The sequence below is a fragment of the Megalobrama amblycephala genome, linkage group LG11, assembly GCF_018812025.1.
Source record: "Megalobrama amblycephala isolate DHTTF-2021 linkage group LG11, ASM1881202v1, whole genome shotgun sequence".
In the NCBI taxonomy this organism is placed as follows: Eukaryota; Metazoa; Chordata; class Actinopteri; order Cypriniformes; family Xenocyprididae; genus Megalobrama; species Megalobrama amblycephala.
The window spans coordinates 11,868,416-11,993,165 of record NC_063054.1 but is presented as its reverse complement, the minus strand read 5'-3'; the positions used below and the strand labels follow the sequence as shown (position 1 = coordinate 11,993,165).

Sequence of the window (124,750 nt, the reverse complement as noted above, 5' to 3'; positions counted from 1 at the left end):
GACAACGTGATCTACGTGTGTATTTTTACATTAAGTGTGGTTCTACCACACGTACATTTATTTACATTTTCATACACACAAAAACATACAACACTGACGTATTTATAGCACTAAAACGTACAAATACTTACGTATTAACAGCAATAAAAACGTAAATCATCTAACGTAAAGTGTGAATATATATGAATGAATTCCCATGTATTAATATTAAAATCGTGGCTTTAATGATTTAAATCTGTTGTATTCAATTGTCATATCAATACATGTTTTTAGTTGAATTTATTGAAAGCAGTTTACTCATCTACTTAATAGGAAATAACTTTTCTGTTCATGCTGCAAACTCGTTTCGGAGGATTACATAATGTTAAACGAAACTACACTTTGAAACCTTAAAATGAATAAAATTTCTGTAATTGTTTACCCTTTCTCTTTTTCCTAGCGTTGTTCCCGCTGTGGTGCAGGGTCCACTTTTCGGCATTGTCTTCTCCATTTGGCGTGGTCTAGAGCATCTTCGGGGATACGTTGACCAATTTCATGTCTTCCTTTATTCGATCCATCCACCGCTTTTTCGGACGTCCGCGTGGACGGCGGCCCTCTGGCTTAATGCGCATGGCAATCTTGGCCACTGATGACTCCTCACTTTGTATCAAATGGCCATACCACCGCAGTCTTGCTTCAAGCATCTTGTCCACAATGGGGGCCACACCAAGTCGCTTCCGGATGTCTTCATTCATGACACGGTCCCATCGGGTGAGTCCGAGGCTCCATCTGAGAATCCTCATCTCCATAGTATGGAGGGCTTGTTCATGTGCAGATGTGGCTGGCCAACACTCAGATCCATAGAGTGCCACCGGGCGGACGATGGTCTTGTATATCTTGCCCTTCAGCCTGTCTGGCATTTTCCGATCGCAAAGCACTCCGGTGACTTGCCTCCATTTCATCCATGCCGCGTTGACTCGTGATCTTACATCGGTTGTGATGCTGCCATCTGAGCTGATGGTGGAGCCCAGGTACTTAAAGTCCGCCACTTTCTTCAGATCTTCCCCATTAATGCTGATGGTGCCGTCAGTTTGGGGCCCACACTCCATGTACTCCATCTTTTTGATGTTGAGCCTCATCCCATTTTCGTCCAGACGTTCCTTCCATAGGCGCGTCTGCCTTTCTGCTTCTCCTCTCTCTTCGTCCGATAGGAAGATGTCATCCGCGTAGAGGAGTGACCATGGCAAAGGCGTATGCAGGTCGGCAGTGATCGTGTCCATGCATAGGATGAACAGGAGTGGTGATAAGGCCGATCCTTGGTGCACTCCGACGCTGATGGGGAATGGTGGTGATGTTCCAACTGCGCACCTGACTACACTTGTGACGTTCTTATACAAGAGTTGTACCCAATGCACGTAGGTTTCAGGGACTCCATGGGATCGAAGTGAGTGCCAAATGAGGTCGTGGGGGACCCTGTCGAATGCCTTTTCCACTTTTCCAGATCGAGAAATGACACGTGGATCGTTTTATTCTTTTCCCTGTGCCTTTCCAGTAGGAACCTTGCCCCGAATATGGCGTCTGTCATGCCGCATCCTTTGACGAAACCACATTGGTTGGGTGAGAGGGTGATGATATTCCTAATCCTCGTGTCCAGGACTCGTTTGAAGATCTTCATAGTGTTGGAAATCTCAGAAGCATAGACCAGGAGACTTTGGGATCTCTTGAAGCAGAAGTTACTCTTTATTGAGAAACACGCTGTGCGTCGCTGTGGTCATCCAAAATCTGACTAAGGCAGTGTACATTGAACTTAATATACATTTTATGGGGCAGTGCTTAGTGATAGAGACAAAGCACCAGGGAGACAACAAAGCATGCAAATGAAGTATTCAGGTATAGGAACCCACCCCAGACGCTAGAGTGTCACAAGTCCTAATCCAATCAGCATACCTATTCAAAGAATGGGAGAGGGGCTCCAAGAGCCATTAACAACTAAAGGTGAGAATCTCATTAGACATACAATAAAGAGAAACAGGAACTGGCAGAAAACTCTTGCTAGAAACTTTGCTAAACAGAATCATTCATCTGATGTGGTCATCTTTACCTTAAAATGCTAAATACAATGTACTTCACCTTAGTATTTCATGTGAGGTTATGTCAGGATGTAGGGTCATCAGATCTTAAACAGATTCTTAAATTTGTAATCCCACAATAGTATGGCACAGGAGTCGAATAGGCCAGTAGTTTGAACATTCTGCCACGTCGCCTTTGCCCTTCCAAATTGGGACTGTCGTGCTGGCCGACCAGGCTTCTGGAGCCTCACCTGTGTTCGTGATGGTGTTAAAGAGCTGAGTGAGATGGGCGGCACCCTGGCGGCCGAGGATCTTCCAGGCTTCTGCGGGAATATCGTCTGGTCCGGTCGCTTTTCCATTCTTCATTCTTTTGATGGCTTGTTCCATTTCGGTGATGGCAATGGGCAGAACGGGGCCAGGGACTGATTCAGCGCTAATAATTGGTGGGTGGGGAAATTCCTGGTTGCAGATTACAGAGAAATAGTCGCTCCAGCGTTGAAGGATGGCTGGGCGGGTCTCTGAGAACTGTATGGTTCCCATCCTTGATGCATTTGACCTGACCAATATCTTGGGTCGAGCGATGGCGCGCATCTGCCAGTCAGTAGATATTGTTGGCACCTTTGGGGGTGTCTAGCTCGACATACAGTTGGTCGTATTGAGCTGATTTCGCTGCTGCTACTGCTCGCTTCGCTGCTGATTTGCAGTTCCTGTAGTTTTGGTAGTCCAGGATCCGCGAGCGTTTGGCGCCACTTCCTGAAGGCTGTCTTTTTCTCTTTCACTGCTTGCTGCACTTCTTCATTCCACCACCATACTTGCTTGTCGATAAAGCGCTTTCCCGGCTTGGTTAGCCCCAGCGCTTTCCGACGCTGCCGGTCGCAGTTGACCAGTGAGTTCTTCCCAAATTGCATTCACTGGTTGGTTGGTATTCACATCGATCTGGCTAAAGGCGTCTCTTAGCTGATACCTTGCATTCTTTCATCCGCCACCACTTGATTCGCTGCTGTCTCATTATTGGTGGGTGTTGTTGCTGGCCAATGTCCATTTTCATGTCCATGACCAGTACGCGATGTTGTGGGACGACGTTGTCTGATGGTATGACTTTGGCATTGGTCACCGTTTTCAGCTTATCCCTCTTGATCAGCCAGTAGTCGATTTGGGTGGATCTCCCACCACTGGCGTAGGTGATTAGGTGGGACGGCCTCTTCTTGAAGAAGGTGTTGACGAGGACAAGATCATGGGCTTCTGCGAAATCCAGGGCTCGGCCTCCTTCTTCGTTCCGAATGCCGTATCCTTGGCCGCCATGGTTTCGAGGGTATCCATCACGGATATTTCCAACGTGGCCATTGAGATCTCCACCAATCACTAACTGCTCTTCTCCATTGACCGATTGCACGTGTCTATCAAGTTGTTCCCAGAACTCTTCTTTGATATCTACTGGGCAGCCCGGCTGTGGCGCATAACAGGACACCACCCTTAGTCGCAGCCTGTTTGAATCGATTTCGATGGACATGAGGCGGTCAGAGACACGGTGGACAGCCATGACATGGTCTCCGTAGATTTTGGCTGACAGCAATTCCGACGTCGTTTTGGATGTTTCTTTCACTGTTGTAGAACAGTTTGTATCCTTCCCCAATCTCCTTGGCCTTGGCTCCACTCCACTTCGTTTCCTGGATGCACGCGATGTCGATACGACGGGCCTTTAGAGCGGCTGCCTATTCTCAGCTTCTCCCTGTCAATGTTCCGATGTTGAGCGTTCCCAATCGTAGCTGGACTAACTTCTTTGGCCTGCCGCGTCCTTGAGCAGGTAGCCCTCGTCCACTTCTCATGTCGTTTAGGCGAGGATGACGCGCGTCGCCTCCGGGGGACGCCCTAGTCAAGTCAAGTCAAGTCAAATTTATTTATATAACGCTTTTACAATTGGTAATTGTTTCAAAGCAGCTTTACATATTAGAAGCACAGAAAAAAGGGAAGTGGTTAAAAATAAGCTGTACAAACAAGCGTGGTAATATGTAACATATACAAGATGGTGCTACATTAAGCCAATGTTGGCTGACTCCCAGGGGTGGAAAAAACCCCTAGGAGAAAAACCCAGCGTGCTAACACTGGGAAAAAAGTCCTAGGAGGGAAAAACCCCCTTGGAAGATATATATAATATATGTAAATGGATATGGAGATCAAAATCTGAATTATACATTTTTATTATAGAGATTAAAAATAGATTATATATAAATATATGTAAGCGGATACGGGGATTAAAAATCTGAATTATAGATGCAGCCAGAACTGGATCTGTAGGCCCATTGTCTCCTGGGCTACGTTGTAGTCAGGTCCAGACACAGGTTCTCCATCTGATCTGGATACGGCCTGGATCCAGCACCCGGAAAACCTCAGGATAAGCAGAGAGACAGATATTAGCGTAGATGCCATTCTTATTCTGATGTACAGGTATATCTAGTGTTATAGGAAATGTTCTCGGTTCCGGCCGACCTAATTATTGCAGCGTAACAATCCTTTAACGGATTTGAAAAATGTTAATGTATTGATAATGTGTTATGTGTATGCAAGAGCAAAGAGATGTGTTTTTAGTCTAGATTTAAACTGACAGAGTGTGTCTGCTTCCCGAACAATGCTAGGAAGATTGTTCCAGAGTTTAGGTGCTAAATAGGAAAAGGATCTGCCGCCATCAGTTGATTTTGATATTCTGGGTATTATCAACTGGCCTGAATTCTGAGATCGCAATAAACGTGAAGGACTATAATGCATTAAGAGCTCACTTAGGTACTGGGGAGCTAAACCATTTAGAGCTTTATAAGTAAGTAGCAAGATTTTAAAATCTATACAATGTTTAATAGGGAGCCAATGTAATGTTGACAGAACTGGGCTAATATGGTCATACTTTCTGGTTCTAGTAAGAACTCTAGCTGCCGCATTTTGGACCAACTGTAGTCTGTTTAAAAGCCGAGCAGAACAACCACCCAGTAGAGCGTTACAATAATCTTAGTCTTGAGGTCATGAATGCATGAACCAACTGTTCCGCATTTGTCATTGAGAGCATATGTCGTAATTTAGATATATTTTTTAGATGGAAGAAGGCGGTTTTACAGATACTAGAAACATGACTTTCAAATGAAAGATTGGTATCGAAGAGCACACCCAAGTTCTTAACTGAGGACGAAGGTTTAATGGAGCACCCGTCAAGTGTTAGAGAGTATTCAAGGTTTTTTCATGAGGAAGTTTTTGGTCCAAAGATTAGGATATCAGTTTTTTTCTGAATTTAATAATAAGAAATTTCTTGTCATCCAGTTTTTAATGTCAGCTATGCATTCTGTTAGTTTTGTGAATTTGTAGGTTTCGTCAGGGCGCGAGGAAATATAGAGCTGAGTATCGTCAGCCTAGCAGTGAAAACTAACACCATGCTTCCTAATTATCTCTCCTAAGGGCAGCATGTACAGAGTGAAAAGCAACGGTCCTAGTACTGAGCCTTGTGGTACTCCATATTGAACCTGTGATCGATACGACATCTCTTCATTAACTACTACAGACTGATAACGGTCAGATAAGTACAATTTGAACCATGCCAAAGCAATTCCACTAATGCCAATATAGTTTTCAAGTCTTTTTAAAAGAATGTTGTGATCGATAGTGTCAAAAGCAGCATCCAAAGCAGTATCTAAGGCCCTTTCATTCTCACTATCCTCAATTAAAGTTTGGATGCGTGTCTCTAATTCTGAGATTCTCTCTGTCAGCCTGACAATATCCCTGCATTTATCACATGTGTAAAGCTCACTGCTGACAGAAAGAGCTAAGCTGTACATGTTGCATTTAATACACATGATAATCGTCGGACATGACTGACCGTGTGTTTGATGAACGCCGTCCGAAAACTGCAACGCACACGGGACTCGCTGGCTGGATGTCTCGGTCGCTTGCCGGTGCCTGGGGCAAGGGTGATGTGCGGGACGCTGTACCTCGCGGTGGATCGATGAATGCCGGGCAGCAACGTCTCCACAGCTTCCCGATCTGGCGAGGACAGATCAGAATTACATACATCTGATAAATCCGCCATTAAATCGACAAGGAAGGTTGGTTTAGAGGAAAAAAGAAAGTAGACGGTAGCTAACAGGCTATGGCTAACACTAGGTGATTACGCTGGTGGATTGCTAGTAATAAATCGTTCCGTTTAGTAATACTATGCAATAGGTTAAGTAATCTAGTGAAAAATAAGAAAGTTATATTATGTGAATAGGAATAAAGAGAAGGATTTAGGATAAACTCCACGAAGCTCCGAGCGTAGGTCAGACAGCAGGCAGGCAGCAGCGTTGATCTTGATCCAAATGTTGATTTGACATTGCCATATATACATTGCCATAGATGCAACACAGAAATACTTTGGCCGGTGGGTCGCTTCATCTGACGCCAAAGACCCTCACCGTTAGTTGGAATCCAGCCGGCACCGCGTGGAGGTGGTGATGGGGTTTTGCCGGCCATCTGTAATTGTTTACCCATTTTGTAATATTTAGTTCATTTGCAGTGCGATTTTCTTCTAAGCAGCGACTGACAAAACAACCATAAGATACACCAAAGCACAACATAAATTCACAAATCACATCCATTTTATTTGTTTGCTGTACTCCATATCCATACTCCAGATTACTCCAGAATCCAATCTGTTTGGAACAGATTCAAAATCAGCCCTTTATCCATCAATCTTCATTCTCATCAGCAGCAACCGTCATAATCATAGCTCACGCTCGTTAAGATTCAAATTTGAAAGTTAGCGCCAGTGCGCCTGCGCCACCCTCGAGAAGCGTTACGACATGGTTTACGGCACTGATATTGAACGCTCATTGGTTCTCACCTGCTTTGTCACAGATTGCGACATGCCGTGTTTCAGTGGATTGACATTTGAAATGAGTGTGTGCTTTCACAGAGAGAAGCCAGATCCATAATTTCACAGATTAATAAATCAAATTCTGCTCTGTACCCTATAAAAAACTATTACCGCCAGAGAGGACTGCGACTGGAACTCATCATCCTTTGAACTACTTTTGGTACCACTTTTGACATTTTCGCAATAAATAAATTATTGTTATTACACTTGTTTGCCTGTTATTCTTTATTTATAACAGTATGTAGTTTTAAGAAATGGTTATGGGTAGGTTTAGGGGTAGGTGTAGGATTAGTGGCTCAAAATATCGTTTTAATGTGATATTTTTACTAAAATTGTAATTTTCCTACACATTTCTGTCCATTGTGTTTTATTCTTTTAACATTCTGTATAAAATGGGTAGGTTTAGGTTCGGGGTGGGGTTTAGAGATGATAAAAAGGGAAAATATACATATATTTTTATGACATGAAAGATTCGTAAATATTTTACGTTTCTCCGCTGTAAAAACGTAAGCATTTTTACGTTTTACTGCCATAATTACGTCAGTATTGTACGTTTTAGCACCTTTCAAAACGTACAAAAATTTACATTTTGTGTCTTTGAAAGTTCCGTATTAATAACTACGTATTAACAATGAGACCAGGCTAAATATGAACAAGTAATGAAGGTTAGTATGTTCAATTAATGTTGTGAAATATGCTTTGAATTATGTTAATTGAATTAAACTATTTTTTACACAGTGTTGAAAATAATTTTTATTTTATTTTATTTCTTTTTTTTTTTTTTTTGGTTTAATGTTGTAAATAAATGTGTTTTTATTATAATTTGTTGTAGCTCCAGACACACTCTGCAGTTGGAAGATGTACCTGTAGACATGACTGTTGCAGAAGATGATGTGGAGCCAGAATTAGCAGAACTATCAAGGTCAGGTTTTCCAGTACCATCTCAACAACATCTGCAACCCCAACATTCTCTATAATTTCAAATTCTGACACCTCCACACCACCACTGGCCAGTCAGAGGTCAAACACTCCCACACCCCATCCCACAGTGCAAGCACTAATTAGTGAGACTCAGCCAACAAGACAGAAGAGGAGGAGGTCAAATGATCCAATTGCAACAGAGCAACAGCTTTTGGACATTTTAACTCAACTCACCACAACACCGTCACCATATATTCCCAAACCAGGATAAGAAATGTACTACTTCGTCCTTAGTTTAGTACCTAAACTTGCAAGACTATTTCCACAGAACCAGACGAGAGCACTGTCACGGAGAAACAAGGCAGATGCAAGTGCAAGTTAAATCTCATTTATTGAGCTTCACACCAGGTAAACACAAGCAAAAGTTCACAGGACTGCAGGAGAGCGGTGACGCAGGGACTTCGATGGGCCGTGGAACAAGTGAGTGAAGATCGTGGTTGCAGGTCCGTGATGAGTGAAGATCGTGTGGAAGTCTGTGGTGAGTTGGTCAGTGCGAGTATATCCACCGAAGAACAAGAGACAGGAACACGAAGACACGAAGAACTCCAATCCAACAGGAAACACACGAGGAACACTGGGAACACACGGGAAACTCCATACAACGATCTGACAAACATGAGACGAAAGACAGGGCATTAAATAGGCTGAGAAGATGACATACAGCTGCCGCTGATCATGATAATCAGCGGCGACGCCCACACAACCGATTACGTGACAAAACACATGCACACAAGACAACAGGGTGAGACAGCGGATCAGCAACCGTGACAGTACCCCCCCTCCTAGGAACGCCTCACGGCGTTCCCAGGAGCACCTACCTGTCGATTGTAATCATCGATAAGGGAGTGATCCAGGATGTCCCTAGCAAGAACCCAACTTCTCTCCTCCGGACCGTAACCTTCCCAGTCCACCAAGTACTGGAATCCGCGTCCCCTCCTTCTCGAGTCCAGAATACGATTGACCGAATAAGTGGGTTCCCCGTCTACGAGTCGCGGCGGTGGGGGAACCAGAGACGGCGGATTAATGTGCGAATGAAACACAGGCTTAATTTTGGACACATGAAAGGCGGGATGAATTCTTCTGTACGCTGGAGGAAGTTTGAGGCGGACTGCCACCGGACTAATGATTTTGGTGACAGGAAACGGGCCGATGAATTTAGGAGTAAGCTTATTAGAGACGGAGCGGAGTGGAATGTTCTTGGTTGAAAGCCACACTTTTTGACCCACAACATATACGGGAGGCCTCAACCGGTGGCGATCGGTCTTAGCCTTGGTGCGCACCCTCACTTGGAGGAGAGTCTCGCGGGCTCTACTCCATGTGCGGCGGCACCTCTGGACAAAGGCGTGAGCGGAGGGGACAGCGACTTCGGATTCCAGACTGGGAAAGATAGGTGGCTGGAACCCTAAACTTACATTCGAACGGTGAGAGGCCCGTGGAAGACACTGGTAACGAATTATGCGCGTACTCGATCATAGAGAGTTGCTGGCTCCAGGAGGAAGGATTCTTGGAAACCAAACATTGCAACATTCTTTCCAAATCTTGGTTGGCTCTCTCGGTTTGGCCATTGCTCTGAGTATGAAACCCCGACGAAAGACTAACAGTCGCCCCCAGCAACTTACAAAATTCTCGCCAAAATTTGGACACAAACTGGGGACCCCTGTCAGAGACCACGTCTATCGGGAGGCCATGTAACCGAAAGACGTGATCTACGACAGTTACCGCTGTCTCCTTTGCAGAGGGTAATTTAGGCAAAGGGATGAAATGAGTCGCCTTCGAGAACCGGTCCACTACGGTCAAAACGACCGTGTTCCCCTGGGAGGGTGGGAGGGCGGTGACAAAATCTAGCGCAATGTGGGACCAGGGTCTCAAAGGGACAGACAGTGGTTGAAGTAACCCATCTGGGGGACGATTGGAAGTCTTACCAATGGCACAAAGCGAGCAAGCCAAAACAAAACTGCGAACGTCACGAGCCATAGCAGGCCACCAGAATCGTTGCTTGACCAAAAAATTAGTGCGATTAACCCCTGGATGACAGGCCACATTGGAACAATGCCCCCATCTGATAACGTTGGACCTTAACTCCTCCGGCACAAACAATCGATTCGGTGGGCACCCGGGCAGAGGCGTTACCCCTTCTAAGGCCGAACTTGACCTTCGACTCAATCTCCCATGTCAGAGTGGAGACCACTAATGTCTCGGGAAGAATGCACTCGGGAGTAGACGGGTGTTCGGATGGATCAAAAATACGCGACAATGAATCGGATTTGATGTTTTTTTAACCCGGGCGGTACGAGAGAAAAAAGTCAAAACGTTCGAAAAAAAGTGCCCACCGAGCCGGCCTGGAGTTTAGTCTTTTGGCAGATCTGATATATTCTAAGTTCTTATGATCAGTCCAAACGATAAAAGGAATCCCCGAACCTTCCAACCAATGACGCCACTCTTCCAACGCTAACTTGACCACCAGCAACTCTCTGTTACTAATGTCATAATTGCGTTCGGCTGGGGACAAACGATGAGAAGTAAAACACGCAGGGATGCATCTTATCGTCTGTGGGAGAACGCTGGGACAGAACTGCACATACCCCCACCTCTGACGCGTCGACCTCCACCACGAAACTGACGTGTGGAATCAGGGGCTATCAGAATGGGAGCCGAAACGAAGCGACTCTTCAGTTTGGAAAACGCAGCCTCGGCTGCGTCAGACCACCTGAGCGTCGTTCTGGGGGAGGTCAAGGCGGTCAGAGGCGCGGCTAGTTGGCTGAAATTGCGAATAAAACGCCGGTAAAAAATGGCAAACCCCAGGAACCTCTGTAGGGCCTTACGGGAATCTGGACTTGGCCAATCCACCACAGCCTTAACCTTGTCAGGGTCCATGCGAATTTCCATCAGACGACACGATGTACCCTAGGAAGGAAACAGACTGTGCATGAAAATCGCATTTCTCCGCCTTGACAAAAAGCCCATTCTCTAGCAGTCGTTGAAGCACTCGTCTGACATGTTGAACATGTTCCTGGAGAGACGAGGAAAAAATCAATATGTCATCCAGGTAGAAATATATGAACTGGTCAACCATATCTCTCAACACGTCATTGACGAGTGCTTGGAAGACCGCCAGGGAGTTGGACAGCCCGAAGGGCATGACCAAGTATTCAAAGTGCCCCCTAGGGGTATTAAAGGCGGTCTTCCATTCATCCCCCTTCCTGATGCGAACCAAATGATAAGCATTACGTAAATCCAATTTCATGAAAATGGACGCTCCTTGCAACCTCTCGAAGGCTGAAGACATCAACGGCAAAGGGTAAGTATTCTTTACCGTGATGTTGTTCAGTCCCCGGTAATCAATACAAGGTCGCAAGGATCCGTCCTTCTTCCCAACAAAATAGAACCCCGTCCCGCTGGAGAAGAGGAATGACGGATGAACCCCGCTGCTAGAGAATCAGAAATGTATTTCTCCATGGCCTCCCTCTCAGGAACCGAAAGAGAGTATAACTTGCCCTTAGGCGGAGACTTACCGGGCAGTAACTCTATAGCACAGTCATAGGGACGATGCGGAGGGAGAGAGGCAGCACGGGACTTACTAAACACTTCCTTCAGATCCAAGTACTCCGCGGGCATGTTTGACAGATCCGCTACCTTCTCCTGTAACACAGGAACAGAAACAGACGAACAAGCAGACACAAGACAAGACTCATGACACTGTGTGCTCCATTCCAGAACGGAGTGCTGCCGCCAGTCCACCCTGGGATTGTGTTAAGTGAGCTAGGCGTGTCCAAGAACAATGGGTGCAAGGGGAGAAGTCCATGAGCAGAAACTGGATGGGTTCAGTATGGTTGCCGGAGGTGATCATGGTTATGCTTTCAGTGGAGAACGAAATGTCCGGGAGGCTCTGGCCATTGAGTGTGTCGACGGAAATCAGTTTAGTGAGTGGAATGGTGGGTAAGTGTAACATTCGTGCAAACTGAGTTGTAGCAATGTCCACATAAGGGGTGATATTTATACTTATGTTTGATTAACACAAATGCATGGTTGATCATTTATTTTAATTGTCACCCTGTGCTCTGTTCCGTTGCTCCTGTGTGTGTGTGTGTGAGACCTCAAGTGAACGGACTCTCGCGAGATTCCACAAGTCCCGCGCGGCCTTTGCGTCACGTGAGGACAACACGGAACTTTAAAGTTAGCCGGCAAACCGGCATCGAGGAGTGTCTGTGTTCGCTCCCTCACTCTGTCACATTTGTGGATTATTTGCCGACTGTTTCTTCTGGAGTTTACTGCCGCCTCACCTGTGCAGTTTTGTCTGGGTGTTTTTGTTTTTGGGACTTTGGACTACTTACCAGGGAGGATTTTTAACAGTTCGGTGGTCACGTTGTATCTGCTCTCGGACATTCATTCATTCATTCATGGACATTTTCCGGTGAGACTGATTCAATAACATACATACTACGTTTGGACTTTCGCTTTCACATACATGTTTTTTTAAAAACGTTTTTCTGGTTGTATTGTGGGTCAAGACTTTTCTAAATTGTATAATACACTTGGGTGATTGAAACAAAGTTTGGTCTGTCATTTTTCATATTATTTCCAGAGGAACGAGCGGTTCCCTCAATTTTAGTGTACACGTCATTCTGAGTGTTACATAGTGGTGGCCCGTACGGGGAGATGATGATGTAACATCAAGCTGTGTGTACAATGTTAATGTCATTCAATCAATGCAGGCAGATATTGAGAAGTTAAAAGTGGATTTATTGGCCCTTAACACAAAAGTGCAGGCTGGGGAATGTGATTTTAAACAGTCTATTGAAAGTGCTTTGAATAGAGAGGCCAATTTTCGGCAGGCAGTGGACGCTAGCTTGGCGGAGCTGGATGAATATTTCCAGAAGAGTCTGGAGAAGTTGGAGAGGGCTGTTACAGACTGCTTTCTGAGGAGAGAAGCAAAATGGGAGAGTCAGATGAAAAAACTGAGACTCACAAGTACCCCTTCTCTGTCCCACCTACGAGCATACACTCCAGCTACTTCCTTTTCTTCTTTTACTGCCCCTAGAACCCCGATACCTGCTGCCAGAACTAAAACACCTACGTCTAAAACTACCAATGTTACATATGAAGTAACCACTGTCAACCCCCCACTAACCACAGTGCTTAATCCTCCAGCTGTTCAAAGTGCCACATCCTTCTGTGCGCAGCCTCCAATCAGACTGGAGTTTCCCATCTTTGGTGATGCGTGCGAGACGGCGGATGTGCTCGCCTTCATCGAACAGTGCGAGAATTACCTGGAAATCAGGCCACTGCCCAGTCCAGAGCTCGTCGGAACCCTGAGCACGGTGTTGCGTGGGCCGGCTTTGAGCTGGTGGAAAGCAGAAAAGAGGAAGATAACCGATTGGCGGTCTTTTAAGAAGGCATTCATGGCTGCGTTTCTACCAGAGGATTACTTCACGGAGGTCGAGGACAAACTGAGGTCAATGGTGCAGCAGCCGAAACAACGCCTTAGAGACTTTGCCTACGACTATCGGGCCCTCTGCTTAAAGTGGAAACCTGATATTTCCGAGGATGAGGTGGTGAGTCGTATCCTTAATAACATCAACTCCAGGGTGGCTGGCTGCCTACGAGGGACTGTGAAGACAGTAGAACAGTTGGTAAAAGTGGGGTCAATGGTGGAGAAGGATTGTTTAGGGGCGAAGGATTACTGGCAGAAGGTTGGCAGTCAAAATACAAAGGAAAAGGCAGAAAAGAGACCATCTGAAAGAAATACCTCCAAACACTTGGCTGGTTTGTCCATTGCCCAACCACACGCAGCGACATCACTCCTATTGGTTCCGGTGGAGGTGCAGGGCAAAGAAATGAAGGCGGTGCTTGACACCGGAAGCACCTTTACACTAATGCAGGAAACCCTGTGGAGACAGTTAGGAGGTGTGGTAGTGACAAGGACAACTGACCCTCCCCAGAAGTTCATAATGGCAGATGGCAAGGTTCATCAAGCAGTAGACCAGAGGAACATCACCTACAGGTGGCACAATAAGGTATGTCAACTAAATACCTTTATAATGAAAGATGCTCACCTGGCATTTCCTCTGTTGGCCGGACTGGACTTTTTGAGGGCTGCGGGTGCCATTCTGGAGCTGGCTCGGAATAGATATGGCCTGGAGACAGAAGGAGGTTACAGATATTACCATTTCTACAACACCCAGCTGAATCCAGGGTTGACTACTATGTCTGATGGTCAAACTAGGCTCCACACTGCCACCGTAAGTTTATATTACGCCTTACCTCCAACCTGGGAAACACCATTCATTTCCCCTCTGCCTCTAGATGTTCCAAGCTGGGACTCAGACAACCAAGAGGAGCTGCTGAAGCTAATGGCTGCCTGGCCACGTGCTACCTCCAACATACTGGGGAAGACAGATGGGGAAAAACACAAAATCATTTTGACGGATGAAGTACCCATTAAATCACGTGCTTACCGTGTTTCCCCTTTCAAGAAAAAGATCATTGAAGAGCATGTGGACCAGATGCTCAAGGACCATATCATCGAGCCCTCCTTTTCCCCTTGGGCATCGCCTGTCGTCCTGGTTCCTAAACCAGATGGAACATATCGATTTTGCGTTGATTACAGGAAGCTTAACAGTAAGACAGTACCAGATGCTTATCCCATGCCTCTTGTACATGATATCCTGGAGTCCATGGAAGGAGCTGCGTGGTTCAGCACCCTGGATCTCCAGTCTGGTTATTGGCAGGTGGAGATGGAGGAGAGCAGCAAAGACAAGACGGCCTTCATTACCACCAAAGGGTTGTACCAATTCCGGTCTATGCCGTTTGGGCTCAGGAACTCCGCAGCCACCTTTCAAAGACTGATGGAGAAGGTGTTGGCAGAGCTTAGAGGGCAGTTTTGTTTTGTTTATATTGACGATATAATTGTCTTCTCCCGATCATTACAAGAACACACATCTCATCTAAACCTGATATTCCAAAGACTCACCCAGGCCAATCTTACCCTCAATATGAAGAAGTGCCATTTCTTCAAAAGACAGCTGAAGTTCCTGGGCCACATTGTCTCCGACAGAGGAGTTGAGGTCGACGCTGAAAAAACCAAAGCGGTCGTTCAGTATCCTCCACCTAGAGACCTAAAGGCACTCCAGCGTTTTCTCGGTTTGGCTGGTTGGTATCACAAGTTCATACCTCACTTCGCAGACATCACAGCTCCCCTCAACAATCTGAAAAAGAAAGATGTCCAGTGGCAATGGACCCCAGAGTGTCAGACCAGCTTTGAGAACATCAAGACCTTACTTCAAAGTCCACCTGTCTTAATCCAACCAGACCTCAATCAGCCGTTCCAGGTCCATACGGATGCCAGCGATGTGGGCTTGGGTGCCATCCTCTGCCAGCAAACACCTGAAGGGGAGAGAGTAATTGCGTATGCATCACGAACCCTTCACGGAGCAGAAATTGATTACTCAACATCTGAAAAGGAGTGTTTGGCAGTGGTTTGGGCGGTGGAAAAATGGAGACATTATCTGAGGGAAAACGCTTTGATGTATTTACAGACCATGCAGCTTTGGCCTGGGTATTTAACAGCCCCAAAACCAACTCCCGCCTGACTCATTGGACCCTCCGATTGCAGCAGTTTGACTTCCAAGTCCACCATCGGAAGGGCTGCTTAAACCAGGGACCTGACGCGCTGTCTCGAGCCCCTGGGAATGTAAAGGAAGAAGAGGCACCATGTTTGGCGGTAACAACAGCTAAGCATTCTTCAGACATTCCACACTCACTGGCTGAAATAGCACAGGCCCAGGAGAGCGACGAAACAGTCAGCTGTCTGAAAGCAGAACCTAAAACCAGGAGGGTTAAAGACCAGCAAATTACCTTTGAAGAACATCAGGGGGTATTATATCGGCAAGTTCCAATGAAGAATGGGAGCAAATTCCAGATGGTTGTCCCTCAAGCTTTGATACCTGGATTTCTGCATTACTTCCACGACAATCCATTGGGTGGACACCTGGGAAGACTAAAAACCTTGCTGAGGCTCCTGGAGGTGGCTTGGTGGCCATCGGTGCGTGCAGACGTCTGGAATTACGTCAAGGGATGTGAAACCTGCCAAAAATATAAACATGACAATACGAAACCCAGTGGTCTGCTGCAAACAACACAAGTAACAGAGCCTGGTCAAATTATGGGGGTGGACCTTATGGGACCATTCCCATGCAGCAAGAAACGCAACACATACCTGCTAGTAATGGTGGATTACTACTCTAAATGGGTAGAATTGTTCCCCCTGCGTGACAGTAAAACACAAAAAATTGTGAGAATACTCAGAGAGGAGATTTTCACCCGATGGGGGGTCCCGAAGTATCTTGTGTCTGACCGGGGCGCTCAATTTACATCCAAAGTACTCTCTGAATTGTGCAACACTTGGGGAAGCATCCAGAAACTCACCACAAGCTATCACCCACAAACAAACCTGACAGAGAGAATCAACAAGACATTAAAAACAATGATAGCATCATATGTGGGGCAATACCATCAGTTATGGGACCACTGGTTACCTGAGTTTCGTTTTGCTATCAACTCAGCCTATCAAGAGACCAATGGCAAAACCCCGGCTGAGCTGATGTTGGGCCGTCGACTTCAGGGACCCCTGGAAAGACTCATCCATAAACCCCTGCACCAAATCAAACATCGTATAATCTCGTTGAAAGACAAACTATGATGGCAGAGGAGGTACGCAGAGGTACGCAGAGTGGAAGTGGAAAAAGCCAGACAAGCGAGGTATTATAATTACCGGAGGAAAGATGCGCAGTTTCAACCGGGTGACCTTGTCTGGATGAGAACGCATCCCCTCTCGTCAGCCACCGACAAATACTCTGCCAAGCTAGCGCCCAAGTGGGAGGGTCCAGCAAAAATAATAAAGAAAATGGGGCCAATAAATTACACCGTTTGTTGGGGCAACTCACCTAAAACAGATAATATTAATGTGGTAAACCTGAAACGCTGGTATGGTCGCTCTCCTCCGATGCCGACGGCTGGGGGGGGGCGGATTTATGTTTTTGATTTATGCCACATAAGGGGTGATATTTTTACTTATGTTTGATTAACACGAATGCATGGTTGATCATTTATTTTAATTGTCACCCTGTGCTCTGTTCCGTTGCTCCTGTGTGTGTGTGTGAACCTCAAGTGAACGGACTTCGCGAGATCACAAGTCTCGCGCGGCCTTTGCGTCACGTGAGGACAACACGGAACTTTAAAGTTAGCCGGCAAACCTGCATCGAGGAGCGTTGTGTTCGCTCCCTCACTCTGTCAATTTGTGGATTATTTGCCGAACTGTTTCTTCTGGAGTTGTCTGGGTGTTTTTGTTTTTGGGATTTGGACTACTTACCAGGGAGGATTTTTAACAGTTCGGTGGTCACGTTGTACTGCTCTCGGACATTCATTCATTCATTCATGGACATTTACCGGTGAGACTTTCGCTTTCACATACATGTTTTTTTAAAAACGTTTTTCTGGTTGTATTGTGGGTCAAGACTTTTCTAAATTGATAATACACTTGGGTGATTGAAACAAAGTTTGGTCTGTCATTTTGCATATTATTTCCAGAGGAACGAGCGGTTCCCTCAATTTTAGTGTACACGTCATTCTGAGTGTTACAGAGTGTCCATGAAATTACCTTCTGCTCCGGAATCCAGCAAGGTTGACAGGTGGCTGAGTGAGTGGCCCATCTTAGTCTTACCGGAAGGAGAGTGGATAGTGAGGACTTTTCCACGGAGATCCTACCCGATAGTAGCCTCGTTCTTACTACCGGGCTCGACCTTTTACCGGGCACGCGTTCAGAAAGTGCCCTGCTCCTCCGCAGTAAATACAAAGTCCTTGGGACCTCCGCCTTTCTCTCTCCTCCTGGGAAAGCCGAGCTCTCCCTACCTGCATGGGCTCAGAGTCGAAGGCGTGGCTGACCGTGTCTCCCATGCTGGTTGCCCGTACTTCCGTGCCGCTAGCTCCACAGTCCGGCCGGGAGAAGCGCTCCATGCGGTTAAGACGGGAGTCCACCCGTAGAGCTAGATCGATGAGGCCATTGAGATCTTGTGGCAAGTCCAAGACATAAATCTCCTTGTGGACACGGTCAGCCAACCCATGCAGGAAGACGTCCCACTGCGCCTCCTCGTTCCATCGGCACTCCGCCGCGAGAGTCCGGAACTCGATAGAGTATTCAGCAATGGTGCGGTTCCCTTGTTTCAATTCCGTGAGTCGGCGGGCTGCCTCCTTGCCAGCGACCGCATGGTCGAAGACTCTCTTCATCTCTGCGGCGAGTGCCTGGAACGAGGAACAGCATGGATCCTGGTTCTCCCACACCGCGGTCCCCCACAAAGCCGCCTGTCCCGTGAGCAGCGTGAGCACGAATGCCACCTTGGTCTCCTCTCTTTTGAAGGTACGAGGCTGAAGTGAGAAATGCATGGAACAACGGTTAATAAAGGCTCTGCAGAAATTCGGCTCACCAGCGTAAGGTTGTGGGACAGGCAAGCGTGGCTCTGGATGTTCTCCTCGTTCAGGCGGTGTAGGGGGAACAGACGGCGTGGGCGGCGCAGTGGGATTGCGCAGTTGTTGGAGTTGCTGAGAGAGCTTGGACACCTGCGTCACCAGGGCCTGCACAGCGCGGCCGGTGGACGAAATGCTCTCCTGCTGCTGATCCATCCGTGAAATACTGTGATTGATGAATTCAGTCAGCACCGCTGAACTTGCTGCATCCATGTTGGTCAGATCATTCTGTCACGGAGAAACAAGGCAGATGCAAGTGCAAGTTAAATCTCATTTATTGAGCTTCACACCAGGTAAACACAAGCAAAAGTTCACAGGACTGCAGGAGAGCGGTGACGCAGGGACTTCGTGGGCTGTGGAACAGGTGAGTGAAGATCGTGGTTGCTAGCAGTACAGAACCTATAGAATATTGCGCATGCGCAACTGAACGAATCACCCCCCAAGACGACTCGTTCTTCCCGAGTCACATTAAAGATTCGTTCAAAATGAACGAATCATTCAAGAACGACACATCACTAGTGCGTGTCACTTCACCGTGACAGAGAAGAGAGCGGGAACGCGCAGCTGACGTTATTGCCTGATTCTCTGACCCAGTTTGTTTGCTGGTTTTCATGACTGCAGTATGCAATGTTTTCCGCCAACTGGCAACCTGTGATGTTGAAATACTATTGGATAAACTGCAGCACACGGTTTCACAAAGACCAAAACAAAAACAGACATTCCGACACGGAACGCACATTTTCAAAGTAGAATATCTGGCTGTAGCATTGTTTTTCTGAGAAACAAGTAGGTGAACTTAGCATGTTTCCTAAATATCTGCAAACACATTAGAGTATTTTTATGCTTTATTAAAGTAAAAATCTTACATAGAGCCCCTTTAATTATTAAATTAAACTACAACCATATAATTTGATAGTAGATAAATCACCCAAAGTGTCTGTTATTACCTCATTGTAACTGCAAGTTGCTGTTTGGGTTCAATGGCTGCTCAAAAATTAGTTGACTGACTTGTGAGTTCGGGTCCAACAACAGAAAGAAGCTCATCCATTTGCTCAGCATTCATGCGAAAATATTTTAGATGACGGTCGCTATCCAGGCGCAGTTCCATGACAAGATGGTGGAAAGCACCAAACTGTCTCCTGCGCAGGTTGATCGGATAAACCCACATTCTTCGCCGCATCCTTCGATGAAACTTTCTGAGCAAAAGGTAAAGTTCAATGACTCTCCTTCTGTCTAACAACCCGCACTAAAAAGGAATGAAAACAAATTGTTAAAAATACTGCACCGAAGTAGGCTATGGTAAACAACAATTCTAGATAAATTCTTATAGTTTACACTTAATTCACAAATTAATACAATTGTTCTGATCATATTGTAATAGGATTGTATGACAGCAACTACAACAGACCACTTAAAAACATACAAAACAGAAAAGAAAACAGCGATAGCCAAATTACACCAATATTATGAATAGGCCTGTAAAGATTGAAATAGCTTAATCGTCAGCAAATGTTATTACAAATATTCTAATATATATATATATATATATATATATATATATATATATATATATATATATATATATATACTGTTGGGGATAAACAGTTTAGGACCCTAGAAACCAGATATGTTGAGTCAAAGTTTAAAAAAAATAAATTGAAGAAAAATTTAATGAAGAATAGTTTGCAGTTTCATCAGCAGAAGCCAGCTTCAAGTCTCCCAAGGAGTGCGTAGGCCGCTCTGCGTACATTCACATTTCCACAACAATTATACTTGGTTGAATGATTCTGATTGGCTAAGAAAAATAGACAAGATTAGAAATTTTCCACACGTGGACAGATAGTAAGAAGCATATCCCCCTTTGTCACGTTGATGACGAGGATTTAGGGACCCTGGATTTAGGTACCGGATGTCCTTTTGGGGTCATGACATGGTGTCTGCTGGTCTCAAGCAGAATGCCAGTTGTCCAGTACAAAGGGACCTGCACAAAACACTTAGCGCAAATACACAATTCACAGCTTCTTCAAGGCTGAAGTTGATCTGAGATCTGCTCTGAGCAGGAAACTTTCCCAAAACATACTGATAACATGTTCTTTTCTCTCAGTGAGAGGTACAGAGGAAAATAGATGCTTTAACATACATTGAAGAAGTCATTCAAATATTTTAACAGAAATATAAATGTTGATTAATAACTTAAAAGATATATATTGAATATCTTGAAGATATATATATATATATATATATATATATATATATATATATATATATATAATAAAAACAAATTGAGAGACCCATTGTTACCCATTGTTTTAAATGGTTCTTTTGTCTGCCTAGTAGAGAAAGAACACGCTTTGGAGCCGCTGCTGTGACGCTGCACAAATGCTTCCAGTGTGAATACTCTCGTGCATCTGCAGCTGCAGTGAAGATGTAGTTATGCTCACGCACTGCTCACGCTTGCAGTGTGAAACAGGCTTAATTCCGCGGGAAAAACATTTGTTGATTCTTGTACGGTCTCTCTTATGTAGCGAAAATTAACTCAAAGGGGAAATATTAATAATTATTCATAACTCATTATGATTATTAATTATGATTAATTATGAATATGCAAATCCGTTAATCAGATTAACTGGACGTAGCTACATTAAAATTAACATTACAATCAGTTAACCTGTTCGTCCAGTGAACGCTCAGTGTTGATTGTTTATTAATTCTAAGAAATGTCAATTTCCAAGTTATGGAAAAAATATTTCTTATTGTACTGTACTACTCACGTAGTCCGGATCTATCACTTAAGAGGCAATTCATTAGCAGACGGAGTCAGAACCAAACGTGTATTGTGCACAATCTTTATTAACTAACTCACAAACACATAACTAAACTAACAAACACATAACATAACATACATAAAGGGTCACACACACACACACGCAAGTCAGAATGAGTAATGATAGTGTTGAACCGGAAGAGATGCTGTTACTAGAGCTACATGAAATGTCAAAGGCAATCTGGAAAGGACTCATCAGTTTCTTTTAGCAATAGCAAAGGTAAAGTCTTTACAAATCAATACTAAATCGCTGTTTAGCATTAAAATGTACGATACTTGCAAGATGCCTTTAGGCTGAAGAGCGTCGGATCTGCAGGTTGAGGATAACTCTTGAAGTTATCATCTGAAGTTGTTGCCAGTCTGTTGGGTGATGAGCACATGGCTGGGTGTTGTAGGCCAGGGGCCTACCAGCCTTGCGGCCGGGCCTAGAGAGGCCGGCCGCAAGGAGATTTGTTCGGTCCAGAAGCAAGGGAAGAAGAAGAGAGGGAGTGGCACTGTTCGCTGGTTTTTAACCTCTGGTCAAAGTCACACCTCTCAGTTGTTGACCGGACCAATGAAGATGTTGTAATTCTGGGTGGCAACACCCTCCTGTCAGGCTTTTACAACCCAGAAAGATTAACAAGCTGAGTTCTTGAATCAGAACTATTAAATATTCTTTTAATACTGATGTGTTGCACAGGTATGGATGTACCGCATACACAAACATTTAAATCTTCCCGCTACGAACGTATAGACACTAAACATGGCATGATTGAAGTTACCGTGCAGGTCATAACATTTAACAATCATCAAACATGTAAATACAATGAGTACAATACAACATCAGTAATAATGGATACCATTTCCTGAGAAGGAATCATTTATAGCACAGTCTGTCTATACATTAATGCCATAGAGTCTGTGTTCTGTGTGGAAAATGCAGGGAAGATGCAGATTTTCTGTGTCTCTACTCTGTTCTCCATGCGGCAACCACATTCCTCAGCGCAATAAACTTGTAACTGAAAACTTCCCGGGGGATGGGGACAGACTCCAGAGTGAGCTTAAAACTATTGGTTAACTAACCAATAATTGTGTCTGATTTGCCTCAGTCATTACACTTACTGCAAACATTAAGAGAGGCAGACCTTCCACCCAGTCTTTCTCAGTTTCCACACAATAAGTTCTGAGCATGGTTTTTAGAGTTTGATGAAAGTGCTTAAGCACTCCTTGAGACTCAGGATGATATGCAGATGACAATCGATGACTAACACTTTTGGAATTTTGGAAGTGAAATTAGTTCCCCGTTCAGCTTGAATAAACCTAGGCAGGCCAAAAATGGAACAAAACTTCACTTGTTCCTTCACTACAACATTTGATTTTAGTGATCGCAAAGGGAATTGCATTGGCATATCAGGTGGCCACACACATAATTGTTAAAACATATTGATGTGCCGATTTCTCCTGATATTGTAATAGTGATCATTACTGTCAAGTAATAGAATGCTTCTGTGGTGGAAAAAAAAGTACATCATATTCTGCTCCAGACAAAGAAATAAGAATAGTTTATGAATTTAGTAGAAAATGAAGACTTCACAATTAACCTAAACTGGTCTGGGTCTGTGTGGCCATATCTCATCCAAAATCAGACCAGCACTTATGGACTGTAATTGGGCCGAATGTGGCTAAATGTGCCATGTCTCAGTGCAAATCAGGCCAAATCCGCACATCCAAAGCCTAGCCAAATCTGGAAACCATTTCTGGGCCAGAGCTGGCTCACTTTTGTTGAGCCGCTGCCAGAACACAGCCAAGTGAGCCGACACTCAGCTGCAATTGGCCCAATTGCACTGGCTACCTGGGTAGTTCATTTCTCTTTGAGGTAGAGTTTATTGGGACATGGGCTTAAGCAGGATGGACACCCATTTTCTGGAATGTTTGTGCGGTAAACACTCACGGTTGAGGGCTTGTGGGAAGCACAGAGACACACCTTGACAACCACAATCTCAACTTGACAATCTCAGTGTGAAAGAGTCCTAGTTAAGCACATGGCTGGGGTGCAGGGCAGGCCCAGGCCCTTAGGCCCTCAGGCCTTGGCCTGAAGAAGCCGCCCAGCAGGGGGTCTCTTCAGTCCGTCGAAGAAGCAAGAGAGAGAGGGAGGAGCATTGTGCGCTGGCTTTTAAGATCCAGGAGAAGTCACACCCCTGAGGGTTGACCTAACCAATGAGATGGGTAGAATTTCCAAGCTGCAAAATTCCTCCTCCTTCTGACCTGTCTTCGGGCATGTAGTTGCACTCAACAGTCCCATGAGCATAGGGAGTGGGACTGAAAGACTGCCATCTAGAGGGTGTGCGATAAATTCCACAGCCTACCTCCCAAACATTACTGTGACTCTGCCGCATGTGCGCAGAGTGTAGGGAAATTCTGTGCTCTTGAGATTGAAGAAGGCGAAGAACTGAGATCTGGCAAGTGAACAATTACTTTGATTGTCAAGAATAGCATAGATGTTCAGTGATTTGTCTGGCTCTCCCTTAGGGTGAACTCTGATGAGACAGATATTTTGAACAGAACCGCAAACTATTATCCCCGTAGACCTCTGTGCATTTAGAGTTAATGGAAGGGTTTGCACTTTCCTTCTCCCCGCCATACTCTGTGTTGGGTGCTTTTAGTGTCCATGGAGGTGGTCCAGGCTGAAGGGCTGTGACATGTTTGTTGCTGCTACACTCTGTGCACTGTATGGCAACTTTGCAGTCTTTGGCCACATGGTCGTTTGAAGAACAACATCTGAAGCAGATATTATGCTCATTCTAAAACATTTTCCGTTCCTCATTGGTCTTAGTTCTGAAGGCTCTGTACCGTTTGAAAGGATGGGGCTTTTTGTGAATAGGGCATTGTCTGTTGATATCAGGCTTACTGTTCGGCGAATCAGAAGAGCTGTTTTTTTGTGCAATCTCAGTTTTGTGAGTAGAGATTAAGCTTTTCAGTGGTTCGCCTCTTCTCACTGAGATTTCAGGCTTTACAGGGGTGGAGATAAGTGGAATGCGAAACTTGGATCGTTGCACATGTAGGCTTCCTCGCATACAAAGTCTGAGAAAAATGTGAATGGAGGAAATGGTACCTGGAACTGAAGCTTGTATTGGGACCCTTGGTCATCCACTTCTCTTGGAGGTTAGAATGAATTTTTTTGACAGTAGGTGCCACGCCCCACGCTGTGTCCAGGAAAGAGAGCCCGGGTAAGTAGCCTCCAAGCCTTGCCAACTCCACTTCTTTGAGAAGATCTGCGAGTTCTCTTAACTTTTGGGGTTCTTTGTTGCAGATTTTAGGGAAACAGTTCAGCTTATCAAAGAGCATTTTTCTCAATTATTTCGGCGCTGCCAAAGCTTTTTTCAAGACAGGACCATGCCATTCTGGCTGCAGGATCAGCACCATGAATAGCTCTCACTCTTTTAACTTGTTCTGAGGACTATGGTCCTAGCCACCTTGTCAGAAGATCAAGCTCCTCACTAGGGGTCCTTCTAGAGCATTAATAAATTATGACTTCCAGGCTAAGTAATTTTCTGGGCGATCGTTAAACTTACTAAGCTCTGAGTTCACAAGCTCACGATGCACCAGGTATCTGGCTATTTCACTCTTACCTGCATGGTCTGCGGAGGGTGGCTGTTACGTTGAACTGCTGAGGTAAGAAGTCTGAGGTTGGCTCACTTTCTCTGAAACCAGAATTTGTCTGTAGGCTTTGTTATGAGAGAGTGTATGGCAGGTTAACAGGAGTGTGCTGGGGAAATGGTAACTGAGTACTGGGCATTCTAGACTGGCTTACTGGGTATGATTTAGGAGCTGGCATGCGGTTCAGTCTGTCAATGTCTTGTGTGACATGGCTTGTGGCAGCCGTGGTGGGCAGTGCAGGCGGGACCATGAACTGTTCGTGATCACTTTAATGTGAGGGAGACGGTGAAAACTTGATTTGGAAAGACTGTCCACATAGTTCTTTGTATGCTTTTCAATAGTCTCCTGTGGAAATGCTGCGACGTCAGTTGTCATATTAATTTCTCCTGACTCAATCTCTGCTGCAGCTGCTTCAAGAATCTCAGCGTCTCTTGCTGATGCTGCAAACTCCTTTTTATGCTGTAGTGATAACAGTTCAGATTCCATTTTAGCCTTTTCTAGCAGTACCTCAGCCTCTTATTAAACAAAGTTTGTAAGCACTCTCACTGCCTCCACTTTAGCTCGTGCTCTGGTTGTCACCATACTCGCTGTGGATGAACTTGAGCTCTTGGAAGATGCAGATCTGGTTTCCAGTTGACTGAGTAAGGCATGTGATGTGGTCAGCTGTTGCTCTTCAGCTTTCGCTTTAACATCCATCTTGAAACAATTGTGATGGGTGGAATAACTTGTTAGCTATCCTCCTCAGAAGTGCTGTGTTCTGCCCGTCGTGTTTTGTTTTTTTACTATTCTGTCCTCTGTATGCATGCGCGTTGGGCATGCATATACAGATATCTAAACATTTTAACGTGATGAAGAGGCTTCAATGACCACTCAGATGTAAATAAATTTTCCTCTTTACTTGAATTTCTTGAGTGCAATCATGTTGTTTCTCTCAATCTGTTAAATTATTTTTGTGAAACTGAAAAAGAAATACAAAAATGCTTGATTAAATATAAATAAACAAAATACAATAACTGTTACAGTCACCGGTTCCTGCACTACATTTCCCAGCATCCCCTCTGTCCTGCACCTGTACGTCATCACCATCACCCGCACCTGAAGTCAATCATCATCACTCATCTGGACTCACTATATAAACAGTTACCTCACTCACTTGTATTTGTTGGTTATCTTACATTGCTAGTGTGTGTATCTCCTGTGTTCCTGTATGTTCCATTGGATTACCTAGTAAAGTCTGACTCTTGATCTTATATTCCTTGTCATGTGTGTTTGTACACCGCTAATTTGTAACAGAATAACCGACCGCCCTAAATGGATGAATGGGCCAAATTCATCAATATGGCTCAGGAGAGCCATGATTTTTTTTGTGTGTGTTTTCTTCACAATTTTTCCTTTTTGCCGTCAACAGCCAGCTGGAGGATGAGGAATTGAGGAAGATGTTTTGGATGTTCTGGTGAGGACGCACCTTGCCGGAGGGGGGGAAGTACTGTTACAGTCACCGGTTCCTGCACTACATTTCCCAGCATCCCCTCTGTCCTGCACCTGCATGTCATCACCATCACCTGCACCTGAAGTCAATCATCATCATTATCACTTATCTGGACTCACTATATAAAGAGTCACCTCACTCACTTGTATTTGTCGGTTATCTTATGTTGCTATTGTGTATATCCTGTGTTCCTGTATGTTCCATTGGATTACCTAGTAAAGTCTGACTCTTGATCTTATATGGTGTGTTTGTACACCGCTAATTTGTAACAATAACTTGGTGTACAATGTTTATATTAACATTGGTAAATTACAGTCGTTGTTACGGGATCACATGGCGAGCTTTTGAAGTGTCTGTATATGCACGTAGAACCATGCTTCTAATATATATAAATCTTAACAAGACACAGACACAAAGTATATAAAATAATAATTATAAGTGATAAACTTACATGCAAAGCTTCTCAGGGGGCTTTACACAATGGATTAGAAACAGATGAAAGGAGCATGCGATCACTCTGTTGTGCAGAACAGGAAAATGGTTGCTGACATGGCATAATGCCCAAAGCCAGCAGAATTGAATGCTTTGATGGGGGGATTGAAGTAGGACAGTATACAGCTTTGATACAAATGAAGCAGCAAGCATTGTGTAAACATTTGAAAGGCTGACCGTGAACAGCATAATGCCCACATTCATATCTGCAAAGCGATCATTATGTCACAATAGATTTGCTCTCTGCTTTTGTAGTTCTAAATCTACACATAAGTTGATGCAAAACAGCCATTGACTACCATCAATCCAACTAGTTTTGTCATCTTCATTGCATTACTTTGCAAATGTTTTGCTCCTATTATAGACACAAAAGAATATAAAGTGATGTGTAAATCTCTCACATTTGTGCCCTGTGCTTGATTGTGTGGAACAGTAAAATATGAACCTCAATTTCAGCTTGTCACACCGTGCTGTTTACGCACAGCCTGTTGCTGATGATGCAGAAATGATCTCCTGCAAACCAGAGACTTGGAGATGAAAGCAATCAAAGAAGTTTTCCAAAGTCATTAAATGTCAAAATTATTATCAGTCCTGCTCATTATGCACACACCGATTTTAAGCATAATTGTAAGCATGAACAGTGGTGCTCATCAATCTTCCAAAGGGGCCAAAAGATAACTTAAATACTTTCAAATAAAAAACAAACAAACAAACAAACAAACAAGAAAATAAACTAAAACAACTAAAACATGAGATATTTTTTTATTTTAATTGACCTCCTCAACATAATTTTTTTTTTTTAGGATAAGAAGAAGAAGAATGGGTATTCACACTGACATGGATAATCTGGATATATGACATAGCCTACTTATAAAAGTATGATTCCTAGACCTGGAAAAGTAAATTAATAAAATACAACATATTAAACTCTTAAACTTCTGGAGCCCTGAAATTTACAGAAAGTGTCCATAGATTAACATGTGTTTTGAGAAAAACAAAACAACAAAAATCTGTCATTATAACTGATGTACCAGAGGACACATATTAAAGGGTTAGTTCACCCAAAATGAAAATTATGTCATTAATTACTCACCCTCATGTCGTTCCACACCCGTGAGACCTTCGTTCATCTTCATGTAGGAGAGGGTCAGTACCAGCTAACATGTAATCTTTACTGGGTGGTTGTTCTGCTCGCCTGATAAATAAACTACAGCTCGTACAAAATGCAGCAGTGAGAGTTCTTACTAGAACTAGAAAGTATGACCATATTAGCCCAGTTCTGTCAACACTACATTGGCTTCCTGTTAAACATAGTATAGATTTTAAAATCTTGCTAATTCCTTACAAAGCACTAAATGCTTTAGCTCCCCAGTACCTGAGCGAGCTCTTAAAGCATTATAGTCCTTCACATCTATTGCGATCTCAGAATTCAGGCCAGCTGATAATACCTAGAATATCAAAATCAACCACAGGTGGTAGATCCTTCTCCTATTTGGCACCTAACTATGGAATAATCTTCCTAGCATTGTTTGGGAAGCAGACACACTCTGTCAGTTTAAATCTAGACTAAAAACGCATCTCTTTAACCTGGCATACACATAACACATTATCAATCTGTATTTTCAAATCCGTTAAAGGATTATTAGGCTGCATAAATTAGGTCAGCCAGAACCGGGAACACTTCATATAACACCAGATGTACTCGTTACATCGGAAGAAGAATGGCATCTACGATAATATTAGTCTTTCTGGGAGGAGTCACATGACGCGAGGCGAGAGGAGGCAGCTTAGTTGCGACCTTCGCTTCAGTTTGCTACAATTATCCTGTTAATAATCTTGAACCGGTGAAAACTGTAATTACATGGTCATTTAAGCAATACTGATATTAAAGAATGTCTAAAACTTCGAAATCCTCGACTTGTGGGGATATAAAAAAGCACTTACGTTCGCATACGCCCGACGCCACTCAGGATCAAGATGGCCGGGAGCTAACGTTAGCTGATCCCGAGTCCACTGATGGGAGTCAAGACATTGCCAAACATTTATACTATTCTGACAAAAATCTCAAGTGATATGGAGGGAATTGCGGAGATACGGAAAAGTACCGCATCGGTGGAGGCTAAACTATCCACCCTGATTACAAGTCAAGTCAAGTCAAGTCAAATTTATTTATATAGCGCTTTTTACAATTGGTAATTGTTTCAAAGCAGCTTTACATATTAGAAGCACAGAAAAAAGAGAAGTGGTTAAAAATAAGCTGTACAAGCAAGCGTGGTAATATGTAACATATACAAGATGGTGCTACATTAAGCCAATGTCGGCTGACTCCCAGGGGTGGAAAAAAACCCCCTAGGAGAAAAACCCAGCGTGCTAACACTGGGAAAAAAGTCCTAGGAGGGAAAAAACCCCTTGGAAGATATATATAATATATGTAAATGGATATGGAGATCAAAATCTGAATTATACATTTTTATTATAGAGATTAAAAATAGATTATATATAAATATATGTAAGCGGATACGGAGATTAAAAATCTGAATTATAGATGCAGCCAGAACTGGATCTGTAGGCCCATTGTCTCCTGGGCTACGTTGTAGTCAGGTCCAGACACAGGTTCTCCATCTGATCTGGATACGGCCTGGTCCAGCACCCGGCAAACCTCAGGATAAGCAGAGAGACTGATATTAGCGTAGATACCATTCTTATTCTGATGTACAGGTATATCTAGTGTTATAGGAAATGTTCTCGGTTCCGGCCGACCTAATTATTGCAGCGTAACAATCCTTTAACGGATTTGAAAAATGTTAATGTATTGATAATGTGTTATGTGTATGCAAGAGTAAAGAGATGTGTTTTTAGTCTAGATTTAAACTGACAGAGTGTGTCTGCTTCCCGAACAATGCTAGGAAGATTGTTCCAGAGTTTAGGTGCTAACTAGGAAAAGGATCTGCCGCCTTCAGTTGATTTTGATATTCTGGGTATTATCAGCTGGCCTGAATTCTGAGATCGCAATAGACGTGAAGGACTATAATGCACCAAGAGCTCGCTTAGGTACTGGGGGGCTAAACCATTTAGTGCTTTGTAAGTAATTAGCAAGATTTTAAAATCTATACGATGTTTAATAGGGAGCCAATGTAATGTTGACAGAACTGGGCTAATATGGTCATACTTTCTGGTTCTAGTAAGAACTCTAGCTGCCGCATTTTGGACCAACTGTAGTCTGTTTAAAAGCCGAGCAGAACAACCACCCAGTAGAGCGTTACAGTAATCTAGTCTTGAGGTCATGAATGCATGAACCAACTGTTCCGCTTTTGTCATTGAGAGCATATGTCGTAATTTAGATATATTTTTTAGATGGAAGAAGGCAGTTTTACAGATACTAGAAACATGACTTTCAAATGAAAGATTGGTATCAAAGAGCACACCCAGGTTCCTAACTGAGGATGAAGATTTAATGGAGCACCCGTCAAGTGTTAGAGAGTATTCAAGGTTTTTTCGTGAGGAAGTTTTTGGTCCAAAGATTAGGATATCAGTTTTTTTCTGAATTTAATAATAAGAAATTTCTTGTCATCCAGTTTTTTTATATCAGCTATGCATTCTGTTAGTTTTGTGAATTTGTAGGTTTCATCAGGGCGCGAGGAAATATAGAGCTGAGTATCGTCAGCGTAGCAGTGAAAACTAACACCATGCTTCCTAATTATCTCTCCTAAGGGCAGCATGTACAGAGTGAAAAGCAACGGTCCTAGTACTGAGCCTTGTGGTACTCCATATTGAACTTGTGATCGATACGACATCTCTTCATTAACTACTACAGACTGATAACGGTCAGATAAGTAAGATTTGAACCATGCCAAAGCAATTCCACTAATGCCAATATAGTTTTCAAGTCTTTTTAAAAGAATGTTGTGATCGATAGTGTCAAAAGCAGCATTGAGATCTAATAACACTAATAGAGAAATACAGCCACGATCGGATGATAAGAGTAGATCGTTTGTAACTCTAACGAGAGAAGTCTCAGTACTATGGTATGGTCTAAATCCTGACTGGAAATCCTCACAGATTCCATTTCTTTCTAAAAAGGAGCACAGTTGTGTTGAAACTGCCTTTTCTAGTATCTTTGACAGAAAAGGTAGATTCGAGATTGGCCTGTAATTTACTAAATCTCTCGGATCTAGTTGAGGTTTTTTAATAAGAGGTTTAATAATAGCCTGCTTAAAAGTTTTTGGCACGTATCCTAGTGTTAAAGATGAATTAATTATATCAAGAAGTGGACCTACGACCTCTGGAAGCATTTCTTTCAGTAGTTTAGTCGGCATTGGGTCTAACATACATGTTGTTGATTTTGATGATTTGATAAGTTTAGATAATTCTTCCTCTCCTATAGCGGCGAATGATTCTAGTTTTACCTCAGGGACACTACAGTGCACTGTCTGAAGCGAAACTGTAGACGGTTGCATGTTTATAATTTTCTCTCTAATATTGTCAATCTTGCAAGTAAAGAAGTTCATAAAGTCATTACTGCTGTGCTCTTTGGAAACGTCAGCAGTTGAATCTCTGTTTCTAGTTAATTTAGCCACTGTGTCAAATAAATACCTAGGACTAATCACTACGCAGCTGTTACCCATTACCTGGACTATTTAAGAACCACTCACACTCCACATGATCACGAAGTCTTGTTTTGCCGTGGTGAACATTACTGAGCGTTATCTATCTGTCTGATTACCTGTTGCTGATTCTGCTGTTACCCGTTATCGACCCTTTGCCGCCTACCTCAGACCCTTGCCTGTTTGCCTGACTCTGTGAGTGTTTTCTGCCAGCCCTGACTACCTGCCTGTTCTTTGACTACGATTCGGCCTGTTCCTTGTACACCTGTTTGCCCCTGTCTGACCCTGCCTGTACAACTACGATTGTTATTAATAAAGCATTTATTATTGGCCAATATCTATGCGCCTAACATTGACGATCAACATTTTTTTATAGATCTAGAAGCGAAGTTGCGAGCTTCTGGGAATTATGAGATTGTGTTGGGTGGAGATTTTAATTTGTTCATGGATCCACTCTTAGACCATAGCAGCCCAAAAGTGTATAACACACCTAAAGCGAAGTTGTCATTACTTAGAATGTGTCAATCTCTCTGCCTCATAGATATTTGGAGACTCCTGAATCCACTTGGAAGGGACTACACCTTTTTTTCGAATGCACATAAAATTTTCTGTAGAATTGACTTTTTCCTTTTATCAAAATCACTTATCCCTTCTGTCATCGCCTGCAAAATTGGAAATATTTTAATTTTGGACCATGCTTGGGTATGTTTAGACTTGAAGCCTTATATAGAGAGGAAAAAATCATATAGATGGCGTCTTAATACATCTCTCTTACAAAACCCAGTATTTCAACAAATGTTAAAAACAGAAATTAATGGGTCATCAGTATCTTCGGTAAGAGTGGCTTGGGACACTTTTAAGGCAGTTATTAGGGGACGTATTATTCCATTTGCAGCGCATTCCAAGACAGTTAAAGCACAAGAACTTTTGGAGTTGGAAAATAGCATTAAAAGGGCTGAAACAAAGATAAAACGTCAAGTGACACCTAGTGGTCTTCGAGAATTAACTCAGCTGAAATATAGATATAACACCATTCTGTCTCAAAAGATTGAATTTTTGCTATTCAGGACAAGACAGACATATTTTGAGTCAGGAGATAAAGCAGGAAAACTTCTAGCTAATTATATCAAGCACAAGGAGTGTTCTTCCATTATTCCATCTGTTAGGTCTTCTAGGGGGAGATATATTTACTACTGCTACAGATATAAATAATACATTTAAAGAATTCTATATAGATCTTTACAAGTCAGCATCGTCATCAACTGATGAGGATATTAGCAGATTCCTCAAACCGTTAGATCTCCCTAAACTATCAAATGAGCAGAAGCAACTTCTTGACTCCGATATAACTCTAGAGGAAGTGATTGAGGTGATCAGAGCATTGCCTACAGGAAAAGCTCCTGGTCCGGATGGTTTCCCCGCAGAATTTTTTAAGGAACACATTAAAGACCTTGCTCCTTTAATGCTAGAAGTTTTTATGGAGGCATTTCAGAGGGAGGAGTATAATTAGTTTTATACTTAAAAAGGATAAGGATCCAAGTGATTGTAAAAATTACCGGCCAATATAACTGATTCAACTTGATATGAAAATCTTATCAAATATCCTAACTAATTGTTTAAATAAAGTTATATCATCACTTATACATGTGGATCAAGTAGGGTTCATTAGCGGCCGTAGCTCTTCTGATAATATTTGTCGGTTTATTGACATTATGTGGTCAGTAAGGGAGGAACAGACCCTAATTGCAGCCATCTCATTAGATGCCGAGAAGGCTTTTGAAATGATGGAGTGGAGGTACCTTTTTAAAATTCTAGAAGTCTATGGGTTTAGAACCACGTTTATAAGATGGATTAAATTATTGTACAAACAACCGGTAGTGAAGTGAGTGAAGTGACATGTGGCCAAGTATGGTGACCCATACTCGGAATTTGTGCTCTGCATTTAACCCATTCAAGTGCACACACACAGCAGTGAACACACACACCGTGAACACACACCCGGAGCAGTGGGCAGCCATTGCTGCGGTGCCCGGGGAGCAGTTGGGGGTACGGTGCCTTGCTCAAGGGTCTCACCTCAGTCGTGATATTGAGGGTGGGGAGAGCGCTATTGTAGCAGTGGTACAAACCAATGGATTAATTTCAGAGTATTTTGTACTAGGTAGAGGAACACGGCAAGGCTCTCCACTCTCCCCGTTGCTGTTTTGTCTTGCTTTGAAAACTTTAGCTGCTGCAATTAGAAAAAAACGAGGATTTTCCTGGCATTGTAGCAGGGGGACTAACACACAAGCTTATGCTTTATGCAGATGACATTTTACTATTTGTCTCTGATCCTGGTAGGTCTATACCTTGTCTCCATAGATTAATTGACATTTTTTCTAAATTTTCAGGTTATAGGGTGAATTGGTCTAAATCGGAAGCCCTTGCACTGACTGAATTTTGCCCTGCCTCAGCTTTTCACCCTCAGTCAGGTATTAGATATTTAGGAATTCTATTTCCCCCAAATTTAAATGACTTAGTACGAGCTAATTTCGACCCCTTAATGAAGAAGATTTCCTGCGATATGGATAGATGGGCTCCACTCTGTATGTCAATGGCTGGAAAAGTCAATGTAATTAAAATGAGTTGTACACCAAAATTGAATTATTTATTACAGTCTCTCCCTATACAAATACCGCTTTACTACTTTAAACAGTTTGACAGAATATGTAAGGTTTTTATTTGTAATGGTAAGCGTCCTAGGATGCATTCTAATAAGTTGCAGAGACCTGTTGAGAAAGGTGGTTTAGGCCTGCCTAATGTTTTATTTTATTATTATGCTTTCAGTCTCAGACACCTGGCTTATTGGTCACTGCCGCCTGAGCGAGCTCCCCTTTGGTATACGATTGAACAATCTGTCTTGCCTTTGATCTCATTATTGCAAAGTCTGTCCATTAAACTGGATAGCGAGGTGAAAAAACATCCTATTATTTCACATTTGCATACAGTTTGGTTAAAGATTTCCCATCTGCGTAGCTCTGACCCTTACCTAAATGCTTGTTCAAGTATATGGTTGAACCCTAAACTATGTATTAATAAAGCGCCCTTTCTATGGAGGGAGTGCATCTCTTTAACCTGGCATACACATAACTGTCACAGATCCCTTGTCTCCTGGACTCCATTTCCCATGATCCTCCTGTTTCCACACCTGCACTCACTTCCTTCGTCATCTCCCCATCATCACTCATCATCTGCACCTGGACTTCCTCATCAGCATTGCCTTTATTATGGACTCACTCCCTTCACTCCTTGTCTGTTCTTATTGTTGTGTAAAAAGTGTGTAGTTGTTTCCCTCCTTCGTTGTTAATAAATACCTTTATATGTGGATATCCGAATACGCTTCGTCTCCAATACAACAGCTCACGTAACAGAAGAACAGACCAAAACCGCCGGAGATCCACATTAAGGATGGGTATTTTCCTGACTCCCGTGTCCCCAGAGTCTCCCCAGGTGGAGGAACGGCTTTGTTGTCTGCGGCAGTATGGCAGACCGTTGGAGAGGTATGTAGAGGAGTTTCTGGAGGTATCTTCTCTGGTGAGTTGGACTGATGCCTGCCTCAATGCTGTTTTTCTGATGGGACTGGACAAGGACATGATTCGCTATTGCGAACCTGCCTGTAATTTCTCCCTAGTCGATTCCATAAATTTGATTCTCTTTTTAAATGGTTCCAATTTCAAAGTTGATGTAGTAAGAGAGAATCTTCGTGTTCCTTGTCCAGCCCCATCAGAGATTCACCAGGCCTCACCAGCTCACCACACCCCAGAACCCTGCACATACCGCTTCAACGGTCCCGTCCATTCCCGGAAGCCAACGTTTCTCCGGGGTAGGAAGTGGGTCTCTGACAGTGCTGACCTGGTAGCCAAGGTGGCGGACCCCATGATGAAATCTATGAGGTTAGCACTGAAGTTCGCCACCTTTCCAGTGACCACTCCACTCCAAAAGCCTGCTACAGCCGCTGCCGCCGCCAAGCCCTCTGCTCCAGCCGCTGCTGCCGAGCCCTCTGCTCCAGCCGCCGCCGCCGAGCCCTCTGCTCCAGCCGCCACCACCGAGCCCTCTGCTCCAGCCGCCGCCGCCGAGCCCTCTGCTCCATGCTCCGCCACCGCCGAGCCAGCTCCTACCACTGCCGCCGCCTACAAGCCCACTCCAACCCACGAATCCTCTCCATTCCTTGGTCTCCCTAAGACTTCCCTAAACCTCTCCAAACACTTTTTGGGCGGCGGGCAAGTACCCGTGGGTGGGGAACATGTGGGTGGGGTTCCTGCTTCACCTGACCCGCCATGGCAGACCTCGTCTCCAGAACCGCCATAGCGGTCTGGACTCATAGACTCGTCCTGGAGACCTCCGGTCATGTCTGTCCCTCTCCCTGCACCAGCGTGATGTCTCCAGGATGCCCACCCCCCTTTATACATGTGGATCAAGTTTATACAACCTTTAAGGACAGACCTGAGTAATGCAGACGTTTTACCATCAGAAAAGCTGCTGACTGTGTCCTCTTCGCAAATTTTGAATCAAATGAGCTCAGATGTGAGATTTAAGTATAGAGTAAATCCGGCAATTTTCAAACAGAGATGATTGAAACTTTTTAGAACTGTATATCATGCAAGGATTTTGATGTCAAACCAAAAGGATTGTTGGGTGGTAATTTATATATTCGTAGCATTATGGCAAAGTGTGATGAAATGAAACATCTTGTCACAAATTCAAATTTGGATTTCTTATGTCTGACTGAAACATGATTGAGCACTACTTCACCATCAGCAATGTTGTGTGTTCCTGGTTATAATAATTTTAGAAGGGATAGAGGTGGGGGTATTATGTTTTATATTAAGGATAGTATTAGGTGTACTGAATTACACTTAGCTTATAACTTTGATATTGAATGTATGATTTTAGATGTTTCTCTTTCACCACAAATGTCTTTCATAATTATAGCAGTCTATTGGCCACCTTCGGCAAAAAATGAATTTTATGATAAATTATATAAGCTTCTTAAATTATGTGATTTCACCAAAGAAGTTATTCTACTTGGAGACTTAAATGTAAATTGGATAGATAAAACAGGAAGGAAGAAATTGAAAAATATAAGTGATCTGAAGCAGCTTGTAAAAGGACCCACAAGAATAACTAGATCGTTTGAAACACAAATTGATTTAATTTTTACAAATAAACCTAATCACATACTTAAGACTTTTAATATGATTACAGGATTGTCAGATCATAATTTAATCTTGGTTGTAAGAAACCTGACAAAGAAGAGGTTTAGCCATCAGACTATGAATAGAAAAACATGGAATTTTAGAATACCAAAAAGTGATTTAAACCATTTAAAAAGGGCATTAGAAGATATAAAGTGGGAAGAACATTTTTCTCAAAATTGTGTTGAAAGGGATACAAATGTTCTAATGGATTATTCAAACTACTGTGAATAGTTTTATGAGACAAGTTAAAAGCAGACAAAGGAAGAAAAATTGCCTACCTTGGTTAAATGTAAATATTTGGTCACTTATGAAACAAAGAGATAATGCATTGAAACCGTTTTTAAAATCTAAGATGGAATGTGAGAAGCAAAATTTTAATAAATTAAGAAATAGAGTAAAAAACAAGATTAGAAAAGCAAAAGCAAATTTTTATATTTCTATAATAGAGCAGGGAAAAGGAAATACTAAACTGATATGGGAAAATTTGAGAAATTTAACAGTGAGAAAATATAGAACTAGAGAAAAACGAATTAGTGATTATGCTATGATAGCAAATACTTTTAATAATCATTTTGTAGATGTAAGTGTTCTTACTAAGTCTATTTGTCTGGATATTTCATGTATTGCATTGACGGATGGTGACTTGTCCAAGTTTACCCTTAAGCAGGTGTCAAATAGAGAAGTTGATAGAATAATTAGTTCACTTAAAAATTCAACAGCTAAAGATAAATATGGATTGAATACTCTTTTCTTAAAAACTCATAAAGAATTATTTACCAGACCTCTAACTCAGATTATTAATCTATCGATAGCACACTGAATTTTTCCCTCTGCATGGAAGTTTGTAGTAATTACTCCTGTTCATAAATCTGGAAGCTATACAGAAAGTAGTAATTATAGACCAATAAGTATTCTTCCTGTAATTTTGAAAGTTGTTAGAAATAGTTTGACTAATGAAGCAGCAGTTTTATGAATTCAATGATTATTCCTCATATCACATATTGCATGACTACCTGGACTCAAACACGTAAGTCTTTTCTTAAACCAGTTGAAATTATTTATAAACAAACTCTTAAGGTCTTAGATAAAAAAAAAAAAAAAAACTGTTTTCACCATTGTAGCATATTAAGTTTTCTATTTTGAGTTGGGAACATTTAATTCAATTTGCTGATTTGGCCCTTTTTTTAAGATTTTAAACAGTTTTGCTCCACCTGTTTTTAAGAATTATATAGATCAGAAAACAGTGTATACTGTTTACACGTGCTGGTAGTAGAGGTGATTGTAATGTGCCATTAAGAAGAACTACCTTTGGTCAATTATCTTTTGCTTGTAAAGGAACACATGAGTGGAATAGACTCTCAGTAGAGCTGAAAGAATTAAAACATTTAATAGGAAACTGTGGTTTCTCGAAAAAGCTGAAAACATGGTTATTGAGCCATCAAAATTGTGATCATTTATAGTGACTTATGGATATGGTATGATAGTCTGCTCTCGTATTTTCTTTTTGTTCTTAATTTGATGTATTAATATTTTTGTTTACATTTTTTCTTCATGTCCTTAACATCAACCTGCGTAAAAAGAGACTACAGATGAGAATTAGCCAGTGTTGGCTAAATCTGGTGCATTTTACATATTACATGTATTAGTAATGTGCATTGTCCCTGTTATAAAATAAAATAAAATAAAATAAAATAAAATAAAATAAATTTATTATCAGCTGGCCTGAATTCTGAGATCGCAATAAATGTGAAGGATTATAATGATTTAAAGTCCCTGTAAAGTCAATTCTGAGAATTCTTTCTAAACACTTTATAAATGTTACAAATGTATTGCTGAAACACATTACAAAGACTGTGAATTGTGTAACGCTTAATTGTGAGTTAGAGCGTTAAACAGTTTTCACCAAGTCTCTGCTCAGGATTTTTTGGGCGGAGCTAAAACGGGGGTCTGATGACGCACTTGGACCCCCGAACATAGCCCCTCCCCTAACACTATATAACTGTCGATGACGCACCGAACGTGGCGCCGCCTCTACAGCGGTTCACTCGCTCAATCTCGAGTGTCATTACAGTTATACAGCCCTTTGCACATTTAGCTAGTAATGCCGTCGTCACGCAAATACATATTACATGGTTGTTATAATATACAATATGCTCGGTCTCCTTATTTAAATTTCCTAAAACGATGATATGAAGGATTAAAGTGATCGTTCTACACCGGATAATTTTACAAACTTTCATCAGACAGCTGGGATTCACAGATAATCCGCTGTTTTTGGTGAATGTGACTGAACAGACTCGGCCTTCCTACCGTCCCACTGATAGCCGATGATATATGGGGCCGGACAGAGTCTCTCCCGTCCCGGCCTTCATCCTCCGTCTCGCGGCGCCGTCATTTTTCGACTCGACAACAGTCGGCAGTACGTGCCCACCAATGAGTGTAAATTGCCGAGTTTGCTTATGTTATAATTAGTAGGTAGTCCACAGTAACTCTACTAAAATTTGCAACCCTCTAAATGATTCTTTTTATATGCATCAGTATGTTTGACTCATTGACTCAAGTCAGTTGAGACGGCAGCTCTCGCGAGTGGGCGTGGTTTCAGCGCCGACAGCGGACACGCCCCCAGTGTTTGAGAGCAGAGAGCGCTGCCTATTTGTTCGAAATTTTGATAACTTATTTAATTTACTTGCAGATTTTTTTAATCATTCAAATTTGGCTGGGTGGTTAATAACACATTTTTTCTGCGCTGTGACAAACTCAGAACACATACTTTAAAATGACTTTACAGGGACTTTAAGAGCTCGCTTAGGTAGTGGGGAGCTAAACCATTAAGTGCTTTGTAAGTAATTAGCAAGATTTTAAAATCTATACGATGTTTAACAGGAAGCCAATGCAGTGATGACAGAACTGGGCTAATATGGTCATACTTCCTAGTTCTAGTAAGAACTCTAGCTGCTGCATTTTGTACGAGCTGTAGTTTATTTATCAAGCGGGTGGAACAACCACCCAGTAGAGCGTTACAGTAATCTAGCCTTGAGGTCATGAATGCATGAACTAACTGTTCTGCATTTTTCTTTGAGAGCATATGTCTGTCACAGACACGCCAGGCTCCACCCTCACTCAATCACCCGAATACTAATCACCGCCACCTGCACCTCATCATCACCGCAATCACCAGCACTATAAGAAGCCAACACTCACACACACTCACTGTCTGGTCTCGTTGTATCATACGTACCTGTATGCTTAACTTAAGGACTCCAGACGAACTACTTACCAAGGTTATTATAGTTTTGCATTTTTCATTAGTTTTTATTTTTATTTCGTTTTGACTTTTTGTTTTCAAATTCAGTTTAGTTTTAATTAGTTTTTAAAGTGGGTTTGCTAGTTTAGTTTAGTTTTTATTTTTTGAAAATGCTTAGTTTTAGTGTTAGTTTTAGTCTTTTTTTGTAATTTGGGTTATTTGTCAGGGGCAAGATTCAAAAATGTCAGAAAAAGTATTGTGTAATAACTCAACAAAAACATCATACAATTTTAGAAAATATTCATTCAAAAAGAAAACCACATAAAATGTACATATGGGCACAAATATGTAAACAGTCTCAACACTCTGCAGTAAGTGCAAAATGTGTAAGTGACGTGTGCCAGTAAAAAACCCAAAGAGCCAACAGACTAAAGAAGACATACATGAACCGCATATAGCCTATTCAACCCATTTTTGAGCCACAAGACATTTCTGTCAGATTGTCAGGGAGCTCAGTCTGAGAAAAGAACATGACAAATAACAAATAAAAAAAAAACTTTAAATACAGCTTTTCAATTTTTTTAGTGTGTGTGTGACACCACAAAATTGCCAAAAGATCTACCAAAAATCTACACATCTTCTATACAGAATTCACACCCTATACAAATACCACAGCTGTACAATTTTCACACCCTATACTAAATTTACAATAGCCTACTCGTCTGGATTGAAGCAGCAAACATTCAGTGTAAAGGCCAATTCACACCGCACCGACAAACGCCAACAAACTCGTCTGTTGGAGTTTGTTGGATCGGTGTGATACCACTGTTGGCGTTGGTCTGAGTCGGTTTTCACCGGACTGAAACTGCAACCAACTCTGACGTAATCTGACCTTACTACGAACCGTTGCCATGACGATGAGGCAAGTCCCCTGCAAAGACAGCTGTTTGATCGCGCGCGCGCCTCACGCACACACAACAAAGCGGCGGAAATGTGACATCGCGGCTTGTTCGTTATAAAAATAAAATACAGTTAAAAAAAATGAAACATACAAAGGTACAATAGTTTCATAGTGCAATCCTTGCCATTCAGCAAGAGCACGTTAAGAGAGGTAACGTTAACCACCATGACAGTTTACAACGCAGTTTACCTTCAGTGACACTAAAACTCTGTAAACTTGATTTTTTTCTCACTTTAATTTACATTTTGGGTGAACTATGCAAACACATTTGGATTGAAGCAGCAACCATTCAGTGTAAGAGTAAACAAATGACATAACATGATTTAATATTTGAATCACAGCTTTTTACAGCACATTTTACCTCAAACTTGCGACTAGTTAACTTGCTACAGTAGCAATCGCTTCTCGCGTCGACATTAACACGCTGACAAAGTTATATTCAGAATTAAAAATATTTTATACCACTTTTTAATGTGTGTTTGTGTAAAGGTGTTCACGAGATACCAACCTTTAGCGAACTTGCTTTAGTCGAACACTCGTTCTCATGGAGACGCGGTGTGCACGGAGGGGAGGGGCTGTGTGTGTGTATGTGTGTGCGCGCGTGCGTGTATGTGAGAGACGCAGGGAAAGGAAATGCAGCTGAACGTTATTTGCTCTATGAAAGACATTGATAAAGACGAAAACTAAGGACATTTAATCTATAATTTTATTTTATTTTAGTTAGTTTTGCCAAACACACATTACAGTTTTAGTTAGTTATCGTTTTTTTGTAATGCCTCGTTTTTTATTTTATTTCAGTTAACGACAATGTTTTTTCCCACCTAGTTTTCGTTTTTTCGTTCGTTTTCGTTAACGATTATAACCTTGATCTGTACTGTAACAGAAGACCGGACCAACAACAGCCGATACCAGCATGAGTCACTGGGACCCGTTTCAAGAGCTTGTGGACGCTCTCCATCAAGCTCTCACTCCTCAACCACTCATCCTTCGTCTCGCACTTCCGTGAAGTTTTCGGCAAACCTGTCTCCGACTCTTCTGCTGGTGAGAAGCTTTACAATTTAAGACAACGATCTATGTCTGTCAATGAGTATGCTTTGCATATTATGCAATTTAGAATGCTGGCTAGTGGATGGAACGAACAAGCCCTCATCACCTCTTATCGTCAGGGTCTGGAACCGAGTGTGTGGTTGCATCTCGCTGCATACGAGTATTCCATCGGCCTCGAACGCTTCATCCAACTCTCCATCCGCGTAGGCTCTCGTATGCAGTCGTATATCAAAGAACACCAGGGCCAGCCACTCTCCAACATCCTCCTCCGTCGATCTGAACCCGTCAGCCCTCCAGAACCAGCCAGCGAACCCATGCAAGTGGATTCATTCCGACTCTCTTCCACTGAACGTCAACGCCGGCTGACCTTGAATCTCTGCTTGTATTGTGGTGCTCCTGGTCATGTCATATCTGCATGCCCCATCCGTCCTCCTCGTCCCATGGTGAGTGCAATCATTCCCTCCATTAAGAAGATGAAACCACTCACTACTGTTGTAAACCTTACTGCTGCTGATGTATCTATTCCAGTGGTGGCGCTCCTCGATTCAGGGTCAGCAGGGAATTTCATCTCCGACTCTCTCTGCAGACAGCTCCAGCTCAAGACCACGCCCTCTCCGAACATCTACCAAGTCCACTCCATCACGGGCAAACCCCTAAGCTGAAGAAAGATCAGTCGGTGCGTGGGTCCTCTTCAGTTACGTGTGGGAAACTTACATGTGGAAGAAATTCATCTGCTGGTTCTGGAGGAATCCACCTCTGATGTGGTTCTGTGGCGCCCGTGGCTAGAGCAGCACAACCCAACCATCTCATGGCGTACGGGCGAAATCCTGAAGTGAGGTGATACCTGTTTCTCCAACTGTTTCTCCGAGTTTCCTGTTCCCAAGTCTCCTCGTGCGAATGATCTCTCCCTCTATGCCACCTCCATTGAGAGCCCGATTGAGAAACGCTCCGTGGATATTCCAGCCTGTTACGCCCCCTTCAGTGACGTCTTCTGCCCTCAAAGAGCCTCCAAGCTGCCTCCACACCGGCTATGGGACTGTGCCATCAATCTGTTACCAGGTGAGCCAGTGCCCAGGGGAAGGATTTACCCCCTGTCTGTACCGGAGGAGAAGGCCATGGAGGATTACATCAAAGAGGCACTTAACCAGGGTTACATCCGCCCGTCTACTTCCCCTGCTGCTTCGAGTTTCTTCTTCGTGGCTAAAAAGTACGGAGGCTTGCGGCCCTGTATTGATTATCGTACACTGAACAAGATAACAGTCAAGTTCCGGTATCCCCTTCCTCTCGTCCCAGCTGCCCTAGAACATCTCCGTGGTGCCACTGTGTTCACCAAGCTGGACCTCAGCAGCGCGTACAACCTCATCCGGATACGCGAGGGGGACGAGTGGAAGACCGCCTTCGTCACGCCCACTGGCCACTATGAATATCTCATCATGCCGTATGGCCTGGTCAACGCCCCCTCCGTATTCCAGGATTTCATCCATGAGGTGCTCCAGGGAGTTTCTCCATCGGTTTGTCCTGGTCTACATTGACGACATACTCGACGACATCTACATACATTGACGACATCTACTCCTGGAGCCTGGCCGAACATCGCCACCACGTTGCGGAGGTCCTCCAATGCCTGCGACAGTTCCATCTCTTCCTAAAAGCAGAAAAATGTTCATTCCACCAACCCTCAGTACACTTCCTCGGATACATCATTGATCACAGTGGCATCCGGATGGACAAGGGGAAGGTGGAAACTATCAAATCCTGGCCCACTCCATCCACCATAAAAGAACTCCAACGCTTCCTTCGGCTTTGCAAACTTCTACCGCCGCTTCATAAAGAACTACAGCTCCATCGTTCATCCACTCACCAACCTACTCCGCAACCAGCCCAAGTCTCTGTCCTGGGATCAAACAGCCACCAACGCCTTCGAAGCCCTCAAGAATGCCTTCACCACCGCTCCCCTCCTCGTCCATCCTAACCCAGAGCTGCCCTTCGTCGTAGAGGTGGACGCTTCCACCACAGGAGTGGGAGCGGTACTATCTCAGCAGCAGGGGACGCCAAGTAGACTGCACCCATGCGGCTTCTTCTCCTGCAAGCTCAACCCGGCGGAGGTCAACTACGACATCGTTGACCACGAGCTCCTAGCCGTCAAGCTTGCCTTGGAAGAGTGGAGGCATTGGTTGGAGGGAGCCAAGCACTCCTTCCTGGTCTTAATGGATCATAAAAACTTGGAATACCTGAGAGCTGCAAAGAGACTCAATCCCTGTCAAGCACGGTGGGCCATGTTTTTCTCCAGATTCGACTTCTCGATTTCCTATCGTCCTGGCTCCAAAAATGTAAAGGCTGACACCTTGTCCCGTCTCCATGCTCCCGAAGAAAAGAACGAAGAACCCGAAACTATTCTCCCTGAGTCCATCTTTGTGAGCCCCATCTCCTGGTCAGAAGAGACCTTACCCTCCTCCAATGCCTCCACCAACGCTCCGCCGGGTTGCCCCCAAGGCTTGCAGTACATCACCAGGACACGACGCACTCCACTGATCCACTCTGCACACACGTCACTTGGCACTGGCCACCCGGGGGTCAATGAGACCCTCTCGCTGCTGAAAGAGCGCTTCTGGTGGCCCAATGGCCAACGACGTCAGAAGGCACGTGCAGGGCTGCAGGGAGTGCGCCATCTCAAAGAGCCCTCGTCATCTCCCAGCCGGCAAGCTGAATCCTCTGCCCATTCCTGAGCGACCTTGGTCACACCTGGGAGTGGACTTCACTATAACTATTCACTATAAGAAGCCAACACTCACACACACTCAATGTCCGGTCTCGTTGTATCATACGTACCTGTATGCTTACCTTAAGGACTCCAGACGAACTACTTACCTGTCTCCAACGTCTCCTGTTTCCCTCGTGTGCTTCTCCTCCTGTGTGTGAGTGTTCTAAGTCTCCAGTGTTCCAAGTCTCCAGCGCCATCCCGGTTCTTCTATCCTGCGACCACATAAAGGACAGTATCACCATTCTGCATTGCTATATCCATCTCTACATCACGTATTATTCACCTGCACTTCTGTCAACCTCTGCTGGTATCAATAAACCATACTGTTTGTTTTATATCTGCCTCCGTCCCTTCTGTACTGTAACAATGTCGTAGTTTAGATATATTTTTAAGATGGAAGAATGCAGTTTTGCAGATGCTAGTCACATGGCCTTCAAATGAAAGATTGGTATCAAAGAGCACACCCAGGTTCCTAACTGACGATGAAGACTTAACAGAGCAGCCATCAAGTGTTAGACAGTATTCTAGGTTATTGTGTGAAGTAGTTTTTGGTCCAAAAATTTGAATCTCTGTTTTTTCTGAATTTAGTAGTAGGAAATTACTGGTCATCCAGTTTTTTTATATCAGCTATACATTCTGTTAATTTAGCGAATTGGTAAGTTTCGTCAGGGCATGAAGAAATATAGAGCTGAGTATCATCAGCGTAACAATGAAAACTAACGCCATGCTTCCTAATGATATCTCCCAAGGGTAGTATGTACAGAGTGAAAAGCAATGGTCCTAGTACTGAGCCTTGCGGTACTCCATATTTAACTTGTGATTGATATGACATCTCATTGTTTACTACTACAAACTGATAACGGTCAGATAAGTATGATTTGAACGATGCCAATGCAATTCCACTAATGCCAACATAGTTTTCGAGTCTATTTAGAAGAATATTGTGATCAATAGTGTCAAATGCAGCACTAAGATCCAGTAACACTAATAGAGAGATGCAACCACGATCTGATGATAAGAACAAATCATTAGTAACTCTAATGAGAGCAGTCTCAGTACTATGGTACGGTCTAAATCCTGACTGGAAATCCTCACAGATACTATTTCTTTCTAAAAAGGAACATAGTTGTGATGAAACTGCCTTTTCTAGTATTTTTGACAGAAAAGTGAGATTTGAAATCTGGCCTGTAATTGACTAATTCTCTAGGATCAAGTTGTGTTTTTTTAATAAGAGGTTTAATAACAGCCAGCTTAAAAGTTTTTGGTACGTATCCTAGTGATAAAAATGAATTAACAATATTAAGAAGAGGATCTATGACCTCCGGAAGCATCTCTTTCAATAGCTTAGTCGGTATAGGGTCTAACATACATGTTGTTGATTTTGATGATTTAACAAGTTTAGACAATTCTTCCTCTCCTAAAGCAGTAAATGAATTGATTTTTTTCTTCAGGGACACTACAATGCACTGTCTGACACAATACTGTAGTAGACAGTTGCATGGTTATAATTTTTTCTCTAATATTATCAATCTTGCAAGTAAAGAAGTTCATAAAGTCATTACTGCTGTGCTCTTTGGAAACATCAGAAGTTGAAGCTTTATTTCTTGTTAATTTAGCCACTGTATCAAATAAATACCTAGGGTTGTGTTTATTTTCTTCTAAAAGTTTTGAAAAATAGGCAGATCTAGCAGTTATTAAGGCCTTTCTGTACTCAATCATTCTTCTCTCTCCACGAAATGCGAAATACTTCTAGTTTTGTTTTCTTCCAGCTGCGCTCCATTTTTCTAGCTGCTGTTTTTAGGGCCCGAGTGTGCTCATTGTACCATGGCGTAGGATTAATTTCCTTAATCTTTTTTAAACGCAAAGGAGCAACTTGAGTCTAATGTGCTGGAAAAGACAGAGGCAATAGTTTCTGTTACAACATCGAGGTCTTCTAAGCTGTCTGGTATGCTAAGGCAATGAAACTGATTAGGAAGATTATTTATAAAGCGATCTTTAGTGGTAGAAGTGATGGTTCTACCATATTTATGGCAGGGAGGCAGTTTAGCCTCTTTGACTAAATGTAGTATACACGAGACTAGATAATGATCTGAGATGTCATCACTCTGCTGCAGAATTTCAACGGCATCAATATCGATTCCATGTGACAATATTAGATCTAAAGTATGATTATGACAATAAGTGGGTCCTGACACGTGTTGTCTAACACCAATAGAGTTTAGAATGTCTGTAAATGCCAATCCCAATGAGTCTTTTTTATTATCTACATGGATATTAAAATCACCAACAACAAGGACTTTATCTGCAGCTAGTACTAATTCTGATAGAAAATCGACAATTTCTTTGATAAAGTCTGTATGGTGTCCTGGTGGCTTGTATACAGTAGCCAGCACAAATGTCGACTTACATAATGTTACGTAAAGCACCATCACTTCGAAGGAATTATATTTGAAAGACTTCTGGCTGATACTGTAAATATTACTATAAATTACAGCAACACCTCCCCCTTTGCCTTTCTGATGAGGATTGTGTCGATAATCATAACCTTGAGGACTAGACTCATTTAAAGTAATGTAATCGTCCGGTTTTAGCCAGGTTTCTGTCAAACACAGCACATCTAGATTATTGTCTGTGATAATATCTTTTACAATAAGTGCTTATGAAGAAAGCGATCTAATATTTAACAACCCAAGCTTTATCATTGGTTTATCATTATTATCTCTATTTTTTATTTGTTGAACATCAATTAAATTTTTACCATTAAATGGGTTTGGAAGTTTTTTGTTTTTACTAATTCGGGGTACAGACACAGTCTCTATGTGATAATATCTAGGTGTAAGAGTTTCTATGTGTTGGGATTTATCTGACTTCTGTAACGTGAGGCAGCTAGTAGACGGTCGGTTTAGCCAGTCTGTCTGCTTCCTGTCCTGGGCCCCAGTTTGTCATGTTTCTGCTCTAAGACTATGTGCCATATTACTAGAGAGAAGAGCAGCACCATCCCGGGACGGATGAATACCATCTCTTTTCAACAGGTCAGGTCTGCTCCAAAAACTTTTCCAATTGTCTATGAAACCTATATTATTCTGCGGACACCACTTAGACAGCCAGCCATTGAGTGATAATAATCTGCTAACTATCTCATCACTTCGACGAACAGGAAGGGGACCAGAGCAAATTACTTCTCCTGACATTGTACTTGCGAGTTCACACACCTCTTTAATGTTAATTTTAGTGATCTCTGACTGGCGAAGTCTAACATCATTTGTGCCGACGTGAATAATAATTTTAGAGTATTTACGATTAGCATTAGCCAGCACTTTTAAATTTGCTTTGATGTCAGGTGCTCTGGCTCCCGGCAAACATGTGACTATGGTGGCTGGTGTCTCTATTTTCACGTTCCATGTAATAGAATCGCCAATAACTAGGGCACTTTCAACAGGATTCTCAGTGGGTGCGTCACTGAGTGGGGAGAACCTGTTTGATGTTCTTACTGGAACGGAAGAGTGGTTCCAGTAAGAATGTCCCAAGTGGAAGCCAAGATACCTTACTTCCACATGCCCAATTGCACACTTCTTCGGGTTGGCCGTGAGCCCGGCCCCCCTCAATGATCTCAGTACGGCCCTCAAATGCTGCATATGCCGCTGCCAGTCATTACTGAAGATAATAATATCATGCAGATAGGCAGCAGCATATGCACCATGGGGCCGCAAAATTTTATCCATGAGACGCTGAAAGGTAGCCGGTGCCCCAAACAGCCGAATGGAAGTGTAACGAATTGGTGTAATCCGAACGGCGTCGTGAAAGCTGTCTTTTCTTTGGATAATGGTGACAAGGGGATCTGCCAATATCCTTTTGTTAAGTCCAGTGTCGAATAAAATCGAGCTGTACCTAGCCGATCAAGCAATTCGTCCACCCGTGGCATTGGATACGCGCTGAATTTCGACACAGCATTCACCTTGCAGTAATCCACACAGAACCGCACTGAGCCGTCTGTTTTGGGAACCAAAACTATCGGGCTCACCCAGTTACTGCTGGATTCTTCTATTACCCCCATTTCAAGCATCGCTCCTAATTCTTCCTGAACTACTTTTTTCTTGTGTTCAGGTAAGCGATATGGCCGGCTGCGAACCACCATGATCGGCTCTGTCTCGATATGGTGCTGAATGTGATTTGTACGACCAGGTAGGGGAGAAAACACGTCAGCAAACTCTGCCTGTAATTTGGTTAAATCAATGCGCTGGGAGGGCGAGAGATGATCTCCCCCTGGGGCCAGTGCGAGAGATTCTTTTTTTATATTCATCTCTGGCCCAAGATCATCCTCTCCGCTAATCACCGTCTCCAGCATCACTGATTCTCCCTCATTCAATTTTTTAAGGAGATTGAGGTGGTAAATTTGACGTGCTCCCCTCCTATCTGAGCGTATTACCTCATAATCGAGCTCTCCAACTTGCCGTGTGACCTCAAATGGTCCTTGCCACTTTGCAAGTGTAAGATTGAAAATATCTAAAGATATTTTAAAATAATCAAAGAGATTTGCTTTACTATTTCAACCCCTCTCTCTTGCTACAAGGGCCATTTGGAAGGCTCAAAGGTGCTGATATTGATCAAGCCCTGAGGGGCCAAGACATTGGGGGTCTACAAATGGTCACACCTTTAGTACAGTGGGGGAAGTTTAAATCTTCTGATTGGTCAGTTTGAATGTCTCACATTTGAGTTTTGGTCACATGGTCAAGGAAGGGATAAAAGAAGATTGTAACTGTTGCTCTGGGCTCTTTGATACTCTGCTCTTCTTTCTTGGATTCTTGGGCACTCTCTGGCCCTCTCTCTCTCTCTTTCTCTCTCAGGTAACTTTTTCATACATGCTGTGTACGATTAATGGTATATGATTTTATCATCTCATACATCTATTTTGTGATTATTTTAAGTGTAACCGTAATCAGATATTGTCATTAAACCCTTTCAATTACAAATGATGTGCTAACTAGTTTTGATTTAGTATGAACATGAATGTTCTCCCTATTGCAATACAATATTGTCACACTATAGCAACGCTCTCCCACATATTTTGCTATTGTAACTGCGCTTATTTCCGTCTTTGGTATAAGTTGCAGTGGGTGGTAATAGACAAGAAATGTACAGTATTCTAACATCTTACTGATAAAGTTTCTTTAGTCGCTCGGCAAACCTTACAGTCTGAACCGCTGTAGGAGTTCCACCCTTACAGATGGTGCCGAAACCCGGGATCCCTTGCAGTGAGTTTTCTGAAATCTACTTTGATCGCTCATCAGAATGAGGACATTTTTTCACAGTTGATCTTGTGAATGGATTAAAGCTGACCATCTCACCAAGGAATGGGTAAGTCTGTTTTAATTGTTTAATGGTATGATATTCAGATCTCCTCAGGGATGGAAGGGAAAATTTCTGGAAAGAGTGAAGTATTGTTTGCTTTATGGAGCAAAAAAGTTGAGCCTACCTTGTGCAAACTCAAGAAACAATACATTGGGATTAAATGTTCAGATGATGAAATGCTCAAATGGTGGGACATAATTGGCAAACACCAAAAGAAATCAAAGCGTGGTGAAATAATAGAGGCTTTAAACTTCATAAGTTGTGTGCAGCTGCGTGATGTGACAACACATCTATTTTCATGTATAGATGCTAAATGTAAAGAAGTGCATTCTAAAAATGCAGAGGTACAAAAGTGTGAGGCAAAGATTCAGGATCTTCAGTCACAGCTAGATAATTTATTAGCTGAGCAGTTAGCGCTGACTGAAAAGTGTAAAAAATACAAAGAGACCATTGCAGATCTCAAGGCTAAGCTAAATGCTCAAAAGTCTCCCAAAACGCTTAACAGCGATGGGGCTAAAAAGCATGTACACTTCTTAGATGAGGTGAATTGCTCTGATGAATCTGGAATGTTTTTTTCAGAGGTCACTGCTCAAGAAAGTGTGCCTATTTCAGTTCTTAAGGTGATGCAGCACCAGAATAGCGCAGAGTCATGTACCAGAACGCATGGTGTTCAAGCATTAGAGAGTCATGAAAACCCTCAAACTCCAGGAGAACACAGCAAACAACCCTGTGGCAAAAAGAACAGGTTTTGCAGTTCCTGTCAGAAAATAGGCCATACAGAGGACAAATGCTGGTCACTGGGTAGGGGTAGGCCTCCACCTTATTTTCAGAAATATAGGAAACCACGTTTTAAGAGCAAAGATCAGAGCTCATTTGCAGGTAAAACTCTAAGTGAGTTAACTGCATTGTTCATGCAAGGCCTCCAACTTTTGACTTCACTTGCTAGTGGATTAGCAGCCCAATAGCAATGATCCTGTTTGTATTTCCAAATTTGTAATTGTGCTAAACACATTGTGCGCATAGAACACACATTAAAGTTGTTTGTGATACTATATGTACACATAGACTAGCTGAGTTTATTCTTTAAAACACATGATTGCTTTACTGTAAGTGTTGTATGAAACACTTAGGTTAAAGGTTGTAGATGTTATCCATTCTAGGCCATGTATCTTGTGTAAATTGGAATAATAAGTGTAGTACTGGAATTGTATTGCAATTTCTAGTTGCATGTGTGACTATGTTGAATTTGTTTGCCCCCTAAATGGAAAACTCTGCTATTTTCCATATGGCTAGAGTAAAACCATGTACAGGAGCACAGAATTGCCATGTGGCCTACAATGTGATTCACAATTGTATTAACCATGAAAATGCTTTCCTCACAACAGGATTCAGAAACTCTGAACTTTGCACTTTATCATGCTCCTTAATGAAAACATTGGTGTTGAAGGATTTTGAGCCAAATCACACCTCATACTCATATTCTCATGCTGGCTCCCTGTTACAACAGGACCAAATTTGCATCACAATTGTAAAACTCCCTCACCTTTGTTGGAGCATGATTGAATTTACACATACCCACAGCTAAATGCAGCCACATAGATTTGATCTTCACACAAAGTCAAATCTACATCTACCTATGCCTCATAAAATGTATACATATAATGTTTTTTTTTAAGTCTTTAAGTCTAGACTGCAATATAACTGTGAATTTCATCCAGTTGTTGTTGTTGTTGTTGTTTTCCTTTGGACTTACTAAATCACTTAGTTATTTGTCTCACCAAATTAAATATCAAAATGTATGTTAGTATTTCTCATTCTTACTTAAGCACAAAATTTGTATTATCATTAATGCATTTGAAACAATTCTGAAGCTTATTTCATTTGTTTCTTTGTATTTTGTCCATTTGACTTGTAATAATGTTTTTTATTCAATTGAATCTCTGTATTTGGTTACACTGAATATTTTGCTAATACTCTTCATGAAATGGGGTGTTTTAAACCAACATTTGTTGTTTTGTTATTATGCAATTTATTTCAATGTTTCCAGAAACAATGTAAGAGATTGTAAGATCTTCTTTTATTCTCACCTTGACCACTTTATCAAGTACATCAATTTAAGGGCTTATTGCCAGAGACAAATTTAATCTGACCACATCAAACCTCTGACCAATGACAAATGCCATATGTATGCTTTTGCTGTTTGTTGTGCTATATGTTTTTTTTTAAATCACAGGATCCCTGCTGCCAAAGTTCAAATCCTGTGTCTTGTCTCAAAGGAGGGACAACTGAGTTCTACCATCATCAGTGCCTGGTTCTTGTGGAGGTGTGAAGTGTTCGATGGATGATTTGCATAATGGTGCAACACCATTTGATGGACCTTCTCATGCAGGACTGAAAGGAGAACAAAGACTGAAGGCTGACCAACTGCTACTGCAACAAGTCTGGACAAGAAGTCTGAAGCTGACATGTACACATAACAGAAAGCATGTCTTCATGGACTGTGCCACCTTTTGACACATGAGTGTGGCCAAAGGTGCCAAGGAGGGATTTGTAAGATTGAAAATATCTAAAGATATTTTAAAATAATCAAAGAGATTTGCTTTACTATTTCAACCCCTCTCTCTTGCTACAAGGGCCATTTGGAAGGCTCAAAGGTGCTGATATTGATCAAGCCCTGAGGGGCCAAGACATTGGGGGTCTACAAATGGTCACACCTTTAGTACAGTGGGGGAAGTTTAAATCTTCTGATTGGTCAGTTTGAATGTCTCACATTTGAGTTTTGGTCACATGGTCAAGGAAGGGATAAAAGAAGATTGTAACTGTTGCTCTGGGCTCTTTGATACTCTGCTCTTCTTTCTTGGATTCTTGAGCACTCTCTGGCCCTCTCTCTCTCTCTCTCTCTCTCTCTCTTTCTCTCTCAGGTAACTTTTTCATACATGCTGTGTACGATTAATGGTATATGATTTTATCATCTCATACATCTATTTTGTGATTATTTTAAGTGTAACCATAATCAGATATTGTCATTAAACCCTTTCAATTACAAATGATGTGCTAACTAGTTTTGATTTAGTATGAACATGAATGTTCTCCCTATTGCAATACAATATTGTCACACTATAGCAACGCTCTCCCACATATTTTGCTATTGTAACTGCGCTTATTTCCGTCTTTGGTATAAGTTGCAGTGGGTGGTAATAGACAAGAAATGTACAGTATTCTAACATCTTACTGATAAAGTTTCTTTAGTCGCTCGGCAAACCTTACAGTCTGAACCGCTGTAGGAGTTCCACCCTTACACAAGTAATTTTGAATTCCCGGTGCAAATTTACGCAAATTGGTCCCTCTGTTATACAGCCGGCTCTGTTTGTCCTGGGCCTGTAACAAATTCTCCATAGAAAGCCGCCCCAAAGTGTGGAGTTTTGTTCTCAGGTCCAGCACATACTGAATTTCGTTTTTTGATTGAGACAGTCCGTCCTCCCAAGCTTCTCTTATGACGTCTAACACCCCTCTGGGCTGACGACCATAGAGAAGCTCGAAGGGGGAAAACCCTGTGGAGGCTTGCGGGACCTCTCGCACAGCGAACAACAGAGGTTCCAACCATTTATCCCAATTTTTGGCATCTTCCTGTACGAATTTACGAATCATTGTTTTAAGCGTGCGATTAAAACGTTCGACCAGCCCGTCAGTTTGTGGGTGAAAGACGCTGGTGCGAATCGATTTAATGCCCAATAATTCATAAAGTTCGCGTAACGTCCGTGACATAAACGCCGTGCCCTGATCAGTGAGGATTTCGTTTGGAATCCCCACTCGGGAGATTAAAGAAAACAGTGCATCAGCAACACTCTTAGTGGAAATGTTGCGGAGAGCCACTGCTTCCAGATATCGTGTTGCATAATCCACAATGACTAATGCAAAACGATGTCCTCGTGCTGATTGCTCTAATGGCCCAATGAGGTCCATGCCAATTCTCTCAAAGGGGACCTGCATTAATGGGAGGGGGCGCTATGGCACTTTTGGGGTGGCCGGTGGGTTTACCACCTGACATTCACGACAAGCCGCGCACCACCTGCGCATTCTCGTGAATGCCCGGCCAAAAAAATTGGGTCATGAGGCGATTTAGTGTCATAACCTGCCCTAAATGACCAGCCATTGGATTAGAATGAGCCGTTTGAAAAAGCATTTCCCTGCGGCTCCTAGGAACTAACAACTCGGTTGTATCTTCTTTTGTCTGAGCGTCTTGGGTCACTTGATACAACCAATTTTTTATAATTGCAAAATATGGATAAGTAAGCGGTTGTCCAGGATGGAGAAGCTGACCGTTGATGGTACTGACCTGTTCAAACGCACGTTTCAGCGTCTCATCCTGAGACTGCTCCAGGGGAATGTCATCGCGCTCCGAGAGAATTATTCCATCGCATTTTTTCCCCAAGAGGTATCCGTGCATAAATAACCCAACAATTCAGAAAACGCTGGCCAATTCGTCCCCAAAATTAACAGATGCCGGAGGTGCGGGTTAACTGCCAACTCAACACTATGCTTTTGACCCCTGAATTGAATAATAACTGGCACTATAGGATATTCCACCACATCCCCGTGCACAAACCGCACCCTAACCATGCGGCTTGTATCCAATGCCCCGGACGAAATCAGGCTTTGATGAACGGAGGTTTGGTTACAACCTGAGTCCACCAAAGCCTTATAGGTACCCCCCTTGATACTCACAGGTATTTGGTACCGGCCAGCTTGACCAGGGGCAGCCTGTGGGTTGTCCGGGACCCGGATCATTGTCCCCACCTCAATGACAGGAGACCTGTCCACGAAATGCTCCAGGCCCCGCAACGCCAACAGACCAGCCCAGACCTACCCGCTGCTCTCGTGGTAGAGAGTGGGTTAAATTGTTGGCGCGGAGAGAGGGGAGAAACAGGAGTGGGGTCCGGCCCGACAGCAGATAGTCCCGCCCCCCTGGGCAGGTCTCTAGATCCAGAAAATGATCCCGGTTCAGTTCCGCCCTGCCCTCGGGGCGGAACACGAGGCGGGCCAGGCGGACAAGACCTGGGGAGAGGGACAGGTCTAGAGAGAGAGAGGGGAATAGAAGGAGAGAGAGAGATTGATGGTAAGAGTTCGCCGACCCCTGGGCACGCCATCATATGGTCCTCCGCCAGATGGATGGCCGAATCCAGCGACGTGGGCCGGTGGCACTGGACCCACTCGGCTGTTTTCTTCGGAAGCTGAGTGGTAAACTGTTCCAGTACCACCCGATCAATGACTTGCTCCACGTCACTTCCGTCGGCCAGCAGCCATTTGCGCCAGGAGTCCCAGAGCTGTTGGGCCATCACGAAATGGCCAGCCGGACTCCCCCAGCCCCAATGAGCGGAAGCACTGGCGATGTTGTTCCGGGGTCCGGCTGACGCGCTAAAGGATGGCCCGCTTGAGATCGTCGAAGACCAGGAAGGTTCTGTACAGGGAGCTGCTGCGCCGCCACCTGCGCCTCTCCTGATAACAGGGGGATCAGGCGCACCGGTCACTCCCCCCGGGGCCACCCAGAAGCCTCCGCTGATTTTTCATAAGTCCATGAAGGCCTCTGGGTTATCTTGTGGCCCCATCTTATTCAGCGGCAGGTGTGTGGGCGCAGCGGGTGTGCTGATGGTCTTCGCACGAACCTCCCGGTCAATCCAGCTCCGGAACCTCTCGCGGTCTTCCTGCTGGACCTGTATGATGGCCTCAAAGCGGCGTTCCTGATCCGTACGCAGGTCCACCAGGGCTTGATGATGTTCCTGTTGCATGACCGCGAGGGATGAGATGATCTCCGCAAACGGCTGGGCAGAGGTCGAGTGCATGGCGGCGGCTCCCTTCTTCCTTCCCGGGTTTCGGCACCAGTGTAATAAGTTCAAGTCGGCTTTGACTGCTGACTGAGTTTTTATTTCAATAACAAGATCTCCAAACAAAAGTCTGTGCAACACACAATAAACAGTCCACATCCACAGACGGGCTTCACTCCAGTAGTGCTCTCCAGCTCAGTCCCAGTGTCTCTCAGTCAGCAGTCCCTCTCTCTCACACACACTCCTGCTTCTCCTGGCATTTTATCCTGTCTCCGCGCCAATTACTGGAATAAGAAACAGGTGTTCGTGATTTGCATTTAACCCACTCACTTACCACGCGTCTCCTGATGCTCTCTCCTGCTGCAGACTTCGCTGAACCACGCCCCCCTGCCACAACATTTAACCAATAATGATAGCCTAATAATAATAATAAATAATGTAAAAATATGAAATAAAAAAATTAACAATAAGTGAATGGATTTAAAAGACTGTTGGATGTGATAAAAATATACACGGCCATATTCTAATATTTATTGATAAACTTCATTCGAATGCTGCTGTAGGCATCGCACACAACACAATAGGCAACATGTTAATAATCACTTCTTAATTTCACGCTTTTTCTTAATTAAAAATAAATATTATAATAATCTTATCCATTTCTGATAGTTCCAGGTTGCTATGGTAGCGCAGAGTGTTTACACATATAACTCGTGGCCATGAGAAATAGATGTCGTTCCCTCAACATAATGAAGTCGTGGCCATGAGATAAATATCTCATTCCCTTACCATATGATCCCGAAGGCCACGACTTTACATCCGCGTGGCCACGAGATCGTTTTGTTGAGGTAACAACATCCTTATGTCGTGGCCACGTGATGTAAAGTCGTGGCCTCGAGATCATATGGTGAGGGAACGACTTATTATCACGTTCCCACAAATTAATATCTTGTGGCCACGACATATTATCACGTTCCCACGAGTTTATATGTCGTGGCCACGACAAAACTAAGTGAACCGAACACCGTAGACATGAACAAACTATGAGCAATACATTTGTTACAGTATTTATTAATCTTTGTTAGTATTGGTTAATAAAAATACAGCTGTTCATTGTTTGTTCATGTTAGTTCACAGTACAGTGATTTTGATATTAATAATGTATTAGTAAATGTTGAAATTAACGTTAAAGATTAATAAATGCTGTTGAAGTACAGCTCATTATTAGTTTATGTAAACTAATGTAACATTATTGTAAAGTGTTACTGTTTTTTGTTTGCATGCACTTTTAGGAATGGTATAAAAAATACAAATCATAGTTCAAAATAGTATAAATTGCTAATTTTGTAACGTAGGCTATTTTTCATGTGTAACCAATACAATGGTAAAAACAAGTAATTTCCAGCTTATGAACAGCTAATGCGAATAATGGTGTTAAAATACATTTGTATCCTTAAAATAATAATTATAATTTGTTTTTGATAATTAATTTTGATGACTGATATAGCTACTATAAGACCTAAATTCGCGGTGATGACGTCAGTAATCCACGCCATGCATAAATTCTGAAGGTAGCTAAGGTAGTAATTTAAAAAAAAAATTGAATGTAATATTCTTAATATAATTAACGCTGTTTTTTACATTAAAAGAATGGAATTTGGTCGTATAGTATTATGTTGGATTTATTGCTTTCTGTAGGCCAATAGCGATTTAAGAGTATGGCTCGCCTTTATGCGAAACAGGCAGCTTTCGTGACCAATGAGAAACCATTCGGCACGCCCCTACCATTAGACACGCCCATTACTCCAAGCTGCAGCTAGTGATGGTCATCTATGATGGTCATTTACTGTGCTTTGATGCTTTATATTGGGAAGCATTTCTATAGTAAAACTATGAAGCAATGAAAGATACAAATTTGCTATTTTATTTTTGTATACTTGTTTTATTTGTGTATGTCTGACCATTATATGATCACCGCCTAAATGTGAGCTTTAACACACAGCAGAGCCTCACATCTTTTACTGTTGATGAACAAGCGACATTTGAACCACTGTACATTAAAGCTGCAGTCTGTAAGTTTTGCCTCTTTGTCGCCATCTCTGTTTGAAACCTGCAATTATTATTATCGTTTCGTGCGTTGTGCGTTGTGTATCGTGCAACGGCACGGCTCCTCAGTGCGGATGAATCTAATGTTTGGTGTCAGTCACCACGGTGCGGATACTGTACTTCGGAAACACAGATTCTACGTCTTGGAAGTATGACCAAAATAAGAATTTTCACCGGAAAATGTCATCTGAACAAGTAAGTAACATGTCTGCCACTTTTGTTCTGTCCAACTGAGAAAAAAAGCATTAGGCCTGGCCTACAATAAATTGTGCTGCAAATGGTGATTAAATCTAATGATTACTTAGCTTGGATCATGCCAAACCATGCAAATTATTACTACAGTTATACTTTGTTCTTAAATGGTTAATGTTAACAACATCAGCATTGCATGACTATGTGTATTTAGTGTGTGTTATCATTACCTGTAGATTTCAATTTCTGTAGCCACTCTGCAGTCCGGAATCTTTTTGCTTTTAATCTCCAGTCTTTTGACTACAAATCACCTGGTTAATCTTCAGTTGTCACTGATGATTGTCATTTAGACCTTTCTGAATTACAATCCACCATCAAAATGATAAGTTTAATTATTTCAGCTGCTGTGAGAAAAGGCTATAAATGATCTGCTAAGCAGCATCCTCATATGATATAGCTACTAGCTAGGACTCCTTCCTTTCAGTTTACAGATGTGATGCAAAGAGCTAAGTTAAGGAGATAGTTTTGAACACTGGCTGGTTATGTACTTGCTCAAAAATTGATTTTGGATAATTTTTTTACCAAAAAAAGTTATGGACTGCAGCTTTAAATGCTTCTGGTTTTCTGTCCCAGTTGACTTTCTCAGGCCCAATATATGAGAAAGCCTTGAGTGATCATCCACCTGTTCTCCAACTGGCTTCTTGCAAAGCAACACCTAAACAAGACCAGTCACATATAGATTATTTTTTGTTAATTTTAATGTTAATTCATCAGCAGTGAATCACAGGAATGCACAAAACAAGTCAAGTCAAATTTTATTTATATAGCACAAATTTAACACAACTATAGTTGATCCAAAATGCTTTACAATAAATCAGGGGGAAAAAAATGGAGATAAAAGTCAAGTATCAAAATCGATCAAACAAATTGTATATACATAAAATGGAACACCAACATATAAAAAATAATGTATATATATATATATATATATATATATATATATATATATATATATATATATATATATATATATATATACATACACACATATCACATACATATATACATACATATACAATATACACACATACACAGCATCACTCGAAAGCTAAAGAGTAAAATTAAGTCTTTAAACTGGTTTTAAAAACATCCAGTGATGGAGAGGCCCTGATACTCAAAGGTAGACTGTTCCAGAGCTTTGGGGCAGCTACAGAGAAAGCTCGATCACCTTTTGATTTGATTTGACCTTTTGAAGGAGAGCGAGGGACAGATAAAAGTAACTGATCACAAACAACTCCATTAAGACTTTTTAACTGATGAAATATCATGTTTACATCACATTTCTTTAGAAAGAGTGAGCATTTCTATTAATTTTCCACAAAATTTATTTCCGCCCCCTTATCATCTGATTGGTGAAACTTGTATCGGTCGCCCTAGCGTGCACAAGAAGCCTTTTCTGTGGAGCCGATGTGCGAGTTACACTGTTTCGAAGTTAAGGTGACCGTCAGACCTCAGAGGACTTTTTGACATCGACTAATGTACTTAATTAATTTTAAACCATATGGAAGCTGTCTTGTTTTACTTTCGTGCACAGGTGGTGACTCATGCGCAGATTGTTTCTGATGAACTGTGACTGAATATACTAGTCTAATGCGAGGGGAATGTGCTCGTGGAGGGTCTGAAGTGACTCATAGCCTACTGGTTCACTGTGGAACCGGACTACACACCCGGAGACGATGATGATCGTGATGCCGCGGACGCATTTCGGATAGGAAAAACAACTTCTGTTTTCATCCTACGTTATATAACATTGGCATCGACATGTAGCCATAAAAACGTCATTTTAGACTCGTTTGATTTACCGGGAGTTTTTTTATTATTATTATTAAAATCTGGGGGATCTTTTATCTTCTTGAACAGAAGCACTTGTATTCCCAGCAAGGATGCCTGGTGTCCTGGGACTATACATTGGGATGGAGGTGTTCATTGCCCTTTCCTCTGTCATTGGGAATGTGATGGTGGTCTGGGCTGTGAGAATCAACCGATCTCTACGAGACACGACTATTTACTTCATCGTCAGCCTGGCTCTTGCGGACATTGCGGTCGGAGCACTTGTCATTCCTCTGGCTATAACCATAAGCATCGGACTGAAGACTCATTTTTACAGCTGCCTGCTCGTTGCATGTACTGTACTGGTACTAACGCAAAGTTCAATTCTCGCCCTCCTGGCTATTGCTATTGACCGCTATCTGAGGGTCAAGATACCAATGAGGTAGGCTATTACGACTTTGGTTGCTTATTAATTTCACAGGGAATTATTTCACATTACCAGTTCAGTTTTAATTTTTTAGGGTTTCTGTGGTTCCTAAAAAGTCTTCGCCCTTATATAACGTAAAGCCTTAAAAAGGTCTTAAATCAGAGCAGAAACCTTAAATTCATTAAGGCATGGCATTAAATGTTGCATATATTGCAAAAAACGTCGTAATATCTTCTTCAGTATTTTTGTATTTTTTCCAATATAAACATCTAAACGTCTTAAATGAGTTAAAAAAATCTTAAACGTCTTAAAAAAAATTCCCTTTTTTTTTTATGAGTCCATTGACAGATATTTATTCGTTTTAATCATAAACTCACTTAATTTTAATTACTTTCACAGAAATCAAGACTTAATATTGTCACTTTGTATCTCCCATAAATGCATCTTGATTTTAGACATTTGAACTGGAAAACAAACTGGAAGACAAAAATACTATGGGAAGAACATCACTTTTTTGCAGTGTGATCAGAGGGTAAGTAAAATAAATTTTACTTAAGTGAAAAAAAAAATATTTTTTACATTGGACAGGAGCAGAGGTATTCAAGCTACTTTGTAAAAGTAATCATTTTGCGAATTGGATCAACCGAATCATTTGAAAGATCCAAATTCGAAACTGCTTGCTACTCTTACTTTTTTAGGCCTGACATTTTCAGTCACAATTTATTGCCATCACATGGAAAATACATTCTTCAAAATGTCTCTTTTGAATTCCACGGAAGAAAGTAATTCATGTGAGTTGAAACAACAAAAGGTTGAGTTTCATTTTTGGGTGAACTATCCCTTTATGGTAACAGAAAAACAGAAAACAAATAAGCATATTACTCTGATTAACATGCACACATAATTGTTCTGAACATCACATGAAAATCATAATTTAGAGAACAACAAGAAACAATGTGACAATGGGAAATATTGAGTTGTAGCATCTTTGCACTGATGCAGACCATAAAATGATATTTGATCTGGGTGGATTTTCATTGCTCTGCAAAGCTTCTGATTTTATTGCTCTGTTATGAAATCACTTTCAAAGTCACCTTCAAACCATGAATCTCACAGTCTTTAATTCCCTGTCCTGACCATGGCCTCCTTCCATTTAATTTGAAGTTGGAGTTACAGAGTTTAAACACTGAGTCAAAACAATTAAGTGGAAAGAACATTATGCAGCATTTCTTCTGATGTCCCAGAAGAACAGCTAAAATGACATCCTCTTCCTTTATTTTAATGATTAAATAGGATTATAGCATTCCAGTCTGAGTTTTTGTGAGGTAATTACAATAGACAAGTGCATAGTCAAACAAGCAACTAGTGCCAGTTTGCCAGCTAAGTGGATGGCATGCTTCACTAGCCTCATTTGTGATGTCTGAAAAGACCTTTTGCTCTTCACAGAGAAGGGATTGTTACTAAATCAAAACGTAATCCTTCCCAACAGAGTTTGTGTAGTGGATCATTGCTCTTTAATTTTGATTTCCACGCTATTAATCACAGGGATTTCAGATATTTTCCCCAGATAAATAGCACTTGATTTTTCAAACGTGATTTTGAAGTTACTTCTCTTGTTGGGTTTGTACTTCCTCATAAATAGGCCTAATCTTAGTTATTTTTATCATTCAGCATTCTTTACATAAGCTTCCTCTTTCCTCTCAGCATAGGCGCCGATTTATGTTTTTGCCGGTGGGTGCCCAGTAACACAACACCCCCCCCACCCCCACCCCCCAAATCCGTGGTATTCTCCATTGGTCTTGTGGTAGAATTTTTGTTAATAGAGTCAGAAGTCGACCATTTCCGTGGGTGATCCCACAGGATCGGCGCCTATGCCTCTCAGTCACAAGAGACCGTTTTATAGACCGCAAAAAACAACATGTTCCAGCCAGGTTATTATTTAACCAGAACATCAACTGTAAAAAAAACAAGCACATCCATGAGTGTTGTTGTGAGTCGTGCTCTTGCTGAATCTGAATTTTCTGAAGGTAGCCATAGTGGAATTGATTTGGCAACTTTAAATCCAGAAAGATATTTGAGTTCTTATAAACGCGAGAGTAAAGGAAATTGCAAGTAAAGTGCTCGCTCACAGACCTACTGTGAGATTGTTAAATAAACTATTAAAATAAGGTATATGGTTTTGTTGAAGCCGTCACCCTGCATTATTTTGTATATATATTTTTTAAGTAATCATGTTAAACAGAAAAAAAAATACCTGCCCAACACTGCAAATGATATATATAATGTGTATATAGTTCTCCATTGTTTTTTTTGTTTTTTTTAAATTCAGTTATGTCATTCGCAGTGCTTCATTAGATTGTAGTTCCCTTTCAGTCGGTCACGTTCGATGTACGTCAGTAGTGACCGATGAATTGGGATATCGCTAGAGCTTCGAGTGAACTAAAAAAGGGCAATGGAATTGGTGTGCGATATTTGCATAATGCGCACCGCCTCCGACAGGTGTATATAAATAGGAAGCAGATGCAATCGCACTCTGTCTTTCGCTTCGGAGCCAACCGTTTGGTGTTCTCCAGCTTTCAGACTTCATTTCTGTGAAACAAGCCTTTGAAGAGATTCCAGCGTCTTATGTTGGTGTGACGGCACAGCAGCGAGGTCGCGAGCTTCCTGAGGAGCCTGAGCAGTTTAAGCTCTCAACTGCTGTTATCACAGCAATTTGTCCCATATTAAGCGCAGTTGTCTGTTGTGATTTGGGCCGGTTCCCCTCTGGGACTGTAGCGTTGCCCGAGGCCGATCCCGAGTTGACGGCTGTGCTTTCCGGGGCGGCCGAGAAGGTCAGGCTCATGTGGAACCACCGTGTCCCGGTCCTTCCCGGCTCGACGACCAGCGCGGGCCGCCCCGATGCCTTTCTTCCCGGAAGTGCACAATGACTGCTCTTCAGTAGAGGATTCCAGCAGCTCTCCCACCCCCGGAGGAGGGCCGGGGGGAATTTGTGTTTTTGTCTGTCCCGCCACTGGCTCTCCGGACTTCCACTTCCACACAAAAAGAGCAGTTTCCCAATCCTCCAGGTCACAAGAGGGCACGGCTGTCAGTGTGCCAGGCCCTGCCTCGCCACTCTCAGCCCCCTCTCACTTCGCCAGCAGGTCCCAGTGTGTTGGTCGAGGCCGCACCCTGTATGCCGTCTCCCATTTACACTGCTACCTCGCAGAGTCTGACCCCACTTCGGGCCGTTATGCTGTCCGAGTTGGGTCCCAGCACTCTGCTTTGCTGCCCCACCCCCGGTACGTCTCTGTCTCTATTCATACTATCAGACTCGGCTATGCGATTCAGTTCGCCCGGCGTCCCCCGGTCTTCAGGGGTGTCCACTACACTCAGGTGTCACTGGACAATGCACCTGTTCTCCGGGCGGAGATTGCTGTCCTCCTGGCGAAGGATGCAATCGAGCCGGTCCCTCCAGCTGATATGAAGTCAGGGTTCTACAGCCCCTACTTCATTGTACCCAAAAAGGGTGGTGGGCTACGGCTAATCCTGGATCTGCGTGTCCTGAACTGGTCCCTTCACAGGCTGCCGTTCAAGATGCTTATGCAGAAGCGCATTTTCAAATGCATCCATCCCCAGAATTGGTTTGCAGCAATCGACCTGAAGGACATGTAATTTCATGTCTCGATTCTGCCTCGCCATAGACCCTTTCTACGGTTTGCGTTCGAGGGTCGAGCATATCAGTACAAAGTCCTGCCCTTCAGGCTGGCCCTGTCACCCTGCGTTTTCACGAAGGTTGCGGAGGTGGCCATTGTTCCGCTCAAGGAACAGGGAGTTTGCATCCTCAACTACCTCGACGACTGGCTCATCCTGGCCAGCTCGCGAGAGCAGTTGTGCGAACACAGGGACATGGTGTTAGCTCACCTCAGCCGGTTGGGTCTTCGGGTCAACTGGGACAAGAGCAAACTCGCCTTGCCTGGAAACTGTTCGTTGAATGGTGCTCCTCTCACCGAGAGAACCCCCGATCATGCTCGGTCAGATCTGTGCATATGTGTATTTGTCCACGGTCAACTCCCTATGGTAAGCCCGTGTCTTTTCCTTAGCAGAGTCAGCTCTGCTGTCACCGACCAGATGAGTCTCCCCCTACCCAGGTGGAGCCATCCCAGGGACTCCATATGCATACTGCCCACGGCCAGTCCATATGTGTATTCTCCACGTAAACTCCTCCCCCGCAGGGTAGGTACTGGTAGTGGTCTTCGCAGCGTACCCTACGGGTTTGCTTCCCCAGTGTAGTCTAGTTTACTTAGTGGGTATTTCGGAACAGCAGTAGACTCTCTCGGCGTAAGTTCACCCCCTTCCCCGTCCCATTGGTGCGCCGGGTGGCTAGAGCTTGTGCTGGGCACTGGAAGGGGTTTCGTAACTGTGGCGCTTTATTTGGGATCCCAATTCGTCGGTCACTACTGACATACGTCGAACGTGACCGACTGAAAGGGAACATCTCGGTTACATATGTAACCCTCGTTCCCTGAAGGACTGAACAGAGACGTATGTAGTGTTGTCACGGTACCAAAATTCCAGTAGTCGGTACCGATACCATGAAAATTTTATGGTTCTCGGTACCAATTTCGGTACCACAGTAAAATCTATTGGAACTATTTTACTATTTTATATAGCCTATTTTAAAAACATTAAATATGATTTGGAGTGTGTGTGTTTGTGTGTGTATATATAGGCTACCTCAATGAAATAAATTTTGAAATATAAAAAAAAAAAAAAAAATAATGAAATGCTCAAACATCCATTGTGTACTGTTGAAAAAACCAGCATATGCTGGTAAGGTAGGTTTTGAAGCTGTATGCTGGTCAAATGCTGGTCCTAAACTGGTCCTACTGGTCCATACTAGTCCTAAACTGGTCCTGGACCAGCATAAACCAGCTCAAACCAGCATACCAGCTTCAAAACCTACTTTACCAGCATATGCTCGTTTTTTCAACAGGGGTAACAGACGTGCGTGTTTATTTTAGCTATTCCGTCAGAGAAACAACACACTACAGCCTGTAAAACTATGAAATAAATATCGGTAAATAATGGTAACCTAAATAATAAGAAAGTTAAATATTATTTCAAAAAGCATTCGTTTTTTATTTCCACACAAAGACGCGTCATATATAGCCAAAGTCCCGTTATTACTTTTATAGCCGCTTTGCGCTTTGAGAGGGATTGGGACACGAGCAGGAAAGAGACCATTTCTCTTTAATAATATCTTCGTTATCTCCTGATGTTACAAACAACTGACACTTGTTGTAAAAGGTCTGAAGAGCGTGTTTTATCCTCCGCAGGGGCAAGACATTCAGGCTATGTTTGATTTAGCGCTGCCAGAGAAAACGAAAGTAAAAATCACTGGTGTGTGAAACGCGCTATACAAATAAACTTGACGCACCTTATAAAGTCTAATAAAAAGCACAGACTCTGTTAAATAGAAACTGATGTGCAAGCAAAAAGGTTTCTGTCCTACGGTGTTTTTTCTACTTTACCACAGTAAATAATCCGAATAGCCTATAATAGGCCTAAATGCGAACGAAAGAAACGTTATAATCCCCTGCGTGAGTGAAGATTTGGGAAAAGAAACAGATTCCATGTTCAGTGGAATAACTAATGGAATATTGTTAAATTCTCTGCTAATCAGGTGACCAGATCGCGATTCGGAAAACAGAATACGAAGCTTAAATGTATGGACTCACGCACCTCTCTTATTCGGCATTAACCAAAATGTTTCCAAGGCTGCGATGTCACATTTAATTGCTAACCTATTATTTCTTCTGTAAACAAAGCTTTGTGCTTCACTCGTGTCATATTCAAGTAAATACTGGCACAGCCCTATCAGTGGGTACCGAATATACCCGGATTCTCAGTACCAAGATAGCACACGTACGTCTGCAAGACGTCTGTTAAAGATCACTTCATCTGGAAAGCATCTGCTGTTTACAAACATCTAATAGACGTCTTTAAGATGTCAGTTTTACATACATTCTAAATCATAAACATCTTAAAGACGTCTTCTAAACGTCTATTTGACATCTGACAGGATACGTCCTATAGACGTATTCCAGATGAGCAAACACCCTAAATAATACGTCTTCCAGACGTAAACACACACATCAAATAGACGTCTCCGAGATGTACGTGTGCTATCAGGGTAGGCGACTACCGGTACTACAGAAATGCTGGTATCGTCACATTTTCAAAATTTCAGTACCGACTTGGTACCAAAGTACCGGTACTTTTGACAACACTAGACGTATGTCCCATCGCCACAGTTTCTGTACCCTCGCTGCAGTGCGGACACCAGTTGTCTCCTCAGCGAAAAACAGAGTGTGATTGCATCTGCTTCCTATTTATATACACCTGTCGGAGGCGGTGCGCATTATGCAAATTATGCCAATTCCATTGGCCTGTTTTAGTTCACTCGAAGCTGATAGGGCTCTCTAGCGATATCCCAATTCGTCGGTCACTACTGACATACGTCTCTGTTCACTCCTTCAGGGAACAAGGGTTACATGTAACCGAGATGTTCTTTCCTCATTAAAGCATCATTAAAGTACACAGTAGCTGCTTTTGCACTGTCGGGCCAGTGTTAGCCAGGGCTAACAATGTGCCGGACAGGGCTAATAGCCTTGAACCTCCAGCCGCAAGGCCAAAATCTAGCTGTGTTTCCACTGTTGGGCCAGTAGATACAATGTCTTACCTGCCTGTCAACTTAAGTATTTCTATTATCGCACACCATGCTCGCACAGATTTCACATGTCATCAGTGTGTTCCATGAGGCTATGCAGAATTATAGACACACAGTCACCGGGTGCTATAAACAAACAGTAGCCACCTATTACAGTTTCTCCTGAACCAAAACAAGGAGCTTCTGCTGTGTTCACACCATGTCATAACCTATGATGTTCCAGGAGCTGTTTATGTCCTTAGACTCAGATTGGTCTTGTACCTTTGTTTTTTTTTGTTGTATTTTCATATACTTTTTTTGCATGTGAATGTTGTCATTCACCTTGTAGCTGGTTTATTTGGTTCATGGCTTAGAACTCTCAGGACTTTTTAAAAATCTCTATGGGAAAAATACTTCTGGAAACAAGGCCATTTGTTTGTTTGAAAACTTTAGTTTTTTTGTTTGTTTGTTTGTTTTTTCCACAGCTATAAAAGAGTGGTGACTCCAAAGCGTGCAGGCACTGCAGTAGTAGTGTGCTGGATTGTGGCCATCGTAGTCGGCCTGACGCCCATGTTGGGATGGAACAATCTGAAGAAGCTACGACAGACCAACGGCACTGTGGGTGCTGACCTTCTCGTAACCTGTGAGTTTGAGAATGTCATCAGTATGGAGTACATGGTCTATTTCAACTTCTTTGGCTGGGTGCTGCCACCGCTCATCCTCATGTTGCTCATCTACACCGAGATCTTCTACATGATCCACAAGCAGCTCAACAAGAAGGTCACTGCCAACCAGACCGACCCCACTCGATATTATGGGAAAGAACTCAAGCTGGCAAAATCTCTTGCACTGGTGCTCTTCTTGTTCGCTCTTAGCTGGTTGCCATTGCATATCCTGAATTGCATCACTCTCTTCTGTCCTAGTTGTGACAATTCCATGTGCCTTCTGTATGTGGCTATCTTGCTCAGTCATGGCAACTCCGCCGTCAATCCCATTGTTTACGCGTTCCGTATTAAGAAATTCCGGAATGCTTTTGTTAAGATCTGGAAACAGTATGTGTGCTGCGCGGAGGATCCACGTGTGGACGATCGCCCCAGCTTTCGTATAGATAGCAAAAACAGAAGACTGCGGCACAATGATATCTGACGCTATGCTAAACAGGTCTCCTCTATTAGAATCACTTTTTAAAACGTGACGTTATAGTTGAGTCTTAAAGGGTAATGCAGTATGAGATATATGATGTGAGTTGTGAGAATACATATGCCACAATAATGGACAATCAGACATTACTGGAAATGTTTCCTTGAAAACCAAGTCAATGGTGCATAGAATCACTTGCATCATTTGTGAGTAATCATTAAATAAATGAAAATGGCCTGTTTTAGAAATATAGTCACACATTACAACTGGCATTCAAATCTGTGGGAAGATCTTTATTTGATTATGATTTCCTTCTGTGTTAGGGTTCATTTTAATGTCTATCACATAAAGGGCTTCATATAATGAGTGCAAAATTGCAGACTGTCAACGTATAGGAGTACATTAAACTACACGCTTATAACAGCATCAGAGGACTTTGAGAAAGGACGATGAGAATGTAATCTGAGGCCATTTTATATACAAATATAAAATAATCTTAATGCAAACGGAAAACAAGATTATTCAGAGTGTCTATTACTAAGTGCAAATTTACACTAACTCTGCCTAATAATGTCACACAATGTCAAAAACGACGTGTGTGATTCAATGGCTTCAGTGGTGTAGGCAGTAGCGCATAAGGCATGTGGAACTGGCCTGTGATGCGATTGACCCCGGTACGTGTCTGCCTTTTGCCGTGCTCACTCTTCTCCCTTTTCCCATCACATCAGAAAGGCATTTATTTTCAATAAAATTGAAGTGAAAGTAAAGTGCCTAACTAGTGTTTAATAATGATAAAAGTATTTATAATTCTAATAAATAGAATCCTTTGCATTCTGTTATTATTGCATCCTGTTAATGTACAACAATACTGAGGTCCAAATATTATGTATCTGCCAGTAATAAAGTATAAATAGCATCTAATTACTATTTAAACTGCTACTTTTACATGGTAAAACAACATATCACTATTTTCTATTTTTTAGCATCTACAGCTATTTGCACTTACTGTAAATAGCTGCTTATTTTTCTAGCATCATTGGCAGATAATTTGCAAAAAAAAAAAAAAAATGCATTTACATTATTTATTTTTTGCATATGGGATACCATGAAAATGAATATTAGTTCAATAACTTACGTTCTGCCAGTTTTCACCTCTGATATTATAACAGTGATAAGAATTAAACTTGTATTGACTCGGAAGTATGCAGATGGTTTTTTTTGTGCTGTTGCCATGGTGAATCGTAATATCGGAGCTCCATTGATCATGGCTTTACATAGTCGTGGTGCACGCACTTAACTCAGTCAACCTACTCATAGTTGATTGAACTAACTCAATTCAACTGATCTGAAACAGAAAGCTCAGAGTTTCCCCATCTCAGAGTAAGTCAACACAGAGTTGAACCCCTGATCTTCTTCTTTTTTTTGTTTTTTTTTTTACATTTTTCAGAGCTTTTCAGATGTCCACTTAAGTGGACAATATGAGTTTTTTGGTTTTAACTGGAGATACTGTATTAAGCATAATACAGGAAAAAAAAAAAAAACAGTAATACTGTGTGTATTATGTTCAAAATAGACAAATTTCTATTGTAGCTCTCCTCTCTGAGAAAACATCAGATGGAAATCTACATTGATGTATTGATGTTTTCAGACTGTGGAAATAAAGTAGCGATCAGGTGTTTTCAATCTCATCTGAAATAAGCAGTGTTCGGGGGTAATGCATTATGTAATCAGATTATTTTTTTGATGTAACGAGTAAACGCACAAGTAACATGCATTACAAAATATTGCTAGTGATGCATGTCTAATTTAGTGGACAGATGATTAGTCAAAAATTTCTCCCAATCTAAAATCAATAGTTGGAAAATTTAACGACTCCTTAGATGTTACAAGGATTTTTTTTTTTTTTTTTAAACTGTAAGAGTCTCCTAGAATAGAAGGAATGGGTGGATATTCTGGTTGACATTTATGACTGGCTGCTTGCCACTTATTAGCATTGTATAGGATGATGCACTAGTGTCTGCTGTAGTGACTGATGTGCAACTGTGCAATCAAAACCTATGCAAGCAATGCCTTTTTGAATAGCTGTCCACTGTAGTGACCTCTATACGTGAAAAGGTTAAAAAGAACTGCACGATCTATTGGTTTTAGTTTTTTTTTTTTTTTTTTTTGTAGTTGTTTCAATTTAAATGATTCAATCTAAAATCTCTACTGTATGTGTAACACAACCACTGGAAAGTGACCATGCATTTATATATGTATTTATAAGAATGGCATTTTTTATGGGCAAACAAGAAATGCAGCCTTAAGTTTCACTGCGTGATGATGAAATTAATCAAAACTGTAGGCAGTTTGCATTTAATATTTAGTTTGATCAAAACTGTGGGCCTGAGTGGTGATGTGAAAAGATACACAGGAAGGAACCATGAATAAATCTAGATTGAATGATACTGACAGAGGTCTGATGTTTTTTTGTTTGTTTGTTTGTTTGTTTTTTGAGATATGTTGTTAATATAAATGATGTATATAATCTGAGGACAATCATATTTTGATCTTTCAAATGTTCAGGCCTCCCTTTAAATTTCAATAAGTCAAGGACATTCAGAGCTTTCAAATTTCTGAAATTGTAGCGGTGAACATGGCTGTTTTAATATGTTAAATGGTATGACCTTTACAGAATAACAAGGAATGGTCAATCTCAGAGAGTACAATTTACGCAATTCTTGTGTAGTGCTTCCTGAAGTTCCTGAAAAACTACTCCCCAACTTCCTGGGTACATCCTGAGTTAGTTTAAAGGTTATGGGATGACCTGTATTTCCAATTAAACAGTATTCAGACGTGTCAGCTGACCTCTGTTTCCACGGGGCCCCCTTAGTGTGTACCAGCTGACTTCTTTTGGAATTTAACTGAGGGCATAAACACTTTGGTTTCATCTTATTATCCAGTTCTCAAGCTGCAATTACTTAGATCAGTTGAGCGTCTTAATCTAATACCATGCAGCTTTACAATATACCTGTAACAGCACATTGTGAGGAATTTACAAATAGTGTTGGGAATAGTGCAATCAGATAAGGATTATCACAGCTCCCTCTAGTGTTATTTTGTCTACAGGAAACAGCATGCTTTTATTTGGCCTAAATCATACAAATTCTATACTATAATAGACAGTTGTGAATTACTCTTCATAGTTTGAACAGCAGTCATTGGATGGTAAATCAGTACTGTGGTGCCCCCTTGTGATGGTTTGACAAAAGAGCAGAAGGGTATATTGCAACTAAGAGTAAGAAATAACTTATTTTTTTATTCAAGTAAACAGAATTCCATGCTTAGGCTGAGTGGCCCATTCAGGTCATTAATAACACTGTTATTTCCTTATTGCCTGATGTGGTGCAAACAACAAAAATAAATGTCTCACCATGTCCACCCTATGTTTATTTCATCTAAATATAGAGAACATGCCACTAATGTTTACCACAACACACATATGAGACTGATTTATTTGTTGAACATGTTTCACAAAATTTATTTTTTTTTAATTAAGATTAAGATTGAAATTGTAATTTTAATCCACATACATACATACATAATCCACATGTAAATACGTGATTATTACAATTAAGAATTTGACTACATCATAAGACACATAAGTCTATTATAATTACTTTTTAAAGGCATAATTAGTTGAGAATTCCTGCATTAATTGAAATACTCAAACAACTACCTGCATCAGAGTAAAAATGTAAACAGTAAAAGAAAAAAATAAATATAAATTCTTCCTTTTGGTGGTTGTGGTTGTCTATAAAGAGCTTCTTGGCACCTGTGTGACATTTACAGTTCATCCAATATTATTAATCAAAATTCCAGAGAAATGTTTGAGTCTCTTGGAGAATGAGACAATGAGCTTTAATCTCAGAAAGTGCTGTTCTTAGAAACAGAGACCTGTGGAGAAAAACAACAACATTAGACATATTGTTTGTTTAACAATAGCAAAATAGACCATTTTAGACCAATAGCAAAACAGATGTTTTGTGGGCGGAGCCTACCTGGTGGCAGAAAATGACAGTTCTGCAGTAGCAGTCTGTGGAAGACATGGTATAAAAGAATAAAAAAGGTAATAGCGAATTTATATCAAACAATTCTGACTTTTTTCATGCGATGCTGAGTTTATATCTCACAAATCTAAGAAGAGAAATCAGAATTGCGAGGTATAATTTATTATTGCCTTTTTCCCGAGAATTGCAAGTTTATATCCTGCAATTCTGACTTTTTTCTCAGAATTATGATATAACTTGAAATTGCAAGTTATAAAGTCCAAATTACGAGATATAAACTTGTAATTGTGAAAAAAAATGTCAGAATTGTGAGATAAAAATGTTATAGGTTTAAATGTTGTCTATGAAAAATGTTATAGATAGTTTAAATATTATTTTGTGATTTAACTCTAGGGTTAATATTATGCCTCCTATGAACTGTATATGTGAATATTATGTAGATGTATTGTTAACATCAAATTCATGCTTTAATAGTAAGGTAATTGTGATGTACTGTAACTGACTCTAACTCCGAAATGGTCTATAGTCGCAGATGTTTATGGTTACAATTGCCATTAAATGGACAGACTGAACTGATGACAATAGATCTACATAACATATGCAGTTCATAGGGGGTATAATGTATTAGCCCAATAACAGCATGAAATAATATTTAAACCTATAACATTTTTATCTTAAAATTCTGACTTTTTTTCCTCGCAATTGCAAGTTTATATCAATTCAGAGGGGGAAAAAAAGTCAGAATTGCAGGATAAACTTGCAATTCTGAGGAAAAGGCAGAATATCAATTCTGATTTTTCTTAGAATTGTGAGATCTAAACTCAAAATTACTTTATTTTTTTTTATTCCGTGGCTTCCATAGACTGATATTGCAGAACTGTTGTTTTCTGCCATCAGGTAGGTTCCACTCACAAAACAAATCATCACTGTTTGCAAACACCCAAATGGTTTATAACAAAGCATCAAAATCTGAAAAAAAATTGTAATGGTTATTTTAGAAGTACATAATTATATATTGTATAAATATATAAGGCTCCACCTTCAACCCATCAACTCTCCGCTAGCTTCGCCCTCATTTAGCTAACACTGTTTCAGAGATGCGTCTGTTTGGGAGTGTTTTCACTATCGTACACCAGTGAGTAGAACAAACAAAAACAAAGAATGACAGCAATGACAACAGCAAATAAATAAATAAATAAATAAATAAATAAATAAAACCCAAATAGTCGTGTCCTGTTTTCTGTGTTAAGTCAGAAATTTGAGTCATAGCCATCAGATCATTTTTTTGGCAATTTTGTCTTGTCTTAAAAAATTGCATTAAGTATGATAGATAGGATAAACATACACCGTTATGTGTGGCTTAAGGTAGACATATCATGAAAATCTGACTTTTTCCATGTTTAAGTGCTATAATCGGGTCCTCAGTGCATCTACCAACTCAAAAAACATGAAAAAGGACAACCCAGTAACTTTGTTTTGGCAAGCCTTTCTCTGCAAGCATGTGAAAAAACAAGCCGCTCAAATTTCGCTACTCTTGTGACATAGGAAGGGGAACTTATTATAATATTACTGCCCCTTAATCTGCATGTTTCCACCCACGGCACTGTCATTTTGTTATCACAAGCGAAAACGGTGTACCAGTTCTAACGCAAAAGTTTGAACAAAGCATGCTAACTGTTCTGTCATTGGCTGCACAGACGAGCACAGTCTCGTTAGCTTGGATAGCCTGCAAGTTGACCCTGGTAAGCTCAATTGCTAAAAAAAGGAGTGTTTCTGATTGTTTCTATTATGGAACAAATATTAGACCATTCACAGCATTTGATTGCAATCATAAACGTTAGCCTTTTGTGTATGGCTCTGTTTGGCAAACAGGTATGTATAGTTGGCATCCATATGGGTTTTGCACAAAAGATTAACATGACAACCCATGCTAATCGATCAGCTGAATCAACTCCACAGCAGCTACATACATTTATCCACTAACTATTTAGAAACATCCAGTTGCATTCTAAAAGTTGTAACTTCTTCCAACTCACCATCAAAGTCTCACCATCAGTGTCTGACTCCGGTTTGAACAATGTAATGCTGAACACTCCAGCTTTGTTGTTGTTGAGCAACCGAAGTGCGAGCTGTTAAAGCTCCATCCTCTTTTGGAAAGCGGGCAGGGAGCAGTAGCTCATTTGCATTTAAAGGGACACACACAAAAACTGCATGTTTTTGCTCACACCCAAATAGGGGCAAATTTGACAAGCTATAATAAATTATCTGTGGGTACTTTTAGCTGAAACTTCACAGACACATTCTGGGGACACCAGAGACTTATATTACATCTTGTGAAAAGGGGCAATAATAGGTCCTCTTTAAAGCAGATGTGTTCATAATTTTTTTTTTTTGTATAATTTTCTTCTCAAAGATTTCTATGAATTCAAGGATTTTAGTCGATTTTCATTCATTCATGTTGAGGGGGGCAAGATGACTTTTTACGAGACGCCTTTCACCGGGGCTACGCCGTTGCTTGGAAGCACTTGGAGGGAGTTTGCTCTTCTTTACTCGTGCTAGTCCTGTTTTCCTTGAAATGGGACACCTGCTGCTTCGCCTCCTCCTTCCCTGGGAGATTCTGTCTGATCTGGGAATCGGCACAAAGATGAAGTTGCAACAGTAACTGGCTGTCTGTCACGGCTGGTAGAGCCTCCCTCAGGATAGCTGCCATAGTTACGGCCGACGGCGGCTTCTATTGCTGCCGCTATTGGTGCCATGACAACTAAAGGCCAGACCCATTAGATCCTCATGCACCCTCACTTCCTCCTGAAACACAAATGCCAGCTGTTTACTTGTCTCTAAGTGTTTAGTGGCCTCTTCATTACGGGACATCAGCATGAGTTTGGTGTGAATACTGCAGAAGTGCATCTCACTCAGTAGGACTGCTCATTTCACTGTGGATTTGTTTGTGGACAGGACATTTGGTGTGTAGTTGGCTCTGATTGCTTTCCTGAAGCTCTATGTGAATGTTCTCAGTTGTCTCTGAGATCCTAGGGTACAGTGATAGGGACTTTGTAGGCAGAGTTTTGAGAGGAGGGCCTGTTGGAATTGACTGGCCGGATTCCTTCCGATGTGACGATTTTGTTGTATGTGGTGTTGCAACCTGCATACTTGATCACATTAAACTCTCCCTTCATCATCTTCACCCTTGCCAGCCACCAGCTGCAGAGTTCTTGCTCGTTGGGTCTGGAGTAAATGTACACCTCATCTCCCTTACAAATCTCCTTGTGGTAATCGGCTGAGGGCGTCAACCTCATGTCACTGAACGGCAGCTGTCTCTCTAGTTGCCAACTGTTTTCAAAGACTATTACAAGTGAGTCTTCGTGTACATCCTTGATGAAATCCTTGTAGCTACCTAAAGCAGAGAAGCTCGCGGGAGTGTAGTTAGTGGTGGGTCTGGTGCTGGACTGATGCTATCTGATGACAGTAGATGTAAACAAGGTGTTAGCACAACAGCTAGCACTGCGGCTAATCAATGGTCACCGACACCTGGCACTTGAACTCATGGTTCCTGCATATGTTGGGGTGATTTTTGTAAGAATCCCCGCTACTATGTCTGAAAATGCAGTTGTGACCTTTGTTCTTTAACTCCCTCGGGTTGGCGGTCACGCCGGCGTGATCACCGCGTTTTTTTTCTAACCAGTGTGAAAGAGACTCAAAATACTCCGTCAATGTTGCACATACAATTAAGAGCTATACACCATTTTAATCTGTGGAATATCTTCTTTTATTTGTGTACACTCAGAGTAAAAACAAAATGTTGTGCTTTTTGTAAAATAAAGAAAACTAACATGATGCGTGATCTCTCGTCTCCCTCTGAACAAAGTCCAATCTGATAGTTCTCAGAAAATGAACTGTAACTTAGTGAATACTAATCACAAAAAAATTAGACTTGTGTCTAAAGAAACATTGAAATGTCAGGTTTTAAATCGTGTAAGTCAAATCGAAAACAAAAATTCTGTGTTTATGTAATCTGTATGAAAAGAGAGCCATGTCAGAAGTCCTTGATTCAGCTCATTATCCGCTAATGCGGCCACGCCCATGGAGCCAGAGCTATTCAGACGCAAATTCAGTCAATACATGTAAACATCATCTCAATCGTGTATTTATCATCTTGAAAAGTGTTTTGAATAGCCATAGTTAGCGATCTCTGGCCTCTGTTAGTTCAGTTATTTCCTGGATTGCCTATTCTTATTTAGCATTGGCATTTGTGGCCTAAAGGTGTACAGAGCGCCCTCCGGCTGCAAGTATGAATTGAAAACACAGTATCCAGCACTCATATAATAACAATAAATTCTGATAAATATTACTCCTCTGAAGAAAATTGACATAAACATGAAATCCATCAATATTTCTCCAATTGGCTGCTTTTAAGCTAAAAGCCTAATGAAATGCCAAGAGGTAACAAACTGTTCGACACTTTGCCCTAATACACCCGGCGCAATGCACGCAAGGCGCAGCGCAAGTGTGTTTGCTATTTGCGTCCGGCGCCGTTCGCGTTTTCCCGTTCAGCGCCACGTCCTTAAATTAGTAAATGCATTTGCGCCAGTTAGTGCGCCCATGGGCGTGCTGGTCTAAAAAAGAGGTGTGTTCGCGCATGCCGGCGCATTGTTATTTTAAGGAGCGAAAATAGACTGCGCCATGACCAACTAAACCTGGTCTAAAGCAAAGTCAATGGCGCAATATTTTTTGTTAGAGCGCATGGTAGAAACGCGCTCTGGGTGCGTCCAGCGCGTTGATCTTATTACACACAGCTCACACAAACATGCCAAATAAAAAACAAAAGGATTACAGAAAAGAATATTATTGGGGCTACATAAATATAAAAATGATGAATAGTCATTGCTGATTGAATTAGTTTTTTCATTGAACTACTTATAATGTGAACGAAATAATTAATTGAACAATCGCCCACACACATTATATTAACTCATCGCGTGAGAGAATAGCAATCCGCCATGGCGCGACATCTCGCTCTTAAAGGGAATGGGAGATGACCTGATTGGTTTATTGAACACACCCATTACTCATTAAAAATGGGACAACCCATTTCAAAAATGCCCCGGCGCACGGACCGTTTATCCGTCGTTAAAATAGCAAAAGTGGATTTGGACACGCCCTGAGTGCACCTGCGCCGTGCGCTTTACACTTTGCGTTTAGATCGTTAAAATAGGGCCCTTTGTATCATAGAAATACATTATATTTTAAAGAATATAATAGAATACCATTATTTTAAATTGTAATAATATTTCACAGTATTGCTGTTTTTTCTGTATGTTTGATTTACATTATGATGAGCTTGAGACATGATCAACAGAGGGTCTTTTCACAGCCTACCTGTCTGAAAGACCTCATTATTATGCAGGTCATTAGAGCTCTTTATGCGATTCTTTTGTCTTCTCAGGTGAGAATCACCCATTATTCGTGATGATTCACACCTCCTCGCATACTGTGTTTCTTGACCAAAGATGTTTTAGAAAATTTAAATCTCTCTATTGTTTTATATGAAGGAGCAGGAATGATAATTTTTACATAATTTTGAAGCAAAAACTCTAGTCTATAACCTCCAATACCCAGAAGTCTTGTGAACACAGATTTAATATATATATTTTGGCTTTATTTCAGTGACTTAAGTTTTTTGTGTTTTTTCAATAACCACGCATAAACGTTATTCCTTCAAAAATACAAACATGTACATACATGTTCCTCACATATTATTGTAGCCTAGTTTGTGCTGAATACAGTGTAATGACACTTGTGTCATTAATGTGTTTATGAACAACTGAAAAAAGCACAAATGTCAGGGCATGTCAAAACTTCTCCAGGGCCCCAAAAATCCTCAGACCCCTGAGGGTTAATAAGACTTTTAAAGAAAAGGTGCTGCTTCACCCCTCCTCTCCCAACACCTTTAAGGACTACCCACAGAATGATTATAAAATACAATGTATGCCTGCCTTAGATAGACTTGTTGACTGCAGCGCAACAGCACATTCTCAATAAAAAATCCTGCTGAAGACATAACCGAGTTTCCTGGTCTTTGCTTCTGGCCTCACCCAGCCACCTTGCTCCCTACTAAAGGAAACAATTAACCCAAATCTGATAAAACTGTGCTCACCCAGCCACCTTGCTCCGCAATCCAGTTTGTTAGACGGTTGTTGATGAATCCCGTTATAGCGACCTCAACTGCATGTTGTCATGTCAGGGCAGTTTTCTTTCATATAGAGTCCTAGTGTGATGGCAGCCTTGAGGAGCTGCTTCTCCGAGGCCACTTCTGCTCTTTCTCCAACCCACATCATACACATGCTGTCCACGCTATCAGTGAACACAGTCACCACCTAGAGAACACACAGGTGTTACTGGCTACAGTTGTTGTCTAACATTAAACATCAACACAATTTACTTTGTTATGTGGCTACCATGTAATTAAAGGAAAAAGCATTTTAAGCTGTCAGAACCAAATTAAGATTACTGCATACATTTTGTGGTTGCTCAAGAAGTCTCATTTTTACTAATTTCAGGAAATAAAATTAAGCCGATATCAATAGCACTTAATTCCCTGTAGAGTAGAGGTCAACCGATATTGGATTTTAAGGACACGATAACTAAGTTGCCAACTGATTAACCAATATTTTTTAAAACTGATACTGAATATTTTACTGAAGTAAAATAGTGCTGAACTTTATTTAAGAAAAAACAGTATTGACAAAACCATGGAAATGTATTGTACTTCTGTAATCTGTTTGGCCAATATGATATTATTACGATATTAACTGAGGGTGCTCTTGCTTTCGAGAATCCTCTAGCACCTGACTAAAGGGTACATTTACATGACAATGTCAGTCCAGTAGTTGGCGATGTCACTTTGTAAAGTGCACACGCACATGACATCACCGTTTTCATGGTTTTGTAATTTTAGACAGAGATGATAATGGTATGGTTTTCAAAAACTAGCACTTTGAATCCTGTTTTCAAAAGTTTGCTTTTTCAGGCCACCAAAACACTTTTGTCGTGTAAATGAATGGCCAAAAGCATTAGTTTAGCATAAGTTTTCAGTTTTTAGTTGAAAACTGTCTTGTGTAAACAGGTCCTGAGACAATAGAGCTGAAATTGTATTTATATGTGTATATTTTTCTTGTTCTCTTTTATAGCACATTATGATTATAGTCAAAATTACAAAATATGCATTACAGTGAGGATAAAAAATGTAACTGAAATCAGATCCTGATCCAGATACGTTTCTCTCTGCTGCATGAACATAAATTGCTGTTCTCGGATTACTAGCTTTAAATACACAATATGCAACAATCATGACATTTAAAAAATTTGCTTCTATTTTTTTTATGTGTCAAAACAATCACATCTGGCATCTGTGATAGTTTTTACTACCTCTTTAGAGGCTGCTCTCGTACTGTGTAATGATAGCGGACCCTTCTCAGCCACACCCGAAATGGATGCAGATAGGAAAAACATTCGCTGTGGATTATTGCCTATAACTGAATCGACAAAATTGATATATCGTCCAACCTCTAACTATGAGAGACTCAGGAGCAAAGTAACATTGATAAAATATCCAATGTTCACAAAGTGATTCAAACACTCTTTAGAATAGTTGATCGTTGTCTGAAGATGAACCATTTGTACTCACCTGATCAGCTGCAGCTCTCTGCACATTCTTTATCAGTGGCTGGATCACTTTTTCATCATAATCATCACCCAATTCCCTAAGCTTGGAGGCTATTTTTGCAGGGTCAAATGAATTCTCTGAGGAACAAATAGTTTTAAATTAATTTCTGATAAACTTAAAACAAGTGCACTTATATGTTTTTACAAAATATAACAAAATAATTCCAAGAGAGGAAACATTTATTAAGGAAGTTGTCATAATGGCAGACTTTTAATTATGTAATTCATATAATTTTATCTGTTGTCACCACAGTTGGTTTTGGGTCTTATATTTATGTTCCCTTTCAGTCGGTCACGTTCAACGTCAGAACATACTGATGAATGGGGTCTCCGCCCGAGAGCCTAATCTCCTTTGTGTGGTAACAAAACGCGCCAATTGTACGTCGAGTACCTTGGTCGGCGGAATTTGCATCGCAATCTCCACCCCACTCAGTGGGTATACAAGGAGCAGCATGGAGTACTTGCATTCAGGCTTTCGCTTCGCAGCCGAGCACTTCATTGTTGCTTTGCCTTTCACTGTAGTGTGTTTCTATGAGGTGAGGATTCAGGCTGCATTGCCTCCATCTGGGATGCCAGTGTTGCCCGAGTCTGATACCAAGCTGACGGCCATATTTTCCCAGGCAGCTGAGAGCATCGGGCTCGAGCGGAACCCTCCACCTGTTCAAGGCCTGTAAGTTCTCGTCCACGCTTGTGTGCAAGGTTTACAGAGCTGCGGGTCAGGCCGCTTCCGCCTTGCACACCATGGCCATCCTGCAAGTACACCAGGCCAAAGTGCTCAAACAGCTGCACGAGGGCAGTGCTGACCAGGTATTAATGCAGGAGCCGCGCACTGCTACCGACCTTGCTCTATGGGTGATGAAGGTCACTGCACGGTCCCTTAGTGAGGTGATGTCCACTTTGGTGGTCCAGGAGCGCCACCTATGCCTAAACCTGGCTCGGATCGGATGCAGCTCCCCTAACTCCCTGGTCTCCCAGGCTGGCCTCTTCGGTGATGCGGTCGAGAGTTTTGCCCAGCAATTCTTGGCCGCCCAGAAGCAGTCTGAGGTGATTAAACACATCCTGCCCCGGCGGCCTGTTGCTGCCTTCACACTGACGCCGGCTCAGCCACCTCGTCACCGAGGGCGCCCCTCTCAGGCATCACAGCCCGTTTCCAACCTTCCCAAACCTGCCAAGCATCAGGCTAAGCGGCGATCTTGAGACGTGCCTGAGACTGCGATTGTTCGTGCTACGATGATGGCCAAGGATGTTCCTGTCATACGAACAGAGGTCACGACCCTGCTGGCAAAGGGCGCAATCGAGCCGGTCCATCCAGCTGACAAGAAGTCCAGCTTCTACAGCCCTTACTTCATAGTACACAAGAAAACTGGTGGGTTATGACCAATCCTAGACTTGCGTGCCTGAGCTCTTCACAGGCTTCCGTTCAAGATGTTAACGCCCAAACGCATTTTTGAATCGACCTGAAGGACGCGTACTTTCATGTCTCTATTCTTCCTCGACACAGAACGTTCCTTCGGTTTGCTTTTGAGGGGCAGGCATACCAGTGCAAGGTTCTCCCTTTTGGGTTGTCCCTGTCTCCCTGCATCTTCACAAAGGTCACGGAGGGAGCTCTGGCTCCTCTCAGGGAACAAGGTGTCCGTATCCTCAACTACCTCGAGGACCTGGCTGATTCTAGCTCACTCTTGAGAACAGTTGTGCGAGCACAGGGATCTGGTGCTCGGACACCTCGCCCGTCTGGGCCTTTGGGTCAACTGAGAAAAGAGCAAACTCTCCCCTGTGCAGAGGATCTCTTTTCTTGGTATGGAAATAGACTCGGTCACCATGTTCGCGCAGCTTACGAGCGAGCGCACTCAGTAACTGCTGAACTGCCTGAACAGCAGAGTGGTCACCCTGAAACTGTTTCAGAGGCTCCTGGGGCATATGGCATCCTCAGCTGTTGTCGTACCACTCGGGTTGCTTCATATGAGACCACTTCAGCACTAGCTTCATGGCCACGTTCCGAGATGGGCATGGCAACACGGCACGCACAGAGTGACGATCACTCCGGCCTGCCGTCAGACCTTCACCCCGTGGTTGGAACTCTAATTTCTATGGGCTGGTATTTCCCTAGAACCAGTTTCCAGGCATATTGTTGTCTCAACAGATGCCTCTGCCATGGGCTAGGGTGCCATGTGCAACGGGCATGCTATGTCAGGCTCCTGGACAAGACCCCGACTCCAGTGGCATGTTAAGTGCCTCAAGTTGCTGGCAGTATGGCTTCCTCTGCACCGCTTCAAGGCCCTGTTGAAGGACAAGCACATTCTGGTCCACACAGACAACACCGCAACCGCAGTGTACATCACCCATCAAGGTGGTCTATGCTCCTGCCGCATGTCACAACTCGCCTTCTCCTCCTATGGAGTCAGAAGCATCTGTGGTCTCTTCGTGCCGTTCACATCTCGGCAGTCTCACCCCGGGGAATGGAGTCTCCATCCCCAGTCTGTTCAGCTGATTTGGGAGTGCTTCAGAGACGCTCAGGTAGACCTGTTTGCCTCTCCAGACACTTCCCACTGCCACTTGTTTTACTCAACGGACCAGTTAACCACAGTTAACAAGATCAGGGAGGAGGCGGAGCAGGTCCTCATGGTTGCACCGTATTGGCCCGGCTGGACCTGGTTCTCCGAACTTGTACTCCCCGTGACAGCCCCTCCCCTTGCCAGTTCCTCTGAGGAAGGACCTTCTTTCTCAGAGACGGGGCGCCCTCTGGCACCCGAATCCCGATCTTTGGAACCTGCACTTGTGGGTTCTGGAAGGGAAAGTTTAGGTACCTTGCCACCTCAGGTGGTAGCTACCATCACTTCAGCTAGAGCCTCGTCTACTAGACAAGCCTACGCTTTGAAGGGGAACCTCTTCGTCACTTGGTGTCAAGAAGAGCCCTGGGAATGGCCGATTGGGTCGGTGCTCTCCTTCCTTCAAGAAGGGTTGGAATGAAGGCTGTCTCTTTCCACCCTGAAGGTCTATGTGGCTGCCATTGTGGCTCACCACGATCATGTTAATCCGCCTTGCCCTCATCAGGTTCCCTCTTGGGACCTTGCAGTGATTTTATCTGTGCTGCAGAGAGCTCCCTTCAACCCCTCGGGCTCTCATCCAGACCCCATTAGTCAGTATGTTCTGACATAATGTCTTCCTGAAGGAGGGAATGAGGGTTACATACGTAACTGAGACGTTTATGATTTCATGCCATTTATTTTGTAGTTTGATTCATGCTGCTTGTTTGTTCTGTGCTTCCCTTGCTCCTCATGTGCTCCTATAGTCAGTAGGTGCATCCCAATGTGAAGGCTGCACACTTCGAAGGCCAGGCCAAAAGACAAATGGAGGCATTTATTGGATTTTGTCATGCTTCAACGCTAGTGACAATGGGAGACCGGACCATAACAAGGTAAAATATGTATGGTTAAACTGTGTAATGTCACCTTTATATTGTTAGCAACTATTAGTTAACCTAGTTTATTTCTTATGTTAAATGTAATTGTGACAATATACAGTAGTTAACATTTGAAGTTGATCAAAAAGGTTAATCAAAGTTGTCCTAAGTATTAAGTTGTCCTAAGAAGGTTTTTGATTAAAGGTTTTGATCCACTTTAAATGTTGACTACTATATTTTCACATTTATACGTTTTTATTTAAGTGTAAATTTAAAGTACTTTAGATTTGTATTCAACACTTCATCTCAGAGATGAAGTGAAAAACTTATGAAAAACTGACATTTCACATGCCATGGACATTACATTTTGATTTAGATATATTTAGATACATAAGTTATTATATAAAAAAATATGAACACTATATAATAGAAACACTAAAATGTGGTCTTATTGTGATGCATTGCTGTACATTAAACCAGTGGTTCTCAAACCTGTCCTGGGGACCCCCCACCACTGCACATTTTGCATGTCACCCTCATCTAACACACCTGATTCAAGTCATCAGCTAATTAGTAGAGACTGCAAGAGTTGAATTGGGTGTGTTAGATGAGGGAGACATGCAAAATGTGCAGTGGTGGGGGAAAATTTTGTATAGCCTTATGTTAAATTACAGTACCAGTCAAAAGATTGAACACATTTTTTTAAAAGAAGTCTTAAGTCTCTAACCAAATAATGGTTTTCTATTTTAATATACTTTAAAATATAATGTATTTCTGTGATGGGCAATTCCACGCAAAGGTCATCTTTACCATGAAAAAAAATAAAAGTTTTTACTAACAAAACCTTTTTAAATTATCCATTTAGGTCTGTATTATACTGTATTAATGTGCTCTACTGTGAAAACTAGCCGAAATCCGTGTGATCATTTAGACACAAAACATAAAACTGACATGATTGCGATTGACAATAGTGTATACGTCAATCGGTTCACCTGACTGTGGAAAACATGCGATTTTAAACTGCTTTATGATAAACATTAATATTTGTCAATGTATTTTAGCAAGCAGTTCTGTAAGAAGGAAAATCATGGTCTCTAAATTGATTCTTGAACAACGCACACGCTTTGTCAACATCCATAACCTTTTGTTAAAAAGTTGATAAATTGCGCAGTCTTACTGGTATCTCAGATTTCAATATTTGGTGGTTTAAATGTCTGCTTGAGGTCTCTGTGAAAGTTTTAAAGCAGTTTTAAAGCAGTCTTCTGTGCCGCTTTCAGACCGGTCACATCCGTAACGAAAAACTGTCACATCCATAACGTTTTTTCCTCATTTATGTGATGAAAAATGAAATAAAATTATTATTTTATGCTCTGTGGAGAGCCAACCCTTCTTCATTCAGTGGGCAGTATTACTTTTGGTTTGTGCCGTGTAATTCGCAGAATTCTTAAAAAATATGTTGTCACCCAAAACTTAGTGACTTTTTTTGTCACGTCTGTAACGCATGTATATTTCCCTCATCTAAAATATAAAACGATTGTATAGCCTGACATTTTTCTAATGTCTGGACTCCTTTAGTAAGGGATTATGAATATATAAATAGACGGTTCAATATGTTGCTATTAAATGCATTCTTTGAGCGTTTATATATTTCAAGTTTTGACTCCAAATGTCACGTCCATAATGCTGGAATTGCCCTGATGCAAAGCATCTGAACATTCCTACCTCTATGGCATTTCATATAGGTAACTATATTTGATATATAGCCTAAATGTTAATGTGTAGTTGACAAACTATACATTATTAAAAAGATCTAAGACTCAAGCGTCACATTTTGACCTCTGTTTTACTCTTAAAATCTTATATTGACCATAATTTCTTAATATGCTTAAAAGCATGCACATTTGGAGAAAAATGTATGGATTCTCATATGTTTGTCAATTTTATTGTCATCACTATGAGCGCTGTATACTGTGTTTTCAATTCATACCTGCAGCCTGAGGGCACTCTGTGCACCTTTAGTCCACAAAAGAAGAACAGGCATACCATGTGACTTTCCAGAAACTAACAGAGGCTTCCAGAGATCGCTAACCATGGCTATAGCATGCAGATAGACACTTTTTAAGATAATAAATACACGTTTGCAACAATGTATACATGTATTGCCTCAGAATTTGCGTCTGAATATCGCTCGCTTCATGGGCGTGGCCGCATTAGCGGATAATGAGCTGAATCACGGACTTCTGACATGGCTCGGTTTTCATACAGATTACATAAACAGAGAATATTTGTTTTAGATTTGATTTACACAATTTAAAACCTGACATTTCAATGTTTCTTTAGACATAAGTCTCATTTTTGTGTCGTTCAGAGGGAGACGACAGATCACGCATCATGTTAGTTTTCTTTTGTTTTTTTTTGTTTTTACTCTGAGTGTACACAAACAAAAGATATTTCACAGATTAAAATGGTGTATAACTCTTAATTGTATGTGCAAAATTGACAGAGTATTTTTAGTCTCTTTCACACTGGTAAGAAAAAAACTGAGGTGGTATCGCCGGCGATACCGATGACTCCAGAGTGTTAAGTACTTAGAAAAAGGGAACACATGACTAAGACAACCAATGAACAACCAGAACTCATAACCACATGACAATAAACCAGCGCATGGAACAAAAGTTGCATTTGAAGGCCGACTGCATCACAGCGGCACTACAAAGGCTGTCCTAATTCAGGATGCACCCTCCAAAGGTCACAGCGGTGCGGCAAAGGCTGTCCTAATTCAAAGGCTGCACCTTCCAAAGGCCACATTTGAAGGCCGATTGCGTCACAGCAGCACTATGAAGGCTGTCCCAATTTAGGATGCACCCTCCAAAGGCCGCATTCGAAGGCCTATTGCAATGTGGTGTGACGAAGGCTGGTGCAATTCGAAAGCGACTTCAAATGCGCCCTCTGTTTCTCAGGCAAATGAAGGGTACAGCAGAAGAGCCCTTCACGGCCTAGCCTACCCAGAGTTCATTGCGCGCTGGTGAGGACAGGGTTTTTATTCAAAGAAAATGCAGAAAAAAAGCAAGCAAGAAACAAGAAAAACAAAGAGCAGGGAAAGAAAGGACAGACTGTTTTCTCTACTTGAGAGAATGGTTGAGAAATAAAATGTATTTAGGTAAGTTAAAATTGATAAATGAAACAATTTTCTTAAACACTGGCTTTTTAAACATCAGTTATTTGTAAAAAATAAAAATAAAATAATTTATGTACAGTTTATATTTTGTAATGCAAGTTATAAATGAAACGAAGTTGTTCTATACATTATTTATTATTTGTAATGCAAGTTATTTGTAAATTAACCAAAGTAATTTCTGTACATTGTTTATGTAATGTAATGCAAGTTATAATTTGTAAATGAAACAAATTCTTCACTACATTTTTTTTTTCATGCAATTTAAAACTTGTGAATAAAAATAAATGATTTTACACATTACTTAAAGTACTTTTTACAACTATTTACAACATAACTTGCGTTCAACATCAGAAAAACAAAAATAAGAGTACATAAAACAGATTGGAAAAAACATTTTAGATAGATTTTTACTGAGCTGAGCAGGAGATCCTGGTGCTGCTGGACCAGCATGGGCTCCACAATAGAGACCCTGGTAAGACCTCTGCCAGTGGGACATCATCTGGGTCGAGTGCATATTTACACTGTCAACCAACAGGTTTGCAGGACTGACTCAGTCAACGGTTGCCATGTTGCTGAGATGTTTTCAGAAAAAAAAAAAAAATAAAAAAAAATAAATAAATAAAAATAAAAGAAATTATCTCACATCTTTAACCAGCATAAACAAAGTTCACACAGCTAATATAACCCTCAAAATGGATCTTTACAAAGTGTTCGTCATGCATGCTGCATTGCATGCATCGATTCCTGTGAGTATAGTATTTATTTGGATGTTTTGATTTGATTCTGAATGAGTTTGATTGTGCTCCGTGGCTAAAGCTAACATTACACACTGTTGGAGAGATTTGTAAAGAATGAAGATGTGTTTATGAATTATACAGACTGCAAGGTTTTAAAAATGAAAATAGCGACAACTCTTTTCTCCTTGAATACAGTAAGAAACGATGGTAACTTTAACAACATTTAACAGTACGTTAGCAACATGCTAACGAAACACTTAGAAAGAGTTTACAAATATCACTAAAAATATCATGATATCATGGATCACGTCAGTTATCATTGCTCCAGCTGCCATTTTTCTCTATTGTCCTTGCTTGTTTACCTAGTCTGATGATTCAGCTGTGCACAGATCCAGACGTTTTGCCCTTGTGTAATACCTTGATCATGAGCTGGCATGTGCAAATATTGGGGGCGTACATATTAATGATCCAGACTGTTACGTAACAGTCTGTGTTATGTTGAGATTTGCCTGTTCTTCTGAGGTCTTTTAAACAAATGAGATTTATATAAGAAGGAGGAAACAATGGTGTTATTTATCTATGCCGAGGTAAATTCAATTTTTCATTCGATGGCACCTTGTTTCAAGTATGCTTGTTTGGTATATAAAGTGTTACATAATCTTGCACACGACAGGCTGCAGTTTTCCCTGTCTGTGCTGCAGCGGCCATTCCTCTGCGTGCTTCGGCACTTAAAAGAGTTCAGTCCCTAAAAGAGCTTGCACAAGTAGATTCGCATCTTTTTAAAGATGTCTTTCTACTTGTGTGTTTCTGGATGCGGTCGTTACCTGTCACCGCGGGATGGTCACCAAGCACGCTGAGGCGGCGTTTGTGGACGAGTCATGTACCCATTGTGGGAAGATGACCGTCTCGGAGTTGCAATCTAGATTCCAGTTCCTGCAAAGAGGCGGAGTCCCGGTGCCATTGCCTCGTTCCAATCCTCCTCAGAGGGTTGACCCACAAGTTCTCCAGGAACTTCGTGCCACAACGGACCTCACGCTTCGTGCGACGAAGGTCACGGCACAGTCAGTGGGTTGTGCGATGTCCACATTAGTGGTCCATGAATGCCATCTCTGGTCCATGAATGCCATCTCTGGCTGTGTCTCGCGGACATGAGGGATACCAACAAAGTTAGGTTCCTTAATTCCCCCGTGTCCCAGACTGGCCTCTTCGGCGACGAGGTCGAGAACTTTGCCCAGCAGTTCTCGGCTGTACAGAAGCAGTCTGAGGCCATCAGTCACATCCTGCCGAGGCGGTCAGCTGCTGCACCTCCACCGCCCGCAGCACCTCAGTCTGCTCATCGCCGAGGGCGTGCTCCCACGCCCCAGCAGCAGCCTTCATCTAAGCAGCGCCGTGGAGCCGGTCACGGTCAGAGTGCCCAGCCCCCCCCACTTCACTGTAGTGAAAGATGTCGATGCCCCTGTCTTGCATGCGGAGATCGCGGTCCTACTGGCGAAGGACGCGATACAGCCGGTACCTCCAGCCGATATGAGGTCAGGGTTCTACAGTCCCTACTTCATTGTACCCAAGAAGAGCGGTGGGTTATGACCTATCCTGGACCTGCGAGTTTTGAATCAGAGCCTTCACAAGCCACCGTTCAAAATGCTCACGCAGAAACGCATTTCCACTGAAATTCTTTCAGAGGCTCCTGGGGCATATGGCGGCCGCAGCGGCAGTAACCCCACTTGGTCTGCTTCATATGAGACCGCTTCAACACTGGCTTCACGGCTGAGTCCCGAGATGGGCGTGGCAACGTGGCACGTTCCGGGTGGCAATCACTCAGGAGTGCCGCCAAGCCTTCAGCCCGTGGTCGGACCCTTTGTTTCTCCGGGCTGGAGTGCCCCTAGAGCAAGTGTCCCGGCATGCTGTGGTATTCACAGATGCCTCTGCCACCGGCTGGGGTGCCATGTACATGGCCCCCATCTGCATTGGCACATCAACTGCCTCGAGTTGCTAGCAGTACGCCTTGCCCTGAGCCGCTTCAAAGGGCCGCTACGGGGCAGGCATGTACTGGTCCGTACGGACAACACTGCGACCGTTGCGTACATCAACCGTCAAGGTGGTCTACGCTCCCGTCGCATGTCGCAACTCGCCCGCCATCTCCTCCTCTGGAGTCAGAAGCAACTGAGGTCGCTTCGCGCCATTCATGTTCCCGGTGTGCTCAACCGTGCGGCCGACAAGCTCTCACGAGCTACGCTGCCGGGAGAGTGGAGACTCCACCCCCAGGTGGTCCAGCTGATTTGGAGAGAGTTCGGAGAGGCTCAGGTAGACCTGTTTGCCTCACCAGAAACCTCCCACTGCCAATTGTTTTACTCCCTGTCCGAGGGAACACTCGGGACAGATGCACTGGCACACAGCTGGCCCCGGGGCCTTCACAAATATGCGCTTCCCCCAGTGAGCCTACTTGCACAGACCCTGTGCAAAGTCAGGGAGGACGAGGAGCAGGTCCTGTTAGTTGCGCCCTATTGGCCCAACCGGACCTGGTTCCCTGAACTCTCACTCCTCACGACAGCCCCTCCCTGGCCCATTCCTCTAAGGAAGGACCTTCTTTCTCAGAGACGGGGCATTCTTTGGCACCCGTGTCCAGACCTCTGGAAACTCCATGTCTGGTCCCTGGACGGGACGCGGAGGTTCTAGGTGACTTACCCCCCCGAGGTACTTAACACCATCACTTCGGCACGTGCACCGTCTACGAGACGTGCTTACGCCTCGAAGTGGAACCTGTTCGTCAAGTGGTGCTCTTCTCGCCGAGAAGACCCCCGAAGATGCTCGATCGGAGTTGTGCTTTCCTTCTTGCAGTAAGGGTTGGAGCGTAGGCTGTCCCCCTCCACCCTCAAAGTCCATACTGCTACTATCTCCGCATACCACGACCACATAGATGGCAAGTCTATTGGTTAAATCCTTCTCGTCCTCCCTCCATACCCTCTTGGGACCTTGCTCTGGTGCTAAGAGCACTCCAGATTGCTCCCTTTGAGTCCTTGCAATCAGCAGACTTAAAGATTCTGTCTATGAAGACTTTGCTGCTGGTTGCATTGGCCTCCATCAAGAGGATAGGGAACCTGCAGTCATTTACGGTCAACGAATCGTGCCTAGAGTTCGGGCCGGGTGACAGCCACGTGGTACTGAGACCCCGGCATGGCTATGTGCCCAAGGTTCCTACCACTCCCTTCAGGGACCAGGTAGTGAGCCTACAAGCACTGCCCTCGGAGGAGGCAGACCCAGCCCTGGCTTTGCTCTGTTCAGTTCGCACTTTGCGACTGTACATAGACAGAACCCAAAGTTTCAGGACCTCAGACCAGCTCTTTGTCTGTTACGGAGGCCAGCAGAAGGGAAAGGCTGTCTCCAAGCAGAGGATGGCCCACTGGATAGTGGATGCCATTGCCCTGGCTTACCAAGCTCAGGGCGTGCCCTGCCCGCTCAGGTTGCATGCTCACTCCACGAGAGGTGTTGCATCCTCCTGGGCGTTGGCTCGTGGCATCCCGCTGACAGACATTTGTAGGGCTGCGGGCTGGGCGACACCTAACACGTTCGCTAGATTCTATAGCCTTCGTGTTGAGCCGGTATCCTCCCGTGTTCTCACCTCAGGTCAGAGGCACGGAGAGGCCCCGGCTTAGTGTCGGCTTGCTGCGCTACATGCGCTTTCTTTCTCCAGAGAGTCCCTACAAGGCAGACCCTGTCGAGTCCTCCGATCTCCCTTCGGCAGCCGACATGGCGGAGCGTCTAGCGCCAGGCCTTTACTTCGCTGTATCCTTGAGAACCGGGTTTAGGCTGGGTTCCATATGTGTGACCCTACAGGGATCCCATATGGCTGGTTCCACAGTTAATCCAAACGAAGCCTGTGTCTTTCCCTCTGGGAGAACCCACCTCTCATCAAGTTGGAGTCACCCCAGTTCTTCCCTATGTAGTACAACCTACAAGGTTAGTCCATATGTACTCCTCCACATGACTCCTTCGGGGAAGGATGTGGCTTCCGCAGCATTCCTTTCCCAATGAAAGGGTACGCTTTCCCAGCGTTATCCAATTGTCTCACTGAATGGGTTTTGGGGAACAGCAGTGTTCGACACTCTCTGTGTTAGCCCTGTCCCACCATCCTCAGGCAAGGGGGTCAGGTGGCTTACTACAGAGCGCTGGAAGGGGGCAGCTCCTGTGGCGCTTTGGTAGGGATTCTTATTCGTTGGTCTGTCCGACATACGTCGAACGTGACCGACTGAATGGGAACGTCTCGGTTATAAAGGTAACCCTCGTTCCTTGAAGGAGTGAACCCGTCGCCACAGTTGTTGTCCCGCTGACGCTGACGCCTGCTCGGTTTGGCTCCTCAGCGAAAACCTAAAGATGCAATGCACCTGCTGCTCATATACCCGCGCTGCGAGGTGAGCAGCTGATGCATATGATTGCATGCCAATGTGCATTGGCTCGTTGTAGTTACACTCGAAGTAGATTGGCCTCTCTAGTGAGATTCCTATTCGTCGGTCTGTCCAACATATGTCTCCGTTCCCTCCTTCAGGGAACGAGGGTTACCTTTGTAACAGAGACGATATTGTGATTTCCTTCTCACATCACAGAATTCACCATTAACTATTCACCCGAACAGTATATATTTTTTATGGTACCATTGTAATCCTTGACAATCAAAACATGGGGTAGACACCATGGGGTAGACATGTTTGATTCAGAAGATATGATACAAAATACATAATTTGGTTATGGTGGAAAGTAAAATGGTTGCTATGGCGACCACGAAGCATTTTTGTCATGGCTCCATTTCTGAAAATGTTCAGGGCCTCAAACTGTACAAGTATACCAAATTCCATGCTTTTATGAAAAAGGGAACATTTCACCTAAAATTTTGCACATATATCACCTGGACTATACTGTAAATGTATGCATGTGTCACAAATACAAAGTTCTGGCATGAAACTCTAGATGGCACTGGCTTGTAGGTCCATAACTCATTTCGAAGCACTCACAATTATTTACATAGCGCAGCTGATTGAATGTTGAACAGCAAGCTCATTGGCTGCTAATACCACAGCAACCAAATACTTTACATTGTTTGCTGTGAGCAGTCTGCAGCGCACTTTCAGAATTCCACTGAAATTCAACATCTAAGTGCATGAGTTTTTATGCTATATCACTATGCATTTTTGCGTAGTCAGCTTTATCAATTCTTTATTAAGTAACCACACACAAGGTTTAATCAGGTGTTATGTCAACAGTCCTGCTTTATGCTTCGAGTGAATTACTAGGCATATTAGCAGCTAGCGTATATGCAATTGCATTAATGCAGCAGCAAGCAGGCAATGTAGTTGCGGTAAAGATACAGAGACAGCTTTGCTGGATTTTTTTTACAGTGAAACAGGCTAATCTAATTGAGCTACATCAATTCCTAGTATTTTGCACAGCAGCAGCAGCAGCAGCATGTATAACAAATTCAGATTGCATTGTTAGCGAATATCAACAGAAATAGAACGTTAGCAGACGCTGCGGTTAAATAGAAATTGTGTGTCTGCTAAATTGAGTGAGCTGAATCACGAGTCGATCATGCAATGTCAAGTCAAGTCATCTTCATGTATATAACACTTTTCACAATACATATTGTTTCAAAGCAGCTTCACAGTGACAATAGGAAAATTATCATCAAGCTAAAGTTGGTTTTTGATTGAATCACTTCCGTTGTAAAAATTGTTAATTATTACTTTAGGGGCCACTTAAATGACACCTTTCCTACTGAAAAAAAAAAAAAAAAAAGGGCCCTAGAATTAAAAATTGAATTTATATTGGCATAGTTAAATAACAAGAGTTCAGTACATGGAAATGACATACAGTGAGTCTCAAACTCCATTGTTTCCTCCTCCTTATATAAATCTCATTTGTTTAAAAGACCTCCGAAGAACAGGCAAATCTCAACATAACACCAACTGTTACGTAACAGTCGGGGTTAGTGTGCCCCCAATATTTGCATATGCCAGCCCATGATCGAGGCATTACACAAGGGCAGGCAGTATTAACGTCTGGATGTGCACAGCTGAATCATCAGACTAGGTAAGCAAGCAAGGACAACAGTGAAAAATGGCAGATGGAGCAATAATAACTGACATGATCCATGATAACATGATATTTTTAGTGATATTTGTAAATTGTCTTTCTAAATGTTTTGTTAGCATGTTGTTAATGTACTGTTAAATGTGGTAAAAGTTAACATTGTTTCTTACTGTATTCACGGAGACAAGAGCCGTCGCTATTTTCATTTTTAAACACTTGCAGTCTGTATAATGCACAAACACAACTTCATTCTTTATAAATCTCTCCAACAGTGTGTAATGTTAGCTTTAGCCACGGAGCAAAACCGCAAACTCATTCAGAATCAAATGTAAACATCCAAATAAATACAATACTCACATAATCTGACGCATGCATGCAGTATGCATGACGAACACTTTGTAAAGATCCATTTTGAGGGTTATATTAGCTGTGTAAACTTTGTTTATGCACTGTTTAAGGCAAGCGCGAGCTCCGGGCTTTCTAATTATGCCCCAAAATAGGCGGTTAAAAAAAATGTATTAAAAAAAATCTATGGGGTATTTTGAGCTGAAACTTCACAGACACATTCAGGGGACACCTTAGACTTATATTACATCTTGTAAAAAAACATTCGATGGCACCTTTAATGCATTCTTGGCATCAATTTACGAGTTTAGTCTATAGGTTTGCGTGTTTGAGTGTGTATGCGCACAGAAGCTTGGTCTTTTTTAAAATAAATAAATAAATAAATAAATAAAAAAAATTGATATTTGCCAAATAGTCTAGTCTGGTCCACATAATACAGAAAAATTAGTTGTGTCCGCGGATCAATGCGAACTGGAATAATTTTGATAACGTTTTATCTATACATAGGGAAAGGAAAGGGAAGGAGGCCTTCACAGGGGATAATTTAGTTGAAACGTCAGGGCTGCGTTATCGTCATGTCTAGGCGGAGGTCCTTCATCTAATCTAGATACGGACTGGATCTGGCAGGCTGCGGCAAACCTCGGGATAAACAGAGAGAGACTAATATTAGTGTAGACGCCATTCTTCTTATGATGTAGCGAGTACATCAGGTGTTATGGGAAGTGTTCCCGGTTTCAGTTGACCTAATCTATGCAGCCTAACAATTTACATGATTTGAATTATAGAAATAGATAATGTGTTATGTGTATGCAAGTTTAAACAGATGTGTTTTTAGTCTAGATTTAAACTAACAGAGTGTGTCCGCTTCCTAAACAGTGATAGGAAGACTGTTCCAAAGTTTAGGTGCTAAATAGGAAAAGGATCTGCTGCCTGCAGTTTATTTTGATATTCTAGGTATTATCAACTGGCCTTGAATTCTGAAATCACAATAGACGTGAAGGACTGTAATGCATTAAAGGTCCCGTTCTTCATGATCCCATGTTTCAAACTTTAGTTAGTGTGTAATGTTGTTGTTAGAGTATAAATAAAATCTGTAAAATTTTAAAGCTCAAAGTTCAATGCCAAGCGAGATATTTTATTTAACAGAAGTCGCCTACATCGAACGGCCAGTTTGGACTACATCCCCTCTACTTCCTTCTTTAATGACGTCACTAAAACAGTTTTTTGACTAACCTCCGCCCACAGGAATACACAAAAAAGGGGGCGTTGTCTTGTTGCGCTCCCATGGAGAAGAGCAAGAGTTGCGTTTGTAGAGTGTGTTTGTCGCCATGTCGTCGAAACGCTGTTATTTTCATCCCGCAGTCCAATCACCTTTGTTTGGCCTTCCCAGGGACGCTGTACTTAGAGATCAATGGTTACAATTTATGTTTAACTCGGTTCCCGAAAATTATAATCCACATGTAAAACTATGTGCAGCACATTTTGCTGAGGACAGCTTCCTCAATCTCAATCAGTTTAATGCCGGATTCGCACAAAAATTATTCTTGAAAGATGGAGCAGTTCCCTCTTTGTCTGGAGAAGGCATTGTTTATGGACCACAACCGGTAAGCTAAGCTGCTGTCGAATCACAACACAGGAACTGCTGGCACAATCAGAACTTATTACGTATTTCTGAAGGAGGGACTTCATAGAACAAGGAAGTCATCAGCCCATTTTTATGACAGTGGAAACAGCGGTATATAGATAAGTAAATTATGTGAAAAATACTGTGTTTTTTTTTACACGCGAAACATGAACACATGTTATATTGCACACTATAAACACAATCAAAGCTTCAAAAAACCACAAAAAACGGGACCTTTAAGAGCTCGCTCAGGTACTGGGGAGCTAAACCATTTAGTGCTTTGTAGGCAAGTAGCAAGATTTTAAAATCTATACAATGTTTAATACACTGTTAGCCCGGATAAGTTGAATTTACTTAAAAAATTTGAGGAAACTGGTTGCCCTAAAAAAATTAAGTAATGATTAAGTAAGGTGAACTTAAATAATTCGAGTTCATTTAACTTAAAATGTTTTGTAATATTAATTACTTTGTAGTTATTACAACTAGTATATTTAAGTTCAATGTACTAAGCAAGTTAACTTGCCACCAATCAAAATTCATCCATGCCTCCCATCATGCATTGCTGCATGAATAAATTATGAGCTGAATTGTCTTAATTTTCTTTATTCTCACTATTTAAATTTTGCTGTTTTTCTGTGACTTTTTAGTAGCTTGTTTTCAAATGTTCAGAGTTGATCTGTTTATCAGAATATGTTGCTTGTCACCGTCGTTGAGATTCACAGGCTGATTCTTGATGTCTGTGTGTGCCTAAAATATATATATTTTTTTGTGATAAGGACAACTTTAAAAAAAAAAAAAAATGGTTTGTAGAAGTTGATCCTCCGCTGTAGGATCACAGTGCTGCTGTAATCAATAATGTAAATCTAACTCAGAGATTGGGCTTTAAATGAGTTCAGTGATTCAGATCGAATAATGATTATGTGAAAACATAACCAATATCACCTGATCATCTTTTAACTTTGCTTGTCTGGTTGGTTTTAATGCAGTTAAAACTGCCCAAACAAATTGTAATATTAAAAAGTCAAGGGTCAAGAGCTCAACTAAAACAAACCCTGACCCTCGATGATGGTAACTTAAAAATTGTGATTTTCTCCTTTGGTGAAAAACTATAAAAAGGTAAATGGAAAAAAAATGTCTGTAGAACAGCCAAAACAAATGTTCCAACTGCTCATCAACAGCTCCTTGAATTCACACACACCACGACAAAATGGCATCATTACCTGCCGCAAACCAGTGTGTAGGAGGCGTGGCCAGGAGAAAAACTTCATAATTTTAAGTGCATTTAACTTACATTTATTAACACATTCAAATACACCCACAAATTAGTAGAATATACTTATATTTTATAAGTAATGCAACCAAACTTAAATATTTTAAGTATATTGTAATTATATTTTTAAGTAAATATAAAATCCGGGCTAAGAGTGTAGGGAGCCAATGCAGTGTTGACAGAACCAGGCTAATATGGTCATACTTCCTGGTTCTAGTAATGACTCTAGCTGCTGCGTTTTGGACCAGCTGGACCTGTTTGTTTAACAGGCGTGCGGAACAACCACCCAGTAAAGCGTTACAGTAATCTAGCCTTGAGGTCATGTACGCATGAACTAACTGTTCCGCATTTGTCATTGAGCTCATATGTCGTGGTTTAGATATATTTTTAAGATGGAAGAATGTGGTTTTACAGATGCTAGAAACATGGCTTTCAAATGAAAGATCCAATTTTTTTATATCAGCTATGCATTCCTTTAGTTTTGTGAATTGGTAAGTTTCGTCAGGGCTCGAAGAAATATAGCGCTGAGTATCATCAGCGTAACAGTGAAAACTAACGCCTTGCTTCCTAATGTTATCTCCCAAGGGTAGCATGTACAGAGTGAAAAGCAACGGTCCTAGTACTGAACCTTGCGGTACTCCATATTGAACTTGTGATCAATATGACATCTCTTCGTTTACTACTACAAACCGATAACATTCAGATAAGTAAGATTTGAACCATGCCAATGCAATTCCACTAATGCAAACATAATTTTTAAGTCTATTCAAAAGAATATTGTGGTCAATAATGTCAAAAGAAGTACTGAGATCTAGTAACACTAATAGAGAGATACAACCACAATCTGATGATTAGACCAAATCGTTAGTAACTCTAATGAGAGCAGTCTCAGTACTATGGTACGGTCTAAATCTGGGTAGATATCACTGGGTATCTGTGTATGTGCGAATAGAGCTGGGCGATATTGACAAAAAAAAAATCATATCTCTGTATTGTTTGGGATTAATGGCAATATGCGATATATGTCTCGGTATTTTCTACAATGTGGAATAAATGTTTAAGTCAAAGTCTTATCTGAGATGTCACATTCATCCTTTATTAAACAGCTTATGATCAAAATAAATTCAAAGACAGGGCTGTCCTTCCTGTTTGAAAATCCAGCTGCACAACATAAACATGTAAATAAAAAAGGGTTTTGAAAAAATGAATTTCTCTTAGAATTTGCAAAAAACAACAACTGATTAAATAAAATGTTAGTACAATTCCTCCTGCATTAACTAAATACACAACTCTGAAAAACAAAAAAAAAAAAAAAACAATGTAAACAGTATAAACAATGTAAAAGAATACAACTTTAACTACTTAGTCAGAATAAGCATGGTTATTTTCGAGGTAGAACATTTTTTACTAAAAAGTATTTTATAGTTTATATCTCTTACAGGTTCTCTGTGCAAGGAAAACTAGCCTGTCAACAGTGTCAGGCTTAAGGGATGCCCTGTGGCAGGTTACAATGTTACCACTGCAACTGAAAACCTTTTTGGAAGGGGAACTGGTGGCTGGCACCAAAAGATACTTTGCCAGGTGGCTCAGTGCTGGAAATAGAGTTTCATGTTCCTTCCACCATTTAAGAGGATCGGTATCACCCTCTACGTTGAACTGAATGCAGATAGCTTGAAAGTTCATTTTCAATTGCCTCCCTCTGTGTCAGTGCCGTCCTGATTGTGGTTGCTGTGCTCTGCCTGAAGAAGCTTGCCAGTGACGACTACTTCTTTGCTGTTGGTGGCATTATTGCTACTTGGCCTGTAGGCATAGACACAGTGGGCACAACTGGACCAGGCTGACAGCTGCCCGGATCAGCCAGCAGTGATTCTGCCTCCAAGACAGCTTGTTTTCTCACTGCATTGATCTTTTCACTTGGCATGTACTTGTCCCTGAACCCACAAGTGAGGCCATGGATCCACAAGTGAGGCCATGTCCAACAGTTCACTAGTTGCTGGGTCAGCATACTTGGCATGGAAGGTATTCAACAATACAGGGTTTTGATTGATTTGCACAGCTCACTCTCACCCTCTTCATGTGCCAGGAGACTTGTGTTGAAAAGGTGCCAGTACAGGTCTGACATATGAGATTGTGACGTACTCCTCACCTGAGAGAGCATCTGTGAACTCCTGATGCGGTTTCAAAGCCTTCTGGAGTGACTCCAGGACCTCAATGTCCTGCCACGTAGGAACAAGATGCCTGGATTTTTTGTCAGCAGGCAGGACTTTTGTGACTGCTCCCTCCTGCTCCAGAAACCTCTCGATCATTTGCTGCCGTGATCCCCAGCGTGTGGCTGACTCGGTGATGAGCTGGTGAGTTGGCAGACCCAGCTGAATCTGGACTTCAGCAAGCTCTCTTCTTTTCTTCCAGCTATATGAGAAGCTGCTGACAACTTTCTTACAGAGAAACAGCCTGGGTGATGCAGCTGTCATCCATGCCATGTCCTTGTCAGAATCAGAAACAAGTTTATTATGCTTAATAAATGCAAAAATAATAAATAAATAAATAAATAAATAAATAAATAAATAAATAAAAGAAAATCTATTTAACAAATTAGTGCACACATCATAAATATTAACATTATTAACATTAATGTCTCACTGTCTGTAATGAAAAGTACCTTAAATATTTTTCTTTCTTTTTTATTTAACAAGACAGATCATCACCTGTGTTTAATTTGGGTGTGTGATGAAATCACTACATGTTCAAATGTTGCTTTAACTTTGGTTGCATTTTCTTGGTTAGGCATACTAAACAGTCATTACTGCAGACAATAATTTAAGCGTAATATGCTTAACAAGCTTAAAAAAAAAAAATAATAATAATAATAATTCCCGAATCAAATACAAACATAGCACTCACCAATGGCCAGATGAAGTCGGTGACCAAAGCACTGCATCCTCAGCCAATTCTTCAGTTCAACAGCTTTGATAATGTTGCTGCCATTGTTGGTTGTTATATCAACTAGCACCTTTTCGTCGAAGCTTCCATTTCACAAGTGCGTCCTGCAGGGCTTCTGCTTTACGCTCCCTTGTGTGGTCTTGGGGAAAATAGCTGGTTTGGAGACACGCAGCTTTCATTTCCCAGTCTTCAATAAAATGTATCGTCAAGCTCATATATGGTTTGCACGTCCTGCTTGTCCATATATCGGTTGTCAGCGCGAAATGAGTCACCTTTGCAAGACCGGTCGGAAAGCTTCCGTCTGACCTCAGTGTACATTTCTGGCAAAGCTTCTGTTGCAAAGTTCTTGCGACTGGGTAGCTGGTATCTTGGGTCAATGGTTTTTAGCAGCGTTTTAAAACCTTCCTGTTCCACTGTTGAAACTGGAACCATATATTTGGCGATGTGGTAAGCTACTGCATTCGTTATATCGCGCCATCTGGAACTTTTCTTTTCATAAGGCATGCTGCATGTAAACAAAGCTTCCAACGAGCTTTGTTTTGGGACAGAAAACTTTTCGGGCTGCCTATTTTTCGTGGCTGATGTTGTAGCAGACGAAGCTCGGAGTTCTAAACACTCATCGTACTGCACTTTAGATTTGGCATTCTTTACAGATGGCTTGTTTTTGCTGCTCATCTGATATTTTAAATCCAAACCATCTCCAAATAACTGAACCATTGTTTTTCTTTTTACTAACTAGATCATCTTCTGCAGTGTTAACCATGTTTTCCTCCATGTTTCAGTCGAAATTGTGATGGAGTGGGCGGAGTCCGGTTAGCGCGCAAAGCAAGAGTGGGGAAGGGTCGCATCAAACCATATCAATACAGACGGTATTGTCTCATCCCATATCGCGCCGAAAGAAAATATTGGTATATCGCCAAAACTCGATATACCGCCCAGCCCTAATGTGCGCTCTGGACAACATCAGTCGTTTGAGCTTGTGGAGCCTTTTGCAGCATTGGGAGGTGTGGCTGATCACTGACGCGTTAGTCACAGGAAAAAAAAAAACAAAAAAAACTTCTATTTGACTTTTTAGTTTATTAATAAATAAACTATTTATTAAGGCCCGAGCACTGATCGTGTGAGGACCCTATTGTAATTGCTCAGTCAATTATTCTTCTTCTCTGAAATGAATCACATTTTTGAATTTTGAAATAAATTTAATTAAAATTAAATGAACCCTTTCACACACAAGTTTAAAATATTCTGACTGACCTCTGACACAGCTCGGCCACACTGTATGACACATGTATCACTTTTCTCACCATGTCATCAACTATCTGATATTCTGATTCTCATATATTTACAAGTGAGTGTTTTGTCATTTAAAAACCTACATCATGATCTTGATCTTAATCTAAGAGATGGGTGCTGGTGTCTGCAACGTGTCAGCAAGCCTGTTTGATGTGTCATCGAGTAGTTCACACAAAGATTTTTTGCCATTTCCACACAATTGTAAGATATTGAGTTTTCGCTGAAGGACGTGCTCGTGATGACCTGACAAATTTTGATGTTTCGCCATGAAACAGGAAGTTGTTGTAACTCGGGCAAACAATGTCCGATCTGCCCCAAACTTCAGTCCTGGCCTGAAGACATCTACATGCCAATATTCAGTTATTCATAGCGCCACCTGTTGGCAACAGGAAATAGCATGCTTTACACTGTAATTCACTCCCTGAAACACATTTAAATATGCCATGAAGTACCAAACATGCTAGAAACATGTTAAATCATGCAACACTTGGCTAAGTGCTAAAGTATGCGATTAACGCCAAGAAACAGGAAGTTGTTGTAACTCAGGCATACAATATCCAATCTTCCCCAAACTTCACGTTTGAGAAGAGTCCTGCTCTGAACACATCTTCATGACAACATTCAGTTATAGTAATAGCGCCACCCACTGACAATAGGAAGTGATGTGTTTAACACTGTGATGCACTACTAGCAACATACTAAAATATGCAACTGAGTACTAAACATGCTACAAACATTCTAAAACATGCTAGCAACACCTAGCTGAGTGCTAAAGCATGCTATTAATGTCATGAACAGGAAGTTGTTGTAACTCAAGCATACAATGGCCCTGTCCCAAATGGCACACTTCATGTGGACTTTCGGTCTCGTGGACTTAAATTGCGTGTGCTCGCCGAGTCTACGAGCCCATAGGCCGTCCCATTCAGCATTTAACGCTCCTTTGTAGTCTTCTGCGAAGCCCGCATAGATGCAGGCTCCGCACACTTTAACTACCCAGGAATCCTTGCGAAATGCCAATCAGACAACGGATGGGTGGAGATTTTGCTCAAGATCAATCGATTTATTTAAGTGTAGGTATCATTACGGTTTTTATGACCTAGGTGTACGTTTTACCAGTTGTTACCTACAGTTTATACAAACATTATGGTCATCGACCAGTGGTTGATATCTCAAACATAATAATAGCGCGTTGAATAATACGATCGCATTATGATTCATTAAATAAATAGAACCGAATGTCAGGGCTTTATGAGTCATATGTATACTTATATATTTTATATTTAAACCTGTAAATTAATCTGAAACTCGCGCATATGTTTATTATGTGTTAAAAGTGTAATCTTAGCTCAAATGGAACATTATGTATTATTACAACTGTATACATTATTTAAATAAGCATGTATATATTGTCTAATGCCCAGGTGGCATAAGCAAAAGCAGGCTGTGTAGTTGACATGGAGATAATATTTTGCAAAAGAAAAGAAACCTGTTCTCGATGCTAAATATTATAATATTTGTATAAGATATTTGTGATATACAACAACAACAATAGGGAGCATTCCCTGAACCTGTAGCTCCTGTCAAAAAACAACCAGACCGTTATTTCCGGTGTGACGATCGAGTCTGTCCCAAAAATACCTCTCAATGCACCCTCGTGGACTCGCGCCAAGGGCCCTATAGGTCTGCACTACATGACGTCACCAAAGTGTGGACTCTGAGGAAGTCCACAAGGCCGGAGTGTGCCATTTGGGACAGGGCCAATGTCCCATCTGCCTCAAACTTCACATTTGATAAGTTCCCTGGCCTGAAGACATCTACACGCCAAACTTCAGTTATAGTCATATCGCCACCAGCTGGTAGCAAGAAGTGTGGTAAATACAAATGACTGATGTAGTCCTCATATATTTATATACTTAAATGCATATTTAAGTGCTCTGTTTTCCTATAGCCACCGAGTGGCAGTGGCACGGGGCGAGAGCCCTTTCATCGCTGCTTGCAGCTTTAATGTTCTGTTTATTTCTTCTGGTTTACCCAAAACATTCAGGTTATATAAAGTATAAAAATTTAATTCCTGTCTTAATTGTTTGTGACAGCACACTGGAAAATACACCAAAAATAGGAAAATACACTTTTTTTTTAGCAGCGCCATTATTGCGGATGGTGGCTATAAGTTAAGCAGCGAGTTATGTCATTGTACAGGAAATACACCCCAGGACAGGTGCAGAAGAAATATAAAGAGACAGTCTGTGAAATGTTTAAATGTACGAAACAGGATTTTGTGCAGGGCGAGTGCACAACTGCAGTAAAGTTGATTTAATATTGGACATTCATTTGACATTTGAGGTTCCTTCCCTCCTATCTTAATTGGAATGCAAGCGCAATATAGTATTGGTTAAAACTGTATGTTTGTACAGAGAAAATATTAAACCATAGTTTTAAAAAATAATGTATTATTTTAATGGATACGCAAGCATCAAATGAGTGCAATCCAGTACAAAAATAGAGTTAAGGAGTGTCACAAAAGTGCAAAATATTCAGCAGTACATTATTATACTAGGACTGGGAACCGATAAAAATTTTTAGTCTAATTAATTACATGATATGGCAATTAATTATTCTAATTAATCGCAAATTTATCGTACATCAAATTTAATAAGAAATTACCCCCAAAAGATAATTTGAACAAATAGCGAATAAGCTCAATTGGTCGTCTTTAGTTGGCTTGTAGATTTAATATGTATGTGTATATATATATATATATATATATATATATATATATATAGCTCAAATTGAGTAAAGACCGTTTTTTACAATTTATCAGATTGTCCGACCTCCTCACTCACTCACTTTCTTTCAAACACGATCCTTTTTATTTCTGTTTCTATAAATGTATGAAGACCTACAGCGACGATGATTTTGTCCTCCATTGTTGTTTCGAATTTCTGTCTCAGTTCGCTACGTCACATCACTACTAGAGCAAGCTCCTGATTGGTTAACGCGGCGCGGAAATTTGCCAAAGTTAAGATTTTTCAACTTGCGCGAATCACGCGTTAAGCGCGTCAAACGCCCGAATCGCATCATTCGCGCCGCAGGATGTCAATTCGCGTCTTTGCATTGACTTAACATGTAAATCACTCGCGCTTACCGCTTCATTCACGTCCGGTGTGAATGCACCTTAAGAGATTTTATTACCCTTGGTGTCAGACAGATTTATTTTAGTTACAGAACTATTATCGTTAATCATTATCTATGAACAAAGCTTGGAACTGGAAGGTACATCCATCTTCGATAGAGAAATTAAAATCTCCCATTTAGCTGATGACACGACTCTCTTTTAAAAGAATCATTTGTCCAAGGCTATAAATGTAATTGAACAGTTTTCGTGTGCTTCTGGATTGAAACTGAATATGTCCAAGTGTGAGATAATGACCATCCATAAAATGGTGGTATCTTATTAAAAGAGTTCTGTGAGGACCACTATCGTCAAATATGATAGATAATGCATAGAGTTTGTATTGGCGGTATGGTTCTGTTCTCCCTAGCATGGATAAGAGCAGGGAGAGCAGCAATAAACCCCCTAGGGTAAACAGAACATGACCAACATGCAAATATCATTAAATGTCATGATTTAACATACACATATTTCGAGAATTAGTCTGATTCAGGGGAAATAATAAGGCCAATCCTGACTGAAGAGAGGAGGAGCTGGGGATGGAGGAGGGTAATTTGCTCCTGGGAAATGCAATAGCTGCTGATGATACTGAGGAGCTTATATATAGATGCCGTAATAGGCGTCGTATTCCTATAGGTAGACATAAGTCACCTAGGAGTCAGCTGATGCAAGCTTGACTGACGTGACCTGCCAGAACTAGCGCTAACGCTAGATACTGTAAGGTATCTGGGTATTTATTTAACAAAAAAAAAAAAAAAAAAAATAGCAGCTAGACAACACCTTTATTTTTCTGGCAGGGTCAAAAAAAAAAAAAAAGCATCTTTAACCTTTGGCTCCAAAGAGACCTTTAGTGATACAGTGAACACCTTTAGGATAAGTTAGATTAAAAGATGCTTAACAAATCCCAATTCTATGGCTCGGTTTTACAGACAGGCCTTAGACTAAGCCAGGATTAGGCCTTAATTAATTGAGGGCATTTAAGTAGCTTTTATAAACCTGCCATAGAAAAAAAAAAAAAAAAAAAAAAAACATTACTGAGGGCTGTTTCATAAAACAAGATTAGAAAACAAGCCAGGCTTAATTTACTTAGTCAGACTTGTTGTCAGCGAATTCTGTTTCATAAAACAAACTTAAATTAGTTCAAACTCAGTTACTCTGGCAACTTATACATGGAAACTAGCCTGGTCTGGAGCAGGCTAACTGTCAGGCTAAGCTGAGCTCCTCTAACACTGACCAACAGGAACGCAATGATATTACAGCTGACTCTCTCACATTAACATATATATATATATATATATATATATATATATATATATATATATATATATATAAATAGTACTAAATAGTGCTAAATAAAAAAATTGGTGTAAATTTAAGACTTTTTTTTTTTTTTAAGGTATGATGGACCAAAACATTTAAAGAGAAGTAATTTCTTAAAAATTAAGTGTTATATAGCCCACTGAATCATTCTCAGACTTAATGCAGACAACAGTGGAAGCACTTGGGAGAGAACTGTCAGTATATGGCGTTATTTTACTGTCAATTGTCGAGAGCACATTATTGTGACGCGAGAGCATATCAATGTAATGCGCGAGCGCAAATCTGTCCGCTCGCGCGGATTTCCTCTGCTCTCGCGCAAATCTGTCCGCTCGCGCGCGGATTTCCTTTGCTCTCGCGCAAATCTGGACGCGCGCGCTCAAATATACAGTGCTCTCTTATGAACTGCCTCTCCTCTCGCTCAGATATTGCGTGTGCACGCTCAAACTGTTTCCTGCGTGCTCAAACGTGTTCTGCGCGCTCAAACTGCACATGTGCGCTCACGAATCTCTCCGTGCTCTTGCAGAAATTAATTTGCTTTTGGATTAAATGCTGTCAAAAGTTATAAACCAATCAGAAGAGACGACTCATCCATGAAAATGCTACGTGGAATCTTATTGGCTGAGAGTGAACTGCGCCTGGAATTCTTTCGACAAAAATATATATTTTATTTCTTTACAATTTAATAATATTTATCAAATGTAACCTAGTCTAACTGCATCACATTACAGGTCAAACCCATATTTATCTAAACAAACAAACAAAAAATGTTTCTTAAAGTTATTGTGGTCATACGTTTTGTGTTGAAATTTAAAAAAAAAAAATAGGTAACATTTTACAATAAGGTTTTTATTTGTTAACATTAGTTAATGTATTATCTAACATGAACTAACAATGTGCAATACATTACTGTAATTATTAATCTTTGTTAACATTAAAAATACAGCTGTTTGTTGGTTGTTTACTTCACAGTGCATTTAATAATGTTAACAAATACAACATTTGATTTTAATAACGTATTAGTAAATGTTGAAATTAACATTAACAAATATTAATAAATGCTGAAGAAGAGCAATTCATTATTAGTTAATGTTAACTAATGCAGTTAAATAATGTTAACGCAACCTTATTGTAAAGTATTACCAACAAACATCTTCTGATTTAAGACCGAACAAGATCAGGGTCAAATCGTTATTCCCTTAATACTTAATGTGGAGATCACATACCACCATAGTCAATTTCTTTTGAGGTCTGGTATAAAACATGACATACAAAAATACCTAAGCTCTTGTGTATGCACGATTAAGCAAAAGAACGCGATCTTATTCCTAAATGACAATGATTCGGTTATGTCTATTAAACCTTTTGAAATTACAATCATACCAGAATATTTAAACCTGCTTTTGCATTGCTGCTGAAAGCAGTGGTCATGTAAGCTATATGTTTTAAACAGCTTCACAAAGTGTTTTCAACAACATACTATTGCTACATCTGTGTTGCAAACATTAAATAATAATGCAAGTATTGCAATAACAATTTATAGTCTGAATATACACTGATTTCAGCAATTAAAATAAGTAGCTAAATGAATGTTGAAACTAATGTTGTTACACTGTTCTGCCAGTAGGTGGTGACCAGTGACTGTTAAAATGTATTTGATGTATCAGAATGTATTTGATGTATCAGAATCATTAATTCCAGACCTCAAAAGAAATTGACTATGGTGGTATGTGATCTCCACATTAAGTATTAAGGGAATGACGATTTGACCCTGATCTTGTTCGGTCTTAAATCAGAAGATGTTTGTTGGTAATACTTTACAATAAGGTTGCGTTAACATTATTTAACTGCATTAGTTAACATTAACTAATAATGAATTGCTCTTCTTCAGCATTTATTAATATTTGTTAATGTTAATTTCAACATTTACTAATACGTTATTAAAATCAAATGTTGTATTTGTTAACATTATTAAATGCACTGTGAAGTAAACAACCAACAAACAGCTGTATTTTTAACGTTAACAAAGATTAATAATTACAGTAATGTATTGCACATTGTTAGTTCATGTTAGATAATACATTAACTAATGTTAACAAATAAAAACCTTATTGTAAAATGTTACCTTTTTTTTTTTTTTAAATTTCAACACAAAACGTATGACCACAATAACTTTAAGAAACATTTTTTGTTTGTTTGTTTAGATAAATAGGGGTTTGACCTGTAATGTGATGCAGTTAGACTAGGTTACATTTGATAAATATTATTAAATTGTAAAGAAATAAAATATATATTTTTGTCGAAAGAATTCCAGGCGCAGTTCACTCTCAGCCAATAAGATTCCACGTAGCATTTTCATGGATCAGTCGTCTCTTCTGATTGGTTTATAACTTTTGACAGCATTTAATCCAAAAGCAAATTAATTTCTGCAAGAGCACGGAGAGATTCGTGAGCGCACATGTGCAGTTTGAGCGCGCAGGACACGTTTGAGCACGCAGGAAACAGTTTGAGCGTGCACACGCAATATCTTAGCGAGAGGAGAGGCAGTTCATAAGAGAGCACTGTATATTTGAGCGCGCGCGTCCAGATTTGCGCGAGAGCAAAGGAAATCCGCGCGCGAGCGGACAGATTTGCGCGAGAGCAGAGGAAATCCGCGCGCGAGCGGACAGATTTGCGCTCGCGCATTACATTGATATGCTCTCGCGTCACAATAATGTGCTCTCGACAATTGACAGTAAAATAACGCCATATCAGTAAACCTTATTTCTTAGCACAAAAGAGTACAGTGGAACAAGAGGATTACCAAATCATTGTTTTAAGTGTGAAAATATAGCAAAAGTAACACGGAAATTCAAAGTCAATAGACCTGTGACAAGGCCCCTGAAACAATCAGGCCTTCATTTTTAATCTTTTATTAAGTGATGAGTGATTTTTTTTGCTAGACAAAGAGCAGGAGAAATACCAAGTGAGTGTTTCAGAGCCAGCAAAAGCTAGTGTAGTCAAAGCACGATAAGTCAGCTAGCCTTTTCCAAGGCCCATATTTAATCTATACTCTGGTCTTTCTAATATATATATATATATATATATATATATATATATATATATATATATATATATATACAGTACAGTCCAAAAGTTCGGAACCACTAAGATTTTTAATGTTTTTAAAAGAAGTTTCGTCTGCTCACCAAGGCTACATTTATTGAATTAAAAATACAGTAAAAACAGTAATATTGTGAAATATTATTACAATTTAAAATAACTGTGTACTATTTAAATATATTTGACAAAGTAATTTATTCCTGTGATGCAAAGCTGAATTTTCAGCATCGTTACTCCAGTCTTCAGTGTCACATGATCCTTCAGAAATCATTCTAATATGCTGATTTGCTGCTCAATAAACATTTATGATTATTTTCAATGTTGAAAACAGTTGTGTACTTTTTTTTCAGGATTCATTGATGAATAGAAAGTTCAAAAGAACAGCATTTATCTGAAATACAAAGCTTCTGTAGCATTATACATTACCGTTCAAAAGTTTGGGGTCAGTAAGAATTTTTTTTTTATTTTTTTGAAAAGAAATTAAAGAAATGAATACTTTTATTCAGCAAGGATGCATTAAATCAATCAAAAGTGGCAGTAAATAACATTTATAATGTTACAAAAGATTAGATTTCAGATAAACACTGTTCTTTTGAACTTTCTATTCATCAAGGAATCCTGAAAAAAAATATTGTACACAAATATTTTGTACAAATTATACACATTAAATGTTTCTTGAGCAGCAGATCAGCATATTAGAATGATTTCTGAAGGATCATGTGACACTGAAGACTGGAGTAATGATGCTGAAAATTCAGCTTTGCCATCACAGGAATAAATTACTTTGTCAAATATATTCAAATAGAAAACAGTTATTTTAAATTGTAATATTTCACAATATTACTGTTTTTTACTGTATTTTTAATTAAATAAATGTAGCCTTGGTGAGCAGACGAAACTTCTTTTAAAAACATTAAAAATCTTAGTGGTTCCAAACTTTTGGACTGTACTGTATATATATATATATATATATATATATATATATATATATATATATATATATATATATATATATATATATATATATATATATATATATATATAGAGAGAGAGAGAGAGAGAGAGAGAGAGTGAGTTATAGTTATTAGAAGAGCAGAAATTAAAATCACAAAATTAAAAATTAAAATAAATATAAATATGCACAGACTAAATTTTAATTGGTAAGATGAATCTAAACTCAGCAATTGGCCCAAAGTATATTGATTTACCCCATTACAATAGTCCATTTACAGTTACTATCATAAAAATACACTTACTTGTAGGTTTAAACGTGTACATAAGGCACATTTAATGTCCAACATCAAATATTTTAGCGAAATGTATATTTTAGAATTATTGCGCTTCTATTGCGTTCCGTCTGTTTAGCGCGCATGCGCGCAGCAGCACTCGTTCACTGTGAAGTTTAGCCATAGACAGTAAAAGAAATGGACACAGCGACCCCATTGGAACTCAATTGAGACAAGTGAAGCCCATTTTTAGCGATTTTTAGCACTTCCGTTTCTGACGCGCAGACTCAAACTAAGCTTGATGACGTCAGCAACCTGTCTGACAGATGTAAATCTTCTAGTAGCTGTGCGTGCAAACTGCCATCGTTAATCTTGCAGAGACGGCGAGCTTGAGTGGGGAGTTCTTTGGCGTGAGTGAGCAGGAGTAATTATTCTGATTATTATTTTGTATAGTATTTTAAAATGTAACGCCAGTACGCCATATTAAGTTAATGCATACTATTGCCTGCGAGCTTCTCCTCCTGTCTGTACGGTAATTTCTCTACTGTGCGACAGAGAGTCGAGTGGTTATGATGCAATTGTTAGCCTATTTTTACAAAAACTGTTTCTACGGGGCCATAATGTAACATAGAAGGTAATGGGGCCCTTTATACATTGTCGTGTATCTTTAGAAATAAATAATAGACAAATTGAGTCTTTAAACGCCTCAGATGTAAAGTTATTTGCTGTCAAAGTGACGCCAAAATGAATGGGAGTCAATGGGATGGCTAACGCAAGTGAAGTTCTGCTACAAGATGGCGGCACGCGGCCGACTTCAACTTCCGGTCGACTTCCTTGGGCACTGAGTTTAGCAGCAAAATGGAAATATTTGCATGACTTTCTAACATTTACAGATGGAGAATAAACTTGTGAGAAGTAAGTTATGCACTGAGGAAAACACCATGTCTCAAACGCATAAAATAGCACAAAATGTATGTTGTTTCCTATGGTGGATCGCTTTGATCCATGATCGACCTGTAGGGCTGCTTAAAAAAAGCGTGCATGCGAAATTATCTTGACTAGGTAAACCTGGATCGAATTAGTGAGACTGTGTGAACTTCTATTAGCCTTTTATGAAACCGCTTTAGCCCCAACTCATTTGTTAGGTTAATTCAAGTCAGGTTTTGGAGTTTAATCCTCGCTTTTCTTAGCAACTTTTATGAAACAGCCCTCTGGTGTGCATCTTGAGACAAAACAATGACACTGACATAATTTAAGGTATGTCAGTGCAAGTGGCTTTCAGTTAAAAGAGCTCATACATGCATTTTAGTCTGGGACTAGCTTAAGCCTCGTCTATGAAACCAGGGATATATGTTTTTTTAATCACAAATCATAGCTTTACAAAAATAGGTGGCCTTCCCTTTATATTAAAATGTAACTACTTACCTAATAGAATACAAGTTGCACTGTCTAAATTCATCAGCAGGCTCTTATTGCCTGGAAGTTGTTACACCCACAATCTTTCACCACATAAAACCTTTCTATGGAACAAATCAGATATAATAATTAGAAATACAGATCAGTTTTTCTGTCTGCATGGCTTAACAGGAATATAATTGGGATTCTTTCAATTTTTGATAAATCTGGTAATTTGTTGTCTTATGAAAAATTTAACTTAGACATAGTTCCTCCTGCTGCAGTTTCGTCCTAGGATGCATAGATGAGTTTAAGGTCGGCCATGAAAGTGTGGTGCCATGTGATACGGGGGTGTCTGCGTTTGTCCACCTTTACCTCCTGGTGGGATCCAGTTCATAGACACAGAGCCAGTGTTCTGCACCTAATTAATTGTTTTGAAGCATGGAAGCTGGTTTAAGCTGGTCAAGTGCTGGTCCTAAGCAACTAGCTCCAGTAACAATGTAATTATTGATATCAGAAATTATTTTTACTTGTAAGAATTGTATTTCTGATATGTGGAATTGAAATTTCAACTATTAAGAAATCGATTCTTGATATCAACAATTGAATTTGAATGGCAGCCTATAGTGACATTTGACTAGTGAAAATACAATTATAGATATCAAGAATTCTAGTTTTCCTGATATCAAAAATTGCCATTGTTACTAGTGGAAATGTAATTCCTGATATCAAGAGTTGAATTGTTGATATCAAGAATTCATATCCTGAGAATGAATAAAAGTCAAAAAGGCTTGCCATAGGTGTCAGGGGTATGTGAAGATATTAGGCTCTTTTGATAGGAGCAAAATCTGCGCAGAACCGATCACTGGTGATCACCGTGAGATGCATTCCAGCTAGAAATGTGTCAGAGTGTGGACCACCTAGCTCTGACATCATGCTGACGTGTCAAAAAATCTTCTGTGAAGGCGAGGCAGCCACATCGGATTCTGCAGTCAGGCGCAGTTGCTCTTCAACGAATGCGCCGATCAAAAGTATGATGGGAAACGACTTGCTGACGATACAGCTTAATGCTCATTGGTTTAAACAGCCAAGATGTATTTATCTCTTTTAAAATATTTGATTTTAAAACTCTGATATCATGTTTTTATGTGAATAAATTATGTGTGAATATTCCCAAAGTCTATTCCCAAAGTGCAATCTCACAATGGGTTATGTGATTGTTGTCATATTAATAAAAACATATAAAAACATGTCTATATTAAAGTAAAAATTATTGATACACATCTTTCGAATGGAATAAAAATAACTAGTACTTTGGGTGTGTAACAGTTCGTAAGTATGGGAAGGAGGAGGCGGGAACCGGCGAACATTCAACATAACTTTAATTCAAAAAGAACAAAACGATAGTAATGCCGGCAGACCCTCACGGACGTCTGCCGGCCACACAAACATAATAAAACATAAAATAAAGTCCAGGCCTGGTCCTCTCTCGTCCTTCACTGTCGTTGCTCCTCCTTTTATGCTTCCGGAGCTCCTGCGTGAGAAACTCAAGGCCGGTGCACCTCGCAGGTGGAGCTCATTATCTCTCGCGTCACCGGCCGTTTCCTCACGGCTCTCGCCCGCCCTGCTCGTCACATACCCCCATCGCCCCTCGCAGGCCGGGGGGTACCCCCGAGACGGCGATTTACTCCCCCCGGGGCCTGTCTCGGCGTCCCGCAGCACCTGGGGGTAAGGACAGATGAGACGAGAGAAAGGAGACGGAAGCACAGGGAGTGACAGAACGAGAAAGGGAAAGAGGAAAAAGAGAGAGAAAAAAAAAATCTTTGTCCGGTTCACCAGACACACTGCCGCTCGGTCCTCAGCCAGCCGATAGGCGCTTCCTCGCGGTGCCATGCGATGGTGCCAGACGCTCGGTGGACGGCCCGATCCTCGTCCGTCCCCCTGGCGGCCCGCGATGGCTCCCCCGGCTGAGGGCAGCCGGCAGCGAGTCCGCCGTCCCCCGTTCCTCCCCTTCATGACGGACGGTAGCAGGCTCTGGCCCACGGCGAAACGGCGGCGACTCCTCCGCTCCCTCCTGGACGGCAGCCACCCCACCTCATCCCAGGAGCACGGCATCGAGCTCCCCGTCCCACCTGTCACTAGGCTCCAGCACCACCGCCTCGGGCAGCCTCTCACGGTCTTCACTCCCGCGCTGCCCGACCTCCGCCGCACCGCGATCCCCCTCAGCAGCGAGGGCTCTTCGACAGCATGTTCCTCCTTCCTCCCGGGTTTCGGCACCAATGTAACACAGTTCGTAAGTATGGGAAGAAGGAGGCGGGAACCAGCGAACATTCAACATAACTTTAATTCTAAAAGAACAAAATGATAGTAATGCCAGCAGACCCTCGCGGGCGTCTGCCAGCCACACAAACATAATAAAACATAAAATAAAGTCCTGGGGTCTCATTTATAAAGCGTGCGTACGCATAAAACGAGGGCTAGAAACGTGCGTACACCAGTTCCCACGCAAAGGTTGTGATCTATAAAAACAAACTTGACGGGAGAATGTGCGCACCTTTAAGCAAACTTTTGAGCCGTGCGTACGCACATTCTGGAGACAAAAGTGATATTAATTTAGATAGTAGATGTGCTACTTTCGATCACTTTTCCAGTGACACGCTGCTTTAATGACAGCGAGGAGCACAATAATTCCTCTTTAAACTAAACTGCAGATGTTATGACAAAATATTTTTTTTGAGAATGACGATCAGTGATGCACACTTAACTTAGATATTATGGAAGACACTGCTGGATTCGGTGGTCGAACGGTCCGTTGTCCAGTTTGAATAGGTCCAATAATATCTTACTGTACAACCACAGCTGCAGGAGGTGTTGATGTCGTGTGAAGGATCTTCAAACAATTACCATTTGAAGGATATAATTTGAGGAAAACGGTAAGATTTGCATGTTTTCTTTTTAAAATACTTTGTCAGTGACGCGCCGAGTCAGACAATTGTATTTACACTGCAATAAATAAGTAGGCCGATCTGTTTCCACTAAAAATAGCCTATAAACGTCCTAAAAGATATGTTCACCTTATCAGCAAAACTGCATACATTTGATTTGAATTGTTTAAAACTATTAAAATACTATCTGTCCAGTGGAAATTAATGAATCAACTCTATTCTAAAACCTTTATCTAAAGTATTTTATACAATTTTGTTTTTATGGATATTTAGATATAGATGCACGTACGCACAATCTTCTGCTGACTGGGATTTATAAAGGGATTTGTGTGCAGGATCTGGCGTACGCATGGTTTTATAAATCTGATTTTTATTGTGCGTACGCAGAATCTAGCTTTTGCGCGTACGTACAATTTTAGTAGGGATCCTACGCACAGTTTTATAAATGGGAAACCCTAGGCCTGGTCCTCTCTCGTCCTTCACTGTCGTCGCTCCTCCTTTTATGCTTCCGGAGCTCCTCCGTGAGAGACTCAAGGCCGGTGCGCCTCGCAGGTGGAGCTCATTATCTCTCACGTCACCGGCCTCGCACCGTTCCCTCACGGCTCTCGCCCGCCCTGCTCGTCACTATATTCTCAGCATCGTGGCTGACTTATGCCTAAACTACAGTTGTTTACTTCTAGGTAACAGTTTATGTTTTCATTAGTATGCACGATTTGTGCAGTCATCTGTAACTGAATGACAGATTGAACAGCAGAGCAGCCTTCAGCTATCATCTACAATGAGTTCAGCTCGTTGTGCTTCCTTTGTACCCTGCAATGTAACAGCTGATAGGCCTGTATAAATGGGTCTGTGTGGACATAATATTTTTGTAACCTACAGACTACTGGTGTGATTATACGTGTTAGCTTACCTGTTCAGACTAACATTCTCTGGTTTTCCGGTTGGTGACAAATTCTGAAAATATTGCTGAAACTATATTGTCTTTTCGTGGTTTCCGTTTAAGATACACTGCCACCACAAGGTTTAATTTTTCAATTTCACAATAAAACAAAGCATCCCAGAACACCTGAATGAGTTGAAGTAGATTATACTGATTTCATATAACAAATATATATATTTCATATACTGATTTCATATAACTTTTTCCTAGTCATCTCAATGGCAAAAAGTGTCCCAGTCAACCTGAATTTACTGGTCATTAATGTTCATAAACATGCATGTTCTTCATGGGTTTTAATTAGGGGCACATTTGGCCTCATGAAATTAGGAAAAAAAAAAAAAAAATTAAACTATGTCAAAACACATCACAAATCCTGGAATAAAGATGGGAATATGGCCTTGATTTGCTTTTGATTAATAGATGCTTTGTACAATGTGTGATGGAGTGAACATATGATATTGTGTGAGCCATTTAATGACATTTTGTTTTTGTACAAAAAGATGGGCATGGACTTGCCAACAACAAACTTTGTTGGGCGCGATTTAAAGGGTCCGCAGCCTGAATCGGTGCATAGTTAATGATGCCCCAAAATAGCCAGTTAAAAAAAAAAGTATTAAAAAAAATCTATGGGGTATTTTGAGCTGAAACTTCACAGACACATTCAGGGGACACCTTAGACTTATATTACATCTTGTAAAAACTGGTTCTAGGGCACCTTTAAAACTATTTTTATAACAATAAAATGTTATCTTTTTACAGACAGTGGCCCCCAAATAATTTGCACAAATACATTTGCATTAAAATACTATTTGAATGTCTGGAATCACTGTAGTTTTTTTGTTTTTTAAAAAATTAATTTCACAAAGATGAAGTTTATTCAACAAGGATTAATTAAATAGATTTTTTTTTCTTTTTTTACATTTCTAATGTTACAAAAGATTTCTATTGCAATAGTCTTCGAACTTGCTGTTCTATGAATCAACAGGCACTGTATCACGGTTTCCTGTTTTCAGCATTGATAATAGTAGCTAAGAATGTTTCTTGAGCAGCAAAGCAGCATATTAGAATGATTTCTGAAGGATCATATGACACTGAAGACTGGAGTAACAGGAATAAACAGCCATTTAAAATATATTAAAATAGAAAACAAATCACAATATTACTGTTTTGCCTATTTTTGATCAAATAAATGCAACCTTGGGAAGCCTAAACATAAAGAATTTTATTAATCCTTTTGAAGAGCAATAGGCCTACATCATATCAAAATGAACAAGAATTTAAGAACAATACCAGAATAGATATAGGTCCTCAAAAATATTTATACAGGTTTATTTCGGTTGTTACAGGCAGTGATGTACTTAATGATAACAACAAATGAAATACCGAGTTTTAAAACATTGCAAAGGAAGAGCACAACGAGCTGAACTCATTGTAGACAATAGCTGAAGATTGCTCTGCTGTTACACGAAGTATCTGTCATTCAGTTACAGACGACTGCACAAATCGTGCATACTAATGAAAACATTACTGTTTCCTAGAAGTAAACAACTGTAGTTTATGCATAAGTCAGCTGGGACCCTGAGAATATAGTTACCTTTATGGAATAATCCACTAATATGCTGAGATGCAATGTGAACTAAAATTCTCAGTTGCACGTGTAATCGCGCATGTCTGGGAAACTTATTAATATTCATATACAGTTGCTGGTCATATAATTAGAATATCATCAAAAAGTTGATTTATTTCACTAATTCCATTCAAAAAGTGAAACTTGTATATTATATTCATTTATTACACACAGACTGATATATTTCAAATGTTTATTTCTTTTAATTTTGAAGATTAATAACTGACAACTAAGGAAAATCCCAAATTCAGTACCTCAGAAAATTTGAATATTACTTAAGACCAATACAAAGAAAGGATTTTTAGAAATCTTGGCCAACTGATAAAGTATGAAAATGAAAAGTATGAGCATGTACAGCACTTACAATACTTAGTTGGGGCTCCATTTGCCCGAATTACTGCAACAATGCGGCGTGGCATGGAGTCAATCAGTCTGTGGCACTGCTCAGGTGTTATGAGAGCCCAGGTTGCTCTGATAGTGGCCTTCAGCTCTTCTGCATTGTTGGGTCTGGCATATCACATCTTCCTCTTCACAATACCCCATAGATTTTCTATGGGGTTAAGGTCAGGCGAGTTTGCTGGCCAATTAAGAATAGGGATACCATGGTCCTTAAACCAGGTACTGGTAGCTTTGGCACTGTGTGCAGGTGCCAAGTCCTGTTGGAAAATGAAATCTGCATCTCCATGAAGTTGGTCAGCAGCAGGAAGCATGAAGTGCTCTAAAACTTCCTGGTATACGGCTGCGTTGACCTTGGACCTCAGAAAACACAGTGGACCAACACCAGCAGATGACATGGCACCCCAAACCATCACTGACTGTGGAAACTTTACACTGGACATCAAGCAATGTGGATTGTGTGCCTCTCCTCTCTTCCTCCAGACTCTGGGACCCTGATTTCCGAAGGAATTGCAAAATTTACTTTCATCAGAGAACATAACTTTGGACCACTCAGCAGCAGTCCAGTCCTTTTTGTCTTTAGCCCAGGCGAGACGCTTCTGACGCTGTCTGTTGTTCAAGAGTGGCTTGACACAAGGAATGCGACAGCTGAAACCCATGTCTTGCATACATCTGTGCGTAGTGGTTCTTCAAGCACTGACTCCAACTGCAGTCCACTCTTTGTGAATCTCCCCCACATTTTTGAATGGGTTTTGTTTCACAATCATCTCCAGGGTGCGGTTATCCCTATTGTTTGTACACTTTTTTCTACCACATTTTTTCCTTCCCTTCGCCTCTCTATTAATGTGCTTGGACACAGAGCTCTGTGAACAGCCAGCCAAAGGTTTTGCAATTAACTTTTGTGTCTTGCCCTCCTTGTGCAAGGTGTCAACGGTTGTCTTTTGGACAAGTGTCAAGTCAGCAGTCTTCCCCATAATTGTGTAGCCTACAGAACTAGACTGAGAGACCATTTAAAGGCCTTGGCAGGTGTTTTGAGTTAATTAGCTGATTAGAGTGTGGCACCAGGTGTCTTCAATATTGTACCTTTTCACAATATTCTAATTTTCTGAGATACTGAATTTGGGATTTTCCTTAGTTGTCAGTTATAATCATCAAAATTAAAAGAAATAAACATTTGAAATATATCAGTCTGTGTGTAATAAATTAATATAATATACAAGTTTCATTTTTTGAATGGAATTAGTGAAATAAATCAACTTTTTGATTATACCAGCACCTGTATGCTCCGCTTTCAGAAACCGAAAATCTCAGAAACCGAAAATCTTGTAACAGCGGCAAGTTGTATAGATTTAAATATTTAAAAAACAGCTATATAGGAGCTATAACAACACCTGTTTCTATGAGTTAATAGAAAATGATAAAAAAACATGTAAAAACAATGTAACCATGTTACTGTACTATAGTGAATAACCCATTCAAACCTTTAAATGATTTTCCCCTGCTACTCCACTTAATTTAAACCAGGGGTCACCATTCCTGCTCCTGAAGGGCCGGTGTCTCTGCAGAGTTTAGCTCCAACCCTAATCATACACACCTGAAGCAGCTAATTAAGGTCCTACTAAGCATACTAGAAACTTCCAGGAAGGCGTGCTGATGCAAGTTGGAGCTAAACTCTGCAGGACACCGGCCCTCCAGGAACAAGTTTGGGGACCCCTGATTTAAACCATCACATGTATTTTTTATTCTACCCATATTTTGTAATCTTTGAAATAAGTTTTTTTAGTTTGTTTGTTTTTTTTTTGTTTTTTTTGTTTTTTGGTCATGCACTTTTATGACAGTCCCTTCATTTGCTCAGCGAATGTCAAACAAATGTCCAATATCAAACCAACTTTCCAGAGGTCCTAACCCAGCCACCTTGATTTATTCAGTTTTAATGGCTAGTCCAATTTAATATAGTTTTAATCGGTTTCGTTAACAGTTAACAAAACCTCTTGTTTTTGTATCGATGTGTTTCGAAAATACAGGAGTCAACAAGCCATTGTTTACACACTCATAAGGGACATACCATTTTTATAGAATGACTCGAATAATATTTAGAGATAAGAGAACGAACACTTACCATCTTCGGAACCATCATGCTCCACCATATCAAGATCTCGTAAAAGGCAGTGTATCACGGCGTATGTTTGTTTCTGAATGTCAGTGGGTGCCATCGCATTTAACCGGTGTTAGAAGATTTTCGGTTTCTAAAGATTTTCTGTTTCCGTGGGCGGAGCAAGCTGAATATTCAGGAGTGTCCCAGACATGCGCAGCTGTGTGTGCAACTGAGAATTTTATTTAGTTTATTCTGCTTGTATCTCAGCACGTTTAATAGTTTATTTCATAAAGGCAACTAAGTTTTATCGTTGCACTAACGTTGCCTGGGTCATTCCTGGGTTTCGTTAATATTTCACATAGCATATCAAAACCCAACAAATCATATTGTCCCACCTCAAGCATTAAAGTCCTTTTATTATTATTATTATTATTATTATTATTATTATTATTATTATCATTATTATTAATATTTTATTTATTTATTTATTTATTTATTCATTCATTCATTCATTCATTCATTCATTCAGATTTGGATATCTTTTATTCTCAATTGGTTTAAAACCACAATTTTATTGTGTTAGTCCTCCTTAACATGTCAGGTGGTAATCCGTAAGAAACGCCTTTTTAATCGTCTTGCCTATTTTTGTCCAAAAATACTAATGTGACAGACTGAAAAGACTGCAAACAGATTTGAAGGGAGACATTGCCTTGATTTTTACATTGTCTCTCTCTCTCATATTTTGCCCTTCTTTCTGTGTCAACATCTGCATGCACAACACAGTCAATATTATTTTATAAAATTAATTATTTTATAACAAAATTATGAGTTGTCATGATTTTGGTAAGTATATCTTTAACTGAAACCATGACTTTTTTTAAAAAATAAATTAACATTGGTCATAAATGAAGTGAAAAACTCAACCCTGTTTTAGTGTGTTAGGGTTGAGGTTTTTTACTCAAAATATCCACTGCTCCTCGCGTAGGAGACCATATATGACATCAATAAAAAAAAGTACATTGTATATACTTATGTATTAAAATAGTTTTGAAAATAATAATTTTTCCATCTTAATTTTATGTGATGGTTTAAATTTTTAAAATATTTAAAAATTTACTGATTTAAATTTAATTTAAACACGTTTACATTTTTAACTTGAATTAAAGGGTTAGTTCACCCAAAAATGAAAATTATGTCATTAATGACTCACCCTCATGACGTTCCAAACCCATAAGACCTCCGTTCATCTTCGGAACACAGTTTAAGATATTTTAGATTTAGTCCGAGAGCTTTCTGTCCCTCCATTGAAAGTGTATGTACGGTAGACTGTCCATGTCCAGAAAGGTAATAAAAACATCATCAAAGTAGTCCTTGTGACATCAGTGATTGTCAGTTAGAAGTTTTTGAAGCATCGAAAATACATTTTGGTCCAAAAATAACAAAAACTATGACTTTATTCAGTTGGCATTTGCTCTTCAAGAAGCACTCCCCCTTGGGGAATTCGCAAATAGGGAAGGCTTTCTCCTTTTTTTTCTTATTTAGGGCCAAAGCCGAATGGCTGAAGGCCCTATTGTTTTCTTTAGGATTATTAGGGCCAAAGCCCAGTAAAGGGCTGAAGGCCCTATTGTTAGGGCCCAAGCCAATGAAATGGCGAAGGGCCTTCTTGATCCCCTAAGGATTATTATTATTAGGGCCAAAGCCAAAGGCTGAAGGCCCTATTGTTTATTTAGGATTATTAGGGCCAAAGCCGAATGGCTGAAGGCCCTATTGTTTTCTTTAGGATTATTATTAGGGCCAAAGCCAAAGGCTGAAGGACCTATTGTTTTCTTTAGGATTATTATTAGGGCCAAATCCGAATGGCTGAAGGCCCTATTGTTTTCTTTAGGATTATTAGGGCCAAAGCCCAAAGGGCTGAAGGACCTATTGTTTTCTTAAGGATTATTATTATTATTAGGGCCAAAGCCCTAAGGGATGAAGGCCCTTTTGTTTTCTTTATGATTATTATTAGGGCCAAAGCCGAATGGCTGAAGGCCCTATTGTTTATTTAGGATTATTAGGGCCAAAGCTGAATGGCTGAAGGCCCTATTGTTTTCTTTAGGATTATTATTAGGGCCAAAGCCAAAGGCTGAAGGCCCTATTGTTTTCTTTAGGATTATTATTAGGGCCAAATCCGAATGGCTGAAGGCCCTATTGTTTTCTTTAGGATTATTAGGGCCAAAGCCCAAAGGGCTGAAGGACCTATTGTTTTCTTAAGGATTATTATTAGGGCCAAAGCCGAATGGCTGAAGGCCCTATTTAGGGCCCAAGTGAATTAGCGCAGGGCCCTCTTGATCCCCTAAGGATTATTAGGGCCCAAGCCAATAATTGGCGAAGGGTCCTCTTGATCCCCTAAGGATTATTAGGGCCCAAGCCAATGAAATGGCGAAGGGCCCTCTTGTTCTTCTAAGGATTATTAGGGCCCAAGCCAATGAAATGGCGAAGGGCTCTCTTGTTCTTCTAAGGATTATTATTAGGGCCAAAGCCCAAGGGGCTGAAGGCCCTTTTGTTTTCTTTAGGATTATTATTAGGGCCAAAGCCCTAAGGGCTGAAGGCCCTTTTGTTTTCTTTAGGATTATTATTAGAGCCAAAGCCCAAAGGGCTGAAGGCCCTATTGTTTTCTTTAGGATTGTTATTATTATTTTTTTTTTTTCCGACTATTCAGGCATTTTTGGGGCCCTTACCATGCTCGAAAACTCATGAAACTTTGCACATACATTGGAACCCGCGGCCATTACAGCCGGGCAGAAGCTGGTACCCGGGCGTGGCAGAGGGGCTCGACAGCGCCCCCTTGAATGGGGTCCGAAAACGTGGTCTATATATCAAACACGCTTGCACATACAAGTATAAAACTCGGTACACATATAGACCTCATCGAGCCGAACAACTTTCGTACTCTACATTATACATCACCTCAACAGGAAGTCAGCTACTATGGGTTGTTTGAAAAACGCATGCTCTGGAATTTGATATAATCCTCCTAGGCAATTAATCCGATCACCACCAAACTCGGTCAGCATGTGAGTCAAAGTTATAGCGCCACCAACTGGCAGCAGGAAGTGTTTCACTTTCAAAATGCATTGAGTTCACTCTGTTATTTTTGCCTGATTTGCTTCAAACTTCATCAGTGTAATGTCAATACACAGCAGATGTAGACCTGTGACAGGATTCTTGATATTTTAAATATTGTTGCCATGGCAACATGTCAAACTTTAATAATATTCTTGAGTGTTTTTGAGGCTCTTAACATGCTTCAAATTGCATGAAACTCGATACACACATCAATATTGTCAACCAGTAGACATGGACAAAGCCATAGAAATGGGCGTGGTGGAGGGGCTCAGTAGTGCCACATTTTAATAAAAGTGGGGGGGGGGTTAGTTTTTCCTACAGCCACCAAACTCAGTACACATATTGATCTCATCAAACCGGACAATTTTCTAATTTACATTCATTAGCTCCGACCAACAGGAAGTCAGCTATTTTGGTTTGAATGTTTCTAATGTTTATACAATTTACACCAAACTTTTTTTACTTGGTGCTAATACATTGAAGTTGTTTAATTGCAAACGGATTTTGGATATCTCAAATGGTTTGGCCGTGGCGAGCCAACGAATTAATAGCAAGAAAAGGGAAACAAAGTGTTATAACTTCTGCATACATAAATTGATTTTGATAAATCTTCGGCTGTGTCTTCGTTCTACAAGGCTGATCACATAGATGTGACTATTGTGAGTCAAAGTTATAGCGCCACCAACTGGCAGCAGGAAATGTGTTACTTTCAGCATGCTTTGAGATCACCATCTTATGTTTACCCTATTTGCTTCAAACTTCATTTAAATAATGTCAAAACATGTCAGATGTAGACCTTTGAAAAGAATTGTGATATCTCAAACACAGTTGCCTTGGCAACGCATCAAACTTTTATATTGGTTTTGAATGCTTTTGAGACTCTTAGCATGCTTCAAATTGTTTGAAACTCCACACACACATCAGGATTGTTAGCCAGTAGACATGGGCAAAGCCTTAGAAACGGGCAGGGAGGAGGGCTCTATAGCGCTACCTTGTAGTGCAGTAAATGTGGAGTGAATTTGACAGTCCTTTTATGTTAACCGTTTTAAATGCCTATTGCCCACCATGCACAGTTGCCCTGAAGCCACAGGGGTCGGTGCCACCGGGCTTTGGCCCGCATCGCTGCTCGCAGCTATATTAGGGCCAAAGCCCTGTAAGGGGCTGAAGGCCCTATTGTTTCTTTAGGTTTAGTATTAGGGCCAAAGCCCAAGGGCTGAAGGCCCTATTGTTTTCTTTAGGATATTAGGGCCAAAGCCCTGTAAGGGGCTGAAGGCCCTATTGTTTCTTAGGATTATTAGGGCCGAGCACCGATGGTGTGAGGACCCTATTGGAATTGCTCGTTTATTAGGGGCCAAGCACGAAGGTGCGGAGCACCTATTGTTTATTGTTGGCGTTCTTTTTTTTTTTTTTTCTTCTTCTTCTTCTTTCTTCTTCTTCTTCTTCTTCTTCCGCTCTTGAAGTCTATGACAGCCATAGAACCGCTTGCGGGAAAGTTATGAATTTGGCACACAGTTAGAGGACAGTCTGAGCTATGTCCATAGCAAATTTGGAGTCTCTATCTCAATCCCTTTAGCGCCACCAGCTGTCCAAGTTGCACTTATGTTTATGCTAATAACTTTTGAACCGTAAGTGCTAGAAACAAAATTCTTTTTTCCTCTGATTCCTAGGTCAAGACGAATCGATTGACCATATGACGTCATTTCCGTCATGAAAATTTTCCGCCATTTTGAATTTTCTGAAAAACGTACTTTTTCGAACTCCTCTAGGCCGTTACTCCGTTTCACGAAAATTGAACCAGATCATTTCAGACCATGCCGACAAAAAGTTATGGAATTCAAGTTGATTCCTCAAACCGTTTCGAAAAAACACGCGAACAAATTGTACGTAGTGCTTGTGAAAATAGACATAAGACTGTATCTCCGCAACGCTTTATCGTATTCAGACCAAACTTGGTACCTTCATCACAAGCATGACCTGAGGCAACTGCAGCGTTTCGGCGCAGCGCACCTAGTGGTGCGGAGATATGAAAATTTATGTTTTTGCTTATAACTTCTGATGGGTTTGGCCAAAAAATCATAAATTTGGTCTCGTTGGATTGGGGCATCATGCTGAGTTGAATGCTAACCAATTTTCCCATATCGGACATTTTGGCCGTCGGCCATTTTGAATTTTGTGCTAAAATGCTGTATTTTACGAACGCATTAGCGTATCGTTACGAAACTTGGTATGGGTCATCAGCACAATGCCCTGAAGGAGCCTGAGAAGTTTCGGACCAGCGCCACCTTGTGGTCAAAAGTTATAACAAAATTTACAAAAATGCTAATAACTTTTGACTATGTTAACCGATTGGAATGAATCTGGTCTCAGTAGATTCTGTGGGTCATGCTGAGAAAATAGATATCAAGTTTGCCATAGTTAGCTGAACTTCCTGTCCGCTGTATTGTTTTTCTTTAAAAACCTACTTTTTCGAACTCCTCCTAGACCGTTGCTCCGATTTTCACCAAAAT

The 124,750-nt window shown here is 41.3% G+C and overlaps 1 protein-coding gene and 1 pseudogene across 1 annotated transcript; one reads left to right on the top strand and one right to left on the bottom strand.

Annotated features, from left to right (window-relative positions):
• The first annotated feature begins 59,963 nt into the window (after positions 1-59,963).
• Positions 59,964-70,127, top strand: LOC125277701 (adenosine receptor A1). Its single transcript, XM_048206155.1, has 2 exons — positions 59,964-60,471; positions 67,630-70,127. Exons 1-2 carry the CDS (start codon positions 60,143-60,145, stop codon positions 68,288-68,290), a joined length of 990 nt encoding a protein of 329 aa, XP_048062112.1. The 5' UTR covers positions 59,964-60,142; the 3' UTR covers positions 68,291-70,127.
• A 5,235-nt stretch (positions 70,128-75,362) lies between these two features.
• On the bottom strand, positions 75,363-119,345 carry LOC125278733 (annotated as a pseudogene).
• Positions 119,346-124,750: the final 5,405 nt, after the last annotated feature.

Bases quoted from the DNA above. Each gene is read 5' to 3' on its own strand.
- LOC125277701 (XM_048206155.1), top strand. From the start codon at position 60,143: ATGCCTGGTGTCCTGGGACTATACATTGGGATGGAGGTGTTCATTGCC. The intron at 60,472-67,629 runs GTAGGCTATTAC...TTTTTTCCACAG, and splicing joins AGGGTCAAGATACCAATGAG to CTATAAAAGAGTGGTGACTC.